Source organism: Schistocerca nitens, chromosome 12 (assembly GCF_023898315.1).
Source record: "Schistocerca nitens isolate TAMUIC-IGC-003100 chromosome 12, iqSchNite1.1, whole genome shotgun sequence".
Taxonomy (NCBI): Eukaryota; Metazoa; Arthropoda; class Insecta; order Orthoptera; family Acrididae; genus Schistocerca; species Schistocerca nitens.
The window spans coordinates 173,047,281-173,191,459 of NC_064625.1; the positions used below are offsets into that span (position 1 = coordinate 173,047,281).

Below are 144,179 nucleotides of genomic sequence, written 5' to 3' on the forward strand. Positions count from 1 at the left end.
TTCTTATGTTGTAGACTTTTGTTGTTTAACCTGTGAGTCAGGTGCCACGTATAATGGCTGTATGCAAGAATACCGATTAGTTAGTTCAAATTCACGATAGATAATGGTATGGAACATGTCAACAGAACAAACATAGAATATTTATACAACTGCAAAATAAAAATAAGATAAAAAAATAATATTGATGTGGGTACATGCTAATCGTTTACTGGTTCTTTCTTTAAAAATCATTAATTATTTCTGCTCAGAAATTACTTTATGGTACAGATGGAGTTGTTAAGGAAAAACAGCTTTAATCTACATTTGAAAATACTTCCTGCAACTGGCAGACATTGGTTGCCGTGGGCAGAGTGTCAAAGAGTTTTATAGCTGCATATTTGACCCCTTGCTGTGACAAAGTTAAGTTCATTGAAGTGTAATGTAGGTCATTTTTCTTCTAGTGCTGTACTTTTGAATGTATTTGTTTCTCTCAAATTTAGATGGACTGTTGATAACAAATTTCATAAGAGAAAAAATGCACAGTGCTTAAACAGATACTTGCAAGATGTAGATGTGTGCCCACATCATTCTAATTACTCTGTTTTGTGCTATGAATAATTTTTGCCTAAGCGAGGTAAATAAAAAGTTTTGAACTGTAGCTCATGATGTACAACATGATGTCTTTTACTATAGTGGTTGTTTCACACCCATGGAAACAGAACGTAGGGCTGAAAATCAATCCATCGACAAACTCAAGAGGCTCTAGCTTCTCGTTCATAGAACTACTTTCCATTTGTTTACTGATTACCTTTAAATGATTGCCACTGAAATTCGATAAAACGCAATACATTTGATTTGTGTAACACCCTAGAAATAATGCATCGTCTTAAAAGTGTAGGGTGGGAAACTTGTACATTTCGGATGACAACATCTTTTGAAGATGAAGACGTTGAAAAATTGACTTACTTTTCCTATTATCTTTCACTGATATTTTGTAGCATGATATTCAGAAGAAATTATCCCTCGAGGAAGAGAGTGTTTGTTTCACAGAAGCGTGTATTAAGAATAGTATGTGGTGACAGCTCCAAGACCAACCAACAAACAAATAAATAAATAGAAAAGAAGAATGATATCTGGTATTCTGATATTCACATTATGTTGTTCTATAGCTCCACTTCTAGATCAAGCGTTATTTTGGGATAGCATGCTAACCTTACCTGTTTGACAGGTTCCAAAGTACTTTTAAAATTCCAAAGCTGTCGTAAAAATGCTGTGATTTATATCCAAGAGAGTGTCATAAATTTCATTTGCTGCCTAGCTCATCTGTTGCGAGTTTTACAAACACACTGGCAGTGTTAGCTGAAGTAATGGTACACATTTCAAAAAAACAGACAATGGTTTCCTCCAACTGTTGACACTTTTATTTATGGCAGTCACATTACAGAGGAAGTGAACAGTTGTTAAGAGTTTATTTTCACCGCAGGTATACGACGGCATTCTGTAATGTTCCCCACACCTGTTGAAGAGAACGTGGCACAGGATTCTCTCAGCGATGGAGAAATGTCGTTGATTTTGGGGATTTGGCACATAGGGTAAGTCTTCAAAACCTCCATAGCTGCTTACAGCAATTTGCAAACACTTCAAGTCTTGTGGCAGGATGTGTTATCTTGCTGGAAAACAGCCTCCATAACAGGGAAGGGGATACACAACGAGCAGTGTGGTTCGACGGATGAGTAATTGCGGGATTTTGCAGCCAAGGTAGTTCTTCAAAGTTGTGGTGGCCCTTTTCCGGCTATTTCAGGCAGAGCGTGTTATCCTGCTGGAAAGTAGCGTCCTCCACAAAGAATGAGCTGGTTCTACCGACATGAAAACGGGATGAAATCGGAGCGATTTGGGAGAGAGTGTGATTCTCTGAAGTCTCTGCAGATATTTTCGAACCATTTTTGGACACTTCTAGTCGCTTGGCAGAGTGTGGTGCCCTGGTGGAAAATGCATAATTTCCAAACAACATAAACATCAGTTACAGGCAAATGTTATCTTCAAGGATGTATACACAGTCAAGTCAGTTACGCGCGCGTTCCACAGGTATTAATAGTTCTACAGACCGTCACACAAACCGTAACGCACTTCCCATTAGGCTATGATCTTCCAGCAGTGTGTGGACAGCGCGTCCTATGAATTATATCGTGCCAAGACACTGGTATTCATTTTGCCGGTTATTTAGACATTCATATACAGCAACAGTGCCACTCGTAACATCGCAGTTCTGGATTAATTGGTAGAAGACATGGTCCACGGTAGCATTGTTATTGCGGATGTTCATATCTAACATCAGTCGCACTTGTAGCTTTAATGCTGTGGCTTACTTCGGCGTTGAGTTGTACCACAGCAGTACGGCAGATTTCACACACTGTTATTGTAGATGTTTATATTGGACATCAACGGCACTGGTCGCAACACAGTTTTGGCTTCCTTGCTTTTCTTCTGTTGCATCGAAGTCAAATTTCACGCACTGTTATTATGGATGTTCATATGGTATGACAACAGCATTGTAGCGCCACAGTTCTGGCTGTTGGGTTGGGTTGGGCTTGTTTGGGGGAGGAGACCAGACAGCGAGGTCATCGGTCTCATCGGCTTAGGGAAGGACGGGGAAGGAAGTCAACCCTGCCCTTTCAAAGGAACCATCCCGGCATTTGCCTGGAGTGATTTAGGGAAATCACGGAAAACGTAAATCAGGATGGCCGGACACGGGATTGAACCGTCGTCCTCCCGAATGTCCTCCCGAATGCGAGTCCAGTGTGCTAACCACTGCGTCACCTCGCACGGTTTGTGGCTGTTTCAGTCAGTGGACTGTCTCAGAATAGCATGGCGGTTAGATATCGTGCACCTTTACTCTGAATGTTCCTATCCGACATCAGCGGCACTGCGGCACTTGTTCTAGACCACTTGTGCGTTCACCTATTCCTCTGTTGAATGGTAGTCCAAGTTGGCGCACGACTACTGTTGATGTTCGTGTGCGACATCGACGCCGGATCACAGTTTTCAAAACGATTAGTCACACTAATAAAAATTACTCGAAAGGCGATACACTTCCGCGGAAGAGGCTCACGAACAGTTAAGAGAAAACATCGGTGTGACACAAACACTCCTCCGCTGACCCCTCCGTTGCACGAAAAGGCGATGCCCACCCCTATGTGCAGTCTGGATAAATAGTTTTATGTATTCATGACATTAGTGGATGAAATGTACACAGTTCGGTTACGTACTCACTTCAACAGTGCACATCACATAACATATGTCAAGGGGCACGTATTTAGGTGGAGGTCACAGTGCCTGTAAAGCAAATGACAAGAGACCACTGTGGGTAGAAGTTTGTGCTAGCCTACTAGTCCAAGGCAGTCCTTTACACACGCTTCGAGGAGCACAAAGAGCAACTTGGAGCTAACGGATCACAGAACATACCACGCGGTTGGCGGATCGTTCGCGGGCGCGCACTTGCAGACGGTGACACAACGCGATGCCATCCATGTAGGAGCGGGACCACGCGCACAGCTCTGGCCGAACCCGCGTGGCCGTGCGCCTCCGTGGCGACTGGCAGCTTCCGCGGCGCTTGTGGTCGACCTGGACCGCTTCTGGAGACTTCCGGCCGCTCTCGCAGCGTGGGAGGAGATCAAACGGGAGCGCCGCCTCTGTTGGCCGGTCGCCGTGCCGCCAGCGGACACCTGCAAAATAAGAGCGCGAGCATAACTTTTCTCACAGTGCGGTCGGAAAGTCACTCACACGAAAATAAATGTGTATGTGAATAGGAGTTGTGCTGCATCATTCGAGCAGCGACCGCAAGATAGCAAATATTACCAACAAACGAAGGCGCAAATAGCGGGTGATCAAAATGTCAGTATCAATTTGAAAATTTAATAAACCACGGAATAATGTAGATAGGTAAAAATTGACTACATGGGCTTTTATTAGAACAAACAAACAAAAAAAAACAATGTTCACAAAAGTCCGACAGATGACGCTGGACAGCAAAACGTCAGTGACTGCGCATGACAACCGTGTATAAAAGGACCTGTAATGAGAGAGAGAATCAGATGCGCCAGCAGTCGCACCATGTTGACGTTACCTCAAAAAGGCGCTTTTAGTGAAGCTGTATTATCAGAATGTGGAATGTGCTAGTTCAGCGTTACGATCCTATCGCCATAGGAAGGGGATTCGAACGGGTATAGGTTGATGGTTCAAATGGCTCTGAGCACTATGGGACTCAACTGCTGAGGTCATAAGTCCCCTACAACTTAGAACTACTTAAACCTAACTAACCTAAGGACAACACACACATCCATGCCCGAGGCAGGATTCGAACCTGCGACTGTAGCGGTCGCGCGGTTCCAGACTGTAGCGCCAGAACCGCTCGGCCACCAGCGGCCGGCGGCGAGAATGATTTCGAAGTTCGAATCCACGGGTTGTTTAGACGATAGACCCCGTAGTGGCCGACCGAGCACAAGGCGTAATGCTGCTGAGGCAGTTCAGGAAGAAATGGAGACTGTAGCGGGTTCGTCTATGCACGGGGAAGTCAGCGCTCGTGCAGTCGCTTGTCGCACCGGCATTCAATACACTGCTGTTTGGTTGGCACTTAGGCGTACCCTCCGATGCTATCTGTACAAAATCAATCGACATCATGAACTGTTACCTGGCGATTTAGTGAAGCGGAGGGCATTTGCGGTGTGGGCGTTTCAAAAGATGGCGGAAGATGACGATTGGTTGAGTAACGTGTTGTGGACCGACGAACCTCATTTCACGCTCCGAGGGTCTGTCAACGCCCACAACTGCAGAATTTGTTATACCGAAAATCATAGAACTGTCGTGGAAACTCCATTGCACGACAATAAAGTCACGGTATGGGTTGGATTTACCACATCTACCGTTATCGGGCCTTTTTTCTTCGAGGAAATGCGTGATTCTGGTTTTGTAGCTACTACCGTGACAGGTCAGAGGTACACCGATATGTTACAGAATCGTATCATTCCCAGCCTGGCTGATAAACGCCTGCTGGAACGTACGATGTTTATGCAGGATGGCGCTCCACCCCATATTGCTAGACGCGTGAAAGATCTCTTGTGCTCAGCCGCCACTTTCGTCATGCTTGGCCTCCCTGGTCCCCAGACCTCAGTCCGTGCGATTATTGGCTTTGGGGTTACCTGAAGTCGCAAGTGTATCGTGATCGACCGACATCTCTAGGGAAGCTTAAAGACAACATCCGACGCCAATGCCTCACCATAACTCCGGACATGCTTTACAGTGCTGTTCACAACATTATTCCTCGACTACAGCTATTGTTGAGGAATGATGATCGACATATTGAGCATTTCATGTAAAGAACATCATCTTTGCTTTGTCTTACTTTGTTATGCTAATTATTGCTATTCTGATCAGAGTCGGACATTTTTTGAACTTTTGTATTGTTTTGGTTCTAATAAAACCCCATGTCATTCCAAGCATGTGTGTCAATTTGTACCTCTCTATCTACATTATTCCGTGATTTATTCAGTTTTCAAATTTATACTGACTTTTTGATCACCCGGTATAACTGGTACAGTCTGTAGTATTGCGCAGTTCATTATTTAGCAGACAGGTTGTTTTTCCGTTAGCAAAGACTTGCCCATCGTTGAACAGTATTCGGCCACTCGCTTGTCTGCACATCACAAGGGCATTCGCTGGAAATATCCAAATGCCGCAGTAACGAACAGTTCAACAAGAACGAGATTAGTCAGTCGTACGATTCTGGGAATGCGCATCAGTCGCAGACAGGAGTGCGACCGAGATCTCGGACATTTTGACGGACGCTAAACTAGCATTCGCCTTCAAAAAGTCTCAGAAGACCATCCGCCCAGCTCAAATGGCTCTGAGCACTATGGGACTCAACTGCTGAGGTCATTAGTCCCATCCGCCCAGCCTCACATTTCGTATGGTAGTGCCCACAAAGCGGCGCAGATGCTAAACTTTCTGCGTGTCATGTTCGTAGTGTACTGGAACTGGAGACGCCGTATAAGGGGTAACGTCTAAGTACTGTACATGGTTTTGGTCATTTGTTGAGGCCCTTCAAATCGATAGCAGAATCTGACCGTCTTCTTTCACGAGTGTGACGCAGTTTCACCTTAGTGGACTCATGAACAGTCAGTAATAAAGTATATATATATATATACAGGGTGGTCCATTTATCGTGACCGGGCCAAATATCTCACAAAATAAGCGTAAAACGAAAAATCTACAAAGAACGAAACTTGTCTAGCTTGAAGGAGGAAACCAGATGGCGCTATGGTTGGCCCGCTAGGTGGCGCTGCCATAGGTCAAACGGATATCAACTGCGTTTTTTTTTTAAATAGGAACCCCCATTTTTTATTAAATATTCGTGTAGTGCGTAAATAAATATGAATGTTTTATTTGGACCACTTTTTTGTGATAGATGGCGCTGCAATAGTCACAAACATATGGCTTACTATTTTAGACGAACAGTTGGTAACAGGTTGATTTTTTAAATTAAAATACAGAACGTAGGTACGTTTGAACATTTTATTTCGGTTGTTCCAATGTGATACATGTACCTTTGTGAACTTATCATTTCTGAGAAGGCATGCTGTTACAGCATAATTACCTGTAAATACCACAGTAATGCAATAAATGCTCCAAATGATGTCCGTCAACCTCAATGCATTTGGCAATACGTGTAACGACATTCCTCTCAACAGCGAGTAGTTCACCCTCCGTAATGTTCACACATGCATTGACAATGCGCTGACGCATGTTGTCAGGCGTTGTCGGTGGATCACGATAGCAAATATCCTTCAACTTTCCCCGCTGAAAGAAATCCGGGGACGTCAGATCCGGTGAACGTGCTTCAACGACCAATCCACCTGTCATGAAATATGCTATTCAATACCGCATCAACCGCACGCGAGCTATGTACCGGACATCCATCATGTTGGAAGTACATCGCCATTCTGTCATGCAGTCAAACATCTTGTAGTGACATCGGTAGAACATTACGTATGAAATCAGCATACATTGCACCATTTATATTGCCATCGATAAAATGGGGGCCAATTATCCTTCCTCCTATAATGCCGCACCATACATTAACCCGCCAAGGTCGCTGATGTTCGACTTGTCGCAGCCATCGTGGATTTTCCGTTGCTCAATAGTGCATATTATGCCGGTTTACGTTACCACTGTTGGTGAAAGACGATTCGTCGCTAAATAGAACGCGTGCAAAAAATCTGTCATCGTCCCGTAATTTCTCTTGTGCCCAGTGGCAGAACTGTAAACGACGTTCAAAGTCGTCGCCATGCAATTCCTGGTGCACAGAAATATGGTACGGGTGCAATCGATGTTGATGCAGCATTCTCAACACCGACGTTTTTGAGATTCCCGATTCTCGCGCAGTTTGTCTGCTACTGATGTGCGGATTAGCCGCGACAGCAGCTAAACACCTATTTGGGAATCATCATTTGTTGCAGGTCGTGGTTGACGTTTCACATGTGGCTGAACACTTCCTGTTTCCTCAAATAACGTAACTATCCGGCGAACGGTCCGGACACTTGGATGATGTCGTCCAGGATACCGAGCAGCATACATAGCACACGCCCGTTGGGCATTTTGATCACAATAGCCATACATCAACACGATGTCGACCTTTTCCGCAATTGGAAAACGGTCCATTTTAACACGGGTAATGTATCACGAAGCAAATACCGTCCGCACTGACGGAATGTTACGTGGTACCACGTACTTATACGTTTGCGACTATTACAGCACCATCCATCACAAAGCGAAAAAGTGGTCCAACTAAAACATTCATATTTCTTTACGTACTACACGAATATGTAATATAAATGGGGGTTCCTATTAAAAAAAAAAAAACGCAGGTGATATCCGTTTGACCCATGGCAGCGCCATCTATCGGGCCAACCATAGCACCATCTGGTTTTCCACTTCAAGCTAGCCGAGTTTCGCTCTTTATAGTTCTTTCGTTTGACGCTTATTTCGTGAGATATTTGGCCCGGTCACTATCAATGGTCCACCCTGTATAGTCGAGACGGATAGGAATTTTAAATTTTCACTCGTCATTTGCAAGCATATTTTTGTTCCGCTTTACAGCTTACGACAAATTAATTTTTCATCTCCACAAACCTAAAAAATTTGGGATATTATACATCTTTGGACCTTGGTTATAAATTTCTGTAAAGTATAAGAAGGGTATTACAGAAAGTTGCTTAGTATTGGTTTAGTAGATGTCAATATCTTCTTCACAGAACCATTATGCCATGATATGTCCAGAAATGTACATATTGCATGCGAGTATTACGACATCATGGAACATATACCAACAATATAACATTGTAACGAAGGTACAGAAGGAAGTAATATATAATAACATTTCAAAAAAAGCACATACTTGTAATATATAAAACGAAAAGTGTAATTTTTACATTTTTTAAATATGCATCCATAAACGGAGGAGCCAATGAAATTCAGTGAGAGCTAGAGACTTATACGCTGAAATACAGGGTGTTACAAAAAGGTACAACCAAACTTTCAGGAAACATTCCTCACACACAGAGAAAGAAAATATGTTGACATGCGCCCAGAAACGCTTACTTTCCATGCTAGAGCTCATTTTATTACTTCTCTTCAAATCACATTAATCATGGAATGGAAACACACAGCAACAGAACGTACCAGCGTGACTTCAAACAGTTTGTTACAGGAAATGTTCAAAATGTCCTCCGTTAGCGAGGATACATGCATCCACCCTACGTCGCATGGAATCCCTGATGCGCTGATGCAGCCCTGGAGAATGGCGTATTGTATCACAGCCGTCCACAATACGAGCACGAAGAGTATCTACATTTGGTACCGGGGTTGCGTAGACAAGAGCTTTCAAATGTCCCCATAAATGAATGTCAAGAGGGTTGAGGTCAGGAGAGCGTGGAGGGCACGGAATTGGTCTGCCTCTACCAATCCATCGGTCACCGAATCTGTTGTTGAGAAGCGTACGAACACTTCGACTGAAATGTGCAGGAGCTCCATCGTGCATGAACCACATGTTGTGTCGTGCTTGTAAAGGCACATGTTCTAGCAGCACAGGTAGAATATCCCGTATGAAATCATGATACCGTGCTCTATTGAGCGTAGGTGGAAGAATCACCAACCATGCCTGCCCAAAAGTTCACAGAAAATCTATATTGATGACGTGATTGCACAATTGCGTGCGGATTCTCGTGAGCCCACACATTTTGATTGTGAAAATTTACAATTTGATCACGTTGGAATGAAGCCTCATCCGTAAAGAGAACATTTGCACTGAAATGAGGATTGACACATTGTTGGATGAACCATTCGCAGAAGTGTACCCGTGGAGGCCAATCTGCTGCTGATAGTTCCTGCACACGCTGTACACGGTACGGAAACAACTGGTTATCTCGTAGCACTCTCCATACAGTGACGTGGTCAACGTTACCTTGTACAGCAGCAACTTCTCTGACGCTGACATTAGGGTTATCGTCAACTGCACGAAGAGTTGCCTCGTCCATTGCAGGTGTCCTCGTCGTTCTAGGTCTTCCCCAGTCGCGAGTCATAGGCTGGAATGTTCCGTGCTCCCTAAGACGCCGATTAATTGCTTCGAACGTCTTCCTGTCGGGACACCTTCGTTCCGGAAATCTGTCTCGATACAAAAGTACCGCGCCACGGCTATTGCCCAGTGCTAATCCGTACATCAAATGGGCATCTGCCAACTCCGCATTTGTAAACATTGCACTGACTGCAAAACCACGTTCGTGGTGAACACTAACCTGTTGATGCTACGTACTGATGTGCTTGATGTTAGTACTGTAGAGCAGTGAGTCGCATGTCAACACAAGCACCGAAGTCAACATTACCTTCCTTCAATTGGGCCAACTGGTGGTGAATCGAGGAAGTACAGTACATACTGACGAAACTAAAATGAGCTCTAACATGGAAATTAAGCGTTTCCGGACACATGTCCACATAACATCTTTTCTTTATTTGTGTGTGAGGAATGTTTCCTGAAAATTTGGCCGTACTTTGTTGGAACACCCTGTATATCCTCAACGTACTCACTCTACACGTCGTACATAAACTATGTGATCAAAAGCATCTAGACACACCCAAAAACATACGCTTTTCATATTAGGTGCATTGTGCTGCCACCTTCTGCCAGGTACTCCATATTAGAAACCTCAGTAGTTATTAGAAATCATGAGAGAGCAGAATGGGGCGCTCCGCGGAACTCACTGACTTTGAACGTGGTCAGTTAATTGGGTTTCACTTGTGTCGCACGTCTGTACACGGGATTTCCACACTCCTTAACATCCCTAGGTCCACTGTTCCCGATGTGATAGTGAAGTGGAAACGTGAAGAGACACATAACAGCACAAAAGCGTACAGGCCGACCTCGTCTGTTGACTGACAGAGACTGCGGACAGTTGAAGAAGGCCGTAATGTGTAATAGGCAGACATCTATCCAGACCATCACACAGGAATTCCAAACTGCATCAGGATCCACCGGAAGTACTATGACAGTTAGTCGGGAAGTCGAGCGGCTGTTCATAAGCCACACATCACGCTGATAAACGCCAGACGACGCCTCGCTTGGTGTGAGGCTCGTAAACATTGGACAAGTGCAGTGTAAAAACGGTGTGTGGAGTGACGAATCACGGTACACAGTGTGGCTATCCGATGGCAGGGTGTGGGTACGGCGAATGCCCGGTGAACATCATCCGCCAGCGTGTGTAGAACCGACAGTAAAATTCGGAGGCGGTGGTGTTATGGTGTGGTCGTGTTTTTCATGGAGGGGGCTTGCACCCTTTGTTGTTTTCCGTGGCAATATCCCAGCACAGGCCTTCAGTGATGTTTTAAGCACCTCTTTGCTTTCCATTGTTGAAGAACAATTCGGGGATGGCGATTGCATCTTTCAACACCATCGAGCACCTGTTCATAATGCACGGCCTGTGACGGAGTGGCTACACGACAATAACATCCCTGTAATGGGCTGGCCAGCACAGAGTCCTGACCTTTATCCTATAGAATACCTTTGGGATGTTTTGGAACGCCGACTTCATGCCAAGCATCACTGACCGACATTGATACCTCTCCTCGGTGCTGCACTCCGTGAAGAATGGGTCAACATTTCCCAAGAAACTTTCCAGGACCTGATTGAACGTATGCCTGCGTGAGTGGAAGCTGTCATCGAGGCTAAGGTTGGGCCAACACCATACTGAATTCCAGCGTTAACGATGGAGAGCGCCACGAAATTGTAAGTAATTTTCAGCCAGGTGTCCGGCTACTTTCGAGCGCGTAGTGTATGTGTATGACAAATTGAGAACAATTGGAACTTTAACGCATTGAACACATATCCGGCAATGAAAAGTTACTAACGAGGAAACGGAAATTGGTACTCTTGCCACTGTGGTTCGAGATCCTTGTGTTAGTTCGCGTCAAATCGCAATGACATCTGGCATAAGCAATAGTTGTTCGTGTCCTGCATCGCCGTAAATATCATCCTTACCTTATCAGTCTCCACCACGGACTGTGTGCGTTGCATTGTATTCTGCCTACTTCAGATTCAGACGGATGACACATTATTTTATTAGTTTGATTTTATTTACTGACCAGGGTACATTCACAAACCATGGATATGTTATCTGCGTAACATGCATTATTGGGCAACTGAAAATCCATGTTGGCTGCGGCAAGTTGCACACCAAACACCGTGGTCGGTGAATGTATGGTGTGGGATTCTGGAGGACAGAATTATAGGCCCCTATTTTATCGAAGCAAATCTTAATGGTAGGAAGTACACCACATTCCTGCAAGAAACATAAGGCCTTTTATCGGAAGAATGCCTTTAGGAACAAGGAACGGAATGTGGTATCAACACGACGGGTGTCCGGCACACTTTTCGCTGACGGCTAGAAATGAGTTGCAGAGACAGTTCTTAAATCGTTGGATTGGACGCGATGGAGATGGGTCGTGGTCGGCTCGTTCGCCAGACTCGACGCCTTTGGACTTTTTCTTGTGGGGATTCGTAAAAGACATTGTTTATAAAGACGATCCAACTACACCTGAAGATATGAGAGAGAGAATTGTCAGAGCATGTGCTTCTATAAGTGCCGATATGATAAGGAATATCACTCAGTCCATGATAAGAAGATTGCAGCACTGCATTGACACCAGTCTCCATCACTTCGGAAACCTTCTGTATATGGACGTTCATGCCACCTTTGTGACCTTCGTTGACCTTCAAAGACCGTACTGTTACAAATTAGTGCATTCGCCTCGATAGTCGCTATCAGAAAATAAATTCAAACTGTAGCATCCCATTAAAAAAAAAAAAAAGTCATATTATGGCCCCCTTCGTCCCACGCAACTTTTGTCCGAGAAACGTTTTAGCTCCTATCATACTTTAGGAATTATTGTTGGTGGCAGTAGTTAGTGACTCACCCTGTATACTTTTCTGGACATGTCATGGCATTATGCTTCTGTGAAGAAGATATTGACTTCTACTAAACCAAGTAATGTTCTGTAATACACTTCTTATACTTTTAATAAATGTATAGCCAAAGTCTAAACATTTATGGTATCCATATTTTTTAGGCTTGTGGAGATGAGAAAATAGTTTGTCGAAACCGGTAAAGCGGAATAAAAATATGAAACTGACGGCTGAATTTTATTCTGAAATATATACTACAGTTGCTGCAAAATAACAGCTATGAATAAAATAATTTTAATATTGGATTTAGGGAACATACAGATCTAGAAAACAAATCTGTATTCGGAGAACACCTGACTGAACAGAAACATACCGTAACCAACATAGATTAAATATGCAAGACGTACACACTACGCCAAGGACCGCCTGTTCAAAAATGGTTCAAATGGCTATGAGCACTATGGGACTTAACATCTATGGTCATCAGTCCCCTAGAACTTAGAACTACTTAAACCTAACTAACCTAAGGACAGCACACAACACCCAGTCATCACGAGGCAGAGAAAATCCCTGCTCCGCCGGGAATCGAACGCGGGAACCCGGGCGTGGGAAGTGAGAACGCCACCGCACGACCACGAGCTGCGGACCGCCTGTCGATCCTTTTCGAAGAAATAGAAATCCACTGGAATGACAAATGCCATCTCACAAAACTTCTGAGTGAACAAAACGGCCGGCCGCGGTGGTCTCGCGGTTCTAGGCGCGCAGTCCGGAACCGTGCGACTGCTACGGTCGCAGGTTCGAATCCTGCCTCGGGCATGGATGTGTGTGATGTCCTTAGGTTAGTTAGGTTTAAGTAGTTCTAAGTTGTAGGGGACTGATAATCACAGCAGTTGAGTCCCATAGTGCTCAGAGCCATTTGAACCATTTGAACAAAACGGATTTACACGGAAAGCCTATTTTTCGTTGTTGCGTGTCTTGAGATTGTGAATGTCCATTGTTTTCTATGCTCGCCCTGTGAGAACTATGCTTCCTACGGCCCTACTTTTGCGAGCCCGTTATACCTGCGGCTTTCTTCGTGTCTTTAGATGGTGCTCTCAGTTAACTTTATTGTGTAATCTATACTTCGCAGACATCTATTAAATATCTAGCATTTATAATTTCAGTTAAGATTAGCTCTTTTTTAATTGCATTGTAACTTATCCTATACCGTTTCATCGAAAATGTTAATGATCATTTTCCTTACTCTGTAACACGACACTGCAATCAGTGCTTATGGTCAGCGACTCCTAGCGTGCGAGACTCTTGAGTAGCTGTAAACAAAGTGTGCTAACGACGGCACAGCGTTACGGGACACGAGTGTTTACCATAATTTCATCATGTTGTTCTGCCATGTGGCGATGCCTGTCTGCCAGTCATGGCCGTATATTTTGCTTGCCTCTTTAGTTAACTTCAAGGACACAGGTATGTTTTGAACTTTCTGGCAGATTGTAACTATGTGTCGGAACTGAGGGCTTTTGCCTTTACAAGTATGTTTGTTAATTCCTCCTGAGACAATGCGAGTCACGCTACTGCTTGTAGTGTTCATAACTTAGCGTGACTGTTTTTGAGAAATATGCACATTCTTTTTTAGACCATGATGTTAGGAACAACTCCGGTAAGAGCTGGTAAAGTTACTGTTTATTAAAACACAACCGATTTCGCGGCCTAAAGCCGCATAATCAGATGCAGTCTATGTGGTAAAAAGCGAAGTACAGTGTCACCACATTGTGTGGATATTAAAATTAATAAGGAATGTCTAAAATGTAGCCACAACGTTAAAAGATCGTAGGCATACCCACCTCACGATGCGGCTTTAGGCCGTGCAAGCGGTTGTCTTTTAATAAACAACAATTTTACCAGTTGGTAGCGGAGTTCTTCCTAACTCCATGCCTTTCAACAGCTGCGGTTGTCCGAAATATAAAGTAGTTTGTGATTTTTTAGATCAATCTCAAGACGCGCGTTGCGATTGAAATCGGTCATTGAATGCAACAAATATGTGCGATCATTGACTGTTGTGGTTTTTACGTACTATAATATATCCACCAGATGCGGTGAGTACCTTTCGCATCGTAAGAGTGTATTAGGTAATTTGTTTTGGAAGGCTTAGGCGGGTAGTAAACCAATAGGAAACTAAATTACAAATCAAACCAACTTCTTTAAACAACCCTTCGTACATGAATAAGTTGCATAATAAATTGTCAACTGAAAAGGCCAGCGAAGCGCTCACGCAGTAATAGTATATCCGGTCTGTGTGTTGAAACTGAATGCCACAGTTAAATCGGTAACATTGTACACTTTTTCATTCAAAAACCGCAAAGGTAAGGTTATAACCATTCAGAATGTTAATTTGGTTTTGAGAGAAAGGCATCGTAAAGTGAAAACTAGTAAAAAAATTACTGAACTACTGGTGTAGAAAAGCCGGAAGCGATGAGCAGACGCTGTGCGGGGTAGCCGCGCGGTTTGAGGCGCCTTGCACGGTTCGCGCGGCTGCCCCCCCTCGGAGGTTCGAGCCCTCCCTCGGGCATATGTGTGTGTGTGTGTGTGTGTGTGTGTGTGTTTTGTCCCTAGCGTAAGTTAGTTTAAGTTAGATTAAGTGGTGCGTAAGCCTAGGGACCGATGACGTCAGCAGTTTCGTCCCATAGGAACTTACCATAAATTTCCAAATTTTTCCCGATAAGCAGACGTTATCCGATAGTAGCAAATATGTAGGTGGTAGCTGGCTGTCGCAAGTGTAATTACGCTAAACAGCCCGATAGCCGGCAGGAAAAGGAACGCTAACATAGGAAAATAAGGCAAGTACCAGGAAGAAAAGTCATTAGAAAATACTTTCGAAAAGGCTTTTTTTCGGAAGTAGCTTAGCTCATTTAACAATTTTTTTTCAGTATTTACTTTAGATTAGTGAACATTTCAAGTTTTAAAGAAAACCTGCTGCGGGAGGGTCACTGTTGCGTCTATTCTGTGTAAGGGCGATGTGGCACGTTTTGAGAAAACGGCGCGGCGTATAGCACACTGAATTTGCTCTTGGGCTCAAATGGTTCAAATGGCTCTGAGCACTATGGGACTCAACTTCTGAGGTCATTAGTCCCCTAGAACTTAGAACTAGTTAAACCTAACTAACCTAAGGACATCACAAACATCCATGCCCAAGGCAGGATTCGAACCTGCGACCGTAGCGGTCTTGCGGTTCCAGACTGCAGCGCCTTTAACCGCACGGCCACTTCGGCCGGCTTGCTCTTGGGAGGACGAAGTTTCAGATTTGGGTTTTCCGTGATTTCCCTAAATCGCTCCAGGCAAATGTCGGGATGATTCCTTTGAAAGGGGAGGCCGATTTCCTTCCCCATCCTTGACACAGTCCGAGCTTGTGTTCCGCCTCTACTGAACTCGGTCTCGACGGGACGTCGTTGTCTTTTTTTTTTTTTTTAATTTTAATTTTAGAGAACTTGTGTGTAAACAGGTCCACCTCCTGATATCGTTTCTGGGGGTGCGATCACGGTTTGTTTCTTCCCATCATCCCCACTTTCAACATGTCAGATGGCTGCGATTATAATAGTAAATGCAATAAATTGTATGGAATGTTTTAATACGAGGCGACTTCAAAGTGTAATCGATGCATTGTTATGGCGGGCCAAGTAACCTTTATTGAATTCTGAAGTACACTACAAAGCGACACAGGTGCATTACACTGTTTTTAACGTAGTCACCAAGTCTCTGTAAACCAGTGGTTCCCAACATTGGTGTAATTACCGTTGAATGGTAAAATGTAATTTTCTGACGGATTAAAACAAAAAGAATCAATTGTGTTTCGGACACAAAATTGAGTTACTTTTTAATAGATCATTACTATATCACTATTTCGTAAGATTGTAGTAGTGATTACATAAGTTACCAGAATTACATTTTTTTTCAAATGCTTGCATTTGCCCGTAACACAACGTGGTGGAGGTTGCAGCTTGTGAAACCAAGGAAAGAACAATATCTTCCTCACATAGTTCATCAATTACACACATACTTTGCACCACGCATCTGTTGTTGTTGTTGTTGTTGTGGTCTTCAGTCCTGAGACTGGCTTGATGCAGCTCTCCATGCTACTCTATCCTGTGCAAGCTTCTTCATCTCCCAGTACCTACTGCAACCTACATCTTTCTGAATCTGCTTAGTGTATTCGTCTCTTGGTCTCCCTCTACGATTTGTACCCTCCGCGCTGCCCTCCAATACTAAATTAGTGATCCCTTAATGCCTCAGAACATGTCCTACCAACCGATCCCATTTTGTAGTCAAGTTGTCCCACAAATTCCTCTTCCCCCCAATTCCACTAAGTACCTCCTGATTAGTTATGTGATCTACCCATATAATCTCCAGCGTTGTTCTGTAGCATCACATTTGAAAGCTTCTATTCTCTTCTTCTCCAAACTATTTATTGTCAATGTTTCACTTCCATACACTCCATACAAATACTTTCAGAAACGACTCGATGTTAACAAATTTCTCTTCTTCAGAAACACTTTCCTTGCCATTGCCAGTCTACATTTTATATCCTCTCTACTTCGACCATCAGTTATTTTGCTGCCTAAATAGCAAAACTCATTTCGTAATCTAATTCTCTCAGTATCACCTGACTTAATTCGACTACATTCCATTCCAACTGCTGTTCCAGGTTCTTTGCTGTCTCAGACAGAATTACAATGTCGTCCGCAAACATCAAAGTTTCATTTCTTCTCGGATTTTAATTACTACTCCAAATTTTTCTTTTGTTTCCTTTACTGCTTGCTCAACATACAGACTGAATAACATAGGGGATAGGCTAAAATCCTGTCTCACTCCCTTCCCAACGAGTGATTCCGTTTCATTCCCCTCGACTCTTATAACTGCCATCAGGTTTCTGTACAAATTGTAAATAGCCTTTCGCTCCCTGTATTTTACGTCTGCCACCTTCAAAATCTGAAAGAGAATATTCCAGTCAACATTGTCAAAAGCTTTCTCTAAGTCTACAAATGCTAGAAACGTAAGTTTGCCTTTCCTTAACATATCTTTTAACATAAGTAGTAGGGTCAGTACTGCCTCACGTATTCCAACATTTCTACGGAATCCAAACTGATCTTCCCCGAGGTCGGCTTCTACCAGTTTTTCCATTCGTCTGTAAATAATTCGTTTTAGTATTTTTCAGCTATGACATTAAACTGATAGTTCGGTAATTTTCATATCTGTCAACACCTGCTTTCTTTGGGATTGGAATTATTATATTCTTCTTGAAGTCTGAGGGTATTTCGCCTGTCTCATACATCTTGCTAACCAAATGGTAGAGTTTTGTGAGGACTGGCTCTCGCAAGGCTATCAGTAGTTCTAATGGGATGTTGTCTACTCCCGGGGCCTTGTTTAGACTTAGGTCTTTCAGTGCTCTGTCAAACTCTTCACGCTGTATCATATCTCCAAATTCATCTTCATCTACGGAAGGCGAATCAGGGGCCGAAATTCATCGAAGACTTTCGGTACAGTACGGGAACAGTGTTTTGCTACAACGGAGTGTCTACGAATAGATTGAGGAATTCCTAAATGGTCGGACAAGTGTTACGCACGAGGAAGGAGCCGGACGACCGTTTACCACGACAAATGAAGAAACCATTGAGCGTTCACGTGAAATGATTCTCTTAGACAGACGATTAACTGTTGACGAAGTGGCACATCGTCTCCAAATTATTCACGGTTCTGCCTACGAAATCATCCACAACAGACTTGGGTTTCATATAGTTTGTGCAAGATGCGTCCCAAAACAACTCACACAGTTGCATAAACGAACGCGCTCGGACATCTGCAAAAACATTTGGATCGCTATGGCAACGAAGGGGACAACTTCTTAGAGAGGATCATTACTGGTGACGAAACATGGATCCATCGTCACGAGCCGGAGAATAAACGGCAAGGGTATGGAATGGAAACATCCAAATTCGCCGTGCAAGAAAAAGTTGAAGATCCAACCGTCCGCAGGAAAACTGATGCTTGCGGTTTTTTGGGACGCAGTGGAACATCGTGGGGAAAGGGACACAACAGTAAACAGTGTACGTTACAGTGAGATGCTTACTGCCAGGCTAAAGCCTGCAATTGGAAGCAAACGCCGAGGATGGCTGTCGAAAGGTGTGTAGTTGCACGACAATGCGCATCCGCATACTGCTGCCCACACTGCTGAAACGCTCCATAAACTCAAATTTGAAGTACTGGATCATCCTCCATATAGTCCCGATCTTGCCCCTTCTGACTATTACTTGTTTGGTCCACTCAAAAATGATGTAGGTAAAATTTTATGACTACTTTGCTGATAATAATTGACTTACCCCTTCACATGAAGTCATATATTAATGCCAGCATTTGGAAAAAAGTAATTATCGGCAACTTTTATAATCGGCTTTACAGCTTATGAAACAATAATTATAACGCTATATTAAACATAATTTAATTCATGGCAAATACAGTCTATCTGTCTTGTTTTCACCCTTCAGAAAATTATATTTTACTCCTCAGGGAGCACTTTGGACCAGGTAGGGAACCAATAAGTCCGAATGTGTGTGAAATCTTATGGGACTTAACTGCTAAGGTCATCAGTCGCTAAGCTTACACACTACTTAACCTAAATTATCCTAAGGACAAACACACACACACATGTCCGAGGGAGGACTCGAACCTCCGCCGGGATTAGCCTCTCAGTCCATGACTGCAGCGCCAAAGACCGCTCGGCTAATCCCGCGCGGCTGTACGTTACAGTGAGATCCTTACTGCCATGCTAAAGCCTGCAATTCGAAGCAAACGCCGAGGATTGCTGTCAAAAGGTGTTGTGTTGTTGCACAAAAATGCCCGTCCGCATACTGCTGAAACGTTCCAGAAACTCAAATTTGAAGTACTGGATCATCCTCCATATAGTCCCGATCTTGCCCCTTCTATCACTTGTTTGGTCCACTCAAATAGGCATTAAGGGGGAGTCGATTTGCCTCGGACGAAGCACTGAAAGAGCGGTGTATTATTGGCTCGCAGCTCAACCGAGAACCTTATTTTATGAGGGCATCAGGAAGGTTGTACAATGATGGACCAAGTGAGTTGAAACGCTAGGAGACTATGTCGGAAAATGATGTTCTTGTAAGTTTCCTATTTGATTACAATAAATTTTTATAACTACTTTGCGAATAATAACTGACTTACCCTCGTACATGCCATATTAATGCACATAAAAAATGGTTCAAATGGCTCTGAGCACTATGGGACTTAACATCGATGGTCATCAGTCCCCTAGAACTTAGAACTACTTAAACCTAACTAACCTAAGGACAACACACAACACCCAGCCATCACGAGGCAGAGAAAATCCCTGACCCCGCCGGGAATCGAACCCGGGAACCCGGGAATGCACATAAATCTATGATGGAGGTCAAACCTTTGAACCGCACTTTGGACAGTAAACGTCTTGTTTTATTCGATATCAATAACGGTTACGGTAAGGCATAGCGAAAAATGTTTCCATTTAAAGCTGATTTCGTGTTTATTGGTGAAAGCATACTAAAAAAATGGTACGAATTGCAAAATACTCACGGAATTTTAAAGTTTTAGCTATGCTATTACATAAGCCCTTTGTGTTGTGGCGGCAGTTATTCTGTTCTTCATTTCTTCTATGTCACGAGCTGAAGGGGAGGTGAACGCAGTTTCCTTCACATATGGCGATCTCGGAGGCCAAGAATGCAGGGCAGTGTCCGGGGTCCGGTGCGCCCTATACGGAGTTGAGCTGTCTTCAAACGCTCCACAACTTCGGGAGGACTCCATTTCCCAACAGGACGGAGCTGCACCACACTGGCACAGCAACGTACGTCAATTTCTCAACGACACTCTGCCTCAACGCTGAATAGGGCGCACGGGACCCCGAGATACTCCGCTGCATTCTGGGCCTTCAAGATCGCCAGACACGACCCAGTGCGATTTTTTTATAGTGGACATATGTGAAGGAAAGTGTGTTCATCTCCCCTTCAGCTCGTGACATAGAAGAAGTGGAGAACAGAATAACTGCCGCCACAGTTTCTCTAAAAGCAGATACAGTGTGTAGTGTATGACGAATTTAGCTATCGTCTAGATGTTGTTCATGCTGGTGGTGGACACAAAGAGCGTTTGTAATACCACAGCTAAAACTTTGAGATTCCATGAGAATAATATCATGTTTGTATTATCTTTATATCAATAAATATGGAGTTCTGAAATCAGGTCATTCCTTTTGCAACACCCTGTATTTTTCTTAATGGCACCCCAGCCCGCCTGAAAAGACATGTACAATATAATAGTTCTTAATGAAGAATTTTAAACTCTTCACAAAAGAATCAGAGAAATGTACTGAAATTGGGGAGCAAACTGGCCACAGTCAGATATTGTGTTATAAACACCTCCAAGGCACCACTCACGCTACGCCACTAACGTAAGTCCTCATTTCCTTTATGACGTACGCAGGGTCAACTGCGATTTTTGTGTATGGAATTACTCCATATGCTAGCTTCTGGAGTATGTGGTGGGGCTTTGGGAAAGTGTTTCAAACGCGCGTACGTTTTCAAGTTTCTGAGGAAACAACTGCAGTTTCGTCAGACAAACTTCCATTTAAACCCTCTCCGTTGCTTGTTACTTGTAAAAAAAAAAAAAAAAAAAAAAAAAAAAAAAAAATCATAATGATAAGCCGCCCTATTTAAGGGAAAAGGAAACTATTCTACTAACTTTCATTCTAGAAGCCAATAAAAAGTATTAACTTTCTTTGATTTGAAAAAAAAAAAATTACCTGACCTGTCTTTGCCTGGAGACGCCGGAACGCTTCATAAAGTAAACGACCTGCTGTTGGACAAATGTCTCTATAAGTACTACTAGAAACTGTAATCAGACTGAATACGCTTTAAATAAACCAGACACTTTATTGAGAACGACTGTCGACATTTCACACACAAAATAAATACTTTTGTTAACGAAACATAGTTTTACACTTAATTTCAGTATGTGCTCAAATTGTTTACCATCGACTGCAAGGCACCTCTGCAATCGCCGTTCGAGAGATAGATGAACAGATGAAAGTACACGGGATGATATGCAGTTTCGTACTGTGGCAATGCGGTGGCGCATATCGTGTGGCGCGGTTGAGCTTCATGATAGACTGGATCTTTCAGTGCTCCCCATAGAAAGAAATGAGAGGCAGTGAAATCAAGACACCTGAACAGCCATTGTAGTGCAGGCTTCCGTCCTATCCAGCGGTCAGGAAATTCATTCATTATTTGCGTCGCAACACGGGAAGAGTGAGCTGGGCAGCCGTCGATATGGAACCGCATACATTGCTGGTTATCTAGTGATACCTCTTCTGCAAGAACAGACATACACTATGTGATCAAAAGTATCCGGACACCCCCAAAGACATAGGTTTTTCATATTATGTGCACTGTGCTGCCACCTACTGCCAGGTACTCCATATTAGCGACCTCAGTAGCCATTAGACATCGTGAGAGAGCAGAATGGGGCGCTCCGCGGAACTCACGAACGTGGTCAGCTAATTGGGTGTCACTTGTGTCGGACGTCTGTACGCGAGATTTCCACACTCCTAAACATCCCTAGGTCCACTGTTTCCGATGTGATAGTGAAGTGGAAATGTGAAGGGACACACACAGCACAAACCGTACAGGCCGACCTCATCTGTTGACTGACAGATACGCCGACTGTTGAAGAGCGTCGTAATGTGTATCCAGACCATCACACAGGAATTCGAAACTGCATCTGGATCCACTGCAAGTACTATGAGAGTTACGCGGGAGGTGAGAAAACTTGGATTTCATGGTCGAGCGGCTGCTCATAAGTCACATATCACGCCGGTAAATGCCAAACGACGCCTCGCTTGGTCTAAGCAGCGTAAACATTGGACGATTGAACAGTGGAAAAACGTCGTGTGGAGTGACGAATCACGATACATAGCGTGGCGATCCGATGACAGGGTGTGGGTGTGGTTGTGGCGAATTCGCGGTGAACGTCATCTCCCAGCGTGTGTTGTGCCAACAGTAAAATTCGGAGGCGGTGGTGTTATGGTGTGGTCGTGTTTTTCACCTCTTGTTGTTTTGCGTGGCATTATCCCAGCACAGGCCTACATTGATGTTTTAAGCACGTTCGTGCTTCCCATTGTTGAGGAGCAATTCGGCGATGGCGATTGCATCTTTCTACACGATCGAGCACCTGTTTATAATGCACGGCTTGTGGTGGAGTGATTACACGACAATGACATCCCTGTAATGGACTAGCCTGCACAGAGTCCTGACCTGAATCCTATAGAACACCTATGGACTGTTTTGGAACGCCGACTTCCTGCCAGGCCTCACCGACCGACATCGATACCTCTCCTCAGTGCAGCATCCCGTGAAAAATGGGTTGCCATTCCCCAAGAAACCTTCGAGCACCTGCTTGAAAGTATACCTGCAAGGGTGGAAGCTGTCATCAAGGCTAAAGGTGGGCCAACACCATACTGAATGCCATCATTACCAATGGAGGGCGCCACGAACTTGTGAGTCATATTCAGCCAGGTGTCCGGATACTTTTGATGACATAGTTTACTTTTTTTCATCAGAGGCTGCACAGTTAACAATATAATGTTATGAGAATCCACAAATACCAAGCGCCGCCAAGTGCAGTATGCCAACTGACGTTAGGAATACGGAGACTGTGGGTGCGATAAAATTTTTTTGTAAACTTACGTGACGTGTGCACCTTTTGAAAATATTGTACTTTAGTCCGTTACTTTACGTATTTCAAAATTTTGAAAATTTTGTTGTTGTATTTTATGATTTCTTCTTCTAGATTCCATAAATATTTAAAATTTTCAGTGAAACCTAACCCAAAAAAATGAATTCTTACGACTATCTCACTTTCCCTAGTGCATTTCATATTCAGTATTTACAGTGTCAGAACCGTACATATCATTATCTCTATAAAACGTATGTCGTGAGTAAAGGTCAACAACAAAATTCGTATTATTATTATTATTATTTTACAATCGTCATAAAGTACCCCCTCTTTGGTGGTACATGTTACCGAAAGGGTATCGATATTGCTAAGAGTGTGCTAGTACATATTGTCACTTTCTGGACCCTACTTACACAACAGAATGTCTAAAAAAATTATGTCGTTAATATAAGTCAGCATCAAGTAACGAATTTCGTTTGTTTTCACTTTCTTTCGGGTGGGTATAAAGTGACTCTCTTCCCCCCTGGTAATGTGCTTTATGGAAATGCGTTGGTATCCCTAGGGTTAAAACATTGTCAGAGATATTCCTCCGTTAGATAACAAACTGAAGCAAACAATGAAATCAAGGACTGAAGGACATAATAATGAAATAGATTTCGTCGTGTATGATGTGTCGTACAGTGAAAATAAAAACAGATGTGAAACACAACCTCACAGTACATTGTTCATCATTTATTTTCGTTCTTATTTGTATACTTTAAAGACAGTGTAGATTTAACAAACATATCTAATCAATATAATTCGAGTCTTCCATCTGTTAAAGCGCAGCTTTAAGAATTGGCCTTCATTTTAATGAACTAGAATGCAAATATACTGAGGGCAATTACTGTAAACTAAGAAACTGGTGACGACGAAGGGAGACAATAGAGTTACAGAAATAGCTAAAGTTTTTTGCAAGTACTGCAAATTACAGAGATGTTTAGTGATAATACAGTGAGAAACATAATAGATTTGTCAGATGCATGCAGGCCAAAGACTGCTCTCTGCGCCGACTATTAGTCGACCACAATATTACCGTGTGATACTTCACGAGGGCATGCTGAATCACGACAGTATATGCACACTTGTCTTGAAATCATTCACAATGCGATGCTGTTGCCTTAGTAACCACTCTATTTGTTGAGTGTTTCCTATTAACGGCCACGGGTGGCCAAGTGCAATAATATCGTGGTGTGGTAGTACCTTCCATCCCGGCCGGACAACATGAGAAAAAGTTCATGTCTGTGGATGGAGGAAGCACTTCCGGCTCTGGAACAACTGGAGAACGTCCTCATGAATATTTAGGTTGGCATTACGGAAAAATTCATTCTGTTAGTTAAGATTCTTGTCAGTTTCTTTTCTTTTGGCAGTATAAATTTTAAGTTCCTCAAGCACGTCAGGACACCGCCCTTTGTTTGCTCTATGCAAAATCCCCATCTTATTGTCAATACTGGTGCTTTAATGTTTGTGTGTTGATAAATTACCCTCCGCCACGCACAGTATGGTGGCTCGCGGAGTATGTATGTAGATGTATGTTGATAAATGCGAACCTAGCGCAGTTTTACGTTGTGTAAGTGGTGTTCATTAAAGCGCGTATTAAATGTTCGGCTGTGTTCCCAGTGTAGTTCTTCCGACAGGCATCACACGTTGTCTCGTAAACATCGGAGTGTAAATACTTTTTCTTTCTTGTGAAATGCTGTGACGAACGCTGTATCCCAGCGCATTTTCAGTCACCATTCGTACGGAAATCTATTTCATTATCATGGCTTTTAGTCCGCAATGTCATTATTTACTTTAGTATCTTTTATGATGGAGGAGACTCTTTGTCGCTGTTTTAGCATAACAGCCTCCGACATATGCGTACGTCGCGTGGTTATACAAAGAATTTTGACGCCGACCACAGCCTTTATATTTTTTACATCGCTTGACATACTGTACTTTGGGGCACTGCTGATCTGTACCTTCTCATTATATTTTTCATCGTGCAGCTTGAGATGGTAATGTCGTAATATCACACTTTTGTAATTTTTATTGTTGTTGTCTCTTTTTAATGATCCAACTTGACCTGAAGACGATCTGCAGCGCAGAATGAAACCGGTAGTGGGTAAATAAAAAGTTGTGATTCAGATGGTGTTTGTTTATTTGTTATACCACGAGAGATGACGGTCTGTTACGACATGGCTTCATTTATGAAATATTTAAGTTATTAATTCATCTGTGAAGTAATCAGACACTTGAATCTATTTTATACACGGGAATTCGCTTCTTTAAAGAATAAGAGGGAAGGGGGAGTTTGGTAATCCTGATAGCCCGTAGAAGGTTGAAGTAAGTTCAAATGGTTCAAATGGCTCTGAGCACTATGGGACTTAACATCTATGGTCATCAGTCCCCTAGAACTTAGAACCACTTAAACCTAACTAACCTAAGGACATCACACAACACCCAGTCATCACGAGGCGGAGAAAATCCCTGACCCGCCGGGAATCGAACCCGGGAACCCGGGCGCGGGAAGCGAGAGCGCTACCGCACGACCACGAGCTGCGGACGTTGAAGTAAGTGACTGTTACGTCTTGCTGCCGGAGATTGTATTCCTGTGTGCAATGCTAGCGCTGGCGATCTCGTGAAAACGTAAACAGTCCAGTTCATTTCTCTATGTGCTGTAAATGGCCACAACAACAGCCACGACAATCAGTTATCCTAACGAAAAAACGGAAGATTTCGTCGGAAGATCGAGAATTTATCCCGATTTTGCGCGACAAGGAAACCGAGACTGCTTTACACAAGGCTTAGCTTACCGCCCGCCGCTTCGCTCGAGGAGGTTGTTTGGTTTGCATAGATTTTTTTTGTTTCTCTCGAATCCGTACGTTCTTATGCTCATTGCTCGTGTGTAAATGTACACACTGTAAAAGAGTTACTGACCCTTTAGAGGGCTGCCAGTCTTTGCATAATTAAATTATTCTAACAAGTTTAATTTCAGATGGTGAGTTAGAAGGAGACAAACAGGATAAGTGGTTCTACAGTTATCAAGCGCCTATCTTACACCTGATGCTGAATTCCTTCATCTCAAACGGGTATCCCTGCTCATAGAATCGCATTTAAACGTGGTATCTATTGTGTCATCAGTAATGATTAGTTTGCTTATTAATTACAACAAAAATAATTTTATAAACATGTATCGGGCCTCCTGAAAAATTGACATGTTAAACATATGTTTTTTTCCTTGTGCAATTCTGAGAAAGCCGGTTTTCCTATTTGTTTCACAAATTGGAGCATCATCCACACTTTCCACAGTCGTAGAAGCATGGTCTTTCCCGAAAGTACTTCTGACCAAAAAGCGATTCTGATTTCATAATGAAATATTTCCATAAACTTTTCATCCCCTATTTCACCATTTTAGTGGTGGAATTTTGAAACGATGTCTACAGTACAAGATCAGCACGCTGTATATTTTAACAAAAAGAAATATTTTCATAAAGATTTTCAACTCTCTTTTACCTTGTTAGATGTTGATTTTCCAAAAACACAGGAACACGTATTTTTTAAATTTCGAGGAGCCAAATACAAATTTTAAGCTTCAAAATCGACTCTATAGAGACATAGTAAAAATAATTTCGTCCCCTATTTCACCTCCTTAGGGCATGACTTTTCGAAGACCCTGAAACACGTTCTTTAAATTTTTTTAAAATTTCTAACAGATTCGTCAAATACCGGTTTTCATCGATGTGGTTTTAAAAATGCTTCAGTAGTTCTTTAATAATGACTCATTTTCGAAATAAACTTTCACCTACTATTTAACACCGCTAGGCAGTCAATTTCCCAAAAATGCTGAAACATCTATTTTTTATTTCTGACCAAGAAACCATATACCAATTTTCGTAGTTCTAGCTTGAAAACTGCCACAATAACGACATAGTTTCAAAAAACGTTTCATCTCGTATCTCACCCTCTTAGGGACTAGATTTGCGAAAAATCCCCTCATAAACGATACCTACAGTACAAAATCAACACCCTCTCCTAATCTGAAGTGTCTATCCTTAGCAGTTTGGCCTGCGCGCTGATTAGCCAGTGGATCAGGACATTGCCTTTTTATAAGTATAGAAGATATCGCCGTTAGAAACGTTGATCTCACATCTGCGTTAAAGACAGGGTTTTTGCTTCGAGCACTGGAAACTGGATACACTGTACTGGTTCTAAATGTGCCGCTAGAGTGCACTAGAATACGGTAACGTAAGAGTCACCGCCTAGCGGAAGTTTCACAAACGATTACATGAAATAAGAGCGTGAAACACGTGCCACTACTTCAGTTGTTAACGGCGTTACCGTGGTAAACGGCATTCTTTGTAGGTTTCTTTTCGTTGCTTAAGACGGTTTTTGGAGGGTTTGCGACCTGGGTATTAGAAGTGGCAGATAATTTGCAGCAAACTAAAAAATCAGTGCCGGCCGTTGTGGCCGAGCGGTTCTAGGCGCTTCAGTCTCGAACCGCGCGACCGCTACGGTCGCAGGTTCGAATCCTGCCTCGGGCATGGATGTGTGTGATGTCCTTGGGTTAGTTAGGTTTAAGTAGTTCTAAGTTCTAGGGGACTGATGACCATCGATGTTAAGTCCCATAGTGCTCAGAGCCATTTGAACCACTTAAAAGATCAGTAGGATTTTTCAGCGCTCGCGAGTTTGACCACTACTGAATTTCCTGGTATCGAAACCATGAGCCGTCTCCACACGCAAGTTACTTTTCAAGTTGTCACTGTGTTAGAGTGGCAGATTTCTTTTACGTCGTTGACACTGATTGCGCTGTATTTACCTTCTGGCAAATGTGACTGTTAGCACCCCTTTTTCTTTTATTTTTCTAGGGATGATCTAAACTGTGGCTCTCCGGTTATAGTGATTTCTGTGAATACTACTTTTCAGTACCTGGTATTTCCAGTTGTGATTTGTCACAGTTCTAAACCAAATTTTAGGATTCCTCCGCTCTCCAACAACGTCAAAATCTTCCTGCAGTTATTTATCACCGTAGCAGTTACATTATAATTTGTCACGCGTAACAGCTGTCAGTCGCTGCCAAGTGTGTCTACTAACTGGTGTTTCTGGCCAGGTGAACTCTCTGTCACTGCAACGGAAGTGATGTGTTGTCGCCTGTAAAGGCGATTACTTGTCAGGACTTAAGGTGGGCGTTTGCAGTAGCCAAACTGACAAAAGGTTATGGGAGATTATGTTGTTAATATCTGCAATTATTTCTTATCAGTTGTTACATGATAAACAACAGTTACGTAACAAGTGCACACGCTTTTGCGAGGAGAAACTTTCTTCTCAACAAAACAGTCTGTACTAAGTATGGACGACATTTGTTTTTCCTAGGGCTTCAAATTTTCTTTTAATGAAACATGAGCGAAAATTGTGTAACGAAATCCAGATTTCTTTATTGTGGGACCTGCAGCATATATCATGTCACAGTAGGACACTATTCAGAGAATTGAAAGACAGCGTGCTGCTTGATATTTTTTTAGTATATAAGCTTATTTCGGCTGTATTGCCTTCATCAGTAAGTGTCCTGACTTGTAGATGGCCATATGTCAACTTTGAACAAACCATCATTGTTGTTTTTAGTAGTTGGTTGTATTGTTATTTTCAGCAACATTTTAAAATTGTCGGATAATTTGCTGTTGTAGGTATGTTATAATACCTTTTTTAATATCTGACAGTTGCAGAAGTTCAAGTTTGACAGCTGGTTGTTTACTTGAAGATATTTGTTTGAAATCTTTGAAATATTTTGAGTAATTAACTAGCTGCCAAATTTGAATTTGTTTGAAATCTTTGTGTGGTGTCACCGCCAGACACCACACTTGCTAGGTGGTAGCCTTTAAACCGGCCGCAGTCCGTTAGTATACGTCGGACCCGCGTGTCGCCACTATCAGTGATTGCAGACCGAGCGCCGCCACACGGCAGGTCTAGACAGACTTCCTAGCACTCGCCCCAGTTGTACAACCGACTTTGCTAGCGATGGTTCACTGTCTACATACGGTCTCAGTTGCAGAGACGACAGTTTAGCATAGCCTTCAGCTACGTCATTTGCTACGACCTAGCAAGGCGCCATATTCAGTTACTATTGATATTGTGAATCATGTACCGTCAAGAGCGACGTTCATCATTAATGGATTAAAGTTAAGTATTCCACCAGCTACGTCCGTTTTCCTAGATTCTAATTTCCTTGTCCTGTTCCAGACCTCACGCCAGCCTGCGTGAGCTAAAACGCGTGCCTTTCGGCCTCCTCTAGTAACACGGTGTTGACTCTCCTGCCAACCACAACACTTTGAAATATCTTTCAGTAAATAACTAGCTGTCAAACTCGAATTTCTACAATTCTCAGATACTAAAAAAAGTATTATAATATACGTGCAACAGCAACTTTAAAACGTTGCTGAAAGTAACAACCAACAGCTACAGACAGCAATAATACTTTGTTGAAAGTTGAGATACGTCCATCTACAAGTCAGGACACGTACTGATGAAGGCAGTAAAGCCGAAACAAGCTTATATACTAAAATAAAATATCAAGCGGACCACTGTCTTCCAATTTTCTCAATATTATCCAGATTGCTGCTATATTAGTTTATGTATTTATTGTGATGGATCGATTTCCGCTAGATTGCCATCTTCAGACCATTCACAAAAATTACATAACATTTTTATTTTATTATAATATTGGTTGATCGTATTTTCGGATATACAAATTTGGCACTTACGTCCATGTACCGTTTGGTTCAAGAAGAGCGTCGGTTTTGATGTATCAAAGTAAACAGTTTAAAAAAAAACACAAACAAAATGCATGAACATGTTCATCTAACCTTCCCATTTCTTGTATGAAAAATGTGAGGCATATGACCTCCTCTACTGCGCTGGCTTGCAGAACTCTGTCCATGAAATCCACTATGACTGTACCCTAAGTTTCCTCATCCATTTCGCTGACGACTCGTCAGATTTCCTCCATCAGGTAATAGATGACCCCAAAGAAAAAAGTGAGAAGGAGTTAAGTCACAGGATCTCGGTGGCTGTTGATGATCGGCATTGCGCGAGATGACACGATCCGGGAATCGCTCGTGAAGCAACAGAACTGTTTTGCGGGACTATCTTGCTGAAACCATACCATTCGACCCAAATGAGGCTACAAGAACTGCCTTATCATCGTACGGTATCGGTCGCCATTGACTGTCACCAAAATCAGCAACAAACTGTCACTCGTAGTGGATGCGGTTCTCTTTCTTGACTCGTGCGAGGGTTTTCTGAGCCCCAGATACGGTAGTTATGCGTATTCACAAAACTATTCAAGCGGTGATGTGCAGATGATTTTGTTTCGAAGCTGTCTTCCTAGGACCCAGTCCACAAACTGTCGTCTCTTCTGGAGATCCGTCACTTCCAGCTGCTGCGTCGACTGAAGAACAGCTTAGGCCCAATTGTTGGGAATGGTGACGGTTTCATTGGGCTAACAGCCATACTGTCTCGAAGCACCCCAGTGTTCCGCTCATGTCAGCCAGGACGACGACGCCGAGGACTTTGTTGTACCCCTCTTAAAGTCTCCGAACTATTGATTCATTCGGAGTTTCATCACGCCCTCGAATCGCACGAAGCCGCCTGACAGTTGGTACGTTCTTACAAAACGTTTTCACGACTTGCACACGTTGTGCACAAATGGACTGCTCCATGGTTAGACGCCAAATGCGAGAAATTCAGAACTGAGCCAACAGATGGAATGTTCCTGGAAATAAAAACGAAGCAAAACAATGTCAGCAACCAACAAAGAAAAATTTACCAGCAGTTTCAAAACCGGCGGTCATTTTGAACCACCCTTTGTCATCACTGGTCGCTGTCACTCTGTGTAGTATTATAATGTGTCGTAGTCTTAGGACTCTTATGCTGTAATCTGTTTTGTGCTTTGCGCCCGTTGTTAATCGGACTTTTTTGATAATTTTTATAATTTGACGTTTTATCGTCCGATATCCTAACCATAGATAACGGACGGACACAAACATCTACCCACTGACCCATCGATTGCAAAATGATGACTTCAACACACCATAGAAACGGCAACCATATAGCACCTTTGGTCAACTGTCACAACCATAAATCAGTCACATCTGTTGAGAAAACGTCGAATTATAAAAATTATGAAAAAGGACGATTAAGAACGGGAACAAACCAGAAAACAGCGTATAGAGCAAGATTCCTAAATCACACCACGTTATAATACTATACTGAGTGACAGCGACCCCTGATGATGTATGGACGTAAGTACCAAATTTGTGTATCCAAAAATAAGATTAACCAACATTATAATAAAATAACAAATATGACGTAACTATCACAGAAAATGCATCTAAGAGACATCTTCTATACTGTGGGCCAGTTGGATCCTAAAGTGTAAAAATATCAATATTGTCACGTTGAGAATCACTACGTGAACTGCCACACAGTGTACTAATAGTTTGTGTTTAGAACACGGATTCTAAGTGCATAGTTGTGTTCACAGATAGCTACATTTTCAATCAGTCAATGTAAAGGCGATTCAAAGACTCAGAGATGGGTTATACATCGATAGAGTCACAGTTCCGGTGTAACCACAAGCGCCGGCACGAAGATGAAGAATGCAAGAGCAGAGAAGGCTGTGAGGCGACGCCAGCCAATAGCCCGCCGACTAGGACCGCACCACGACACGAGCGGCCTCGGCGTGAAGAGAATATAAGCGCCGCTCCTGCCATGCCACGGCCCCATAGTACTAGGACGGAACTAGCAGAGAGCATTGCGATAGTACTTGTTAGTGTTCCACATGGACTTTGTAAATGGCGAAGAACATTAATGGTTTGCATGTCGCCCATCGCTTGTGACAACTCTTTGTAGAACAAAAACTATTAATGTGATCTGCTTCAATTGTATATCTATCCGAATACGCAGCATCCTTTAGGCACCCTGTAAGTGGGCAGACCCCACAGACATAAGTACGAACTTCAGCCCAGAGCCGCTCCCACTTTCCACGTCAGTTTGGGCAAAACATTTTCCCAACACTGTTGAAAGTGAAATTTTGAGGACAGTGCTAGCTGCTCATTATTTTTTCATATTAGTTTCTACAGCGCACATTTAATACCTGGTCAATGCTATAAAGATAAATAACCTCACAGTATAATTATAGCAAAACCTGTTTTTAGATTCACAGATTTTACGTTTTCCCGCCGTTGACGTTATTTCTGTTGGTCATACTTAAGTCCTTCATTTCTTCCGTGTTGTGTTTAATTTACATTTAGGACACAACAATTCAGTCTTTTTAAAGTTGGCAAGAACGAGCAATGGACATGCCTCTAGGAAAAAAGGAACAAAGTTCTTCGTAATTGTATTCGTATATGTTGGAAGAAAATTGGTAGTTCGTCTGCTTTTGTCATTGTCCCGTCACGGGCACCAAATTTCACTACAGTTCTGCCCAGCGTCACCAATGACGTGCTCCACAATGGGAAGGTCGTTACACCCCCTCCTACCCATATTTGACCCCTATTTTCGACGCCTCTGAATGGAGGTGAAAACCGAGACGGTCAGTGTTGAAATCATATTATTTTCTTAAGGGTGGTCACGGAAAACATTTCAGTCATACCACCACCCACAATCGACACGAAAAGGCCTCAGAAGTTGGCATAAGGGGCTTCAAAGGAACCACTCATTTCCTCGTGGAGTTCATTTTCACACAGTTCGCTCAAAACGACAGCTCGCAGTGCGGTGAGCAGCAGGACGGCGTTCTTGGAACTTTCGTCACTGCTGAATCCCCAAACGTTTCACTCCTTCTATAAGGACACTCTGGGGCTGCATCCTAATTGAACACCATCGTACCCCTTTGGGGCGAAGTGCTCTTGTGTACAGGTTGGAACTACTGGGGACCGTTCAAAACAATTCGACGTAACTTGAATATAATCTGATCGTTTCCACCTACGGCACGATGACGACGGGCTGCGACATTGACACGTGTCTGATAGAACAGCAAACGGTCCCTCTAACACACCCCAGTCCAGCAGTATCCTCAGTGGCAGCCACTCGACTTTACTGAAAGTTTAATAAATGTACCTGTGCTGAGAGAACTTGCCAAATACACTCCTGGAAATTGAAATAAGAACACCGTGAATTCATTGTCCCAGGAAGGGGAAACTTTATTGACACATTCCTGGGGTCAGATACATCACATGATCACACTGACAGAACCACAGGCACATAGACACAGGCAACAGAGCATGCACAATGTCGGCACTAGTACAGTGTATATCCACCTTTGGCAGCAATGCAGGCTGCTATTCTCCCATGGAGACGATCGTAGAGATGCTGGATGTAGTCCTGTGGAACGGCTTGCCATGCCATTTCCACCTGGCGCCTCAGCTGGACCAGCGTTCGTGCTGGACGTGCAGACCGCGTGAGACGACGCTTCATCCAGTCCCAAACATGCTCAATGGGGGACAGATCCGGAGATCTTGCTGGCCAGGGTAGTTGACTTACACCTTCTAGAGCACGTTGGGTGGCACGGGATACGTGCGGACGTGCATTGTCCTGTTGGAACAGCAGGTTCCCTTGCCGGTCTAGGAATGGTAGAACGATGGGTTCGATGACGGTTTGGATGTACCGTGCACTATTCAGTGTCCCCTCGACGATGACCAGTGGTGTACGTCCAGTGTAGGAGATCGCTCCCCACACCATGATGCCGGGTGTTGGCCCTGTGTGCCTCGGTCGTATGCAGTCCTGATTGTGGCGCTCACCTGCACGGCGCCAAACACGCATACGACCATCATTGGCACCAAGGCAGAAGCGACTCTCATCGCTGAAGACGACACGTCTCCATTCGTCCCTCCATTCACGCCTGTCGCGACACCACTGGAGGCGGGCTGCACGATGTTGGGGCGTGAGCGGAAGACGGCCTAACGGTGTGCGGGACCGTAGCCCAGCTTCATGGAGACGGTTGCGAATGGTCCTCGCCGATACCCTAGAAGCAACAGTGTCCCTAATTTGCTGGGAAGTGGCGGTGCGGTCCCCTACGGCACTGCGTAGGATCCTACGGTCTTGGCGTGCCTCCGTGCGTCGCTGCGGTCCGGTCCCAGGTCGACGGGCACGTGCACCTTCCGCCGACCACTGGCGACAACATCGATGTACTGTGGAGACCTCACGCCCCACGTGTTGAGCAATTCGGCGGTACGTCCACCCGGCCTCCCGCATGCCCACTATACGCCCTCGCTCAAAGTCCGTCAACTGCACATACGGTTCACGTCCACGCTGTCGCGGCATGCTACCAGTGTTAAAGACTGCGATGGAGCTCCGTATGCCACGGCAAACTGGCTGACACTGACGGCGGCGGTGCACAAATGCTGCGCAGCTAGCGCCATTCGACGGCCAACACCGCGGTTCCTGGTGTGTCCGCTGTGCCGTGCGTGTGATCATTGCTTGTACAGCCCTCTCGCAGTGTCCGGAGCAAGTATGGTGGGTCTGACACACCGGTGTCAATGTGTTCTTTTTTCCATTTCCAGGAGTGTAGTCCTAGGCGCCTGCAGACAGGCAACACTCTGACACACCTCGGGTTCGAGATGCCTGCCTGCAGGCGCCGAGGAATACTTTGCAACTTGTTGTTGTAAAGCACATTTCTAAAATTCTCAACAAAAATGGCCAGTGACAGGTACAGTCTTCCTGATCTTGGAGGAGGAGTGGATGTCACAGAGGGCCCCTCAGCTGTTTTATTCACACATTCACACATGCATCAATGTCGCAACCCCTCGTGATCACACAAGAGGAAGGAACGAAACAGGAGGTGTGAAAATGCATAAACACCCTCTGCTGCTTCCAAATACCTTCAGATTTCATCGAATGGTTTTGCGTGTAAGCGCAAAAATTGTGGTCGGATGGCACTTCAAAGAGACATGATGACGTGTTCAGTGCGGATTTAACCACACAGTGGCCTTAGAGAACGGCAGAAACTTCTGCGGCTGTCAGCAGTGTCAGAGTTGGACCAGACAGGTGTCCTTTTGCTCATCGCACCACGAACTGTCGTTTTCGACCGCCATATGTGTGATACTCAGGAGGACGCCGCTATCAGGAGAAACAAAACTGGCGTTCTGCGGATCGGAGCGTGGATTGTCAGATCCCTTAATCGGGCAGGTAGGTTAGAAAATTTAAAAAGGGAAGTGGATAGGTTAAAGTTAGATGCAGTGGGAATTAGTCAAGTTCAGTGGCAGGAGGAACAAGACTTCTGGTCAGGTGAATACAGGGTTATAAATACGAAATCAAATAGGAGTAATGCAGGAGTAGGTTTACTAATGAATAAAAAAATAGGAGTGCGGGTAAGCTACTACGAACAGCATTGTGAATGCATTATTGTTATCAAGGTAGAAACGAAGCCCACGCCTACCACACTAGTACAAGTTTATATGCCAACTACCTCTGCAGATGTCGAAGAGATTGAAGAAATGTATGATGAGATAAAAGAAATGATTCACATGGTGAAGGGAGACGAAAATTTAATAGTCATGGGGGACTGGATCTCGATAGTAAGAAAAGGAAGAGAAGGAAATGTAGTAGGTGAATATGGAATCTGGGGTAAGGAATGAAAGAGGAAGCCGTCTGGTAGAATTTTGCACAGAGCATAACTTAATCATAGCTAACACTTGGATCAAGAATCATGAAAGAATGTTGTATACATGGAAGAGGCCTGGAAATACTAGAAGGTGATAGATTGTATAATGGTAAGACAGATATTTAAGAACCAGGTTTTAAATTGTAAGACATTTCCAGAAGCAGATGTGGATTCTGACCACAATTAATTGGATATGAACTGTAGATTAAAACTGAAGAAACTGCAATAAGGTGGGAATTTAAGGTGATGGTACATGGAGGTACTGAAAGAACGAGAGGCTGTAGAGAGTTTCAGAGAGAGAATTAGAGACCGATTAACAAGAACAGGGGAAAGAAATGCAGTAGAGGAATGGTTAGCTTTGATAGATAAAATACTGAAGGCAGTAGAGGATCAAGTAGGGAAAAAGACGAGGGCTAGTAGAAAGCCTTGGGTAACACAAGAAATATTGAATTTAATTGATGAAAGGAGAAAATATAAAAATGTAGTAAATGAAGCAGGCAAAAGGAATACAAACGTCTGAAAAATGAGATCGACAGGAAGACCAAAATGACTAAGCAGGAATGGATAGAGTACAAATGTAAGGATGTAGAGGCATTTATCACAGGATAATTAAAGAGACCTTTGAAGAAAAGGAAACCAATTGTATGAATATGAAGAGCTCAGATGGAAAATCAGTTCTAAGCACAGAAGGGAAAGCAGTAAGGTGGAAGTAGTATACAGAGGGTCTCTACAAGGGAGATGTACTCGAGGGCCTTATTATGCAAATAGAAGAGGACGTAGGTGAAGATGAAATGGGAGATGATACTGCGTGAAGAGTTTGACAGAGCACTGATAGACCTAAGACAAAACAAGGCCCCGGGAGTAGACAACATTCCATTAGATCTACTGATAGCCTTGGGAGAGCCAGCCCTGACAAAACTCTACCATCTGGTGAGCAAGATGTATGAGATAGCCGAAATACGCTCAGACTTCAAGAAGAATATAATAATTCCAATCCCAAAGAAACTGGGTGTTGACAGGTGTAAAAATTACCGAACTATCAGTTTAATAAGTCATGGCTGCAAAATACTAACACGAATACTTTACAGACGATTGGAAAAACTGGTAGAAGCCGACCTTGGAGAAGATCAGTTTGGATCCCGTAGAAATGTTGGAGCACGTGAGCCAATACTGTACCTACGACTTATGTTAGAAGATATGTTAAGGGGAGGCATACCTACGTTGCCAGTGTTTGTAGACTTAGGGAAGGCTTTTGAAAAGATTTAGCAAATAGTCTCTTTCCAATTCTGAAGGTGGCAAGGGTAAAATACAGGGAGCGAAAGGCTATTTACAATTTGTATAGAAACCAAATGGCAGTTATAAGAGTCGAGGGGGCATGAAAGGGAAGCAGTTGTTGAGAAGGGAGTAGCCTAGCCCCGATGTTTTTCAATCTGTGTATTGAGCAAGCAGTAAAGGAGACAAAAGAAAAATTTGGAGTAGGAATTATAATCCATGGAGAACAAATGTAATTATATCGGAGACAGCAAAGGACCTGGAAGAGCAGTTCAACGGAATGGACAGTGTCTTGAAAGGAGGGTATAAGATGAACATCAACAACAAAAGCAAAACGAGGATAATGGTTCAAATGGCTCTGAGCACTATGGGACTCAACTGCTGAGGTCATTAGTCCCCTAGAACTTAGAACTAGTTAAACCTAACTAACCTAAGGACATCACAAACATCCATGCCCGAGGCAGGATTCGAACCTGTGGCCGTAGCTGTCTTGCGGTTCCAGACTGCAGCGCCTTTAACCGCACGGCCACTTCGGCCGGCCGAGGATAATGGAATGTAGTCGAATTAAGTTGGGTGATGCTGAGGGAATTAGATTAGGAAATGAGACACTTAAAGTAGTAAAGGAGTTTTGCTATTTGGAGAGCAAAATAACTGATGATGGTCGAAGTAGAGAGGATATAAAATGTAGACTGGCAATGGCAAGGAAAGCGTTTCTGAAGAAGAGAAATTTGCTAACATCGAGTATAGATTTAAGTATCAGGAAGTCTTTTCTGAAAGTATTTGTATGGAGTGTAGCCATGTATGGAAGTGTAACGTGGACGATGAATAGTTTGGACAAGATGAGAATAGAAGCTTTCGAAATGTGGTGCTACAGGACAATGCTGAAGATTAGATGGGTAGATCACATAACTAATGAGGAGGTATTGAATTGAATTGGGGAGGAGTTTGTGGCTCAACTTGACAAGAAGAAGGGATCGGTTGGTAGGACATGTTCTGAGCCATCAAGGGATCACTAAGTTAGTACTGGAGGTTTGCAAGAGATGAATACACTAAGCAGATTGAGAAGGATGTAGGTTGCAGTAGGTACTGGGAGATGAAGAAGCTTGCACAGGGTAGAGTAACATGGAGAGCTGCATCAAACCAGTCTCTGGACTGAAGACCACAACAACAACATGTGTGATAATCAACTCCCAAAGGAAAGTGGTGGTTTTACTGATGTCCTTACGCCGCCCATTTTGCGTCGATTCTCAGCGGCAGTGTGTATGAAATGCTTTCCTCTGCCACTCATAAGGAACCTGAGTGATGTAAGCACTGGGCGTCTGGGTTCTCAGCTCCGTCAAAAGCAGCAGTGAAATATGGTCAAGTGCTGGTGTGAAGATTTTCCCGTCGTGCGGCAAATCCAAAGTGGCGTTGGGCATCATTGTGGTCAACTTTGGTACCAGTGCCACGTGATCAACCGACCTTACACGTCACACCAACGTCTAAGCCCTGGCCTTTTTTTTCCACTTGTGTCGTCATCTTGCTGTCCGAGGCGTCGTGTTGCCGTTATGGTGATTCTCGTATACGACTGTGGTAGTTTTATCGTAACGCATTACGTTCCACCATGACAGACCGTCAGTGCACAGTATTACTGTTCGTTTTTGGCCACTGTACTAGAGTAATGAACTTTATAGACATTTGCAACTGAAGCTGGAAACAAGTCCGTCGGGAAAGCCTCTAGCAACACATGACAATTAATTTAAAAATACTCTGTTTCCTTCACGAAACCTTATCAACGTAGAGTTGTGGATATTGTTGTATAGTCATCTTAGAGGTATTCTGGTACACGACAGTCAGCACGCAGAGGTTCTCGAAAATGAGGACATGTCTGTTATAGGACAACATGAAACTGTACACTGAGTAACACTTTTTTGAACCTATGTAACTGTTTCGCAATATGACTTTGGCGCGAATCGTGCCCTCCGCCACACACCGCTGGGTGGCTAGCGGAGTATATATGTAGATGTAGATGTAGACGTCGGCCACTTAAGTCGAGATTTTTTCAAGAAATGAGCGTTGATATCGCAGCTGAGCGCGCTTCCCTAACTTTTTACAGCAACTCTCGCTGCCTTTCACATGGGAACGCCTTGAAGAGAGTGCATTAACTCAGGAATGAAGTTTACTCTTAGCTTATTCAAGAGAAACGTTTGAATTCCAAGAAGTTCGGAGATACTGACTTTGTTTCGAAGCTCCTGTGTCTTAGTGACACTGCCGGCCGGAGTGGCCGAGCGGTTCTAGGCGCTTCAGTCTGGAACCGCGCGACCGCTACGGTCGCAGGTTCGAATCCTTCCTCGGGCATGGATGTGTGTGATGTCCTTAGGTTAGTTAGGTTTAAGTAGTTCTAAGTTCTAGGGGACTGATGGCCTCAGATGTTAAGTCCCATAGTGCTCAGAGCCATTTGAACCATTTTTTCTTAATGATACTTTTAAAAACTCGAGAAACTAAATGTGTCCCTTCAATGCAATGAGACCAACATTCTGCAACTGTCAGACAAAGTTTCAGCCGTCAGGAACAAACTGCTATTGTCGAAGAAAACTTTGGATGATAACGAGATGCCGGCCGCTGGTGGCCGAGCGGTTCTAGGCGCCGTCAAACTTATAGGGTCTTCGACTCCCTTCATATCAACATACACACTCCTTTCCCACATACTCTACTCGAAGTAGGTGTTAAATAAACTGACGTTTCGAAAAAATTACTAAGAGTAGTTATTTATTTATTGACATTTTTATTACGGGGGTTGCAACTTAAATAGTGGCAACTACACTCCTGGAAATGGAAAAAAGAACACATTGACACCGGTGTGTCAGACCCACCATACTTGCTCCGGACACTGCGAGAGGGCTGTACAAGCAATGATCACACGCACGGCACAGCGGACACACCAGGAACCGCGGTGTTGGCCGTCGAATGGCGCTAGCTGCGCAGCATTTGTGCACCGCCGCCGTCAGTGTCAGCCAGTTTGCCGTGGCATACGGAGCTCCATCGCAGTCTTTAACACTGGTAGCATGCCGCGACAGCGTGGACGTGAACCGTATGTGCAGTTGACGGAATTTGAGCGAGGGCGTATAGTGGGCATGTGGGAGGCCGGGTGGACGTACCGCCGAATTGCTCAACACGTGGGGCGTGAGGTCTCCACAGTACATCGATGTTGTCGCCAGTGGTCGGCGGAAGGTGCACGTGCCCGTCGACCTGGGACCGGACCGCAGCGACGCACGGATGCACGCCAAGACCGTAGGATCCTACGCAGTGCCGTAGGGGACCGCACCGCCACTTCCCAGCAAATTAGGGACACTGTTGCTCCTGGGGTATCGGCGAGGACCATTCGCAACCGTCTCCATGAAGCTGGGCTACGGTCCCGCACACCGTTAGGCCGTCTTCCGCTCACGCCCCAACATCGTGCAGCCCGCCTCCAGTGGTGTCGCGACAGGCGTGAATGGAGGGACGAATGGAGACGTGTCGTCTTCAGCGATGAGAGTCGCTTCTGCCTTGGTGCCAATGATGGTCGTATGCGTGTTTGGCGCCGTGCAGGTGAGCGCCACAATCAGGACTGCATACGACCGAGGCACACAGGGCCAACACCCGGCATCATGGTGTGGGGAGCGATCTCCTACACTGGCCGTACACCACTGGTGATCGTCGAGGGGACACTGAATAGTGCACGGTACATCCAAACCGTCATCGAACCCATCGTTCTACCATTCCTAGACCGGCAAGGGAACTTGCTGTTCCAACAGGACAGTGCACGTCCGCATGTATCCCGTGCCACCCAACGTGCTCTAGAAGGTGTCAGTCAACTACCCTGGCCAGCAAGATCTCCGGATCTGTCCCCCATTGAGCATGTTTGGGACTGGATGAAGCGTCGTCTCACGCGGTCTGCACGTCCAGCACGAACGCTGGTCCAACTGAGGCGCCAGGTGGAAATGGCATGGCAAGCCGTTCCACAGGACTACATCCAGCATCTCTACGATCGTCTCCATGGGAGAATAGCAGCCTGCATTGCTGCGAAAGGTGGATATACACTGTACTAGTGCCGACATTGTGCATGCTCTGTTGCCTGTGTCTATGTGCCTGTGGTTCTGTCAGTGTGATCATGTGATGTATCTGACCCCAGGAATATGTCAATAAAGTTTCCCCTTCCTGGGACAATGAATTCACGGTGTTCTTATTTCAATTTCCAGGAGTGTATTTATTCACAACCGATACAAAAGGGTTACATGTTTGCACCTGTTACTGTCCTTCAAAGTAGCCACCAGCGTTGTGTAGAACCCGTTGACAGTGATGTGGAAGGCGTAGTATACCGTTAGCAGAGCCTGTTCTGTTGATGGTGCGAATAGAGCGGTCTACTGCCTGTCGAATTTCTGGAACAGTTCGGACGCGAATGCCACGAAGTGGTTCTTTCATCTTCGGAATCAAATCAAAGTCACACGGACTTAAGTCCGGGGAGTACGGTGGATGATACATTACTTCCCAGTCCCATCGACCGATCAGAGCAGCCACAGCTTGCGCTGTGTGCGTCCGCGCATTGTCGTGCAAAATGATGGGCGGGTTGCGCAGAAAGTGTCGCCGTTTCTTTCGACAAAGCTGGTCGCAGGTGATGCTCCAAAAACGAACAGTAATACTGTGCACTGACGGTCTGCCTTTGCCGTTTTTGGAGCAACATCATCCAAAGTTTTCTTCGACAATAGCAGTTTGTTCCTGACGGCTGAAACTTCGTCTGACAGTTGCAGAATGTTGGTCTCATTGCATTGAAGGGACACATTTAGTCTCTCGAGTTTTTAAAAGTATCACTAAGACACAGGAGCTTCGAAACAAACTCAGTATCTTCGAACTTCTTGGAATTCAAACGTTTCTCTTGAATAAGCTAAGAGTAAACTTCATTCCTGAGTTAATGCACTCTCTTCAAGGCGTTCCCATGTGAAAGGCAGCGAGAGTTGCTGTAAAACGTTAGGGAAGTGCGCGCAGCTGCGATATCAACGCTCATTTCTTGAAAAAATCTCGACTTAAGTGGCCGACGTCTACATCTACATCTACATATATACTCCGCTAGCCACCCAGCGGTGTGTGGCGGAGGGCACGATTCGCGCCAAAGTCATATTTCCCCCGTTCCACTCGCGGATCGCGCGAGAGAAAAACGACTGAACGCCTCAGTACGAGCTCTTATTTCCCTTATCTTTGAATGGTGATCATTACGCTATTTGAAAGTTACTGGTAATAATATATGCTCTACATCCTCGGTGAAGATTGGATTTCGGAATTTAGTGAGCAGCCCCTTCCGTTTAGCGCGTCGTCTATCTGCAAGTGTGTCCCACTTCAAACTTTCTATGAGATTTGTAACGCTCTCACTATGGCTAAATGTAGCAGTCACGGATCTTGCCGCCCTTCTTTGGACCTTCTCAATCTCTTGAATCAGACCCAAATGGTAAGGGCCCCATACAGACGAACAGTACTCTAAGACTGGACGAACTAACGTATTGTAAGGAATTTCCTTTGCTGAAGGACTGCATCGCTTCAGGATTCTATCAATAAACCGCAATCTAAAGTTCGCCTTGCACGTTACTTGTGTAATCTGATAATTCGATTTGAGATCATTTCGAATAGACGCTTCCAGATCCTTGACGGATGTTACCACTCCCAAACACTGGGCATTTATTTTGTACTCGTACATTAATGGGGATTTTCGCCTTGTTATACGCAGTAGGTTACACTTACTAATATTGAGAGATAACTGCCAGTCATTACACCACGCATTTATTTTCTGCAAATCCTCATTGATTTGTTCACAACTTTCGTGTTATACTACTTTCCTGTAGACTACAGTATCATCGACAAACAGTCTAATGCCGCTGTCAGTACCATCAACCAGATGGTTTATGTAATTCGTAAAAAGCAGAGGTCCTATTAAGCTGCCCTGGGGCACACCTGAAGTTACGCTTGCTTCTGTTGAAGTCTCCCCATTCAGGACGACATGCTGCTGGAGCAAGCGACAGTGCGGAACTGAGTCGAACGCCTTTCGAAAGTCGAGAAATGTGGCATCAACCTGGGAGCCGGTATCTAGAGCCTGTTGTATATCATGCACAAAGAGGGCCAGCTGTGTCTCGCATGACCGCTGTTTCCTAAAACCGCGCTGGTTTCTGCAGATGAGCTTCTCAGAGTCTAGAAAGGTCATTATGTCTGAGCACAAAATGTGTTCCATGATTCTACAAGAAACCAATGTCAGTGAAATTGGCCGGTAATTATGTGCATCCGATGTTCTCCCCATTTCGTAGATTGCTATGACCTGGGCTTTCTTCCAGTCTCATGGAACATTCCGCTGTTCCAATGATCTCTGAGAGATGATGGATAAGAATGGTGCTATATTTGTAGCATAGTCAAAATATATAATCTTACGGGGATACCGTCTGGGCCAGATGCCTTCCTGGCATCTAAGGATCTTAACTGTTTTACAATCCCAGATACGCGAAATACTATGTCATTCGTCCTCGCGTTTGTTCGATAAATGAAAGGGGGAATGGTGCTGCAGTCCTCTACCGCAAACGAGTTTTCGAAAGCTAGGTTTAGAATTTCCGCCTTCTGTTTATCATCATCCGTTACATTATCCGTACTGCCAGCAAGAGAAGGTATTGAATTATTTGTAGCGTTCATAGAGTTTACGTACGACCAAAATTTTTTGGGGTTATTTTTAGAATCTGCTTTCAAATTCGTTACAAGAATCTCTCATTGATCTTTTTACAGCTGCTTTCATTTCGCATAAGGAAGTTTACCACTGCAATCGCTGACTAAAGACCCTCACGAAAGACGGCGCTCATGCTAGTGCTTCTCGGTGAATAAAACAGTGTGTCCAAATAGCAGCAGGAGGCTCTTTACGGATCAGAGCTTGCAATCCGGTGTAACAGCTGCCCATACTACGACGCCCATCTGCACACATGGCTACACAGTTTTCCCAATTTTCTTCCATAACTGAGAGTAGTAGTTCAAAGAATGGTTTTGCCCAAATGAAGCAACTCCCCGTCTAAAGACCTGCGCGCATCCACAAAATATGGTGGAACGGCGACGCAGTGGTGCACTACGAACTGCTTCCCCGATATGTAACCACCACCCCTGACACTTACTGTCAACAACTGAGACGCAGACCAAAAACAACGACCAGGAAGACTACGTGAAGTGTTGCTGCTACACGATAGCGCCGGACCCCATTCTGCTCCACTGAGAAAAAACGCTTTGCAGGTGTTGGGTTGCGAAGTCATTTCCCACCCATCTTATTGACTTCATCTTGCGCCCTCAGATTTTCACTTTTTCCGCTCTCTATCGAACTTCCTTTCGGGGTGAAAATGCGCGCCGAACATGGCTCGACGAGTTGTTCGCGTCAAGACTGCGTCGTTTCTACAATCGCGGAATCAAAACTTACCTCAGCGTCAGCAGAGTGTCGTAGATAGCGAAGGAGAATATATTACTGCTGTTTAAGTCTCTGTTACGTATATCTGTTTTGTGCAGTAAACGTTCTTATACGCCAACACAGTTATAGGTAACATGTTCTGCGTAGCTTGTAAAATAATGTCTTCCGCTGTGGTGCAAGGTTTCTTGCTCTTTACTACACTGTAAGCAACATTGAAAGATGTGTAGGAATTGGAACTTATTTTGTGAATTTTTTTTGTGTGTGTTTTCTCTCAACTTACGGGAAAAGTATTCCAGTGTTTCCTTTGCAGACTACCGTCATTTGATTTCAAATGTCGTTTCATTTTATTAGGAATAATGCTTCAAGTATTTTGAGCTTCGAAACAAATGACGCATTGTGATCCTTTCTCATTTTCACCGGTAGTAGACGCACACTTAAATCCTGCCCTCGGGTATCTCCGTCATACTTTGTGCATTTTCATATATATACATGTCTTTAGTACTGCATGATATCACAATTCGTAGTTATATTTAAAAATTTGTCCATGCTAGCAAACACAAATCACAGGAGACAAACAATAAATGAAAACTAATCTTCAAACTGATTTTTATTGAACGAAAGCAAGTGTGTGATGTAGTACGATTCGACTGCCGGAGTAACTAGATTTACTTACCGGCTGCCAGATGTGACTATTGGCGCACGCGTTGTTCCTTTACTTACAAAGCAAACAAAATAAATTATTATTTTTTATGAAGTCATTGCGACACATATAGGGGAACACCTCGACGCTCCTGAGAGCTTCATCACACAGTCTGAAAACCGTTGTTCTCTAGTTAATTTTGTAACTAACTTTACATACGCTGTATATAAATTTTACGTCGTATTCTTGATATATTCATGTAATTTAAGTGATAATTTTTCTGGTATTGTAGGTCATAAAAATGTAAGCCCTGTCGTTACAGCATTGAATGTGATAGGTCTATTTGTGACTTGTAGCTGCGACTGAATCTACAGGCAGGTGGATAAATGATAACTTATTATTGAGGAAACTGTGACTTCTCAATTACTTCTGATTTGTAACAGATGTGTGTATTTTTCCCAACGTAATGTTAATAATTCATTTTGAAAATGGGCCATACCAACAACAACAACTAAAAACAATCTAGTTGCATCATTCGAACACACGATGAGACGAATTATTTAAAGATGAGCTTGATAGTCACGAAATACGTATATTTGTGGATTTACCTTAATGGGGGCTCGAAATAAGTTGCTAATTACGGACAATGACTAGGCAGATCGCCAAGTCTGCATTGTCAATTGGAGATTTAAATAGGATAGTTATACAATGGAAAATAGTGAAAAGTGAGGACACTTTAATATTTTAATTATCATTTATTATGTTTCACAAAATTATCAAATGATCACAGTTAATACAAGACCTTAAATAAGCACACAACCAAAACCATATATGTTTTGTAACTATGTAAGTACGTACATAAATATTTTGGTATTTATTTAGAATATCGCTAAGCGTGACATATTTCAGGTTACAAGAGTAGAATATTTTATTTCATGTACTCGTAGCATTGACACATGAAGCATAGAGATATATACTTTGATATCAGATCCCAATATGGGACGGAAAAATAAGACACGGCGTGTACTTTCCAGAGTTCTTAAACTCTGAAATGATATGCTTTCGACGGAAGATGCAATGGGAGGTGAACAATGGCGAAGACTTTTGAAGCACAGAACGTTACGTTTTGAGTAACACTTCGACTCCTGATCGGCATTGTTTATTTAACGCCGACAAGGAAAGGTTTCTGAATGTTCTGGTGAAAACAACATCAAGAAGATCAAAATGAAAGACCTGCTAAAAGGGGCACGGGGTGACATGATCGAGTAACTAATATTATGGAGGTTATTTTTTGATTCTAAGGCATGACAGCTTATTGTCTTTTTGTACATAACTGGTGTGAAATGAATCTCCTGTAATTAGAATTGTATGACTGTAAAAGAAAATGACAAGTCCAAACATAGTTTCCGTATACTGGAGATATAGAGAGCACTCATGAATGGCGTGACGTGCATCATATTATCAAGAGAGATAATAGTATTTGTATTATACGTCTACCTTGGTTGTTTTCCTCAGCTGTTGGTTGGCAACAATAAGTGTTGGTACAAGCTACAGACTTCTCTGAAAATGACAGAAGTGATGAGTAATCTGCTAAAGAAAAGTACGGGGAAACCCAGGCCTGACAATTTTAGAATATGATGTTTATTGATAGGGCTATGATAAGGGCAGTTTAAGACTGAGTCTAGGTACAGTAGTTCTTAATGTTTACATAGGAGCAGAGGAAGAAATTGCGTAGCAAATGGCGTGAAGTAATGGAATGATTACGTGATGTAAATGCTCCCGGTGATCTAGCGCGATTTGATCCACAATTCTGGTGTTTTTTTCACATTATGTCGCTTTTGTACAAAGGCAGTAGAAGCAGAACGTTTACTGCGAACAAAGAGCAGAATTTCTTCTGAGAACAGAGGCGGCGTGCCTTGAGGAAAGCGTTTAGAGACTGCGGTGGGGCGGCGTGGGAGGTGAATTTCTCCTCCCCATAGTGACTCAGCGTCGCTTCCGTATGGAGAAGTTGCTGGAAAATCTCCAGTTCCTCGCAGCCCACTCCAGCTCTGCTGTGGACAGGCGGTGTCAGCTGGCTAGGCCGTAGAGTGTCGAACCGGTGACCAGCGAAGAGCGTGCGCCGTCGACGTCGGCGTGTTCATCCCCAGAAGGCGGAGAAGCCGCCGAAGGTCGTGTAGCTGCACTGCGACCCCAGCTGCGAGTAGCCGCGCACCTCTGCAAGAGACACGGAGAGACCAGGTTGGCAACACTGCCTAGTTATGTCAATTACCAGTAGAATGTACGTCATGTGTGGACGTCTCAAAAAGGCTGCATTAGACCGATGCCACTAACAAGCTTTTATAGCGTATGCAGAATTTAAACGTGTGCTGCACTGAAAACTTTATGGAAGTTTTCATCAGGCCGGCCGAAGTAGCCGAGCGGTTCTAGGCGCTGCAGTCTGGAGCCGCGAGACCGCTACGGTCGCAGGTTCGAATCCTGCCTCGGGCATGGATGTGTGTGATGTCCTTAGGTTAGTTAGGTTTAAGTAGTTCTAAGTTCTAGGGGACTGATGACCTCAGAAGTTGAGCCCCATAGTGCTCAGAGCCATATGAACCTTTTTTTTTTTTTTGAAGTTAACATCAGGATAAAGCACTACTGGTGTTACACAAGTTGTTTTAAAAAAGCTGGTCAGCTGTGAGAAGGACTCGCACTCCGAGGATTCCGTACACAGACAGCTCATCCGTCCCACGAATGGAGAATATCGACGATTTTTGCCTTATATTAATACTAACAATATGTTGGCCCAAAGGAACTCCAAAAACAATGTTGAAATGTATGTGAAATCTTATGGGACTCAACTGCTAAGGTCATCAGTCCCTAAGCTTACACACTACTTAAGCTAAATTGTCCTAAGGACAAACACACACACACATGGCCAAGGACGACTCGAACCTCCTCCGGGACCAGCAGCACAGTCCATGACTGCAGCTCCCTAGACCGCTCAGCTAATCCCGCGCGGCGGGAATTCCAAGACTTTGGAGGATATTTTAATTTTAATTCCGTAATCGGATAATAAATGGCAAAAGAAATATCTTTTTCGTGTGATATAATTACAATCGACAAGTTTTTTCTTTACTTGTCCCGGGAAACCTTGCTGCTTGCCAAATTTTATTGTTGTAGACGAAATGGAAACACCCTTTAATTTCTGATGAGTGAGTTTGCGAGCATCAAAACATATGATATAAATGGTCGTATCTTTTCATGGCACTGACGTGGAAGCTTAGATTTCATACACCGCCAAGGGTCTATAGGTTTCATTATGTAACATAAATTTGAACTTGATACTTCTACCCGATCCCGAAAAAAAAGAGTTCTTAACAGATGAACGAACATACAGTCGGATAATAAACGTCGAAAAAGATATTTTTCGTAAGTTTGTTTTCAGACGTTTCACGCCAAGTGGAGCATAAAAAGCGATTCATCCGAAAAGGCCATCTGTGGGGACTCGGTGGACGTCCACTGGCTGTACTAGAGTGCAAATTCCACTCTTCATCGGCGATGAACAGGAGTCAGCACGGATGCACGAACCAGCCACCTACTGCAACGTTTGGTGAACATTCGTTGAGCAGATACTGTCGGTAGCCCCTCGGTTCATCTGGACTGCCGGTTGCTCAACAGCTGGACGTCTGTTCGCCCATACGCTTCTCCGCAGCCTTCAGTCACGCCTTTTATCTGTGCCCGCGGTGGACCACAGTTGCCTACGCTCCAGTTTTGGATAGTGCCATTTTTCCAAGCAGGGTGTACTTTAACTACGACGGCACACCAACTATTTACAAACTTAACCATGCCAGAAATGTTTGCACCCTCGATCCGCTTTTATACGTCGGATAAATCGCTCCGTGTTTGCCTTACGGCAACGACTGCACTGTTTTGCGCGCCCCCCGACTCGCTCTATATACCTTCCACTGGTAGTTCTGCCAACTGCTGCCTGTACGTGGTTATTATACAATACTCGCCATTAAAATTGCTACACCAAGAAGAAATGCAGATGATAAACGGGTATTCATTGGACAAATATATTATACTAGAACGGACATGCGATTACATTTTCACGCAATTTGGGTGCATAGATCCTGAGAAATCAGTACCCAGAACAACCACTTCTGGCCGTAATAACGGCCTTGATACGCCTGGGCATTGATTCAAACAGAGCTTAGATGGCGTGTACAGGTACAGCTGCTCATGCAGCTTCAACACGACACCACAGTTCATCAAGAGTAGTGACTGGCGTATTGTGACGAGCCAGTTGTTCGGCCACCATTCACGAGACGTTTTCAATTGGTGAAAGATGTGGAGAATGTGCTGGCCAGGGCAGCAGTCGAACATATTCTGTATCCAGAGAGGCCCGTACATGACCTGCAACATTCGGTCGTGCATTATCCTGCTGAAATGTAGGGTTTCGCAGGGATCGAATGAAGGGTAGAGCCACGGGTCGTAACACATCTGAAATGTAACGTCCACTGTTCAAAGTGCCGTCAGTGCGAACAAGAGGTGACCGAGACGTGTAACCAATGGCACGCCATACCATCACGCCGGGTGATATGCCAGTATGGCGATGACGAATACACGCTTCCAATGTGCGTTCACCGCGATGTCGCCAAACACGGATGCGACCATCGTGATGCTGTAAACAGAACCTGGATTCATCCGAAAAAATGACATTTTGCCATTTGTGCACCCAGGTTCGTCGTTGAGTACACCATCGCAAGTGCTCCTGTCTGTGATGCATCGCCAAGGGTAACCACAGCCATGGTCTCCGAGCTTAGAGTCCGTGCTGCTGCAAACGTCGTCGAAGTGTTCGTGCAGATGGTTGTTGTCTTGCAAACGTCCCCATCTGTTGACTCAGGGATCGAGACGTGGCTGCACGATCCGTTACAGCCATGCGGATGCCTGTCATTTCGACTGCTAGTGATACGAGGCCGTTGGGATCCAGCACGGCGTTCCGTATTACCCTCCTGACTCCACCGATTCCATATTCTGCTAACAGTCATTGGATCTCGACTAATGCGAGCAGCAATGTCGCGATACGATAAACTGCAATCGATATAGGCTACAACCCAATCTTTATCAAAGTCGAAACCGTGACGGTACGCATTTCTCCTCCTTACACGAGGCATTACAACAACGTTTCACCAGGCAACGCCGGTCAACTGCTGTTTGTGTATGAGAAATCGGTTGGAAACTTTCCTCGTGTCAGCACGTTGTAGGTGTCGCCGCCGGCGCCAACTTTGTGTGAATGCTCTGAAAATCTAATCATTTGCATAGCACAGCATCTACTTCCTGTTGGTTAAATTTCGCGTCTGTAGCACGTCATCTTCGTGGTGAAGCAATTTTAATGGCCAGCAGTGTACGCTGACGACAAACGAAGCTGATGTTCACATTAATGTGACTCAGACGTGTATTAGCACTTTATTTTTAGCACTAGAATCATGATACCGTCAATTTGAACAGTAGGCCTCACCTCCTCTCACCGAGACGGCAGTTACCGTAAAAAGGAGTGAAATTTTTTGATGTACATCGAATTGTTATTTTACGGTACCTCGCGAAGACAAATGTCGTATCTGTTTCGGGGAGGGACACGTCTGCGATGAGAGTGGCTGTCCTGTTCCGGGTGCTCCTTACTCCGCCGGGCCACTCAGCGCACCTGCCAGAGGCTGACGGCGGAGGAAATTGCGAGGGGGCTAATTTCCCCGGCAGTCCGCCCCGAGTAATTTCCAAGCGTCGCCGAGGCGTGCTCTGCCGACCAATGAGCGCAGTCCTGCCCCTACTCCTGGCCCTGGCCCTGGCCTTACCTATCGGACGCAGTGTCTCGCTTTGGTCGCTTGGGAACTTCGGACGTGTACACGCCTGTGAGTGCCATAGGGCAGCGTTTTAGGTCCAGCTTTAGTAGCTGTCATACACTAAAGCTCCAAAGAAACTGGGTCAGGCATGCGTATTGAAATACAGAGAGATATGTAAACAGGCAGAATACGCCGCTGCGGTCGGCAATGCCTATATAAGACAACAAGTGTCTGACGCAGTTGTTAGATCAGTTACTGCAGCTACAATGGCAGGTTATCAAGATTTAAGTGAATCTGAACGTGGCGTTATAGTCTGCGCACGAGCGATGGGACACAGCATCTCCGAGGTACCGATGAACTGGGGATTTTCACGAGTGTACTGTAAATATCAGGAATGCGGTAAAACATCAAATCTCCGACATTGCTGCGGCCAGAAAAAGTTCCTGCAAGAGCGGGACCAACAACGACTGAAGAAAATGGTTCAACGTGACAGAAGTGTAATTTTAGATTTCAATGCTCGGCCATGAACAAGTGTGAGCGAAAGAGCCATTCAAGGACATCATCGATATGGGCTGTCGGAGTCTCGTGTACACTTGATGACTGCACGACAGAGCTTTACGCCTCGTCTGGGCCCGTCAACACCTACACTGGATGTTGATGACTGGTGAGATGATTCTCGTTCCAAATTAATTCGAGTGGATGGACGCGTACGAGTACAGAGACAACCTCATGAATCCGTGGACTCTGCATGTCAGCAGGGGACTGTTCAAGCTGGTGGAGGCTCTGTTATGGTGTGGGGCGTGTGCAGTTGGAGTGATTGACACGCGCAAAGCTGAAATACTAAACACCTTTTTCCAAAGCTGTTTCACAGAGGAAGACCGTACTGCAGTTCCTTCTCTAAATTCTTGCACAAACGAAAAAATGGCTGACATCGAAATAAGTGTCCAAGGAATAGAACAACTGGAATCACTCAACAGAGGAAAGTCTACTGGACCTGACGGGATACCAGTTCGATTCTACACAGAGTACGCGAAAGAGCTTGCCCCCCTTCTAACAGCCGTGTACCGCAAGTCTCTAGAGGAACGGAAGGTTCCAAATGATTGTAAAAGAGCTCAGGTAGTCCCAGTCTTCAACAAGGGTCGTCGAGCAGATGCGCAAAACTATAGACCTATATCTCTGACGTCGATCTGTTGTAGAATTTTAGAACATGTTTTTTGCTCGAGTATCATGTCGTTTTTGGAAACCCAGAATCTACTCTGTAGGAATCAGCATGGATTCCGGAAACAGCGATCGTGTGAGACCCAACTCTCTTTATTTGTTCATGAGACCCAGAAAATATTAGATACAGGCTCCCAGGTAGATGCTATTTTCCTTGACTTCCGGAAGGCGTTCGATACAGTTCCGCACTGTCGCCTGATAAACAAAGTAAGAGCCTACGGAATATCAGACCAGCTGTGTGGCTGGATTGAAGAGTTTTCAGCAAACAGAACACAGCATGTTGTTAACAATGGAGAGACGTCTACAGACGTTAAAGTAACCTCTGGCGCGCCACAGGGGAGTGTTATGGGACCATTGCTTTTCACAATATATATAAATGACCTAGTAGATAGTGTCGGAAGTTCCATGCGGCTTTTCGCGGATGATGCTGTAGTATACAGAGAAGTTGCAGCATTAGAAAATTGTAGCGAAATGCAGGAAGACCTGCAGCGGACTTGGTGCAGGAAGTGGCAACTGACCCCTAACATAGACAAATGTAATGTATTGCGAATACATAGAAAGAAGGATCCTTTATTGTATGATTATATGATAGCGGAACAAACACTGGTAGCAGTTCCTTCTGTAAAATATCTGGGAGTATGCGTGCGGAACGATTTGAAGTGGAATGATCGTATAAAATTAATTGTTGTTAAGGCGGGTACCAGGTTGATATTCATTGGGAGAGTCCTTAGAAAATGTAGTCCATCAACAAAGGAGGTGGCTTACAAAACACTCGTTCGACCTATACTTGAGTATTGCTCATCAGTGTGGGATCCGTACCAGGTCGGGTTGACGGAGGAGATAGAGAAGATCCAAAGAAGAGCGGCGCGTTTCGTCACAGGGTTATTTGGTAAGCGTGATAGCGTTACGGAGATGTTTAGCAAACTCGAGTGACAGACTCCGCAAGAGAGGCGCTCTGCATCGCGGTGTAGCTTGCTCGCCAGGTTTCGAGAGCGTGCGTTTCTGGATGAGGTATCGAATATATTGCTTCCCCCTACTTATACCTTCAGAGGAGATCACGAATGTAAAATTAGAGAGATTCGAGCGCGCACGGGGGCTTTCCGGCAGTCGTTCTTCCCGCGAACCATACGAGACTGGAACAGGAAAGGAAGGTAATGAAATGGTTCAAATGGCTCTGAGCACTATGCGACTTCTGAGGTCATCAGTCGCCTAGAACTTAGAACTAATTAAACCTGACTAACCTAAGGACATCACACACATCCATGGCCGAGGCAGGATTCGAACCTGCGACCGTAGCGGTCCTGCGGTTCCAGACTGAAGCGCCTAGAACCACACGGCCACAACGGCCGGCGGAAGGTAATGACAGTGGCACGTAAAGTGCCCTCCGCCACACACCGTTAGGTGGCTTGCGGAGTAAAAATGTAGATGTAGATGTAGAATGGGTCGGTCGGGAGAACTCAGTTAGGTAGTTAAGTCGAATGTGGACTGGTCGTTGGACGTCACTTGAGAACAAATCTGTGAGGGTCACTCAAACCCTTCTAAAGCTGCAGAAAACTGTTGGTGACGTCAGTGAGAGGGAACGTGTAGCAAGCACCACAGCTACACAGACCCGGCAGACGTCATACAGGGACCGCCTGGCAGCGCGGAGGATGGTGGTGAAAAATCGCTTGAAATTAGTGAAATACTTCCAGCAGTGCAGCTGGCACGATAACTGTGCGTAGGGGGTTAATGGAGTCCAATGGTTGAGCAGCTCCTCATTAGCCACACGTTTCTTCAGTCGGCGTTGAGCGACACGTGAGGTGGTGTAAACATCGACGCCACTGAACACTGGATGAATGGAAACGAGAGATTTCGAGGAATGAGTTACGGTATAACTTTTTGACAATCCGATGGGAAGCTTTGAGTTTAGCGAATACCTGGAGAACGCCAACGCGAACAGTGAAGCATGAATTAATGGGGGCGTTCCTCGTGGTTAGGGTATGCTCCTGTTATTGCGGTTAAGAAAACCCTAAATGCGAAAGAATCCCAACAAATGTTAGAGAATTGTGTTCTGCATACAGTGGGGGGAATCATCAATAAACACTTCCGGGCTAAGTTGCCGTGGTCGATCTGTAGAACTTCTTCTCCCTGACGTTTCGTTCTCAACTACGGAGAACATCTTCGGAGGTGAGTCAACGACTGGCTGCTAGGAGCTGGGGCCGCCGCTTATATGAATATCGTAGAGGGCGCCACCGCACGTCACGTGGCGTCGATGTGCAGCTATCTCTGGCTATCGTCTGTTCTCTCGATTGCAGGCAATCGATTGTCACGTGATTGATGCAACGTCGACCGCCATATCTTATCCAATTTTAATCCTACTTCTTTACGATTAAAATTGTATTGATGTTTGTGGATTTCAATTGCCTCTCTATACATACGTGTATAATAATGCGACGTCCTCGCTAGCACGCTTGTTTCACCAAATTTTATTTCGTGATCTCCGTAGTTGAGGACGAAACGTCAGTGAGAAGAAGTTCTACAGATCGACCACGGCAACTTAGCCCGGAAGTGTTTATTGATGAAGACGCCGGCCCTGAAAGCCTACATGGAATGAGTGGGGGGAATGTTCGGAGACGACGCTTGTTTATATCAGGATGACAATGCATCCTGTCACAGAGCAGCATCTTTGAGGGAATGTTTCTTGGACAATAACATTTCTGAAATGCATTAGCCTGACCGGAGCTCAACCTGAGCCCAATGGAACACATACGGGGTGAAGTAGAATGTTGATTTCACTCCAGACCTCAGCGTCCACCACCAGTATCCTTTGCGGTTCCGGCTCTTGACGAAGAATGGGCGACCATTCCTCTGTAAACATTCAGACACATCACTGAGAGTGTCCCCAGCAGAGCTGAAGCACAATGTATATGGGAAAATGAATAAAGTTCGTAGTTTCACACTTGCTATTCAGCCCACTGGAGTGGACAGCTGAGATCCCCTCTGGCCATCCAGATATACGTTTTCTGCTGTTTCTCTAGATCGTTTAATAGTTGATTGTTTTTTAACGACACGGGCAGTTGCTTGCTGTTGCCTCAATGATCTTACGCTGCCTTTGTGAAGACCTGGAAGTCGAAGTGACGTTAAACCTGAATCTTCCCTGTTTTGTACCCCGAAAGACTGTTACTGAAGTGTTTAGGAAGGTTCTTACCAGATAAATGGCATCTTTCGTCTAGCAGATTTAGAAAGAAGTGGAAGAAAGCGGTGCAGGAATGGATGGATGGATAGATAGGTAGATAAAAAATAGATTACCACAGAAATATATATATATATATATATATATATATATATATATATATATATATATATATATAGAGAGAGAGAGAGAGAGAGAGAGAGAGAGAGATTAAGGGGGAGGTAGAAGGACGATATGTGAAGAAAACTAATAGGGAGGAGAAAACACAGATAAATGTTAGTTCCTTCCATATGTGATAGGAGCACTTGAAAGAGAGAAACTTACCACAGAGTCCAGGGTAGCGCTTGGACGGGGAGATGCCCTGGGACGAACAGGATGGGCTGCCCTTCTCGTAAGGGGCTGCTCCAACAACGTTACCTCTGCAACAGCAACAACATACACAACATAATACAACGCTGAACACAGCTCACCTCAACAGTAACATGTCTGAAAACAAACACCGCCACCCCCCATACACGCACACAGACCTACGACAAATTTCGTAAATGATTGAATGTGATGAGAAACGGTATTTAGCATATCCAGTTATTTAATGAAGCATCAGCAAGAATTGTTAATTCATACAGACAATTAGGTTTTGGAAAAAAGAGAAAAAAAATTGTTTGGTTCATGGGTTACCTCAAAATATCATATTGAATGAACTTACATATCCGACAAGAAGAGAAGAGCACCCAGAAGACATGGTCGGACACCATTGTAACTTGGCACATGTACGCACCATTGACCGTTATTTAACTTGCTAGAGCTGCAATTTTCTGTGACCGATAGAGCGGCCACGCATTGCATGACTGTTGTTCGTGTTTACTGCTTTTTATGCTCATTTTGCTTTTATAATAGTACAGGAAAGGAGCACACCGGATTTATTGTAATGGCATTGTACCCATATACGAGGGTTGTCCAGAAAGTAAGTTCCGATCGGTCGCGAAATGGAAACCACTGGGAAAATCCGGCAAAGCTTTGCACAGACGTGTTGGTCAGTGTCTCTAGCATGCCCGTCGATCCTGTCGCGTCGCTCTTTTCAGTTTTGAGTGAACAGTGAGCACGTTAAGATGCGCAGGGAATAGCGTTTCCCGCCATGTATGAGGGCCTGGTTAGAGAGGTCGCCTGCGTCATGCAGCCCACATAGCACAACTGTCGAGCAGTTCCTTCTTCGCGCCAATTCTCGGCCGCACACTGCAGGGGCAATGAAGACGCTCCTGCAGCGTTTCCGACGAGAAATGTTTGATCAACCACAATACAGTCCGTAATTGGCTCTCCCTGAGTCTCATCTCTGCTCAGAAGAAGCGCTGGCTATGAAGACAAAATTTTTCCACAGGCATCGAGCTGCAGACCAGTGCAGATAACTGGCCGAAAGCACCGGCGGCTGCTTTCTATGACGAGGATATTGGAAAGTTGATACAACACTACGACAAAACTCGAAGCTGGAGCGACAACAATGTAGAGAAGAAGGTGGAAGGTGTACCTAACTGTTGCAAATAAAACGTTTCTGGACTTCACTGTGTTTACCATTTCGCGACCGATAGGAATTTACTTACTGGACAGTCGTCGTATTTCAGGTAACCAGCTGATGCCCTGTCCGGGCAGAACGCATCGTTCATAAGTTAATAAAGAACATTCTGCGACCTACGACTGTTTTTTAAATAGTTAGAAGGAGTTAATTTTATCACTTTGCGTATTGTGTTTTCCAATGAACCTCTTGCTAGTAACAGGTTTTTTCGAGAAGCGGCTCTCGTCTTTGTTTTGTGGCGCTGTATTTACGTTCTTGTCTTTCAATTTCACCATTGAAAAAACTCAAAACTCGCTCTTATGCGTTAGCACGTACTTGCACCAGTCTCTTCAGTTCATGTAGCAGCCTGTAAAGCATCAGGGTCACGGAAGCACCAAGAATAGTAAATACAAAACATTACTTTTTAAACTTTTGTGTTTGTTGTTGACGGTACAGCAAGCGCAAAAACCGAAGCAGGCTCCTTTAAGAATTTTGGGGATAAGCTGCAGCAGTAAAATACAGAAGCAAGACTGCGGTTATTAAAAGGCAAAGGACATGAAAGTGAAGCAGTAGACGAGAACGTAGTGAGTCATCTATCCTCGATGTTATCTAGTCTGCACAGTGAGCAAGCTGTGAAGGAAAGTAAGAATAAATTTGGAGACGGAATTTGTTCAGGCAGAAAAAATAAAACCTTTGATGCTTGCCAGTGACATAGCAATCCTCTCAGAAACGACGAAGGAGCAAGGACGGGAGTTGAACGGAAAGGATAACGTCTTGGAACGGTGGTACAAGATGATCATTAACTGAAGTGAAACATGGGAAATGTAGTGCAGTCGAATTACATGGGGAGATACTGGTGGAATTACACTCCTGGAAATGGAAAAAAGAACACATTGACACCGGTGTGTCAGACCCACCATACTTGCTCCGGACACTGCGAGAGGGCTGTACAAGCAATGATCACACGCACGGCGCAGCGGACACACCAGGAACCGCGGTGTTGGCCGTCGAATGGCGCCAGCTGCGCAGCATTTGTGCACCGCCGCCGTCAGTGTCAGCCATTTTGCCGTGGCATACGGAGCTCCATCGCAGTCTTTAACACTGGTAGCATGCCGCGACAGCGTGGACGTGAACCGTATGTGCAGTTGACGGACTTTGAGCGAGGGCGTATAGTGGGCATGCGGGAGGCCGGGTGGACGTACCGCCGAATTGCTCAACACGTGGGGCGTGAGGTCTCCACAGTACATCGATGTTGTCGCCAGTGGTCGGCGGAAGGTGCACGTGCCCGTCGACCTGGGACCGGACCGCAGCGACGCACGGATGCACGCCGAGACCGTAGGATCCTACGCAGTGCCGTAGGGGACCGCACCGCCACTTCCCAGCAAATTAGGGACACTGTTGCTCCTGAGGTATCGGCGAGGACCATTCGCAACCGTCTCCATGAAGCTGGGCTACGGTCCCGCACACCGTTAGGCCGTCTTCCGCTCCCGCCCCAACATCGTGCAGCCCGCCTCCAGTGGTGTCGCGACAGGCGTGAATGGAGGGACGAATGGAGACGTGTCGTCTTCAGCGATGAGAGTCGCTTCTGCCTTGGTGCCAATGATGGTCGTATGCGTGTTTGGCGCCGTGCAGGTGAGCGCCACAATCAGGACTGCATACGACCGAGGCACACAGGGCCAACACCCGGCATCATGGTGTGGGGAGCCATCTCCTACACTGGCCGTACACCACTGGTGATCGTCGAGGGGACACTGAATAGTGCACGGTACATCCAAACCGTCATCGAACCCATCGTTCTACCATTCCTAGACCGGCAAGGGAACTTGCTGTTCCAACAGGACAATGCACGTCCGCATGTATCCCGTGCCACCCAACGTGCTCTAGAAGGTCTAAGTCAACTACCCTGTCCAGCAAGATCTCCGGATCTGTCCCCCATTGAGCATGTTTGGGACTGGATGAAGCGTCGTCTCACGCGGTCTGCACGTCCAGTACGAACGCTGGTCCAACTGAGGCGCCAGGTGGAAATGGCATGGCAAGCCGTTCCACAGGACTACATCCAGCATCTCTACGATCATCTCCATGGGAGAATAGCAGCCTGCATTGCTGCGAAAGGTGGATATACACTGTTCTAGTGCCGATATTGTGCATGCTCTGTTGCCTGTGTCTATGTGCCTGTGGTTCTGTCAGTGTGATCATGTGATGTATCTGACCCCAGGAATGTGTCAATAAAGTTTCCCCTTCCTGGGACAATGAATTCACGGTGTTCTTATTTCAATTTCCAGGAGTGTATATTAGGAAATGAGACGCAAAAAGGAGTAGGCGAGTTTAGCTATTTGGGCAGGAAAGTGAGCGGTGTTGGCCGAAACAGAGTGAATGTAAAATGAAGACTGGGTGTGGGAAGAAAAGAATTACTAAAAAATAGAAATTTGCTAATGTGTGTACGTATTATAAATTAAAGTACCCCGCCACGCTTTTGTGTCTGTATGTGAACGATAACCTCAGGTATTTCTGTAGCTATTTTCATAAGGTTTTTACTAATATGTTAGATCGATTCACGTGGAAGATTTGTGTGTATAATTTACAAAGATTTCGTACAAATTGGCTGAGCTACGATAATGATTGTCATTTGGTCGTGCCTCATGAGAAGTTTTCCGGCGTGCTCTGCTTAAATCGTTTAAGTTGTACGAAAATTGATGTGGAGGAATTGTTCCTCTAAACAAAAGCTAAATAAAAGCCACCATATTGTATGTTTATCTGTTAAGAGAAATTAGTGAATAGCATGTGAGATACACGTGAAAAACTTCAACGTAGGTGAGTGATTTGCATTACAAAATACGAAAATTTATCAAAATACATATTGCATTTGAACTCCATTACAACAGTTTACATCCCAAACACTTAAGACCAAGTGTTTTTAGGCTGACTGTGTATACTTGGTGCTATCCGTGTAAAGCTGATGCGGGTCGCTAGTCGTGTATAAAATCAGAAAGTTTTTTCTGATGATGTTTGCCTGGAGTGTAGCCCTGAACGGAAGTGAAACATGGTCGATAAGCACAAGAGAGCAGAAGCGTTTGGGATATTGTACTACAGAAGAAATCTGCAGAGTAGATGAGTAGATCAAATGAATAACAATTAGGGAAAGAACCGAATTGGGGAAAAAAGGAAATTTATGGCGCAGCGTGACTAGAAGAAGGGATTGCCAGTTTTGTAAAGGAAGGAAGTGTGTGTGTGTGTGTGTGTGTGTGTGTGAGTGAGAGAGAGAGAGAGAGAGAGAGAGAGAGAGAGAGGAGGCAGGGGGGGGGGGGGGGAGGGGAATTGCAGAAGGAGACGAAGGCTGGAATACAATAAGGTGGTTCAGGTAAAGGTAGGGTGCAATAGCTTTGCGGCTGCACAGGATAGGCTATCACGGAATGACGATCAGAACAGTTACAACACCAGTTTTATGTTGTCAGACGATCGTTTCTATGAAAGCTGGTAGCGATTAAAATTTGTGATAGATTAGCAGATGTTAGTGTTACATAAATGCAAAATTCCCTAATAATAGAGAGACTTACCCAGGCCCGTAGTTGCAGACGTAGAGCTTGGTGTATCCGCGGCTGCGGTCGTAGAAGAAACTGTAGCCGCAGCCCACCAGGTACGTGTCTCCCCACACCAGCTGCAACACAACAGCGGGGGCTGTGAGGGAGCAGCCAGTCTAGTCGCGAGCGGTAAATTCACGGACACGACAAAAACTTGAAATTTGGAGGGGGTGTTAATTTTATACTGTAGGTATCGCTTAAGAAGTGATTTTTCGAAATTCCTCCCCTCCATGCCCGTACAGGCCTCGCAAGGCCCAAAGGTACCGACCGACTGCCGCGTCATCCTCAAGTGAGAGGGGTCACCAGATGCGGAGGGGCATGTTCCGGTGTTTTTGGAAATTCAATCCCAAGGGGGTGAAATAGGGGATGAAAGTCTTTATGTGAATGGTTCGTTATATTACAACATTTTTAGAGCTAAATATATCAAATTTGGTATTTGTCTCCTCTAGAAATATGTGTTATGACATGAAAGTTTGTACAGAAATGTTATCGTAATATTGAAAAGGACGTATTAACAAAGACTTCCGATGCCAGGTACCTGCTAGTGAGAAGTACATTCGAAAAAGACCATACTGCTATGGACTTGATTCAAAAATGGTTCAAATGGCTCTGAGCACAATGGGACTTAACATCTGAGGTCATCAGTCCCCTAGAACTTGTTGTTGTTGTGGTCTTCAGTTCTGAGACTGGTTTGATGCAGCTCTCCATGCTACTCTATCCTGTTGCAAGCTTCTTCATCTCCCAGTACCTACTGCAGCCTACATCCTTCTGAATCTGCTTGGTGTATTCATCTCTTGGTCTCCGATTTTTACCCTCCACGCTGCCCTCCAATACTAAACTGGTGATCCCTTGATGCCTCAAAACATGTCCTACCAACTGATCCCTTGTGCCACAAATTCCTCTTCTCCCCAATCCTATTCAATACCTCCTCATTAGTTATTTGATCTATCCATCTAATCTTCAGCATTCTCATGTAGCACCACATTTCGAAAGCTTCTATTCTCTTCTTGTTTAAACTATTGATTGTCCACGTTTCACTTCCATACATGGCTACACACCATACAAATACTTTCAGAAACGACTTCCTGACACTTAAATCTATACTCGATGTTAACAAATTTCTCTTCTTCAGAAACGCTTTCCTTGCCATTGCCAGTCTACATTTTATATCCTCTCTATTTCGACCATCATCAGTAATTTTGCTCCCCAAATAGCAAAACTCCTGCATTACTTTAAGTGTCTCATTTCCTAATCTAATTCCCGCAGCATCACCGGACTTAATTCGACTACATTCCATTATCCTCGTTTTGCATTTGTTGATGTTCATCTTATATCCTTCTTTCAAGACACTGTCCATTCCGTTCAACTGCTCTTCCAAGTCCTTTGCTGTCTCTGACAGAATTACAATGTCATCGGCGAACCTCAAAGTTTTTATTTCTTCTCCATGGATTTTAATACCTACTCCGAATTTTTCTTTTATTTCCTTCACTGCTTGCTCAATATACAGATTGAATAACATCTGGGAGAGGCTACAACCCTGTCTCACTCCCTTCCCAACCACTGCTTCCCTTTCATGTCCCTCAACTCTTATAACTGCCATTTGGTTTCTATACAAATTGTAAATAGCCTTTCGCTCCCTGTATTTTACCCCTGCCACCTTCAGAATTTGAAAGAGAGTATTCCAGTCAACATTGTCAAAAGCTTTCTCTAAGTCTACAAAATCTAGAAACGTAGGTTTGCCTTTCCTTAATCTAGCTTCTAAGATAAGCCGCAGGGTCAGTATTGCCTCACGTGTTCCAATATTTCTACGGAATCCAAACTGATCTTCCCCAAGGTCGCTTGTACTAGTTTTTCCATTCGTCTGTAAAGAATTCGCGTTCGTATTTTGCAGCCGTGACTTATTAAACTGATAGTTCGGTAATTTTCACATCTGCCAACACCTGCTTTCTTTGGGATTGGAATTATTATATTCTTCTTGAAGTCTGAGGGTATTTCGCCTGTCTCGTACATCTTGCTCACCAGATGGTAGAGTTTTGTCAGGACTGGCTCTTCCAAGGCCGTCAGTAGTTCTAATGGAATGTTGTCTACTCCCGGGGCCTTGTTTCGACTCAGGTCTTTCAGTGCTCTGTCAAACTCTTCACGCAGTATCATATCTCCCATTTCATCTTCATCTACATCCTCTTTCATTTCGATAATATTGTCCTCAAGTACTTCGCCCTTGTATAGACCCTCTATATACTCCTTCCACCTTTCTGCCTTCCCTTCTTTGCTTAGAACTGGGTTGCCATCTGAGCTCTTGATATTCATACAAGTGGTTCTCTTCTCTCCAAAGGTCTCTTTAATTTTCCTGCAGGCAGTATCTATCTTACCCCTAGTGAGACAAGCCTCTACATCCTTACATTTGTCCTCTAGCCATACCTGCTTAGCCATTTTGCACTTCCTGTCGATCTCATTTTTGAGACGTTTGTATTCCCTTTTGCCTGCTTCATTTACTGCATTTTTATATTTTCTCCTTTAAATTCAATATTTCTTCTGTTACCCAAGGATTTCTATTAGCCCTCGTCTTTTTACCTACTTGATCCTCTGCTGCCTTCACTACTTCATCCCTCAGAGCTACCCATTCTTCTTCTACTGTATTTCTTTCCCCCATTCCTGTCAATTGTTCCCTTATGCTCTCCCTGAAACTCTCTACAACCTCTGGTTCTTTCTGTTTATCCAGGTCTCATCTCCTTAAATTCCCACTTTTTTGCAGTTTCTTCAGTTTCAATCTGCAGTTCATAACCAATATATTGTGGTCAGAGTCCACATCTGCCCCTGGAAATGTCTTACAATTTAAAACCTGGTTCCTAAATCTCTGTCTTACCATTATATAATCTATCTGATACCTTTTAGTATCTCCAGGATTCTTCCAGGTATACAACCTTCTTTTATGATTCTTGAACCAAGTATTAGCTATGATTAAGTTATGCTCTGTGCAAAATTCTACAAGGCGGCTTCCTCTTTCATTTCTTCCCCCCCAATCCACATTCACCTACTATGTTTCCTTCTCTCCCTTTTCCTACTGACGAATTCCAGTCACCCATGACTATTAAATTTTCGTCTCCCTTCACTACCTGAATAATTTTGCATATCACAGCATCTTCTTCCTGTCGGTTAAATTTCGCGTCTGTAGCACGTCATCTTCAAAAATGGCTCTGAGCACTATGGGACTCAACAGCTGTGGTCATGACTCCCCTAGAACTTAGAACTACTTAAACCTAACTAACCTAAGGACGTCACAGACATCCATGCCCGAGGCAGGATTCGAACCTGCAGCCGTAACAGTTGCGCGCTTTCGGACTGATGCGCCTAAAACCGTTCTGGCACTGCGGACGGCTTGACCTTAATTAAAGTGAAAAGTTTAGATGATGTTGCAATACTGGGTATGCGAGCGAAGCAGAACGTGGTAAACTAGTATTATATGCGGCGTAAAAGTAATGAACGTAAAGTCTATGCGTGAAGCCCATGGCCGGGTGCGGGTAGAGCGGCACTAGGAGGGGGAGTGCGGCGTGACGTACCTGCGTGTAGTGTCCGGTGGCGGCTCCCAGGCTGCCGTCCTGGTAGCGGTAGGCGGCCACCTCGCCGTACCAGGCGGCGATCTGCCGCGGGAAGTCGGGCTCCGGGCTCACCTGCCGGCGCGTCGTCCACGTGGCGGCCACGTTCTGGCCGACGGGGAAGCGCGCTGGAACACACGTGCGCGGGGCGTCAGCGCCGGCCCAGGCTGTGCCGTGTCGTCGCTACACTACGGTGTCCACACCAGGGCTTCTAGTCGAGACCCAGAAATATAAAGGTTCTGCCCGCAAAAGGATTTTTCGATTGTGAAAGTACTGGGTTGTCCCATGAAATCGTTCGCTTTTCGTTACAGTGCAGTCACGAAGAACGCCTGGGAACACACCTCCCAGCAGTACAGCTACGACAGGTTGGTTGCCGGCCTGTCTGCTTACACACTTCACGCACAACATCGTCCACAACTTAACTAAAGAAGACGGATCGGATTTGTAAACAAACTAATTTTATGGTGCAGTATACATCATTATTATCGCCAATATATATTTCATTTTCTCTGGAAGCTTATAAATGGCATTGTTACAAAATGGAGGACGGTTCAGGTTGATGGACTTTTCGGGTCAGTCTGCAGTCCTCCAGGGAGATGAAAGGCGTTTGCCACCCACGAAATTCTTCGGGGAATAGAATAGCTGAAAGTCGAAAGGGGCAATGTCTGGCGAATACAGCGGTCGGGATAACACATCCCACTCAAATGATCACAGCTTTTGATCGGTCAGCATAGAGGTATGTTGTCTGGCGTTGTCGTGATGAAAGGTGACATCAGCCGTTTCTCATCGACTCTCGCCCTGAGACTATCCACCTATCTCGGAAGTGAGAATCTCATTCGGAAGAAGTTGGTAGTACAGGACGCCTTTGCAGCCCTACCAGATGAGTAGTAAAGCCCTAGTTTAGGAACTTATAGTGGTGGCTGCTCCGTCTTGCACCACGCTTTACTCTTCTGGCTGTCGTGTACACGAAACACATCCCAACCAATTACCATCCGTTCCAGAAAGGAGAATTCTGAATGCCTCTCAGTAAGGAGACGCAGAGGGACACGCGCTGAATCAAATTCGCTTCACTCAGTTCATGAAAAACCCATACATCTCCTCAAGTTCCTGGCTACTGCGGCACGGGTGACATTGAGCCCCAATGCCACACCGCGCTGCCTTTCGTGGATTGCTGACTGTGATGTCATGAAGCCGTTCTACGTCCGTGACCGTTGGCCGTCCATATCGAGGGTTGTCCGTTAGGCCTAACAAGTTTGATTATGGAATAAAAGGAGCAGTAAGGTAAAGTTTTACGAGGCAACCATGTAGTTTTGCGCTAAGGGCCATTTCATAAGTAACGTCCCATTATTCATTTATTGTAAATTATTTACTGTATAAAACCAGTATTACGGTATGTCATCTTGACCATACAAGCACTTAGCCTTGTGGGACAACATTTTCGACAAGTATAGAACAAATAAGGCATTAATATATAATCTAGAATATATTTACATACCTCTCTGTACTATGAGGTATTTCACGAGTACAACTTCAATTCTGATTAATTACCACGACTGGTTCCGTGAGCAATACCGAAATACAAGATTTAAGACTGGAGTCACGGTCCAGCATACAGCAGCGAAAAACTTTAAAAGAGAGCTGTCTCTCCCCTGGAAAGTTGAAGTTCCATTCTAGAAAGAATTCGGTAGGTTGTGGCTAACTCATTTCTGCTTTATTGTAGTTACGCGAGTCCAGAGAGATATGTATGAGAGCTTCCCTGAATTTTGAAAAGATGGGAATGAGATAATGGCAGAAGAAAAGGTGTGAGGGCGGGTCGTTACTCATACATGGATAGCTCAGACGCTAAGAAAGGCAAGGTTCTGGGTTCGAGTAACCTGTGAGACACACAGCATTATCCTTCCACGAAGTTTCAATCTTGGTAGAGTTTGAACGTAGAGGAGGGACGGGCAGTGCGGTACTGGTACTCACAGACGTCGCGGTTGTGGTCGTGTCCCATGGTGCACTGGTCAGCCCAGCGCTGAGCGATCGACGCCAGCTCCTCGTCCCACACCTGCAACATACCAACACAAGGGTGAGTCCTGACAGGCAGCTAAGTTTTCACTGTTTACTATCGCTGTCACTGGTGCAAAGTTGATGTGACTGGGATTTCGAGATCCGTTAAATACAAACTCCCAGCTGACAGCGCCCCTGTTATCATTTTTAAATGTACTACGAACTGCACTGAGACGAACATCTCAGTATATTGGTAAACCTGTCACTCCAGGAAATTTCAGAACCCCAGTGACACACTATGCGATACCACAGGTCATACAAAATAGATTACACTGCTACACTGCTTTAAAAAAAAAAAAAGAGAGAGAGAGAGAGAGAGAGAGAGAGAGAGAGAGAGAGAGAGAGAGTGTTTCAAATGGCTCTGAGCACTATGGTACAGGACATCACACACAGCCATGCCTGAGGTAGGATTCGAACTTGCGACCGTAGCAGCAGCGCGGTTGCTGACTGAAGCGCCTAGAACGGCTCGGCCACAGCGGCCGTCAGAGAGAGAGAGACAAACATCTAGAAGGGGGCGAGAGTATGTGATGTTATGCTACTGATTACAAAGTCAAGTCAAATTTACAAAGAACTTAGCAATATGAGCCCACTCACTGTAGCTTTGATACACGCACTGATTCAATTTTGTAGGCTGTCAGAAATTGTTTGAATTCTCTCCTGAGATAAGCTGGCCCACAACTATTGTAACTGGTCCTGCATATCCTTGATACTGGCACTGGGATGATTTGACGATCGAACTGGTGCGGCACTTGTTCTTTCAGGTTGGTAACTCGCTGGCAACCAGTGTACATCAACATCACGCAGGTAGTTGACAGAGACACCTGCCTTCTGAAAAATGGCATCAGAGGTAATACGTGAGGAGCGAGGGCGTCCGGGAGGCGCCGTTGCTCCGCCATTCACTCAGTCACTACCGGCCGTGACCTGAACTTATACTCAACGGCTCCCCGTGCTATTACGCCGGGGTGCCTCTCCTCCAAAACATTGCAAGTATGGTACCTCTCCCCAGATCGCCACTATACTCAACGATCATGGTCATCCGGCGTAGAGCAGATCCACGATTTATCGCTGAATACCATGCGACGCCACTCATCAGCATGTAATATCTCTTTATATTCGATGAATTATTCTGATACAATTCTACCCTTGAACGACGTTTACTAATTTTCTATCTTCATACTCGCAGAATCGATGCGCAAAGTAGTTTCATACCATAGCTATGCCATGAGCACATAATTATTCTTTGTTGTACTCTCTCTGGTGGTTGTTAAAAAAAAAAGAAAACTTCCGAGATTATCTTCGCGTCGATTAGCCTGAGCTTTGTTTGAAGAATTGTAATCTGAAATTTTATGACAAAAGATAACTGATACGAAATTGTACGATTAAAATATACGAGGTGCGGCTAGAAAAAAACCGGACTGACGCTGGAAAAAAACATTTATTTACAATTATTTACAATTTCATGTTATCTCCTTCAATGTACTCTCCTCCTCGGTCTCTACACCGCTCCATACGAATTTTCCACTGTACATAGCAATGCTGCAGATAATTTTCGGTAAGTCCATACATTACTTCCGTCGCTTTTTCTTTTACTGCTTCAACAGTCTCAAATCTAGTTCCTTTCAAAGCTGACTTGACTTTAGGGAAAAGAAAAAAGTCACAGGGGGCCAAATCAGGTGAGTAGGGTGGATGATCTAAGATGGGAATGTTGTGTTTTGACAACGCACTGTGAGCTGGGGCATTGTTTTGGTGAAGGATCCATGACTTTTTTCTCCACAAATCGTTCCGTTTTCTTCGTACTCGCTCACGTAGGGTAGCCAGGACGCTAATGTAGTAATGCTGATTCACTGTTTGTCCCTCTGGTACCCAATCAATGTGCACAATCCCATTGATGTCAAAAAAAAAAAAAAAAAAAACAATCATCATTGCCTTGAATTTCGATTTTGACATTCGTGCTTTTTTTTGTCGTGGAGAACCAGGAGTTTTCCAATGCATCGATTGGCGTTTAGTTTCGGGATCTTAAGTAAAAAACCACGATTCATCGCAAGTAATAACATTTTGTAAGAAGGTGGGATCACTTTCAATGTTTTCCAGGATGTCAGAACAAATCATTCTTCGGCGTTCCTTCTGTTCAATTGTGAGACACTTTGGAACCATTTTTGAACACACTTTGTTCATGTTGAAACTTTCATGAAGAATCTGCCTAACACTTTCCTTGTCAACTCCTGTTAACTCAGACACTGCTCTGATTGTTAAACGGCGATCTTGTCGAACAAGTTTACCGATGTTTTCAATGTTTGCATCAGTTTTTGCTGACAATGGTCTGCCAGTGCGAGTGTCATCACTGGTGTCTTCGCGGCCATCTTTAAATCGTTTAAACCACTCAAACACTTGTGTTCGCGATAAACAATCATCGCCGTACACTTGTTGTAACATTACAAACGTTTCACTTGCAGATTTTCCTAGTTTGAAACAAAATTTGATGTTAACACGGTGTTCTTTCTGTACACTCAACATTTTCCGACGCACAGACAAAACGTCAACTACTTAAAACAGACGCCACGGGCAGACTGAGTGCAGGAGGCAGATGAAACTCGAGTAGTAGGCGGAGCGAGAGTCACGTGACAGGCCACGCGACTTTCAGCCTTATTGCATTCGTTTTATTGTTTCACCAGTACTAGTCCGGTTTTTTTCTAGCCACACCTCGTATATTGGTCCTTCATACAAAAGGTATGTATTTGACATTTGAGAATTAATGATATTCATCGATATATTGCGTAGTTGTTAATCAGAAGGGAACGTCCGAAAGACTGGATACGAACCTGCATTTAATAATCCAAGAGCTCCATTACTTCTTCGGAATGTTAAACTTCATCAAAGCCAAATATCCGCTTGATCTGAGGCTTCCCGACTGATTATACAACGCTCCCAAAAATACGAGGCATTTTATTTGTACAGATCAGCAGACTGCCGCAAAGCACCTGCCTGCAGAGAAGAAGAATCATCGCCTGATTTCATTCTAACAAGTAAAATTTCTGAATCATTTTGAGTGACTGAGCTATGACTGTGTTTCCTATTATGAATGATTGATTGCTCGAACGAATTGAGAACTACATAATTACATAGATAGGAGGAAAAATTACAAGCAGTATCTGCTTCCCGATCACCGCTGAAGGGTGACACAGAATGTTGCGGGGAGTCCATTAGTTATCGTCGCGTGGCGGACGCAGACGTGCTTGCTGCTAGGTAGGGCGATCCTCCACGCGGTCAGCTGGACCTCTAATGATGAGTATGCCCAGTCATCAGGCCAGTCTTACATCGCAATGCCCCACAAATCTGGAAATTGCAGGATTCGAGCAGCCCGCCTAATGGGGGCCAACCACGAGGCTCCTCTGAAACTCTGTCAAGTGCTCATAATGCTTTCTTATACTAGTGCGAGGCGTCTCCGTATCCATCACAGTGCTTACTCAACGTGTGAGGCTGTTCACGACCCTTATATACTCCACCAAGCCTAGTAACAGCAGCAGATAGAAACAACACTATGATATTCTGGTGGTGTGTAAGTTCACAAAGCTGCATTGACATCCGATCGTGTCTTCTGAGTGCTTCACTTATTCTGTCAGGCAGTGTACTTATATCTCTTCTTGACCACGATCTATATTATGAATATAGATTGTAGGCCAAAATAGTAGGTAATAATACTTGCAGGACAAGCTATGTATACACCCTCTGCCAAACTCCATATGTTTGTTTTTTGCAGTACTGATGTAAATGGTACGTCAAAGACATCCTGCATCCTGATGCGTCTCTCGTGTGACAATATCGAAGAACCATTTTTCAACAGGACAATGCTCGTCCACATATGGCACGTGTCTCTATAAACTGCCTCCGTCATGCTGAGGTAGTCTTGTGACGTTCGCGATGGATCGTGTGTAGGACAAGTTTGGACATCCGTTAGGCAGGCTGCTCGAATCCTGCAATTTCCCGATTTGTGGGGCATATTCGGATGTAAGACTGGCTTGATGAGTGGGCATACTCATCATCAGGGGTCCAGCATATCAAGGACCATTTACAACAGCCTGCCTCAGGAGAGAATACGACGCCTTTCTGACACCCTACCACACTGGATCAGTGCATATATGAAGGTCACAGAGGCTGCACGGTCATTCCGATAACTGGGCCCATATTGCCAAGCTCCTTATAAAACTGACTTGATTTTGTAATCACTAAAATCGAATCACATACTCCCTCAACCTGTGAGATCTATTTCCGTTCATCTAGGTGTTTCTTTTTTTTATTGTCAAGCAGTGTAATCTATTTTGTACGGCGAGTCGTATCGCAGAGTGTGTCGCTGGCGCTCTGAAATTTCCTGGAGTGACAAGTTTACCATATACTGAGATGTTCGTCTGTGTGGTTAATTTAAAACGTGATAACACTGGCGCTATCAGCTGGTAGTCTGTGGTTAATGGATACTCGAAATACGAGGGCTGTTCAGAGAGTAAGGCCCGATCGGGCAACTTTGCACGCAAGTGTTGGGCAGTTTCTCTAGTATGCCCATCGATCGCGCCACGTCGCTCTTTTCAGTCCTCAGAGGTCAGTGGCCACGTAAAGATGCCTACAAGAATAGTGTCCCCTAGTTGCGAGGATTCGCCTGATTCCATGCAACACCACGTAAAATACCTGTCACGCACTTCCTTCTTCATAACAATTCTTAGCCGCACTCTGCAGGGGCTATAAAAATGCTGTTAGAGCGTTTTCGATGGGAAGTGTTTGATCACCTACCACACATACCGGACTTAACTCCCTTCGATTTTCATCTCTGTTAACATGAGCCGCTGGCTACAGAGACAACATTTTGGAACAAAGAGCTGCAGAACAGTGTAGAAAATTGGCGGAAAACACAGGTGGCTGCCAGCCATGATGGAGGTATCGGATTGTCGGTACAACGATACTACAGATGTCTTAAGGGGCTCCGGAAAGGCTCAAAATCATGAAAAGTTCAATTTTTACTGTTTTGCGTTTTCTGAATCTGCAGACTATTACCTTTTAATAGATATATAATTTATTCAATTCCGAAGACTACAACTATTTTTAAATTTTTTTTTGAAATGTGTTCTACATGGGCGTGACCCACTGTGGCGCTGTTAAACTGCTGTCAAATGGTGTTATTATTAACGTCCGTGTTCATCAGGTACATTTTAGTGATGTGAGATAAAGTATGTGTTGTGGCTAACCTGTGATGGTTCAATATATATCGCTGGTGTGATTGTTGATTGTTTCATGTTTATTTACTCTGTCGTTATCTCGAAAATATTCGTAATTAATTCTGTTTCTTGAGTCTCTGTTTTGTTGAAGTATAATAATGAGTAAAAGTAAAGTTATTAGAAATCCTCTGAAGGCTTTTAAGAAAAGGAGAAATGTTGGAAAGCCAAAGGTATGTGTTATTACTGTAAACAATAAAGACGATAACCAAGTGAGTGAACCTAACCTCTCAAGTACACCTGCCCATAGCAGTCAAAGTGGGAAAGAAAATACTTCACAGAAGAAGCTTGGTTCAATGAGTGAAAACTATGAATGTTTCATGGGCGAATCGGATGTGAATGAAATATTTGATATGTCGGTTCTCAAAGGAATTTTTTCAAACTGTGTAAGATGTATTCATTGTAGTGAAGTTGGTCTGGAACTCTCCATAATAAAGCACGTAGGACTTGCTAGTGAAATACAACTGAAATTTGATAAGTGTTCATACATGACCACCTTTTGGAACAGTGTTGCAGTAACTGCAACTGAAGAAAATGGTAGCAAAATATACGAACACAACATTAGATTTGTTTATTCCTTGCGTTCAGTTGGTAAGGGTGCTACTGCAGGTGCAATTTTCTGTGGCATCATGAATCTTCCAAATCCCCCAACCAAGTTTACGACCTATAATAAATTAATAGGGTCTAAAGTAGAAGATGTCTGTATAGAATCTATGAAGAACGCTGTGGAAGAGGCAGTAATGGAAAATAATGGTAACAGAGATTTGACTGCAGCGTTCGATGGTACCTGGCATAAACGGGGACACACATCTCTTCATGGTGTAGTATCTGCCACCAGTATGTATACAGGGAAAATTTTAGATGTAGCAGTAATATCAAAGTATTGTAGATATCCACAAAAATATAAAGGTACACATGAAAATAATTGCAAAGCTAACTATAGTGGCAGTAGTGGAGGAATGGAAGTGGCTGGTGTTGCCAGTATATTCCAGCGTTCTGAGGCGTGTGATAAAGTGCGATATGTTAATTACCTTGGTGACGGTGATTCTAAAAGTTTCAAACATGTTCAAGGACTGAAGCCCTATGGTGATGATGTTGTAGTGCAGAAATTTGAGCGTATTGGACACGTACAGAAGCGAATGGGAACAAGACTTCGGCGACTGAAAGCTTCGTACAAAAAACAAAAACTCAGTGATGGTAAAGGGTTGGATGGGAAGGGAAGGTTAACTGACAGTGTAATTGACAAAATACAGAACTATTATGGAATGGCTATTAGGCAAAATACACAAAGTGTCGACGAAATGAAGAAGGCTGTTTGGGCTCTTTTTTTTTCATACTTCTTCAACCGATGAAAATCCCCAACATAGTTTGTGTCCCAAAGAAGAAGACAGTTGGTGTAAATATAACAAAGGATTGCTAACTGGTGAAGTGTACACTCATAAGCATAGTCTGCCTCATGCAATAATGGAGGTGATAAAACCTATTTTCAGAGACTTAGCAGCACCTGAACTGTTGAAAAAGTGTATTCACGGAAAAACTCAAAACCCCAATGAAAGTGTAAATAGTGTTATATGGTCGAGAATCCCCAAGACTGTATTTGTTGGAATAGAAACACTTCACTTTGGTGTGTATGATGCTGTTGCGACTTTCAGTGATGGCAACATTGTAAGGTGCAAGGTATTTAGAAATATGGGAATGAAGATAGGTTCTAACATGGTACGAGCGATGCTTGCTTTAGACAAGGAACGCCTTCGGGCTGCAGACAGGGCTGTAAAGAGTCTAGAAATACAAGCAAGAGTAAACAGGAGGAGGAACAAGAGGAAGCTGGAGGAGGAGTTTGCAGAGGATGAAGATAATCCATCCTATGGACCTGGAATGCACTAAAAGGTTAATCCAATCTTTGTCGCTCGATTCCCAAAACTTTTATTTTCTCATACTAATTACATGTTTTCTAAGGATCTTCCAAACATATTTGTTTCAAACTTTCAGTAAATGTTACACAGTACCTTCTGCATAATTTAACACAGCCTTTTTCAAAAAACTGTATATTTTTGAATATATAAATAAAAAATTGCAAAAAAATGTTGTGAATTTTCATTACAATTGAAAAAAAATCATCTTTAATAACTGAACTAAAATTTTGTAAAATCCCTGTGTTAAGTTGTAGCCCATATTCCAATAAATAATCTGTAAAAAGTTCAACTTCCTACCTCAAATACTTTGTGAGGAAAGATGTAATTTATAAGCGTTATTTTAACATTGCAAGTATAGGGCGTTCCGGAGCCCCTTAAGTCGGAGCGGAGACTATGTAGAGAAGTAGCTGGAAGGTATAGCTGACTGTCGCAAATAAAATATTTTTGATTTTACCTGTGGTTTCCATTTCACAACTGATCGGACCTTACTTTCCAAATAGTCCTCATACTTACTGGAAGCTAACTACAAACGTCAAAATAAACTGATTGTGGTAAGTACTTGCAGTTGTACTGTGGCGACTAACAAGCTGATAAAAAATGTGCACTCTGGATCATTACAATAAATTACACAGTCACAGTACTCAAAAGTAAAGGCACATATCCTGGAATAGCCTAGCTCAAAATTACTAGTGGAAATCTATAGAATAAAATAGGGCAAGGCGAGATTCGAACATACTGCCTATAGCAAATGTCGCCAAATGAAGGGAGCGAGAAAGAAAACCTGTCGAAGGGAGAATGTATTGTGGCTTTTGAAAGGCGTGTATATAACTCTGCGATACGGGCCGTGATAAAAGGCATCTCTCCGCCGCAAGTTCGGCAGCATCACACGTGTTGCGTACGGCTGGGTCGATGTGCAATGACGTCACGCACAGCAGACATAGGCATTCAATACACAGGTCCTCCTCTGTCTGTTTGCGTACGCTAGCAGGCGCTGGCGCCCGACGCGCAGGCTACCCGCAACGCAGCACCGCCGCTTGGGTTACATATGCTGCACGTACATTTAGCACAGTTGCATGAGAGGAGAAAAGGACAACTTCTGTATTTTGTCACTTCCACCACTAGAACCAACACGTTCCTTGGGGCGAGTCGAAACATCTGTGCTTAAAATCACACTTACATGGATTTTCGTCTGCCGTGTAGCTGAAAATACGAGACATTTTTAAGCAACTAGCATTGTGAAATAAAAATAAGCATGTAGACTTTTCAGAATGAAATTTTCACTCTGAAATTTTCACTCTGCAGCCGAATGTGCGTTGATATGAAATTTCCAGGCAGATTAAAACTGTGTGCCGGATCGAGACTCGAACTCGAGATCTTAGCCTTTCGCGGGCAAGTACTCTACCGACTGAGCTACTCAGGCACGATCGAGTCGTGCTTGGGTAGCTCAGTCGGTAGAGTTCGAGTCTCGGTCTGGCACACAGTTTCAATCTTCCAGGAACTTTCATATCAGTGCACACTCTGCTGCAGAGTGAAAATTTTATTCTGGGAACACCCCCCAGGCTGTGTCTCTGCAATATCCTTTCTTCCAGGAGTGCTACTACTGAAAGGTTCTGTGAAGTTTGGAAGGTAGGAGACGAGGTACTGGTGGAATAAAGCTGTGAGAACGGGTCGTCAGTCGTGCTTGGGTAGCTCAGTTGGTGGAGCACTTGCCCGCGAAAGGCAAAGGTCCCGAGTTCGAGTCTCGGTCCGGCACACAGTTTTAATCTGCCAGGAAGTTTCATGTACACTTTTCGTACCAATTTTATTTTTACGCGAAAGCCTGTGCTTGAATCTACTTTTCTATATAATTTTCACCAATACTAAGGCACTTATCGTACAACCATCTTTGAATATCATCCTCGTTGAAGTCTGCAACCCGAGCAAAAATTTCGATAATTGAATCGTTGTGTATCAGTTGCATAAAGCACACCTCTTGATGACTTGAGGAAACTCATCACATAACGCCGAAATCGTAAAGCGTCTGTTGTCTCTCATTTCTTCATGAATTTTTGTACCAAATCGATAGTAATGACTGAAAGTCGCTCAACTCGTTCCTCCTCATGGACATTCTTACGAGCATTTTTAAAAGCTCTCACCATCCCAGGAGTCATAAGTCTCAAGAAGTGTGCTTAATGCAACTGTTTCAGAACGTTTGAATTATCGAAACTGGCGCTCAGGAGGAAGATTTCTAAGAGGAAGATATTCAAAGCGAGTTGTAATCTACCATAAGTGCCTTAATATTAGTGGGAATCACGTAGGAAAGTAGATTAAAGTAAAGGCTTTCATAAAAGAAAAGTCTACTTATGATACAGAAAGGGATCCAGAGTTGGAAATAACGCTGATGTTTGTTCAGTTCGGGTTAATATCCCTTTTTGAGCCAACTAAGGCTTACAAAATTAATTGTCCGTAACCGGTCACCTACTAAATAAACATCTATTTTTTCCGCACCTCTGGCTGCCATTTTGCATAGTAATTCAATAAGAGTTGCTGTCCCATAACATGATGCACTCTGAAAGTAAGCAAAAATCTAGTTGTTTTATTATTATTTCAAAACGGTACTTTCTTTATGAAAAAAAAACACGCCTTGTACTTCTTTGTGTGCTCGATTGCCTAATCTACGTTTGTTACGTCAATAAATAATAACAAAACATAACATCTAACTGTGAACGCAATAGTTCCAGAGAAGCATTATCTAGCAGGCAGCGACAACAGAGAGACGTTAGGTTCGTAGTGGATCTTAGCGAAAACTTCGACTTATTTCTGAAGTGGTCCTTTCGGAAAACAGGTTGATGTCCATCATTTATGAATCAAAAAGCAGTTTCTCTAACATATTCGTTGGCTTATTTCGAGATTCGAACGTAAATAAGATCACAATATAAGTGGGGTCTTTAGAGTTAACCGAGTGATTAAATCGAGAAATTGATGCAGTGCTCTATACGTTTAAGAGTATGTTACTAAGAACGCTGAAGGTCGTAAGTAAAAGGACTTTAGGTGACTGTGAGAAAAATCGGCGAAAAATGCTGCTGTATCAGTTGAGCGTGTTAAAGCAAAAAAACTGCCTGCAACTTTCAAAGTAGAAGAAAGGAAAAAAGTCGCCGGTAAACGGTAGTGTTGTTCGTGACAGTCAGAGGTGGGGATATCGCAATAGACTCTAGAAGCAGAATGTTTGAAAACAAAAGGCCACGGAGTGGACCGAAGGCTAAATTTTTATCGAACTGTCTGATTGGGTAGAGGAGGGTAGAAATGTTGTTCCGTGCGAGTGGATTTAAAAAAATAAGATATACGTTATTGTCTGCGAGCAAACACTTTTATTGAATGCTGGACTGCGTTTTAAAGTGACTCAGATGATTTATGCTACTGTTGAATATAATCGCCAAGTCTTGATAGACAACGTTCGCAACGCTTTACCAATAGTTCAGTTCATTAACGACAGAAATCCGCCCTTTGGTCAACGACTCATTCGAGAACCGCGCTCGTTGGGAAGTCCGCGATTGCTGCGAATGAGTTCTTCGACTGCCTGGACATCGTCGTCTGTGATCGTTGTCGGCTGCCTTACTCCTCGATCACCATCACTCACGTGTCCGCGGTTTTGGTAAAAATTTTTGCCACCATTTTTCTACGACTGGAAGCGACGCTGCCTTTCATCCATATACCGCCGAAATTACTCGTTGAATCTGTGTGCGATTTAGATTAAACGAGAATCCTGCTTCCCGCGTACTTTAGTTTTGGATTACGTTTCAATTTGCGCCCCCATTTCACTCGCACGAATGTATCCGTACCGTAGCAGAACCGTGTCAGCCCGGTTTCGTGTATCTTACTTTCAGAAGTCACCACGTATAGTTAACCACTGTGATCGGTAAGTAGCTGTTGACCTGACATGTGCTGCTACATACCGCTGTGGCGGTAATGAGTTGGGCCATCTGTTTATCATAGTCACGAAAAAAATCTGCAGAGGTGTACTCTTAAGAGCAGACCTCTTTAGAACTAATAAAATCTTATATGGAGTCGCCCAATTATCATACTGGTACCGCAGTACTAGAGGACAGAAGAAGACGTTTGTAGTAAAAGACGGCAAATCATCGAGTAAAACTGAAGTGATATCAGGTGTTCCCCAGGGAAGCGTCCTGGGACCTCTGCTGTTCCTGATCTATATAAATGACCTGGGTGACAATCTGAGCAGTTCTCTTAGGTTGTTCGCAGATGATGCTGTAATTTACCGTCTAGTAAGATCATCCGAAGACCAGTATCAGCTGCAAAGCGATTCAGAAAAGATTGCTGTATGGTGTGGCAGGTGGCAGTTGACGCTAAATAACGAAAAGTGTGAGGTGATCGACAAGAGTTCCAAAAGAAATCCGTTGGAATTCGATTACTCGATAAATAGTACAATTCTCAAGGCTGTCAATTCAACTAAGCACCTGGGTGTTAAAATTACGAACAACTTCAGTTGGAAAGACCACAGAGATAATATTGTGGGGAAGGCGAGCCAAAGGTTGCGTTTCATTGGCAGGACACTTAGAAGATGCAACAAGTCCACTAAAGAGACAGCTTACACTCGTTCGTCCTCTGTTAGAATATTGCTGCGCGGTGTGGGATCCTTACCGGGTGGGATTGACGGAGGACATCGAAAGGGTGCAAAAAAGAGCAGCTCGTTTTGTATTATCACGTAATAGGGGAGAGAGTGTGGCAGATATGATACGCGAGTTGGAAGTCATTAAAGCAAAGACGTTTTCCGTCGCGGCGAGATCTATTTACAAAATTTAAGTCACCAACTTTCTCTTCCCATTGCGAAAATATTTTCTTGAGTCCAAACTACATAGGTAGGAATGATCATCAAAATAAAATAAGAGAAATCAGAGCTCGAACAGAAAGGTTTAGGTGTTCGTTTTTCCCGCGCGCTGTTCGGGACTGGAATGGTAGAGAGATAGTATGATTGAGGTTCGATGAACCCTCTGCCAAGCACTTAAATGTGAATTGCAGAGTAATCATGTAGATGTAGATGTAGAAACGTCTTACCATTTCCAGCATCCTGGCGGCTCCAGGCTGTCCAGCGACGTAACCCAGCGCGATGGACTGCCGGTACTTGTTGTGCGCGTCCAGGATGGACTTCTTGACGTCGCAGGACAGGCCTCCGCTCTCTGCAATCAAGATGCAGTATCTGCTGTCATCGTTTGCCGTCTCAACAAGTTAGTGAATATCTCGTGACAAATGAACAATAATAATACACGGTCCAGTCCCCTTAAGAGGGGTAGGACGTCAGACTGGCCGACTTGGCGCAGGAGAGGCACCACAGGACATTTTAAGTTCCACTGTGTATACTTTTACAAATAAATTCATAAAACTTTGTCAGCATGACCAGGAAGGGTTCAGGATTCACGCTCATAGCAGTGGAAGTTCAAAAATATAACAATATATATATATATTTACATGTGAAATGTCATCATTTTTTCACTTGCTATTGGCTGCATTCGTTGCTATAGGTACACTTTTCTTTATAAGTAAGGGAGATTCTTCGATGAATTTTGCACAACATACAAACCATACTTACAGGTGTATGAAACTCTAGAATTTTCCAAATCTGTTAAAAACTGTGCTAAAAATTGAGATAATTAACCATAAAATTTGAGTTTTTTCTAAACATGAAGTTTAAAATGTAACAGCTCATTCATTTTTTCATTAATTAAATAAATTCTAGAGTTTCATACACCTGTAAGTACGGATTGTATGCTGTGCAAAATTCATCGATAAAAATCTCTTACTTGTGAAGAAAAGTGTACCTATAGCAACAAATGCAGCCAATAGTAATTGAAAAAATGATGAAATTTCACACGTAAAAAAAATTTAGTTTGTTATACTTTTAAACTTACATTGCTATGAGTTTGAATCCTGAATCCTTCCTGGTCGTGTTGACAAAGGCTTATGAATGTATTTGTAAAAGTATAGACAGTGGAAATTAAAATGTCGCGTGGTGCCTCTCCTGCTCCAGGTCGGCCCGTTTGACGTCCTACCCCCCTTAATGTGACCAACGTCACCTGCCAATAATCACCGAGAGATGGCATGTGGCAGCACTGGCAGTGGACGGTATACAAAGCGCACGGGGAAACGCGGACAATAATGTAGTCGTTGCGGTAATGCAGAAACAGTGCGATTTATCTGACGCTCGGAAGGGCGTCATCATTGGCTTTCGGGCAAGGGGTGGAATAATTTCCGAAACGGCTGTGTTTGTAAACTGCTCGAGTGCCGCAGTGGTTAAAGTATACCGTGCGTGGAAAAATGACGCTAGCGAAGGGAACTGCTGTGCACCACGGGCCACAGATGAGAGGAGTGAACGGCGCCTGCGGAGACGTGTGCGCGCAGCTGGCCGGCCTGATGAACCAAGTGTTCAGCGGAAGTTGCTGCTTGCCGGCCTTCGCAGCAGGTGCTTGCTTCATACACTCGAGGTGGCTGCTGGTCATTGGCGACGAAGGCTAGAAATTGCACGCCAATACGGTAACGGAAGTCCACTGAGAGGCCACTTCAGATGAATCATATTTTATGGTCCATCAGATAAGGGTCCAGTCGCATAGGAGGGAGCGTTATGCTCTGAAGAAGGTTTTCGTGGCGTTCCCTGGGTGATCTCGCCATTCAGGAACGCACAGGCGCTCTACGCAACCATGCGCCTATCCCTGGGAACCACGTTCACTCCCACATGGAGTTGTTTCTCGTTGGCGAGTGTTACGGCGTAAAGTCGGGCGAGAAGGCTCTTGTCTTCAGTGGGGTAGAAATCATCGAACGTGGACAGTATCTGACCACTAACGTGAACTAGGATGTTTATTTAAACTTTCTGAATGACCAGCTGTTGCCTTCCAGTCAACATCTGCATGACGAGTATACCACTGATCCCCTTATTTTTCAGAACAATAGAAGCAAAGTTCATCGCGCTGAAAGAATATGCGACTGGTTTACTGACAAGCCCCATTTACATTTCTGTTGGCCTATAAAATCACATGACCACGTCGTAAATCCTTGACACACGTTGCAACGGCGGCTAAAACGCCGATATCAGCTTCTCCGCAATTCTATGGAACTGAAAGATCGAATTCTCAGCGAATAGCTTGAAGTGGATGCAACGTGCCTACACGACGTTGTGGCCTCACATCGTAACCGAATCCAGGCGATTGTCAAGGCCAGGTGCGGAATTACACGGTATTAAATGATGCTCGTAATGATCTCTCTGGACGACGGTTCAAACCCGCCTCTGGCCGTCCTCATTTAGGATTTCCCTGATTTTCTTAAATCGCTTCAGGCGATTGCCGTGATGGTTCCTTCCTTCCGCATCCCTCCCTAATCCTACGGGACAGAGGACCTCGCTGTTTCTTTCCCTTCCCCAAAACCAACCAATCAACCAATGACCTCTCTAGGGGTGCTAAGCTTAGAACAGGGGCGGGCAGGAATTCTGCACGTGTGCGGTGCACATGCACGTGTGCAGTTAACAGGTGTTCTGCGTGCACACAGGGGCAAGCTGGCCACCCGCTTCTCTTCCCTCCCCACCATACCGTCTCTCCGCTCCTTCCTCTGTAATGCGTTTTGTTTCCTGGCCTGCTTTATTGAATGAAGGAATAAGGGTACTAGGAGTGCTTGAAAGTAATCATCGTTTGAAAGAGTACCTATTACCTACGATACGTTTTATTTAATTATCACAGGTGGAGTTCACAATGCGTTTAATGTCTGGAACAAAATTTCTACATACAAACAAATGCAAACAGTTACGTAAATTTTCATTACTGATATTTGCTCTTAACCGAGACTTATTAATTTTCATAACAGAAAAAAATCTCTCACAAACGTATGTCGAGCCAAACATTGACATTATCTTCGCGGCTTCACGATGGAGACGAGGAAACTTGCTGTGGAAAGTCGTGATAAAAACCTATCACACGTCTTGCAAAAGGAACCTGTCTCTCAGACGAGAATTACGCTGTAGACCTATTAATTCCATTTGCAAACTGGGATGAATATCATCTACAGAAACAGCAGATTGTCTCGAGAACTATTCAAAACCTTGGGATAAGTAAGATATATCCCCAAATCGCTTGAGAAATTCCTCTTTTGTTGCACTAAGAACGGCAACATACTGAAATTTATTATAATGGCGTTCAATATTAAACTTTCGCTGACCAGCGAGAATACTGTCACATATTATACATTTCCAATTTTCACGTTTTTGCACAGAGAAAAAATGATTCTCCCATTCCTTTTTAAAAGGTAGCAAATCTCCAATTCTCCGTTTCCTTGATTCACTCTGCATTTTCCGGTTACTGAAATTCACTACGTAGTGGTCGCTTCGCTTCAACGTCCGCAGCTTAGCCTGGAACTACACTGCGGCAACCTGCCGGCTGTCGCCACTGCCCCGTTCGACGATTGCACGCGAGCAGCACACGTGCAGCGCTGTGTGCTCACGAGCCGCGTGCAACGTTTGCCCGCCCCTGGCTTAGAACATCACTGTGAAATCACAGAAACAGCCAGGAAAGCGCTGTGAGCACCGGGGATATAATGTACGAGTTGCTTCTGTTCGGTTCCTATTTGGCAAGTAATTCAGCAATGCGTGACACTCCACTTGTAAGAATGCCAGGATGTGCTCTGTTACTACGTCTGTTCCCTCTTTCTCAGGTGCAAAACGACCGTGGCCACATTTTTAGTTCGCTTTACCAGGTAATGTACGTAAATAAAAATGTTCCATCTTGATTGTTTTTCATCTTCATAAACCATACTTGCCTAGTCATCGTTTCCGCTTAAGGCGTCAAAAATCACAAAAAATGACATTTGTACCGAGTACCCAGTTAGATTCCTACGTACGAAAATGTATCACCGACTGGTGCTCACAGCACAACTGACCTTCTCTTTGACGGGTGTAAGGTCCATTGAGAGTCCAGTTTTAACGCGCGCCGTATTCGGGATGTGGCAGTTCCGTTGAGTCGGGCCCTGTGATCCATGAGGGAGATTGTTCCGCGTGCCCGAAAACACCCACTGCCACCCACCCACTCCTCGCACGCCTACACACTCCCACTCATTTGTGCACGCGCGTACGCATTCTCTGATACGCGCCCATTTCGACGCGTGACGGGTTCGGATACAGACAGAGAGAGGTACTCACGTAGTAGCGAGCTTCCCCGGCAGGCGGCTCCACTGTAGCCTGCCGCGCTGAAGCCGTCCCCGCTAGATGGCAGCAGCAGCACCACGGCGGCGCACAGCAGCAAGCTCCTGCAGTTCACGGCGAGATACATCTCGATAGTTTCCGCTGTACTGAAACATAAAAGTAACCATAAAAAGATGTATCATCTGGTAACTGAAAGTGCAAAGCTAATGGAAAAGTTTTCTATCTCTGCCGTTCGGGTCCATTTTTAGAGAAAACTCAGGGATAAAATCATAATTATTTCCTGCTAATATGTAATTTATCTAGCGTTCTTTTTAATACAGAGGTTACACAAAGCTGTTTAATGGTTAGAGGACTGATAAATCACAAGCTTGAACTTTATATGGCTACTGAATGCCCGATGGAGCAGATACGCAAGGACTTTGCTCCGTTTTTTCAATTCGATTTTCGACGCTGCGGTAGCTCTCGTATTCGCCTGCACTTTTTAGGCCTTTTGGATTACTTTCGAAGTGAGCTTTTCTCTGATTGGCGTTTTCTATAATTTCGAGGATGTCTACGAGTGATATGAAACGGCATCTTTCATTATTTTGTAATTTTCAATTTATTGCCGATTTCCACTTATACTGCGGCGAATATTTTTACTGTCTCACTTTGGGTCCTCAAGTTCTTCACAATTACATCCGAATCCATGTCACATGAATACTACAAGAGAATCTATCGTTCTGAAATGCCTACAAATTGCGCTGACGGGAGCGAATACCACCGAATTATGCTGTGGGTACTTCGAGATTGCTTACTGATACAGTACTGTTAGCTCTTGAGACATCACAACTGAGGTCAGTGAACACGAAACATTTATTCGCCGGACTGAAGTTATTTTTAGAAAACTGAGCAATGCAGTCTCACTTTCACGCAAAATTTTCTGCTGAGACCCCAATCAGGAACATATTATTTCCACTTTCGGTTCATACTGCTTAAGCAGAGCAATGTTTCCGAAAGGCAGAAGCTGGCGAATCTGTCAACTTGACCCTTCCAGGTGTATTTACTTTGATAACAACTTACACTACTGGCCATTAAAATTGCTACACCACGAAGATGACGTGCTACAGACGCGAAATTTAACCGACAGGAAGAAGATGCTGTGATATGCAAATGATTAGCTTTTCAGAGCATTCACACAATGTTGGCGCCGGTGGCGACACCTACAACGTGCTCACATGAGGAAAGTTTCCAACCGATTTCTCATACACAAACAGCAGTTGACTGGCGTTGCCTGGTGAAACGTTGTTGTGATGCCTCGTGTAAGGAGGAGAAATGCGTACCATCACGTTTCCGACTTTGATAAAGGTCGGATTATAGCCTATCGCGATTCCGGTTTATCGTATCGCGTCATTGCTGCTCGCGTTGGTCGAGATCCAATGACTGTTAGCAGAATATGGAATCTGTGCGTTCAGGAGAGTAATACGGAACGCCGTGCTGGATCCCAACGGCATCGTGTCACTAGCAGTCGAGATGACAGGCATCTTATCCACATGGCTGTAACGGATCGTGCAGCCACGTCTCGATCCCTGCGTCAACAGATGGGGACGTTTGCAAGACAACAACCATCTGCACGAACAGTTCGACGACGCTTACAGCAGTATGGGGTATCAGCTGCGAGACCGTGGCTGCGGTTACCCTTGACGCTGCATCACAGACAGGAGTACTTGCGATGGTGTACTCGACGATTAACCTGGGTGCACAAATGGCAAAAAGTCATTTTTTCGGATGAATCCAGGTTCTGTTTACAGCATCACGATGGTCGCATCCGTGTTTGGCGACATCGCGGTGTACGCACATTGTAAGCGTCTATTCGTCATCGCCATACTGGCATATCACCCGGCGTGATGGTATGGGGTGCCATTGGTTACACGTCTCGGTCACCTCTTGTTCACATTGACGGCACTTTGAACAGTGGACGTTACATTTGAGATGTGTTACGATCAGTGGCTCTCCCCATCATTCGATCCCTGCGAAACCCTACATTTCAGCAGGATAATGCAAGACCGCATGTTGTAGGTCCTGTACGGGCCTTTCTGGATACAGAAAATGTTCGACTGCTGCCCTGGCCAGTACATTTTCCAGATCTCTCACCAACTGGAAACCTCTGGTCAATGGTGTCCGAGCAACTGGCTCGTCACAATACGCCAGTCACTACTCTTGATGAACTGTGGTATCGTGTTGAAGCTGCATGGGCGGCTGTACCTGTAAACGCCATCCAAGCTCTGTTTGACTCAATGCCCAGGCGTATCAAGGCCGTTATTACGGCCAGAGGTGGTTGTTCTGGGTACTGATTTCTCAGGATGTGTGCACGCAAATTGCGTGAAAATGTAATCACGTGTCAGTAATATATTTGTCCAATGAATACCCGTTTATCATCTGCATTTCTTCTTGGTGCAGCAATTTTAATGGCCAGTAGAGTACGTAGTCTGTGCCAAAAATTCGTCTGCCAATAATGGTACGCCGGCCGCGGTGGCCGTGCTGTTCTGGCGCTGCAGTCCGGAACCGCGGGGCTGTTAGGGTCGCAGGTTCGAATCCTGCCTCGGGCATGGGTGTGTGTGATGTCCTTAGGTTAGTTAGGTTTAAGTAGTTCTAAGTTCAAGGGGACATATGACCTAAGATGTTGAGTCCCATAGTGCTCAGAGCCATTTGAACCATTTTTGAATAATGGTACTCAAAGATGAAACGAACTTTCAGATAGAGACAACCGGATCTTAGAAAGATTTTCTCGTATCCAATATGAAAACCCCTGACGCGGAGGTCACTGCCGAGTTTAATATACGTCTAGAGGGCCAGGTCAAGTGAGACGATAGCTGGATCGAGAAAAAAATAGCCGCTAGTGTTAGGTACGTTTCCGGCTAACAGCTTTTAAGATATTTAAATGCAGGGGGTCGGTTGCAATACCTACGGTACAAACAATTAAAATAATTTTAAAAAGTCGTTTAAGATATGGTCACTGTGTTTCTCCAACTGGGACACCAAAATGTCTAAAACGTTCGTTACGTTCAGATTGACATCTTGATAGAATATTGTGTGTTGTTAATATTATCTCTTGCAAGTTGTTGCGGGGACAGTAGGAACGGATAGCGCTGAAAAACTGATTGTAGATGACAAAGAATAAAGATCGGAAAGTGCACGACCATCGCTGATGCCCCTGACAGGTCGGCAGCCCGGCAGTACAATCTTGGTGTGTGGTCTGCCAGCGGCCTTACCACAGGCGTGTGATGGTGTAATAAACTTGCTGTTCTCACTCGCGTACTTCGCAGCAAGCATTGTTTCCCGAACGGAACAAGGTCTAGTTGAGAATACGAAGCCATCCGTTTGACTTGGATTGTGTGCGGAATGATGAAGTTTCCAAACAATCCAGCACGGACTTACCAGTGAGGAGCTTTTGTTCCTTGGCACGTAGTGTTACAAACGTTTGTCTGACATTTACAGTACGAAAGGTATTCCCGTACAGTTTGTCAGTTAAATCTTTTTCTGGTTTGCACGTTAAAAGACTCTCAAAATGTGTTCACAGACTCCAACAATATCACTGTTTATGAGATACTTAAGAATTCATAACAATGACACAATATTTGTTTGCGGCTACACTTAAAATTTTATTTTTTATATGTATTCTATTGCCTGTACCGACATATTTTGACGCGCTATGTAGTCTTTAGTAGCACAATATCTCTCCTACATCATTTAATCAAACTGATGTGATATGGCCTATGTGAATCACTACACATAAGTTGAATCAAACAGTACACTAAAGAGTCTGTTGTGTCATTATAAACTATGTGCACTTCTGTTTTCCGATAAATGTCTGTCTAATTTACCGTGTACAGAAAACACAGAATTCGATTCACTTATAGTGTCAAGAAAATCAGAAAATTACACAGAAGTAAGATGTCTTCAGTACTGTATGTTGTGATCAGTCGAAATTTAATAGGAATAATGCTTAAATTTACTTTATTTGTTTATTTATCTGATTAGCGGCACAAGGCCGTCTCTTACATCACACATACAGTGTATTTTTCTATATCGTAGTTACCTAAGAAATAACAGTTAACAGTGAAGATTATGAGTAGGATGTCAGTGAAGTTGGAATCACGCAAGTCGTACAAACACTTGGGCGCAAGTATTTGTGTAAATATGGAGTGGAATGGTCTCGTAGGCTGAGTCGTAAATAAGGCAGATTCTAGACTTCGATTCATTATCAGAATACTGGGAGAATGCAGTCAGTCTACAAAAGAGACTGCCCGCGAATCACTCGTGCGTCCGATGCTACAATACTCTTCAGGTGTGTGGGATCTGTGGAAAATAGGACCAACGGGGGGCACTGGCCGAATACAGAGAAGGGAGGCAGGAATGGTCAAAGGTTCGTTTCAGCAGTGGGAAAGTGTCAGACAGATGCTGAAGAAATTGAAGTGGCAGGCCATTGATTGAAGATAGATGCCCACGTCCTACGACAGCGAACTTAGAAAGTTTTTTTTTTTTTTAAGTCATCAGTCTTCTGACTGGTTTGATGCGGCCCTCCACGATTTCCTCTCCTGTGCCAACCTCTTCATCTCAGAGTAGCACTTGGAGCCTACGTTCTCAATTATTTGCTGGATTTATTCCAACCTCTGTCCTTCTCTACAGTTTTTTGCCCTCTAAGTACGAAGCAAGTCATTCCACGATGTTTCAACAAATATTCTATCATAATGTCCCTTCTTCTTCTCAGTGGTTTTCGTATAGTCCTTTCCTCACCAATTCTTTCGTCACTAATTCTACAAAGAACCTGCTCATTGGTTCCCTTATCAGCACACCCAGTTTTCAACAATCTTCTGTAGCACCACATTTCAAATGGTTCGATTCTCTTCTGTTCCGGTTTTCCCACAGTCCATGTTTCACTATCACGCAATGCTGTGCTCCAAACGTACATTATCAGAAATTTCTTGCTCAAATTAAGGCTTTAATTTGATTCTAGTGCACTTCTCTTGACCAGGAATGCCCTTTTTGTCATTGTTAGTCCGTTTTTATATATCCTCCTTGCTCCGACTGTAATGCGTTATTTTGCTGCCTAGATAAGAGAATTCCTTAACTTCGTTTACTTCGTGATTACCAATCCCGATGTTAAGTTTCCCGCCGTTCTCATTTCTGCTACTTCTCATTATTTTCGTCTTCCTTCGATCTACTCTGCATCCATATTTTGCACTCATTAGACTCCTCATTCCACTCAGTAGATCTTCACTATCACTGAGGACAGCATATGTCATCAATGAATTTTACGATTGATATTCTTTAACCTTAAAGTTTAATTCCACCGTTGGACTTTTTATTTATTTCCTTCATTACTTCTTCGATGCTCAGACTGAAAAGTTTTTCCCTAAAGGTTGACAGAATTTAGAACATCTTGCATCATTTTACATTGTCGAACGCTTTTTCCACGACGACAGATCCTGTGAACGTGTCTTGATTTTTCTTTGGTCTTTGTCCCATTGTAAACTGCAATGTCATAATTGCCCCTCTGGTGCCTTTACCTTTAAAGAACTAACAGTTATCCAAGTGTCTGTGAAAGACCCGCAATCGGCATTGCTGTTAACACAGAATAATGTTGTCAATAACACCAGATTATAGACCGGAGGGCTGAACTACAGCGCCGTAACGAGAAAATCACAGAGCTTTGATCAACGGAAAGAACCGTGGTCCCAGAGGGAATGAAACTCTCGATGTTCTCACCGTGGAACGGAGATAGGCGGACGTGTTCCTTACACGGACCTCCTTCAAGACGTGCCGTGGCACATCAGGACTTTGCGGAACAGTAAATGGCGCCTATCGTACCAACAAGGGGGAAGATACTACCAAGCATACCTGCATTACCGTGGTAATCAGTCGGTGGGTACTACAAAAACGTTCTGGACACTATGTTCAGCTTTAACCTCGGACGGTTCCGACTGTGCCTCTATCGGCTACAACTGATTGGCTCACTATCGTATGATTGTGGCGCCGACAGGACATCATCATTTTCGGCTGCCCACTGCGGTAACACGCTACAACCAATTTCCTGCAGAATTTTCTGCTACGTGCGCGGTGACTGCCCACCAGAATGATGAGGCAACTCGTAACACATAATGCTGCACTATCTTACAAACCCAGCATTGCCCGGGTATTCATCTTGCCAGTTTTCTTAAAAACAGAAACAAAGAATGAACCGTGTGAAATTTTGCATTTTGAATAATTAATAAAATAAGCTCCAAACGTTTAATCAGTGCTAAAAGACAGTAAGAATAAAGCTTCTCAGTGTAAAAAAATCTGTAAATTATGAAGAAAAGGTCATAATTTAATACAAAAATGTATTTTTCACTGTTCATGTGAAGAATGTTGCAGAAAAATGTTTATACATCAAAACTTGGTAAAAGACACTCTGTAAGGCAAGTTCAAGGCAGTCGCCGCAATTTGTTTTGACTGTGCAAAAGCAGGGGCTCTCTCTCTCTCTCTCTCTCTCTCTCTCTCTCTCTCTCTCTCTCCTCTCTCTCTCGTTTGTTATTGGTTGCTGTCTCATAAAATGTAAGTGTCGCTCTCATATCTGCAGCTTTTGGTTAAATAATTACTTTAACGGTAACCAGCTGTGTTTGAATCAAGTAACCTACTTTCCTCTTCCATTAATGCCACATCTCAGTATGTTGCATTTTAGAACTTTTTCAGGCTGCATAAAAGTTGCCGACGAATTATTTGGTGGTTACAGCCGAACGCTACTACTGTTCAACCGGCATATAATTTATCACACCTTTATTTCAGCGTCCCTGAGATCTCTTTACCAATCTTTTCTATATCCGTGCAACGTAGTTACGCAAACTGCGTAATTTTGAGATCGGCCACTGACCTCTGAACAATGCAGTCGGTCAACTTTCTGGTCGGTTTGATGGGAAACTAATGTTGGATGGCTGAATACAAATTAATTAACAAGCAAGTAAAATTTTTCTATGCTCCGTTTCACCATTTCAGAAGCTTTGTCACCAGCAGACGTGCTTAAAAGTGTATAATATAACTTACTAACTGTTTAACAATCAGTAAATGTGTTTTGGGGAATTAAATTAATTTCAATGAGCAATATTTAAAGATCAGAAATTAGCTTTTAACAGCTAATATTGAACTCAATATTTCAAATTAACTTCCCCGCCTGTAAAAGGTCATAATGTAATGTTCTAATACTATTAACATTATATGGGTTTGTAATGTAATATCGAAAATATTTCCTGTCCTTGTACTCCTTAAAACAACTTTGAAATTATGACACAACGCCTCTTCATAGTTCTATAGACGGCTATTGTTTGTCCTACAGCCATTTGCTCTTCGCAGCTGAAAGCTGTCAAAAGTGCTGCCACGTGTCAGGGATTTCTTTAAGTTGACCCGACTATAGGAGTGTCTTACCAGTGAAAAGTAAATGTTCGAGGTCTGTTCGGAAAGTGGGGAACGACCAGTCGCCAAATGGAAACCACAGTGAAAATCGAAAGTTTTATTTGTAGCAATTAGCTACATCTTGTCCGCGGTTCGTGGTCTTGCAGGAGCGTTCTCGTTTCCCGCGCACGGGGTCCCGGGTTCGATTCCCGGCGGGGTCAGGGATTTTCTCTGCCTCGAGATGAGTGGGTGTTGTGTGTCTTTCGTCATCATTTCATCCTCATTCACTCGCAAGTCGCCGTAGTGGCGTTAAAGAACTTGTGGAGCGGCGGCCGAACCACCCCGCGAGGGGTCTCCCGTCCACCAATGCCATACGCTCATTATTAGCTACATCTTCCAGCTCCTTCTCTACATAGTCGCCTCCGATTTACACATTTGTTGTATTGTGGTATCAAATTTCCAATACCAAGCAGCCACTTGTGCTTTCTGGTAATTTTGTACGCTGTGCCAAAATGTAGTCTTCATAGCCAGCAGTTCGTGTGGGTACAGATGAAAATCGGAGGAACCAAACCCGGGCTGTATGGTGGGTGATCAAACGCTTCCCATCGAAAACACGGTACGGCCTCCTCATTGCCCCTAAAGCGTGCGGCCGAGAACTGTCACGAATAAGGAACTGCATCACAGGTACGTTATGTGGTGAAGCATGAAATCAGGCGAAATCTCTCGGCAGGCAACCTCGTGGTTAAGGCGTCTTTACGTGCTCACTGCGCGTTCAGAACCTAGTAGAGATTCTGTCCCACACATCTGTGTGAAACTTGATCGAATTTTCACTGTGGCTTCCATTTCGGGACCACTCGTTCCTTACTTTCCCAGTAGCCCTCGTATGCATGATGCGGGGCATTTCTACAGGCATCTCAGTGTGTATGACGTCATATCACCTTGAACTATGTCTGGTTCCTTGATATAATTTTGTAAGTACGTTTAGTCACATATGTGGATACTGTCTGCGAAATTTATTACGAGTAATAGATTTAGACGTCATGCGCAATGCAACACTTTTTCACGCAATTCATTGTCCGTAATGTCTTATCTGCTGATCTATGATAGGTTGGCAGTTCTTACTCCGACTGCGATTGTTGCCTGAGAGTGTGAGGCGAATGTGTACCCAATTTGGGTGAAATTGGTACAATGGTTTACGAGGAGGTGTGAAACACACACACACACACACACACACATATACACACACTTTTATAATATATAGGAATGTATAAATTTTAGTGGATGAACATATCATGATATAATTATATGCTTGCAAAGAATGAGTACCTGTGTGTCTGGTTGTATGAGTCATTTAATTTGTAGCGATACTTGGCTGAGTGGTCCGTGTCCTGAGGTCACAAATAAAATGTAACAAAAAGAAGGAGGATATGGTGATATGTTTCAGCCCCCGAAGTACCGTGCTCCAGTTATTGTGAAGACAAAGTCAGAACAACCCCAATGTTCATTGAGGCCCTTAACTAATCAGTCTTCCCGCACTCCGTACTCTATTGGAACTGCAAGAAACCCTAACATGTCGTACAGTGCTAAGTATCCTCTACCATGCACTTCACAGTAGTTTGCGCAGTATGTGTGTAGATGCAGAAGAAATTTAGGTCCGCGCGAGTCACTCATTTATTGACGTCACACACACAATCGATCGTTTATGCCTGGAAGTCAGACTCAGACAAGATTTTTCAAAGATTCCAACTCCCATGCATCAAACATCGTGATTAAGGTTTGATGGAAGTCTCTAAATATTCTCATTATACTCTGGGTAATTCGCGTTCCATTTTAAGAAAAGCCAGTCAATATGTATGACATCATATCTCCTGCTATATGTCGTAGAATCATACAATTTTGGACGTACATTAGTGATATATGTGAATACCCTCTGCAAAATGTGTCGCCAATAGAGTTCGTAACAAAAAAGTAATATATTAAAACGTCATATCAGATATCATAGTATTACTAGATGAACCGTGAAAATATAGTACCGACGAAATTTTTTTCTTTTGTTATTTTGTGGGAGGGTGTCACCGAATACTGGCAGAAGTAAAGCTGTGAGTACCGGGCGTGAGTCGTGCTTCGGTAGCTCAGACGGTAGAGCACTTGCCCGCGAAAGGCAAAGGTCCCGAGTTCGAGTCTCTGTCGGGCACACAGTTTTAATCTGCCAGGAAGTTTCAAGTCTTGAGAATGTTTGAAGCTGTGTGTAAAGTTTTTTGCTAGTCACTAACTGATGTCATTCTCAAACACTCGCTGAATGTGTTCTGAGTACTTTGCGAAGGCATATAAACAGTCCCGAATTTTAATTCGTGGCTTTTTGTGTTAGACGTTTAACGTACGATAATACCTGTTAAAGAATAGGATATTCCAGTATTTTAAATTTTTAAATTCGGTGAATAATTGTATGAAATACTGAAAATCACATTTTCGTTACCGCTAGAAGCCATTCGATAAGTACCCTGTAACGTTTTTTGTCTGTTTCACGATATAGATAGCACAAAGACCATTGCGTCATTCGTTTCGCCACATTTTGCATTCCTACAGAGCGAATTGCTGCTGTAGTCACCGCTGTATTCCTTGTGGTTTTGCTCGCTCGATGCCTTTGCTGTTCATTTACTCAACTGAGAGTGTGTACAGCATGTCGTCTGTTAAAAGTTGTCGTGGCGGTAATGGAGTATGTTTGACTAGTTGCTGCGGCTGGAACACGCTGCATCTCCTCTGTGTAAAAGTAACCGCAACACGTGCGCGACAACTGACTCCGGAGTGCGTGTCTCGTTTGCGAGAAGCGGATGGCGGCCTTGTAGCGCACGGATAGTGTGTGCTGTCGTGATTCGAGAGAGCCGCTCCGAAGGACCTGCGATGCGAGGCAAATATGGCGAGCGCATTAGTATTCTGCAAGGAGTCGCTACTCACAACTTCGTCGGGAGCTCACCTCAAACACGCGGCGTAATATGTGAGGGACACTAAAAAAAAGAGGGGACGGAAGTCTATAAACAGGAACCTGTAGCTCTAATATACATAGACTATTAAGATGAGCCCTTTAATGAAGCTTACAAATGGCGTACCACAAGGATCAGTGCTAGACCCTCTTCTGTTTTCCCTGTGTATTTCAGGTATGTACAACATCAAAAAAAATTGGATATGCTGACAAAATGGTTCAAATGGCTCTGAGCACTATGGGGCTTAACTTCTGAGGTCATCAGTCCCCTAGAACTTAGAAATACTTAATCCTAACCAACCTAAAGACATCACACACATCCATGCCCGAGGCAGGATTCGAACCTGCGACTGTAGCAGCAGCGCGGTTGCTGACTGAAGCGCCTAGGACCGCTCGGCCACACCGACCGACCGCGTGCCAGAGTGGTTGAAGTGTGTTGTGGATCGCAAAATGACGGTATCCAAAACAAGCGGAGGAAACTGTGGCGTATCACAGGCCATAGATGACGTGAACGACGACTACGGAGATGTGTACGGGCGAATGGACGTGCAACTGTTGAGCAACTGAAGATGAAGCAAGGGGCTAACAACAGTGTCTTCTGAACGACTGCTCATCCAAAGCGGTTGCAAGACGCTTGGCTCGTGCGCGCATGCTGTGTGATGTTCATCGGCGACGTAGGCCTGAATTCGGACGCCAGCTGGACGTCCGCTGAATGTCCACAGGTGGCCATTTCAGGTGATTCACGTTTCATGCCCTATCAGACTGAAACAAAACACTCTGGAACAATTGTCAGAAAGGTACAGGCCGGAGGGGGGAGGGTTATGGTCCGGAGAATCTTTTCGTGGCATTCCCTAGGTCACCTCATTTTCTGGAAAGCAGAATAGATCGACACAATGTGCATCCGTCGTTAGCACGATGTATGCCCATACATACAGCTTGTGTTTCCTCTCCACAATGGCATCTACCAGCAGAACAATGCAACGTGTCAGACAGCTCGCAGCGTGGTTCGAAGAGTACCAGGATGAATTTTTCTCGTACTCCCTTGGGCACCAAAGTCCCCGGATCCAGACGAAATCCAGAATATGTGGGATCACCTCGATTAGGCTGCTCGCGCAGTGGATCCTCAACCGAGAAACCTAGCGCAGCTGGAGTCGGCGTGGCTCCACATACCTGTCGATACTTCCCAGAACCTCATTGACACTCTTCGTACACGTCTCGCCCTGCAAAAGGTGGTTATTCAGGCTATTGAAAGGTGGTCACATTAACGTGAACAGGCCATGAAGGCTCAGCGGTACCGGCCGCCCTGCCATTCTCAGCGGACGGGCGTCGTTGGATGCGGACGTGGAAGGGTATGTGTGGTCAGCGCACCGCTCTCCCGGCTATATATCAGTTTAAGAGACCGGAGCCGCCACTTCTCAATCAAGCAGCTCCTCGGTTTGCCTCACAAGGGCTGAGTGCAGCCCGCTTGCCAACAGCGCTCGGCAGACCGGATGGTCACTCTTCCAAGTGTACGAGATATATTAAAGGAATTTGGGGGGGGGGGAGGGGGAGAATTTTATTTATTCCTCTAACGTGCCCCAGGAAATATTTACCGTTAGAGTGACTCGGGATTTACTGTTGCTAATGAAACTGGAAATGGTCATCGTTGACATCGATGGAGCACTATGCTCTTTTGTCAACGTGTGAGACACGCGTAGCAGCTCTGCCCGTCGGATAGCAGCGATAGCGTTTTTATTGTTCTGCTGCAGCTGTTCTAGTGTGTGAGGATTGTGTGAGCATGCCTGGCGCTTCAGTTTGTCCCCCAGGGAGATACGTCAGTCGATCGAGGTGTCCAGGAAGTTCTCACACACTGCTGACGAGGTTGTCGAAGAAGCGGTGTGTGCTGTTGCTCCGTCGTACGGACAATATCCATGCATCCATTCAACTTCTGTGAGACGATCGACTTATAGATTAAACAGTTTCGAAACCTACCGGTTAGCATCGACGCCCGCATCTCGTGGTCGTGCGGTAGCGTTCTCGCTTCCCACGCCCGGGTTCCCGGGTTCGATTCCCGGCGGGGTCAGGGATTTTCTCTGCCTCGTGATGACTGGGTGTTGTGTGCTGTCCTTAGGTTAGTTAGGTTTAAGTAGTTCTAAGTTCTAGGGGACTTATGACCACAGCAGTTGAGTCCCATAGTGCTCAGAGCCATTTGAACCATTTTTTTGGTTAGCATCGACAGTTTGGTGAAAGAATTGTGTTACGATGCAGACATTAGACACTGCGCACCAACCACCAATCTTGAGATTGTACAACGACTAAAGAAACTGCAGATGGGGATTTTCTGTTGTATAGTGAAACATGTTGTGTCAGTTCACATACCCTGACAGGCTGAAATACACTCCTGGAAATGGAAAAAAGAACACATTGACACCGGTGTGTCAGACCCACCATACTTGCTCCGGACACTGCGAGAGGGCTGTACAAGCAATGATCACACGCACGGCACAGCGGACACACCAGGAACCGCGGTGTTGGCCGTCGAATGGCGCTAGCTGCGCAGCATTTGTGCACCGCCGCCGTCAGTGTCAGCCAGTTTGCCGTGGCATACGGAGCTCCATCGCAGTCTTTAACACTGGTAGCATGCCGCGACAGCGTGGACGTGAACCGTATGTGCAGTTGACGGACTTTGAGCGAGGGCGTATAGTGGGCATGCGGGAGGCCGGGTGGACGTACCGCCGAATTGCTCAACACGTGGGGCGTGAGGTCTCCACAGTACATCGATGTTGTCGCCAGTGGTCGGCGGAAGGTGCACGTGCCCGTCGACCTGGGACCGGACCGCAGCGACGCACGGATGCACGCCAAGACCGTAGGATCCTACGCAGTGCCGTAGGGGACCGCACCGCCACTTCCCAGCAAATTAGGGACACTGTTGCTCCTGGGGTATCGGCGAGGACCATTCGCAACCGTCTCCATGAAGCTGGGCTACGGTCCCGCACACCGTTAGGCCGTCTTCCGCTCACGCCCCAACATCGTGCAGCCCGCCTCCAGTGGTGTCGCGACAGGCGTGAATGGAGGGACGAATGGAGACGTGTCGTCTTCAGCGATGAGAGTCGCTTCTGCCTTGGTGCCAATGATGGTCGTATGCGTGTTTGGCGCCGTGCAGGTGAGCGCCACAATCAGGACTGCATACGACCGAGGCACACAGGGCCAACACCCGGCATCATGGTGTGGGGAGCGATCTCCTACACTGGCCGTACACCACTGGTGATCGTCGAGGGGACACTGAATAGTGCACGGTACATCCAAACCGTCATCGAACCCATCGTTCTACCATTCCTAGACCGGCAAGGGAACTTGCTGTTCCAACAGGACAATGCACGTGCGCATGTATGCCGTGCCACCCAACGTGCTCTAGAAGGTGTAAGTCATCTACCCTGGCCAGCAAGATCTCCGGATCTGTCCCCCATTGAGCATGTTTGGGACTGGATGAAGCGTCGTCTCACGCGGTCTGCACGTCCAGCACGAACGCTGGTCCAACTGAGGCGCCAGGTGGAAATGGCATGGCAAGCCGTTCCACAGGACTACATCCAGCATCTCTACGATCGTCTCCATGGGAGAATAGTAGCCTGCATTGCTGCGAAAGGTGGATATACACTGTACTAGTGCCGACATTGTGCATGCTCTGTTGCCTGTGTCTATGTGCCTGTGGTTCTGTCAGTGTGATCATGTGATGTATCTGACCCCAGGAATGTGTCAATAAAGTTTCCCCTTCCTGGGACAATGAATTCACGGTGTTCTTATTTCAATTTCCAGGAGTGTAGGACACATAGGTCCTGATTTCTCTTCACTCAGATGCCACGGCCAAAAGTTAGCAAGCAGAAGTCCGTCTGGACTCTGTAAGTCATGCACAACAGTAAATTTGCAGGTTTTTTAAATAATCTTTCGATACTACGCTCTGTTAATTGTCGGTCATACAGATAAACGACGTTGAGATTTTGTCAGACCTCGCTAGAGGCTTTCCTTTACTGGTGTTACAACATTCTCGGGTACTTAATGTTTTTTATTCGCTACAGAGGCCATTTCGCACCATGTTCCCACTAAGTTTTGCATTGCAGACTTTGATGGCTGTTTTCCAAAACTCTTCGAGCCTTAAACACTTGCACTAACAAATCTTTGTGTGTTAGTCCTTGTAGTAGATGGCTATAGGGACTTCGGCTGTCCAGTACGAATTAAAACACCTGCTGTCGTCTATTTTATGTTTTAATTTATTCACGCACACAGTTCCTTATACGATTTCCATGAACTGTGCTTAATATAACACTCGACAGTGAACACACCCTGACTTATCGTCAGCTCTAAGGCGCTGCAGTCATGGACTGTGCGGCTGGTCCTGGTTCGAGTCCTCCCCCGGGCATGGGTGTGTGTGTTTGTCCTTAGGATAATTTAGGTTAAATAGTATGTACGCTTAGGGACTGATGACCTTACCAGTTAAGTCCCATAAGATTTCACACACATTTGAACATTTTATCGTGAGAACCCTTCTGTTGAACTAGCCACAGAGCACATCTGTTCCTCTCGACGTAGTGGTACAACCAAATACTGAGGCAGTACATGACGGGGAATGACATTTGCCGACATGCGACATCGACCATTTACTGCATCGAAATCATGCTTTCCAGCATTTTCCCTGATGGGCAGTTCTACTGTTCATTAATAAGACTCAACTGCACATCGCTCCTGTAAGTATTTATCGCCGCAATTTTATTTTCACCAGCGCTTTTTCCAGTCCTCTTTACATTTCTGGAACTCGATCTTTGTGATAGTTTTCAGTTCTCTGAGTGATGCGGTTTTCAGCTCATCTATACTTGTAAAACGCTGGCCCTTTAAGGTTTTCTTCATTTCTGGGTAAATAGAAAAGTCACATGGGCGAATGTGAAGGCTGGTGCACCATTACAGTACCTATTGTTTTTGGGCAAAAATTCACGAACAAAGAAAGCAGTGTGAACAGTTGCATTATCGTGGTGCAAAAGCCATGAATTGTTTCGTCACATACCCGGAATATTTTTTGGATTGTAAGTAGTGCTCTTCACCGCTTGCTCGACCTGTCGCAAGAACTCGTGGTGCACTGTCCTTAAAATCAAAGAACACAGCGAATGTGTGATATTTGACCGCAATTACGAGTGTTTTTCGACTTGGCTATAAAGAATGCTTCTGCTGCGACGACTGAGCCTTGGTTTCAACGTCATACGCGTAGATTCCCGTTTAATCGCCTAATATGTAGTCCTGCTTTTTTGATTTCTAATCCAGCAGCTCCTGAGAAACTTGCATTCACGACCGTTTATATAAAAAATAAATAATCGCCGACACTACCAAAAGACACGTTACTTTTCTGACAGCTGACAACACACTGAATATCCGGCATGGCTGACACTATTCAGATACTGATCGACCACACTATTATTGTACCTGACAGAGGTGGGCCTTGCGCCGGCTTATCGTGAGTGTTTACCTTAATATTTCACAAGGACACGCTGAACAACCTGACAGTATACGTACAGCTGTCTTGGAATGATTCACAATGCGATGCTTTCCCCTTGCTTGTTTACTGCAACTTCTCCGTGTGTTTCCACTGTAGGCCAAGTGCAATAATATCGTGGTCGGGTAATACTTTTAAGATATAATTAAATGTTTCCCTGAGACATTTAAGTCTCTTAATTACCTACGATAATGATCGAAGCAGAAGAAATGAATTGAAATTTGTGCTGCGGCCGGGAATCAAACCCGGGTCTTCTTGCTTGCTAGGCAGAAGTGCTAACCATTACATTTTAAGGGAAAATAAGCAGAAGATATGAATCGAAGTTTGTGTTGGGCAGGGCACAACTTGGGTAGTTCGTGCAGCAATGTTGACCGTGGTGGTTTAATGGTTAGCATTTTCTGCCAATGCCAAGCAAGCAAGAAGGCCCGGGTTCGAATCCAGGCCGGAGCACAAATTTTAATTTATTTCTTCTGCTTCGACTTTTCACATATGTTTACCAACACAACAACACATGGGAACACCTGGAGGGAAGAATAAGCCCTTTTCGCGTAACAGGACTGAAGAAGTTTAGAGAACCGGCTGGTCTCGCGGTTCTAGGCGCGCAGTCCGGAACCGTGCGACTGCTACGGTCGCAGGTTCAAATCCTGCCTCGGGCATGGATGTGTGTGGTGTCCTTAGGTTAGTTAGGTTTAAGTAGTTCTAAGTTCTAGGGGACTGATGACCACCGCAGTTGAGTCCCATAGTGCTCAGAGCCATTTGAACCATTTTTTAGAGAACCGGCATGTGCGATAGACAGCAGAATGGCTTTTCTGCCACTGATGTACATCTCGCGTAAGCACCGCGATGGCAAGGTGAGAGAAATTATGCATCATACGGAAGCGTATACACAGTCATCTTCCAGTCACTCCTTTTGCGATAAGATCAGGAATGGAAATGACTAGGACTGTTAAAAGTACCCGCCGCGAAGCGTCGTTTGGTGGCTAGCAGGATATGTAATGTATGTTGATTTACATGAACAGTGACTGTTTCATTTATGAGAGTGCAAATTTTCTGATAAACGAAACTGTGTTTCAGGTCGAGATTCCAACTCGTATCGGCTTCTCGCGGGCAATGACGACCCCTATCCGCCTATGACTGGACAGCTACGAGGCCAGGTAAACCATTTCAGTTACATTAATGGAGAATTTTCTATGATCATGAATAAGAGCCGGCCGGAGTGGCCGAGCGGTTCTAGGCGCTACAGTCTGGAACCGCGGGCATGGATGTGTGTGATGTCCTTAGGTTAGTTAGATTTAAGTAATTCTAAGTTCTAGGGGACTGATGACCTCAGAAGTTAAGTCCCATAGTGCTCAGAGCCATTTGATTTTTGAGCAAATGGCTGTAGGACAAAATATAGCCGTCTGTAGAACTATGAAGAGGCGTTGTTTCATTATTTCAAAGTTGTTTTAAGGAGGACAAGCACAGGAAATATTTTCGACATTACACTAAAAACCCATATAATATTACTAATATTAGTTCTAAGTTCTGAGAAAAGTCTCAGTTAAGTCTCAGTTAAGTTCTCCCATAGTGCTCAGAGCCATTTGGACCATGAATAAGATATGAGTGATAAAGTGACCAAGTTAAACATTGTATCTGTATCTTTAAAGGAGCTTCAGCACAACGAAATACTTATAGAAAAACGCTATAAGATGGTTGTTATAGAAAAACGCTATAAGATGGTTGTTGACAGAGCTTTAAATATGAAACACGAAATTCATATTCAAAGAGCTAAAATGAAACTATAAGAGCTACCGGAGGATATAAAAGGACTGAGAGAATCAATGTGGATGCATTGGTAAAGAACCACAGGTATTGTACGAGAAAAGATAGGAGAAAACGGCACAAAAGGAGTAAACGACTGCACAGGTTAATTTAAAATATATCATGGCAAAAGTGAAAAAACTGGTGGCAGACCAAAGAACCATGGGCGTCAAGGCGGGCAACAAACAGTCTAACGGGACGTCGTGGAGGAGGAGGAGGGGGAGGAGGAGGAGGAGGATGAGGAGGAGGGGGGGGGGCATTTTGATATTTTGACGGAGTGTACAATGCAGTCAAGCGAAACTTCGTTGTACATATAAACACTAATGTCGGATTTCTGTGATTTCCCTAAATCGCTTCAGGCAAATACCACTACGGTTCCTTCTAAAGGGCAGGGCAGATTTCCCGTCCTATCACGTCCTAAAGATGAGCTCGAAATTACGAAAAATGACTAAATCCTTAGAATCACTGCTAGTGTTTGTGTTCGGTACGAATATACAATCTGAAAGATTCATTTCACTGTCCATATGACTTAACGACGAAGACTTTATTCAGATACCTCCATTAAAATCTTTCTAAGAACTATCATGAATATTGTTATCGAGGGCGAGATACAACCCAATCAGTGAGACTTCTTTTTAATGAGAATAAGCAGTGAAGCATAGCGTCCAACGGTGATCGGAATTTATAACGAATATAACCGTATACTGCAGATACTAGAGGTTAAAGAAAAATCTTACGTCGCATATCGAAGCCTTCTGAACTGTAAAAACTCTGTTGAGAATAGCTGCGATCGTAAATTTGCGCATAGAGAGATTCCCACCAGACACGGTATTTTGTACGTTTCGCGAACATATGAAGCAATGTTCTGTGTCTTCAGAGACTACATTATTCTTAAAAATCGGATTCACCAAGACCGCGAGTAATTCTTTCTATTGATCATCGGTTACGACAGATGTGTGCTGTCATCATTTCATCGGGTTTTGTAACACATGATCTTTACAAACATGCAAACCATGTTATTGTAAAATGACGCTACACCAGTATGTGGCCTGAAAGTTTGTAAAGATCATAAACTTCAGTTAATAGCTCACAAGATCCGATGAGGACAGCAGAGATCTGTCGAAATTAGTAATCAATAAAAATATTTACAAGCGATCTCGACGAAACTGGTTCTTAAGAATAATATAACAATTTGGATCAACCGCAACAATTGACACAATTCAGACATATGTAGTCTTAGACTAATTGTAGTCTTAGACTAATTGTTATACTAGTCATGGTTTTTTAATCAGCTATCTGAAGAAAATACCGAAAAATCAACGACTATATCACTACAATCACTGTCAATATTTATAATCGGTACATATGTACAGCTTGATTACTTGATTTCGCGATTTTTAGATACTTTCGTCACATTTTAATCTGGCACTTCTTTGAACGTTATATTGATGTGGTAACGAGGGCGGGAGATAGCGAAAATATTGATACTAATTTTATTGCGAATAAGCATAAAAGCTTGATGTTCACTGGCGATCAGAGTAACGACTCTGCCTGTATCTTGTGGATGCTAGAAACTAAACAAAATCCATACCTGGTGTACGGAAGCGTTCTGAATTGCTGCACTGCTTTCGACAATCGCTGTGGCCGTCAATTGCCGGCTGGAGGGCTTTCCCGCGGGACGCCGTCGTAGATCGGGCGCGATCGGCTTTCTCCGGCGGTGTTCGGAATGTCAGCGGCGGCGACTGGTCCACGGCGGATGTCGGGCGCGCGTTGTCGCGAAGTGGGCGCCAACCTCTTAGGTGACGACTGCCGAGCGCCGCATCCACTTATATACCGCCACCGGCTGTCTCCCTCTCTCTCAAACACACACACACTCACACACACGCGATCGCAGGACTGGACCCGCGGGTCACGTGATCCGGCGCGTCGGTGTGGCCGCACCATCATGGGCGATTTCGCCGCCGTGTGCTGGCTGGCTGATTCGCCGCGGGCGCAAAACACACGACCCGACCGGCGCAAACACAAACGCTGTAACTTTGTACGCTGCCGCGGGCGGAGTAATGGTCGAGAACTCGGCGCGCAGGCCCGGCGGGAATATTTCGGAACAGGACGCAGCGCAACAACACTGACGAATCAGCTAATCACTGTTCGATCGTTACTCTTGTTTACGGTCGTGACTGCGCGGTAGCTTTGTCAACAACTCGTGAGACCTCCGTTCTTTGACCTAGTTTCGAACATCAACGCACCGTCGACGTCAACATTATCTACACCTACGCTTCCACTGCACAACCGAGTGTGCTGCGCATAGCAGAGGGTGTTTTCTCGCAACATTGGGGACTAATGTTCTCTTGTCTGTTGTTGCGGTCTTCAGTCCGAAAGCAGGTCTGATGCAGCTCTCCGTAGTACTCTATCCTGAGCGATACTCTTTATCCCCGCACGACTGCTGCAACCAACATCCTTCTTGAATCTGCTTAGTGTATTTACTCGTGGCTTCCCTCTACGACACTTGCCCCCCACACTTCCCTCCAACACTAAATTGGTGATCCCTTGATGTCTTAGAATGTGTCCGATCAACCGATACTTTCTTCTAGTCAGGTTCTGTGACAAATTTCTTGTCTCCCCAATTCTCTTCAGTACCACCACATTAGTTATGTGATCTACCCATCTAATCTTCAGCATTCTTTTGTAGCACCACATTGCCTGAACTTTTAATCGTCCACGTTTCACTTGCATACAAGGTTATACTCTAGACCAGGGGTTCCCAAAAAAATTTTCTCGAGGACCCCCTCATCGAGCTTGATTGGTACCTTGTCATATCACAGTATCAAGTACCTAAAAGAGCCAAATTAATAGTCTTTTTATACCTTTTCTATTTTTGGTACTTAGAAAAAACATTGACATATTCATTATTGAAAGATATAGAGCGTCCAAAACAAAAAAAATCTGTTATCATACGAAATATATTTAATATATTTTTTATTCTAATAGCATCTTGCGGACCCCTCTGGCATAGCTCGCGGACCCCTGGGGGACCTCCTGTTGGGAACCACTGCTCTAGACAAATACGTCTAGAAATTACTTCCTAACACTGAAATCTATATACAGTATATGTGCTGTCTGTTGTTTTGGAGACCACATGTGTGTATATAGTTATGGCGAAGACAGCCAATGACCTCTTGAGTACGGATTCACACGAGGCTCGAACTGGAATAGGCGAAATGCTGCGAGTAATGTGGATAATGGGCAAGGGACACTGTATTACTAATGTGTGGATAAATTGAGAAAAGGTTTTCAGAAATTACTGCAACCAGTCGCCTTTCATGTAGATGTATTTTATTTAACCATGACCGGTTTCGAGCTGCCTAGCAACTCATCATCAGATGGTATATACATTTAGTGCTTTTTTGTACCCATTGTGTGGGTGGTTGAGTATCTGTGGAGATAAATCTTTCTGCAGGTATATATATCTCTTTTAGGACGTATTTTTGAAACCATTGTGTCTTGTTTTTCACAATTTCACAAGTTAAAACTTTCACTAGATGTATATTACTTTTATGAGGCACTGTTGGAAACATATATATGTTTCCAACAGTGCCTCATAAAAGTAATATACATCTAGTGAAAGTTTTAACTTGTGAAATTGTGAAAAACAAGACACAATGGTTTCAAAAATACGTCCTAAAAGAGATATATATACCTGCAGAAAGATTTATCTCCACAGATACTCAACCACCCACACAATGGGTACAAAAAAGCACTAAATGTATATACCATCTGATGATGAGTTGCTAGGCAGCTCGAAACCGGTCATGGTTAAATAAAATACATCTACATGAAAGGCGACTGGTTGCAGTAATTTCTGAAAACCTTTTCACACCACAGTCGCAGTGCTCCACATCCACAATGGATAAAAGTCTGATAAATTGAGAGTTTGTGTCTGACGAGAGGCGTGCTAGGGTAGTCCGTGCATTTGCGATGACCACTGTGTCCCGATGGCTGCGTGATCAGAAAATCTGTCTAGTAAGCAGGAGACTTGGTTTGGGATACTGGTCCGACACAAATTTCCAAGTTTCCCCATTGATTGTGTGCACTCATAACCAATCTCTGCAGTTCCTTTGTGACTTAAATCTATTTTTGACACACTACTGTCCATTAAAATTGCTACACCACGAAGATGACGTGCTACAGACGCGAAATTTAACCGACAGGAAGAAGATGCTGTGATATGCAAATGATTAGCTTTTCAGAGTATTCACACAAGGCTGGCGCCGGTGGCGACACCTACAACGTGCTGACATGAGGAAAGTTTCCAACCGATTTCTCATATACAAACAGCAGTTGACCGCCGTTGCCTGGTGAAACGGTGTTGCGATGCCTCGTGTAAGGAGCAGAAATGCGTACCATCACGTTTCCGACTTTGATAAAGGTCGGATTGTAGCCTATCGCGATTGCGGTTTATCGTATCGCGACATTGCTGCTCGCGTTCGTCGAGATCCAATGACTGTTAGCAGAATATGGAATCGGTGGGTTCAGGAAGGTAATACGGAACGCCGTGCTGGATCCCAACGGCCTCCTATCACTAGCAGTCGAGATGACAGGCATCTTATCCGCATGGCTGTAACGCATCGTGCAGCCACGTCTCGATCCCTGCGTCAACAGATGGGAACGTTTGCAAGACGACAACCATCTGCACGAACAGTTCGACGACGTTTGCAGCAGCATGGACTATCAGCTCGGAAACCATGGCTGCGGTTACCCTTGACGCTGCATCACAGACAGGAGCGCCTGCGATGGTGTACTCGACGACGAACCTGGGTGCAAAAATGGGAAAAGGTAATTTTTTCGGATGAATCCAGGTTATGTTTACAGCATCCGTGTTTGGTGACGTTACGGTGAACGCACATTGGAAGCGTGTATTCGTCATCGCCGTACTGGCGTATCACCTGGCGTGATGGTATGGAATGCCATTGGTTACACGTCTCGGTCACCTCTTGTTCACATTGACGGCACTTTGAACAGTGGACGTTACATTTGAGATGTGTTACGACCAGTGGCTCTACCCTTCATTCGATCCTTGCGAAACCCTACATTTCAGCAGGATAATGCACGGGCCTTTCTGGATACAGAAAATGTTCGACTGCTGCCCTGGCCAGCACATTCTCCAGATCTCTCACCAATTGAAAACGTCTGGTCAATGGTGGCCGAGCAACTGGTTCGTCACAATACGCCAGTCACTACTCTTGATGAACTGTGGTATCGTGTTGAAGCTGCATGGGCAGCTGTACCTGTACACGGCATCCAAGCTGTGTTTGACTCAATGCCCAGGCGTATCAAGGCCGTTATTACGGCCAGAGGTGGTTGTTCTGGGTACTGGTTTCTCAGGATCTATGCACCCAAATTGCGTGAAAATGTAATCACATGTCAGTTCTAGTATAATGTATTTTTCCAATGAACACCCGTTTATCATCTGCATTTCTTCTTGGTGTTGTTAATGGAAGCCCGCGCATGGGGCGGTGATTCCCTAGTCCAGCTGCTGCTAGCCTACGACCAGTGGTCCGGGATGATACAGACCGTTGCACGGAGTCCTTTACTTGTTCTCGGATGGCAGGCATAGATGTGAAGGGACTAGTGGTCAGCTATGGGCGACCGGAATCTTCACGACGAATTGTGACAGGTGATGAAACATGGCTCCATCATTTTTCACCAGAGACGAAGAGGCAATCAGTGGAGTGGCATCATGCAAATTCACCCACGAAAAAAAATTCAAAACCACACCCTCTGCTGGAAAAGTTATGGCTACGGTGTTTTTCCCGAAGGGCTCTTGCTTGTGGACATCGTGCCAAGTGGAACCACCATAAATTCTGATGCATATGTGACGACACTGAAGAAAGTTGAAGCTCGAGTGAGTCGTGTTCAACCACATCGGCAAGAGCAGGATGTTTTGCTCTTGCACGACAATGGACGGCCACATGTCAGTCAAGAAACCGTGGAGCCAATCACAAAACTCGGATGGACAACACTGAAACACCCGCCTTACAGTCCTGACCTGGCTCCATGTGACTATCATCTCTTTGGGAAACTCAAAGATTCTCTTCGTGGAACAATGTTTGAAGATAATGACTCCCTTGTGCACGCTGCCAAACAGTGGCTCCAACAGGTTGGTCCAGAATTTTACCGTACGGGTATACAGCCGCTGGTTCCAAGATGGCATAAGGCAGTTGAGAGGGATGGAAATTATGTGGAGAAGTGAAAATATTGTTCCTAAAGGATATATCTACACACTGTAAAACTTACAAACATATAGAATAAAAATGGATTTAAAAAATAGTGTGCATTTCTTTTGGAGTGACCCTAGTATTAATAGTGAATCAAAGTAAAACTGCAGGTTGTTTCGGTAAAGTGTACAGCCTATGGCGGAGAGATTGATTTTGATCTGAAGGAAACACAATGAGGCTATGGACACGAAGATGAGGAAAGTAAATCACCCTTCCCTTCACGACAATCCAGACACATTCATGTTGCCACCTGTCAAAAGCCGAATGACCGTCTTTTGCAGCGCGTACCGCTGTGAGACGTGCAGGAAGAGTTGAAATGGTTCAAATGGCTGTGAGCACTATGGGACTTACCATCTGAGGTCATAAGTCCCCTAGAACTTAGAACTACTTAAACCTAACTAACCTAAGGACATCACACACATCCATGTTTGAGGCAGGATTCGAGCCTGCGACCGTAGCAGCAGCACAGTTCCGGACTGAAGCGTCTAGAACCGCTCGGCCACAAAGGCCGGCGCAAGAAGAGTGACAGTGAGGTTCTGGAAGGTGCCGCCAGGGATGTGGAGTGATGCCGACTACAGGGCCGTGGCCGGCTGCCATAGGGTCCGAGCACATACGGCTCGAACCAAGTGGTTGCGTAGATTATCTATTGTGTTTGAATCCGGGGAGTTTGGTTAACTCGCCCTGGTGTTCTTCGAAGCACGCACATACTCTGCGAGCTGTATGACACGCTGCATTGTCCTGATCGTCGATGCCATCATACCGAGCAAACACGAAGTGCATGTAGGGATGGATATGGTCCCTGATGTGCTGTCACCGCCAGACACCACAGTTGCTAGGTGGTAGCCTTTAAACCGGCCGCGGTCCGTTAGTATACGTCGGACCCGCGTGTCGCTACTATCAGTGATTGCAGACCGAGCGCCGCCACACGGCAGGTCTAGTCTAGAGAGACTCCCTAGCACTCGCCCCAGTTGTACAGCCGACTTTGCTAGCGATGGTTCACTGCCTACATACGCTCTCATTTGCAGAGACGACAGTTTAGCATAGCCTTCAGCTACGTCATTTGCTACGACCTAGCAAGGCGCCATATTCTTCAAGAATGTATTCTGAACTGATAATATTGTGAATCATGTACCGTCAAGAGCGACGTTCATCATTAATGGATTAAAGTTATCAAACTACTTACGTCCACTTTCTGAATTCTAATTCCTTGTCATGTTCCAGACCTGACGTCAGCATAGTCCTTCCCTCCTCACGCCAGCCTGCGTGAGCTAAAACGCGTGCATTTCGGCCTCCAGTACTAACACGGTGTTGGCTCTTCTGCCAACACAACACCTAACGATGGATGTTATTGTTTGACAGCTTGTCTTGGCGGTGCCGCCGTCTCGTTTCTTATTCGATTGACTGGCTTCACTAATTTGATGGTCTGCTTGCTTGTGAGTGGCAGCAGCAGCGCTTATCGATATGTGCACTCCCGTACTATCTCTGGAGCGACCGCGAGTATTTCCGCGTCGTTGTCTGTCGGTAGTTCAGTCGGGGACGCAGCGCCAGTGAGGTCCGGACTGCCAGTACTCGCCGACCGCTGGCGACCCACGCGCACTGTCCGACCGACACCCCCGGGATAACAAGGCCGCCCAGCAGTGTTAGTGACGTCACACTGAGCGGCCCATAGCCGACGCAGCAGTCCACGGACACCTCCGTACAGACGCGCCTGATGCTGACGATCTTCTGTCCGTCATACGGAAAGGAGCGAACTACGAGGGGCGTTCAGAAAGTAAGCTCCGATCGGTCGCGAAATGGAAACGACTATGAAAATCCGATAAAGCTTTGCACAGATGTGTTGGGTAGTGTGTCTAGTATAACCCCAGTTAGCATCACGTCGCTCTTCTCATTTCTGAGCTCGCAGTGAGTGCGTAAAGATGTCTAGAAAATAGTGTCTGCCGCCAAGTACGAGGGCCTGGTGAGAAATGTCGCCTGAAGCTATGCAGCTAACATTACATAACTGTCGTGCTGTGCCTTCTTCAAGACAATTCTCAGCCGCATTCTGCAGGGGCAATGAAGATGCTCCTGCATCGTTTTCAAATGGAAATGTGAGATTACCCACAATACAGTCCGCAATTGTCTCCCCCTGAGTTTCATCTCTGGTCACATGAACCGCTGTCTTTGAAGACAACATTTTGACACAGACAACGAGGTGTAGGCCAGCGTGGAGAATTGGCGGAAAGCACTGGCGGCTGCCTTCGATGATGAGGCTGTTGAAAAGTTGGTACAACGCTATGACAAAAGTCTAAGTCAGAACGGCGACTACGTAGAGAAGTAGCTGAAAGGTGTAGCTAATTATTACAAGTAAAACATTTCTGATGTTCACTGTGGTTTCAATTTGGCAATCAATCGGAGCTTACTTTCTGAACAGGCCTCGTATAATTCGAACCTTGTAAACAGTATAAAGGTTCATAACGAAATACCGATTCAAAATTGTTAAGGCTTTCGTGGCCACTTGTTGACAAACTGCCTATTGGCTTCTGTCTCGGGTTCTTCGGCCGACGTTCATCTAATGATTTTTCTGACGTTTCGCCAGCACGAGTGGCTGGCATTGTCAAAGCTTCACCCTCCATTGCCGGTGGTGAACTGGAGGCGAGCTCGCGGTCGCAGACTATATGTACCTGGCGCGCCAACGTCCGAGGGCTTCTCCGCGGTCATTTCCGGTGCGGTTCTCCTCTTGCTACCTGCGACGGTCGTTCGCTGCAGTACGGGAAGCCAGGATCCGTTTACCTTAAGGCTTTCCTCTTTCTTGTTGAAACTGTTCGCGTGTTTTTGGATTTCTACAGCTTCTCTGAACAAGCGCGTGTGATAGTGCTTCTCTACAGCCAGAACTTCCGTGTCGGCGAATTTTATTACGTGGTCGGTCTCATTCAGTGCGTGCTCTGCCACGGCCGATTTCTCCACCTGCCCCAACCTGCAATGTCGCTTATGCTCTTTGATCCTGGTGTTAATGGATCGTCCAGTCATTCCGACATAAACTTTTCCGCATGTGCAAGGTATACGGTATATTCCCGACATTGCAAGTGGGTCTCTTTTCTCCTTCGCCGATCTAAGACACTCTTTGATCTTCCTTGTCGGTTTGAAAATCGTCTTTACGCCGTGTTTGCGCAATATACGGCCGATTCTGTCCGTCACTCTGGGAATGTATGGCAGAAAGGCCGTACCCGACATTTCTTTTTCTGGTTCTTTACTTCGCCGAGTGTTTAGCTCTGTTACACTTCTAATGTAATTTGTGGAGTACCCATTGCTCCTCAGAACAGTTTCCAGGTGTTGCATTTCTCGTTTGAGGTGTTGAGGCTCACATATTCGTCCTGCTCTCGTTACGATTACATATACAGGCAGGAATAAGTTTAATCGATTGAGGAACTTTGCCACTATTTTATAATTGTTAGGACACTATTTAGCTTTAAAACTCGCATACAGGTGGTGACAAATGCTAACTGACAGCAGGACTTAACATTTTCAAGCCATTACACTGCAAGTAAATTATCTTCAACACTGTCATACGTAGCAAAACCCTCACAACTTTCGTTTACAAGAGTTTGCTTTATCTCATAAAACACCTGACTATTGTGAAGTTACTCATATGTTCATGGTGACAGCACTTTTCAAGAATCTTTACAAGTGTATCCCCAGTAATAAAGAATGGAAACAAAGGACAAACATCAAATATTCTCGTTGAACATCTTGTCTTGAGCTTAAATAACTAGGACAGTTTGGCAGGAAACATGGCACTGCATTTTCTTTCAGTCTTGGTTTTTCTCCCTGTTTTCCAGTCAACTGATGTGCTTTGAAGAATGAGGTCACTCTGACTCAAGTGTTCTTCACAAACCTGAAAAGGAAATGAGAAGAAAATTGTTCCATAATAATTTCGAAACTAATTTTAAAAAATGGTTCAAATGGCTCTGAGCACTATGGGACTTAACATCTGAGGTCATTAGTCCCATAGAACTTAGAACTACCTAAACCTAACTAACCTAAGGACATCACACACATCCATGCCCGAAGCAGGATTCGAACCTGCGACCATAGCGGTCGCACGGTTGCAGACTGAAGCGCCTAGAACCGAAACTAATTAATAGTACTTAAGATATAAAGATTTCACATTACTAAAAGTGTGCCGCACATCTTTGACACATCTTTGAGATAAGTACTTAACACTACCTTAAAATGTTTTGTTGTTAGTAATGCAAAAATGCTACTCATCAAACGAAAAAACTTTAGGGCCAGGGCATTTGGTTGCCTGACTTGCATTTGTAACTGCTAGCCTAAATCAAATATACTGCTTACATTGTTATCTATAGTTTTACGTTAACTTACACACTTTACAGTTAATACATACCGAAACATTCTAAATCGGAACAATAAAAATAGTTAAACAATACTTTCAATGAAAGTAAATAGTGGAGTCTTTGTAGTTGTAATTTATTCTTACGAAATTAGCTTCTTACTAGTTACCACTGAATGTTCAAAAATGGTTCAAATGGCTCTGAGCACTAAGGGACTAACACCTGTGGTCATCAGTCCCCTAGAACTTAGAACTACTTAAACCTAACTAACCTAAGGACATCACACACATCCATGCCCGAGGCAGGACTCGAACCTGCGACCATAGCAGTCGCGCGGCTCCGGACTGAGCGCCTAGAACCGCAAGACCACCGCGGCCGGCGCTGAATGTTGAGAGGGAGTGAAGTTCTGCCGTCGAATAGCATGTGTCCACTTCTTCCTCAGTTCAGCGTCCTTTGGAAATCTGAACACAGATATCTTTTTCCCAGTCCGGTAGTTGCCAGTACAGCCCGGTACCCAGCACTTATTCACCATAGTGTAACGGACAAGTACTTTGCAGTGGTGAAAGAGATGTATCAAAATAATAACAGTTTCAGCAACTCACAGCTCGACACTCGAAAGCAATCCACTCACAGCAATATACTATCGCCATATTGGGCCGCTTGTGGTGACGTCATGGTGCGTACCAACCCCTGTTGGTTGGCCTCGTTTTCTCGGAGGTGTCGGTCCGACGGAGGGAGACTGGAGCGGGAAGACCGTTGGTTGGTCGTTCGGTCGGTCGTCTCATCGCGCGACGTGTGTTTGGTCTTTTGACCGTTTCTGGGCCTCATCAATCATCTTGCCGGACGTGGGTCGGTTCCTTCCTTGTGCAGAGATGTCGGGTGGCCAGTGGGCAAGTGTTACCTCTACACGGTTGGGTCCGAGCCAGTGTGCCCGGGTCGCCGTGTCTCCGAGTTCAGAACGGACATCGAGGGAGTCGGGATGGAGCTGCAGTGAGCACCGAACAGCCGAGACTCGCCCGACCGTTGCCGACAGTCATAACTTGAGTGGGGACCACCTTTGTTGGTCGTTCGGTCAATCGTCTCATCGGACGACGAGTATTTGGTCGCCGACCGCTTACGGAAACTCTGTGTGTGTCGACTTGTCATTCGTCCTGGTGTTTCCACAGTGATTGCTTTTACAATTGTTCGAGTTCTTGGTGCAAATGTTTACGTGAACCTGTCTCTAGCTCGTGTAATTTCGACTGAGCAGTTATGGATGCTGTCTGCGTACTGGAGTACGCAGTCGGTCGGTTGGTACAGAGCAGCGTGTGTGTGTCTCCTCGCCGTGTCGATGCTGTCCGGCACGGCGTGTAGTTCGACAGCATTTGGTGTTTGTTTATATTTTTGAGTGGTTATTGCCGCGCGGGATTAGCCGAGCGGTCTAGGGCGCTGCAGTCATAGACTGTGCGGCTGGTCCCGGCGGAGGTTCGAGTCCTCCCTCGGGCATGGGTGTGTGTGTTTGTACTTAGGATAATTTACGTTAAGTGGTGTGTAATCTTGGGGACTGGTGACCTTAGCAGCCAAGTCCCATAAGATTTCACACAGATTTCAACATTTTTTTTGAGTGGTTATTGTGCCTTGGCTGTATTTAAGACTCCAATTTTCAAGACGTGGTGCTGCTGGTATCTTCGCCTTCGCTGATTCTTTCCGTTGCCGTCCTGTTGGTCGGTCCTTCAGCCGTCCCTGAGTCGGTTTGCCATCCGATTATTTAGTACTACGCATGGCTGCCTGTCTCATCTAAACTTATGTTAAAGTTACCCCCTGAGGCCGACCCTTGGAGCACTTCTGAGCACCACTGTTGTGTTGTTTGAGATTGTGATTTTATTTTAGTCTCAAGTACTGTGCGAGGCCTTTAGCCGTCTATTAATTTAGTTTGTTTTAATGTTAAGATAAGTCCTTCAGCCGTCTTAAATTAAAACTTTGAAGATTCTTGTTTAGACTAATTTTTTTCTAAAGGTAGATTTTGCCCATTGGAAATCCTTATTATTATCCAAGCCTTAAGCCTTGAGTTGTTCTATGTTCAGCATGGGACCTTCAGCCCAATTTTACGTGAAATATTTTAAGATAAGGGGCTTTCAGTCGCTTAAATTAAAACTTTGAAAATATTTTTCTCTACTTGAAATTCTTGTTATCCAGGCCTTAACCCTCAGTTCTTCTATGTCTAGTGTGTGGCCTTCAGCCGAGCATTTAAGTAATTTTATTAAAGGCCTTCAGCCGCGTGTGTACCTTAAAGCAATTTTAATAACTTGTGTTCGGGCTTTTACCCGTATTGTTTTTTAATCCTTTTAAGGGAATGTGTGTTTAAGTGTTTTTAGGAAATTAAAGTTTTGGCCCCTTTCCACAACCATAACCTCATCCGCTCAGTCCTGCGAACCCAGATTTCAAGATGCATATTTCTGTTGATCCACTGTGGCTTCCAGAATGACGAGATCTCCCGGGGAATGGCACGAAAACATTTTGTAGGCCTCTGGTTCGATCTGGACCCTACGGACGATTGCTGTAGGGCGTTTGCTTTCAGAAATTTTACGCCCTACAGACAAAGGTCGTCTGTCCGATGGGGCAAAAAGCGTGATTCATCGTAAAACGCCGCATGTCGCACTCAGTGGACGTCCAGTTGATGTCCTGGCGTGCAAATCCCAGTCTCCGGTGCCGGTCAACAGCAGTCAGCATGGCTTCATGAGCCAGGCGCCTTCTTCAACGTCAGCTGAACGGTCGTTGAGGAGACATTGTTGGTAACCTCTTGGTTCGCCTGGACGGTCAGTTGCTCACACGCCTCCTGTCACCTATGGCCTGTGCTGCAACACCGTTGCCTCGGGGTCGGTTTTGGATAGTGCCATTTTGCTGTGCGGTATATTTCAACCATACTGGGACATAAACAGTTAACAAACTTAGGCTCCTCAGAAATGCTTCAATGCTTGGCCCAAAAACCGGTGATCACACCCTTTTGGACGTCAGACAAATCTCTCGGTTGTTGCATTACGACAAATACTGCCACTTGCCGTTTATGAGTTGTTATTGCACGCTGACGTCGAACACAGCCGGTGGTCATATCTGTAAATGATGTGATGCATATTGAAGGACGCTTAGTGACATTTTTGCGGACGGTGCTACTGTAGACTGTCATACACGTTTAGCATTACAACTGTTGATGTTGTGGTCCTCAGTCCTGAGACTGGTTTCATGTAGCTCTCCATGCTACTCTATCCTGTGAAAGCTACATCATCTCCCGGTACTTACTGCAACCTACATTCTTCTGAATCTGCTTAGTGTATTCATCTCTTGGTCTCCCTCTGCGATTTTTACCCTCCACGCTGCCCTCTAATACTAAATTGGTGATCCCTTGATACCTCAGAACATGTCCTACCAACCGATCCCTTCTTCTAGTCAAGTTGTGCCACAAACTCCTCTTCTCCCCAATACTGTTCAACACCTCCTCATTAGTTATGTGATCTACCCATCTTATCTTCAGCATTCTTCTGTAGCACCACATTTCGAAAGCTTCTATTCTTCTCCAAACTATTTATCGTCCATGTTTCACTTCCATACATGGCTACACTCCATAGAAATACTTTCAGAAACGACTTCCTGACATTTAAATCTATACTCGATGTTAACAAATTTCTCTTCTTCAGAAACGCTTTCCTAGCCATTGCCAGTCTACATTTTATATTCTCTCTACTTCGACCATCATCAGTTATTTTGCTCCCCAAATAGCAAAACTCCTTTACTGCTGTAAGTGTCTCATTTCCTAATCTAATTCCCACAGCACCACCCGAGTTAGCTCGACTACATTCCATTATCCTCGTTTTACAACTATGCAGACAAAAGAGGACTGCGTCTACAGAACTCTACAGAGGGTTGCACACAAACTGATACAGGCGTTGAAACATGAGATCTTTGGAAGATAAGTAGTGGTCCTGGGAGAAGTCCTGAAGCAGTAACAGTTCGAAACTTCAGTAAGGTCAAGCAGTTCATGGTCTTCAACGAATATGTTCTTCCAGATCTGTTAGAAGATGTACCATTTAACATACGTCGTCAGATGTGGTTGCAACTAGACAAAGAACCTGCACACTTTTCTGTGCAATATCGGGACGTTTTCAAGGTGGCCTATCATACAATTTGGATCGCAAGGAGAGGTAGATTTGCGTGGTTACCTCGTTCCCATGACCTAATCTCTCTTTACTTTTTATTTTATTTTATTTTCTTTTTTTGTGGGGGATTGTCGAAAGGCTCTTCCACGTGACACCGGTTCGCGACGAAGACACGCTTCCCGCAACGGTGCTTGCAGCGTCTGATGACGTTCGTGCGATACCTGGTGTAGGTGGTGTAGTGCGCCAGAATTTCTACGAAGGTGTTAATGTCAGTACCGAATGTGGTGGTCGCTGTTTTGAACACATTCCATAATGTATAGCATTGTTGAAAAATAGTGAATTGCTTTTGCTGAGATTAAGAGCGGATGTACGTAAAATTCGTCAAAAAAGTTTATTTTTTACCTTAAATTTTATTTAATTTTTTCCCCACGTGATAATACTGTATCATGTTAGAAATGTTGTCTCCAATTCTGATAGTTCAATTTGTGCAACAACCGATGTAAAAACCAATTTGTTTCTACGAATGTGCCGTGCGACGCCCCGTTTTTGTACACGACTCTGTTCTTGTTCGCGATGTTTTGTTATTTCCTGCCATCAAACGAAACATCTTTAGAGTGTGGAAGGTTGTGAGTGGTTTAAGATGCGATTAATGACGACTTGTTAAAGAAATGTGCACGTGGTGGAACACACAAAACCAATGAAAGCTTTAATAACGTAATGTACAAGAGACGCCCAAAGGCAATGTTTTGCTCGTGTACTATCATTAACATTTCCTCGTATAATGCTTGTCTGGTCTTCAATTATGGCAACACTGGAAGAATCAGGACCCTTATGAGACTACAGTTTGATGCAAGTTGCTTCTCTCAAAACCTAGTGAAGAAGACTGAAGATACGCGTATTCCTTGTTCTGAAATGTCGGCGAACGATGTTGCTAAAAATGCACGCCAGAAAAATCTGACTAGAAGAAAAGAACTACATGATGAAGACCAAAAAGGCCAAGTGTATGGTTATGGTAAAAAAAACGATGGTTTTTTCTGCCATAAATGCTATTAAAATCTGTCCCCTTTTTTATTTATTTATTTATTTGCAACTTTCATTTTTCAGTGTGTAAGGAACATCTTCTGCTGAACAAATGCAGATAAAAAGGTTACTTTTGCTACAGACTTTGTACATACTACAATGCAACTTCTAGTGGTAAGAAATTTTTGAAATTGCATTACTGTCAAATCTATTTAATTTTTTTTTAAATAAAAAATACTGTATGTCATACACATAAATTTAAAAAAAAATTTTGGCGAGAATTTTAAGACTGATATTACAAAACTGGTACACAATTTATCTCACTACTAAAAATAACCTAACAGTTTTTGAAAGTGATGAACAAAGTGAACTTCGAGAAAATGCTCCTCAAGGGATAGTGTGTTTTCTAAAAGTATCTAGCAACGTCCTGATCAAATCATTTCACAAAAAAATCCAGAGTGCAGCCAATATCATAATGACAACATTCACAAACTACGATTAAATTACGTCTCGAACGCAAAAGCTACGTTATATCTACCTGTATGTTTTTTCATACGACCCTCCCTAAAGCGTGTGTGCATTAATTGTCCTAGTTTTGACTGACTCGTAATTCCTTCCAATACCGTAAGTTTCCATTCCATAATTGCTGTATTTCGACTCCATTGGTACGCTACCTTTGGATTCGTTGTGTATTCAGGTAAGGAACCAGTCGTCGGAAGCCATCGTTTAACTCTTGTTTGCATAAATAAGTTACGGAGTACATAGTTGTAAGTGTAATGAATACTCCAGTTATTTTTCCCTTGCGCGATATGCTAATATTTCACTCTTTTGCGACCTTATTTTTAGTTCAGTTAAAGAACGATGTGAGTCCATGGTTCCCTTTGGGTGTGTCCAACATCTCAGGAACTTCTCAGGTGATTATCATAACACAAAGGACGTGCACGTGCAGCTTATCCGAGTCCGGGATAAGTCGAATCATTCGCTTGAGGGACATGGGAGCATCATAACGAAAGATCTCACACACAATGCGCTGGTGATTAGGTGCACTCGAAACGACAGTGTGGGAAGAAGAATAGGCACGGCTGCTTATAGAAGCACTGCACCACGAGCGGGTGCTACGGTGGTCGACTTGGCTCGGGCGAGTAGATGCATGACAGCAGCTGAAGTCAGGGCAGATCTTAAACGGGCAGTTTTTCACCGCGAACCGTCGGGAACATATCGAGATGTACAGAAAAATGTAGACACTCTTTGATAGTTAATATCTTTGGAACAAAATACATGTCGGTGCTGCCTTGCGCGGTAAAGTAGTCCATCGTTTTCTCAAGAGATCTCGGCGCGCATTTTCCAGCAGATGACAGTGCAGGAATGGATGACGTAAGGCTGTCGTTTGACCAACGCAAGACTGAAGTGGTACTGGAAGTACGGAAACATGATAGAGCGACAATGGTAATGGCGTAATATGCACGGAACTCAATCATCAACACGTGCAAAAATTACTGAGCCGGCGGTACTGTTGAGGATGAGCATGACAGGTCTGGGCGACTAGAAACATGAACAACTCCAGCTTCCGGCGCTGCCGTGTTGCAACATTCTACTGCGTCACCTCAAAAATCGGTGATGCAGGTTGCACATGAGACGAATTGTGAAGGGTGCAAAGCGGAAAGTGTGCATTCCGAGACCGCTGCACGCTTTGAACGAGGACGAGGCGGATCGAAGGATGGAGTGCTGCGAGTGGTTGGAAGGTGTGCTTCGGCAGGATGAACGGTTTGCAGGGATGGTTATCTGGCGTGACGAGGCGCACTTCAAACTGAGCAGTACTGGGAACCGCCACAAGTGCGTGTACTGGCCTCTTGAAAATCCTCTCGTTCACGTAGACAGACGTGTTATTGTACCAGGCGTTAATGTGTGGAGTGGTTTGTCGACGCGCGATTTCACTGAGCTATTCTTCTTTGAAGTTACTGTAGGTGAGGTGTGTCTTGATATTCTGCAGACGTCGATTTTAGGTACCATCTGGGAGGGGTTTCGAAATGACAGATTTTGCCTGCAACAGGATGGCGCTGCGCCTCACTGCTACAGAGACGTCGGAGTGTACTTGGATGAGAATCTGCGTGGACAGTGGATAGGTCGAGGAGGATCTGTTGAGTGTCTGGTCTGCAGACCTTATAGCCGTGGGGGGCCTTGAAAAATGAATTCTGTCAACACTGAATGAGCCACCAGAAAGCATCGAAGCGTACTGTGCGGCCATCACACCGCCTAGCTGACAGCCGTGGTTCAGTCAACAGTTCAGCGAGACCAGCGTTGTTTGACTGTTAATGGGGGTCACTTTGAATACATAGAATAAGCTTCCCCCCTTGCAAGTATTGTGGCGGTATATAATTTTGTTCCATTAATACTGGCTGTCAAAGGGTGTCTACGTTTTTCTGGACTCCTCTTTGCTACTGGAAGCTTAGTCGACATTTCTAGTGCTCGCGGGTCGTTTACCGGTGAAGCGTTAGCGCAGGCATGGTGTAGAGCAGCGTTCAGAAACTGGAGTGCCGCCCGGAAGTAAAGGATGTGACGCGAACATTTGCATATTATTGTAATAAATTAAGACATTCCGATTTTAGACATACTGCGATTTCTGTGGGTTTAAAGAAATTGTTTACCATTTATTTCCTTCGATTATAAGTTGGATGTTCAAATGTGTGTGAAATCTTATGGGACTTAACTGCTAAGGTCATCAGTCCCAAAGCTTACACACTACTTAACCTAAATTATCCTAAGGACAAACACACACACACACACACACACACACACACACACACACACACCCATGCCCGAGGGAGGACTCGAACCTCCGCCGGGACCAGCCGCACAGTCCATGACTGCAGCGCCTTAGACCGCTCCTATAAGTTAGAGGATATTTGTTGATTCTTTAATTATTTAATAAATGCTGATAGCTGTTTATACGGCAAAAAAAAACGGCACACCAGGAAGGAATTGTCCGAATGGGGCGGAAATCGGCAGATGTGAGGTACGCACACAGACAAACAAATTATTATAATTGCAGAAGGATGATTTATTCAAGAGAAAGAGCTTCACAAATCGAGCAAGTCAATAACGCGTTATGCCACCTCTGGCCCTTATGCAAACAGTTATTAGACTCGCCATCGATTGACAGAGTTGTTGGATGTCGTCCTGAGGGATGTCCTACCAAAATCTGTCCAACTGAAGCCTTAGATCGTCAAGATGCCGAGGTGGTTGGAGGACCCTGCCGATAATGATCCAAACTTTCTCAATTGGACAGAAAAACAGTGACCTTTCTGGCCAATGTAAGGTTTGGCAAGTACAAATACGATCAGCATAAACTATCGCCATCCGCAGGAGGGCGTTATCTTACTGAAATCTAAGCCGTGGATAACTTGCCACGACTGGGGGGAAAAATGCGGCATGAAATACCGTCCACGTATCGCTCGGCTGTAAGGATGCTACGGATGAGAACGAAAGGGGTCCTGGTATCGAGAGAATTCACACCCCTGACCGTATGGCGCGCGACGCGCAGGTTGGTATCCCTGCGCTGTCCGGGGCGTCTCGTGATAGGTGTTCGCTGGTGTGTGTGTGTGTGTGTGTGTGTGTGTGTGGTTGTTTGGTGCTTATGAGCGCTGACGGCGGTGTTATCACCGCCCTTACACTCATTAACAGAAACGAATTTGGCTAAAACCTCGAAAATTGTTCCACACTCGTGCACTCGAATCGAACACAAAATCGTTCTATGTCACATGCACTAAAACAACGGAGAAAAAATAAAAGTAGCTATACATGAAATTAAAACACAATTAAAACGAGAAAGGAAGTAAAAGAAAGGCACAGGCAAATGTCACTGACTGACTACTCACAAAAAGTGTCCACTTGTCATCGCGGCGGGACTCAGCACTGAACATAAATCTACGACAGTCAGTGCTCTGCGCTCTCCTGCGATGGTCAACCCGCTGCACTGGCGGTCGCATCACACGACGTGAATGTTTCGTTTCTTATCTTACACCGTGCCTCTTCGACCAAGCGGTTTCTCTGCTTCATTATTAGTTGTCGCCCTGGTATTGCGACCTATTCCTATGTCACTTTTCACCGTATGTAGCCCGAGCGCTGTTAGAATTTTATAAATGATAGTCCTCATTTGCTTTATTTTATGCATACAAGCGTATGCAAAGATTATTTTTTGGCGCAATTCTCTTGTTTGTTTTCCGTAACTGCACCTCACGTAGGCGTTTGTTGGCCATAAACTGTTTGTGAATTTAAATATTGAAGCTTACAACTGAAGCGGTGATTTCCATGTCTGTTACGACGGTCATTTATGGATGTTCCCCCAACAGGACTGCTTGTTACAGAGTTTCAACAACCGGCTTCGTATCATAACTATAGCAATATACTACATCCTCTTTTCATATTGCTCTCGCCTGCATACCGAGGACAATGTTAATTATAGCGCGCACAGAGGAATCATTATTCCCGCGCTCCAAAAGCTAATCGAACGAAAAGAAACCCTATTAACTGGCACAATGGGACATACCCTCTGCCATGAACTTTACAGTGGTTTGCAGGTTATCCATGTAGATGCAGACGTAGATATAGATGTTGTTGTTGTTGTCTTCTGTCCGAAGACTGGTTTGATGCAGCTCTCCATGCTACTCTATCCTGTGCAGGCTCCTTCATCTCCCAGTACCTACTGCAGCCTACATCCTTCTGAATCTGTTTAGTGTATTCATCTCTTGGTCTCCCTCTAAGATTTTTAACGCCCACACTTCCCTCCTGGATATTATATGGCTACATCACATAACTTATTAGTATGTACTGGATATAACTGGGGAGAAAAGAAATTTGTGGCACAACCTGACTAGAAGAACGCATCGGTTGACAGGACACATTTTGAGATGAAGATGTATTCAATAAACTGGTGGATATCGTTACAAGCTGTCAGGTTAGATTAGATTAGATTAGGTTAATACTAGTTCCATGGATCATGAATACGGTATTTCGTAATGATGTGGAACGAGTCAAATTTTCCAATACATGACATAATTAAGTTAATTTAACAACATACTTAAGTTAATATAACAACTTTTTATATTTTTTTGTGTTTTTTTTCTTAATTTATATCTAAAAATTCCTCTATGGAGTAGAAGGAGTTGTCATTCAGAAATTCTTTTAATTTCTTCTTAAATAGTTGTTGGTTATCTGCCAGATTTTAGATAGTATTGGTAAGTGACCAAAGACTTTAGTGGCAGTATAACTCACCCCTTTCTGTGCCAAAGTTAGATTTAATCTTGAATAGTGAAGATCATCCTTTCTCCTAGTATTGTAGTTATGCACACTGCTATTACTTTTGAATTGGGTTTGGTTGTTAATAACAAATTTCATAAGAGAGTATATATACTGAGAAGCTACTGTGAATATCCCTAGATCCTTAAATAAATGTCTGCAGGATGATCTTGGGTGGACTTCAGCTATTATTCTGACTACACGCTTTTGTGCAATAAATACTTTATTCCTCAGTGATGAATTACCCCAAAATATGATACCATATGAAAGCAATGAGTGAAAATAGGCGTAGTAAGCTAATTTACTAAGATGTTTATCACCAAAATTTGCAATGACCCTTATTGCATAAGTAGCTGAACTCAAACGTTTCAGCAGATCATAAATGTGTTTCTTCCAATTTAATCTCTTATCAGTGGACACACCTAAAAATTTGGAATATTCTACCTTAGCTATATGCTTCTGATTAAGGTCTATATTAATGGCGTCATACCATTCACTGTACGGAACTGTATGTACTGTGTCTTATCAAAATTCAGTGAGAGTCCGTTTACAAGGAACCACTTAGTAATTTTCTGAAAGACAGTATTGACAATTTCATCAGTTAATTCTTGTTTGTCAGATGTGATTACTATACTTGTATCATCAGCAAAGAGAACTAACTTTGCATTTTCATGAATATAGAATGGCAAGTCATTAATGTATATTAAGAACAACAAAGGACCCGAGACTGACCCTTGTGGAACCCCATTCTTGATAGTTCCCTAGTTTGAGGAATGTGCTGATTAGATTAGATTAGATTTACTTTCATTCCAATTGATTATGATTAGCCACAAACACCATTAGTGAACACATGTATTGGCAATTGACTGTAAGAGTATCAAGATCCCTCAAGGTGCTGCTACAAGTTCTTTTAAAGATTGTATATGTAAGCACATTCAGGTACAAATCTGAAAGCACAGTTGTCAGTGAAGTACAACACTTAGCACTGGAAGCAGATTTATTATGTACACCAGCAGAGACAGAACAGAAGTGCCTACTGGATGGAGTGTGCTGTAGTTTAGACAAACATACACTATTCCAAACTATACACACATTACAACCATAATATATTTTTACAACCTAACAGAATTGCTAAGTACTAATGACAAATAATTGCAAGTAATTGAGTATCAGCATGCCAGCCAGTGACACACACAGCTCATGGCATTGGTACCTCTCATGGAGAAACAGAAAACTGCTGCTTCTGAAGTTCTCATTTGAGCTGATTACTGCACTCTGGATATAGATCATGTGACTGGTCCTCTGTATGGTAGCTCTGGCAGATCCTCATATTCTGGTCATGTCACATGCTTTTCACTTTGATGACCATTGAAGGTAGCTCCTCCCATCAAAACTCCATTATTGTCAAGCAGGTCTTTGGTTTACTCGAGTGAAGAGTTCCCATCAATGATCTGTGCCTTGGGATTGTAGTAGGTCTTCATGATTGTGGAAGTCACTAATGACGTCTCAGCCCCGCCAGGAGGCATGCCTCTACCAAGGTACTAATGTACTTCCAGTTCATTGTGGCAGCTGCTTAAGATCTGATGATAGTTGGATAACCGATATCGGTTACGAATGTTTGATAGTGACAACTGCGACAATGGAGTTTTAATTCTATTTTTAACGCCAGAAGCTCCTTGCGTTTTCCGCGGATGATTTTTTTTTTGTGTTCAGCGACGTCCCTGCGCCACAAGATTGTATCGGTCTGCAGGAAACCTTCAAAAGAATGGACGGTTGCTGTACGGGAAAGCAGCTACCCAACAACTTAACCTGAATGTGGTACATGCGCGTAAATAAGGGAAAGAAAAGAATGTCAGATTGCACTGTTGGTGATAAAGAAGTTGTTACAATCCTCTATGGACCGATTCTTGACAATTGTTCAGGTTGGAATCTTCACCAGACATTTATTATTAATGATAGACGCATGAAAATGGAAACGGCTTGTTTTATATGTGGTGCGTACAGGGTTACGGGTGCCAGTTCGCAGAACAGTCAACCAACGTGTCACTTCCTCCAAGATGAAGTGACGGGAATTTCTGAAAAAAATTATTTCTCATTTAGGCATTTACTTTAGTCTACACTTAGTTGAAAAAAGTCATGGAGTACCTCCTAATATTGTGTCGGACTCCCTTTTGCGCAGCAACTCGACGTTGCACCCACTCAACAAGTATTGAGCCATGCTGCCCATATAGCCGTCCGTAATTACGAAGTTGTTGCCGGTGCAGTATTTTGTGCACGAACTGACCCCTCGCGTATGTCCCATAAATGTGTGCTGACCATCTGCAAGTCGCCGAACACAACCATTTCCAATCGGAACTTAATTTTCCGAAACAGGGAGAGAATTTTTATGGGTGAGAATGCGAATGACAACGGGCGATAATTTTTCGTCATTGGTTTGAAGAACATTCTTGACAGTTCGAGCTAATGATTTCGCCACCCAGATGACTCGACATGAATGCCATCGAACATTTATGTGACATACGCGAGAGGTCAGTTCGTGCACAAAATACTGCACCGGCAACAACTTCATAATTACGGACAGCTATATGGGCAGCATGGCTCAATACTTGTTGAGTGAGTGCCACGTCGAGTTGCTGCGCAAAAGGGAGTCCGACACAATATTAGGAGGTACGCCACGACTTTTTTCACCTAAGTGTAGGTTGAAGTAAATGCCTACTGGAGCGTTACACGGAGCCTTGTTGACAACTCGGGTTCACGGCTTCGTGAGATCTGCGCCGCGCGGGATTAGCCGAGCGGTCTAGAGCGCTGCAGTCTTGGACTGTGCCGCTGATCCCGCCGCAGGTTCGAGTCCTCCCTCGGGCGTGGATGTGTGTGTTTGTCCTTAGGATAAAAGTAGTGTGTAAGCTTAGGGACTGATGACTTTAGCGGTTAAGTCCCATAAGATTTCACACGCATTCCAACATTCCTACCATCAGCTTTTACCAACTGAAATCGGACTCGTCTGAATAGTTCACGGTTTTGCAACCAATATGGTGACGGGCCCAGGAGAGGTGCTGGAGGCGATGTTGTGCCGTCGGTCGTCTGCTGCCACAGCCAGTTAACTCCACATTTTCACGCAGTTCCCTAGCGGATGCGTTCGTAGTACGTCCCACATTGTATTCTGCGGTTATTTCACGCGCTTTCTTGTCTGTTAGCACTGACAACTGTACGCAAACGCCGCTGCTCTCGACCACAGCGTGGTCAGAGGCGATGCGTGAAATTTGGTATCCCCGGCACTCTTTTTGACACTATGTATCTCGGAATACTGAATTCCCCAATGATTTCCGCAATCGGAAGTCTCTTGCCTCTAGCACCAACTACCATTCCGCGTTCAGAGTGTGTTAATTACCGTCACGTGGCCAGAATCACGTCGGAGACCGTTTCACGTGAGTCACCTCAGTACAAGCGACAGCTGCGCCAATGCACTGCTGTCGTTGACAGTTGACGGTTGGAGAGACGACATAACAGTTACAGGTAGTCTGCGTAAACCAGTTACGTTGGCCACCGATGCATCGTATGTGGTGTCACCGCCAGACACCACACTTGCTAGGTGGTAGCCTTTAAATCGGCCGCGGTCCGTTAGTATACGTCGGACCCGCGTGTCGTGACTGTCAGTGATTGCAGACCGAGCGCCACCACGCGGCACGTCTAGAGAGACTTCCTAGCACTCGCCCCAGTTGTACAGCCGACTTTGCTAGCGATGCTACACTGACAAATACGCTCTCATTTGCCGAGACGATAGTTAGCATAGTCTTAAGCTACGTCATTTGCTACGACCTAGCAAGGCGCCATTACCAGTTTATATTGAGATGGAAATTATGTACAGTCAAGAGAGATGTTCACCAATTGTGGATTACAGTTAAGTATTCTACCAGTTACCTCCTGTTTTGCTAGTCTTATTTCTCAGACCTGTTCCAGACCTCACGCCAGTCTGCGTGTAATTAAACGCGTGCATTTCGGCCTCCTCTAGCAACACGGTGTTGGCTCTTCTGCCAACACAACATCGTATGCATGGGTCGTGATAACACCTTCAGCATCGACTGAGGCCTGAAGATGGTGCATTGAAGCGCCGAAACAAGTAGCTACTCAGTAAATGACATCTTAAGGACGGCTGTAGGTGTTTCATTTTTTTAAAATAGTAAACGGCCGTTGTCCCTCAGACCTCCAGTCACGAGAATGGACATATAGCCGCGCGGCGTAACCACGAGTTCTAAGGTGTCTTGGCAAGGTTCGCGCGGCTCCCCCCGTCGGAAGTTCGAGTCCTCCCTCGGGAATGGGTGTGTATGTTATTCTTAGCGTAGGTTAGATTAAGTAGTGTGCAAGCCTAAGGACCGATGACATCAGTCCCATGGGAAATTACCACCACCACTATGGACATACAAGCAGTTTTAGAAATGCTTCCACCCTTGGCCCGAAAGCCAGTCCTGATGGTCGTTTCCACGTCAGGTAAGTCACTGTGTTTCCATATTACGACAACAACTGCACTATTTTTGCATCCCGACGAGGCACTTACATACCCTCCACTGCTAGTGCTGCCTTATGCCGTCTGTGAGGGATTGTTGCAGGTTGACGTGGAATATAGGCAGCGGTCACACTATTGTAACTGGAGCGTGTATAAGGACTGACCAACTTTAATGTTAGACGAATATGATTGACATGGATACACGTACACTATGTTCTCAAATGTTTCCGAACACCCCTACGTAATGCAGTGTTGACCACTAGACATCGCGAGAAGCGGAACCGTCAGCACAAAGGGAGGCAGCAAGCAGAGATGCAGTAATATCAGAATGGGTCGGTCAGATCAGCGATTTCGAACGTGGACTAGTTGCTGTATGTGAGCTGACTGAGGACAATGTCAGCCCTTCTAAAGTTTCCCCAGTCGATTGTTGGTGAAGGGTAAATGTGAAGGAACTAAAAAGCTAAGCTCCGCCCGAACAGGCCTTGAAGGCCCAACGGTACCGACCGGCCGCCGTGTCATCCTCAGCCCACAGGCGTCACTGGATGCGGATAAGGAGGGGCTGATCAGCACACCGCTCTTCAGCCCGTTTTGTCAGACAGGAGCCGCTAGTTCTCAATCAAGTACCTCCGCAGAATGAGATTTTCACTCTGCACCGGAGTGTGCGCTGATATGAAACTTCGTGGCAGATTAAAACTGTGTGCCGGACCGAGGCTCGAACTCGGACCCTTGCAGTTCGCGGGCAAGTGCTCTACCACTTTTTCTATTTTCTTTTTTTAATCTCATTTTGTTCGCTTTTGTTCGTTGCATCTGCTCGGGGCGGACGTCGTAAGACATCCGTTTAAGTTCGTTTTGATCCATTAACTCAGTTTTTTTATTACACAGGGCAGCTAACCCTCTGACCGAACACGCTGAGCGACCGTGCCGGCACCACTGAGCTACCCAAGCACGACTCACGCCCCGTTCTCACAGCTTTACTTCTGCCCTAAATAAAGCTGTGAGGACGGAGCGTGAGTCGTGCTTGGGTAGCTCAGTTGGTAGAGCACTTGCCCGCGAAAGGCAAAGGTCCGGAGTTCGAGTCTCGGTGCAGCACACTGTTTTAATGTGCCAGGAAGTTTCAAGTAGCTCCGCAGTTTGCCTCACAAGGGCTGAGTGCACCCCGCTTGCCAGCAGCGCTCGTCAGACCAGATGGTCACCCATCCAAGTACTAGCCCTGCCCGACAGCGCTTAACTTCGGTGATCTAACGGGAACCGGTGTTACCACTGCGGCGAGGACGTTGACAAATGTGAAGGAACAACGACAGACAAACAAAGACCAAGTGCAGCTCATGTACTGGCGGATAGGGACTGTCGAGAGCTGTAGATGGTGGTTCTAAAAAATCGGATGAAATCATCCGAAGGAATCACTCATGAGATCCGGAGCGGTACCAGCAGTCCTGCTACCGCAATGACTGTGCGTTGGAAGTTAGACAGGATGGGGTGGGATGATCTAGGCGCTCCTCATAAGCCACGTATTTCTGCAGTCAGTGATAAGCGATAAGACTGGACAGTGGGCTGCTGGACATTAGCGATTTGGAGTGATCAACCACTCTGTACACTGTGGCAATTCGATGGAGGGTTTGGGTTTCACGAATTTCTAGAGAACATTGCCTGTCGTCTTGGGCAGTACCAACAGTGAAGTACGGAGGTTGTTGTGCTAGGAAACAGGGGTGTTTTTGGTGGTTAGGGAGCGGTCCCTTTATTGCGCTTGAGACAGTGCTAAATGCGGAAGGATATCAGCACATTTTATAGCATTGCGTGCTGCGTACAGTAGGTGAAAGTTCGGAGAAGATATTTGCTTATATCAACATGACAGAGCACCCTGTCATAAAGCAGCGTCTGCGAGGCAGTGCTTTCTGGACAGCGACATCCCTTAAACGGACTGGCGTGTGCAGAGTGCCGATCTGAACCCAGTGGTACAGCTTTGGAATGAGTCGCAACGTCAACTTCGCTGCACGCCCCAGCGTCCAGCATCACTACCCTCTCTGGTTTCGGCTCTTGAGGAAGAATAGCCTGCCACTCCTCCACAAACATTCAGACAACTCACTGAATATGTCCTCAGAACAGTTCAACTCGTCGTAAAGGCGTAAGCTGGAAACATCCCATATTAATTCTAACTAACTGTCCAGATAGTATGAATGTTCAATACAAGAGATGAGAGAAGAACCGAGCAAGTTGAATTAACAATGTATTAGTGACAATTTTTTTTATTTATCATTCTCCTGTATCTTTCACAATTTTAATTTAATTGCACGTCCTCATTCATCACGCTGTCCACCCCTCCCTTTCCAAACCCCTCCCCTCCGCATATCCGTCCCTCCACTTTTGATCAGATTGTATAAATGTTCAATAGAAGAGATGAGAGAAGAACCGAAAAAGTTGAATTAACAAAGTATTAGTGACAAATTTTTTATTTATCATTGTCCTGTATCTTTCACAAGTTTAATTTAATTGCACATTCTCATTCACCATGCTGTTTCCCCCCCCCCTCCCCCTCCCTCCCTCCCTCTCTCTCTCTCTCTCTCTCTCTCTCTCTCTCTCCCTCTCTCTCTCTCTCTCTGTGTGTGTGTGTGTGTGTGTGTGTGTTTCTTATTTGACGCAACGGGAAGTGCTACTGCGCTACCTGTCTGCTACCTACGTAAGAGCCAGATGCTTTTCGCACCTCTGGCCGCAGAATTTGTTGGGACGCGCTTCGCGCTTCGTCGTATTACGTCGGTGACGTCAATCAAATTATTGCTTCCACGTGCTCTGACGTACTTTGGACTGCTACTTGGTACTGCGATCTTGTTGTTTTGTGAAGCTGGCCTAGGAAATGTTGCCACCGTTGAGAGTATTGAAGATCAGGTAAACGTTTTTTTATGTAATATGTAGGACATAGTTTCAGTTGTACGGTTAAATTAAACTACGCAGGGGAAAGTGTGCATCAATTCCACACTCTGCAGCATTTGTTGAGTTACAGTGCGCTGATGATAATGCAGTTCTAGCTCAGTCATAAGAACAACTAGACGTAATCCTGACTGTCTTCTCCACACTGTGCGAAAGGATTAGTCTCAAACTGAAGGACTTTAAACACTTTCCCTTAGATTGGCAGCATCTTCTCATCAAGAGCAAACATCGATTCGGGAATTCATATAAAAATACGAAGGTCATTCAATAAGTAATACCCCACATCTTTTTTCTCAGAACATGTTTATTGTTAAGAGTCAGAATTTAGTGACAACATACATCAACATGTCTTGTCCACGTCCTACTTTTCTATGTACTGTCCATCACTTTGTATGGCCGTACTCCAACGTTGTGGAAGAGCATGTATTCCCTGCTGGTAAAAGCTCTTGTCCTGTAGGCGTAGCCATGTTTTCGCTGCACTACTGACACTCTCGTCATCTTCAAAGCGTGTTCCTCGTAGAGACTCTTTAATCGGCCCAAAAACATGGAAGTCCGAGGGTGCCATGTCTGGACTGTAGGGTGGACGAGGAAATGATGTCCCGAGGCTGTCACAGGACGTCCCGAGGGTGTCTGGTCATGGAGCTCTGTTTCCGCATTTCCTGAGGCTCTAACTTTCTTTACCCATCGCCCAACTATACTCCTATCAACTGCAGCATCGCCATACACTGCACACAAACGTTTATGGATCTTCACCACGGTTTCTTTTTCTGCACACAATTCAATAGCAGTACGCTGCTTGTAACGCGGGTCGTATTTAGACGCCTTTTTGACACTGTACCTCGTCTCTGCCAACTGCCAAAACGGTTCGAAACCTGACCGGCGCACAGAACAAACATCAAATGTGAAACACCGACAAGGATGTTTGTCTATGTATATTAATCGCTTTAAAAAAAAAGTGTGGGGCATTACTTATTGAACGACCCTCGTATACCATGCTGGAGCATTCTTTGCCAGACTAAGAGACTTTGGCAACCATGATGCCATGTTCCCAGAATGAGATTTTCACTCTGCAGCGGAGTGTTTCATGATGGCATGTTGCTGGAAAGGTCCCCATCTACAATTCAGTACTAGATTCCACACTACTTTATCGATCTGAATCCTAGATATGTTCCAGACAGCACCTTAAAAAGCTGCAACATTATCACCAGCGATCTGTACGATTCTACATACAACATGGCAAGACAGACACACAAATATCGGCATCGTTGAAGGCGCACATACAACCAGTGTAGAAGTAATTGTTTTAAGACGCCAGTTGCCAAAAAGATAGAACCGCATAGAGATGCAGCAGCACGACCAAACAACCGCCGTGTTGGGCGCTGTACAGCATAGTGGTAGAACAACGAAATAACATCCAACTGTTAATGTTCAGCACTTACAACCAGAAGCGGAATTACCACCGACTTTGTCGGACGAACACTTGACACGCATCACCTTTGACGAATAACTGCTAACACAACATACAAATACTCCAGTCCTGGACGATCTATTGCTTTACATTCAGACTATGAATACACGGTCGGGGAAAATTCGGTTTATGACTAGTCTCAATAAACTCTTTACTGCACGTAAAGTACATGAAAGAAAAAAGCGAAAATGAGTTGAAGATATGTGTAACCACAAATTTCAGATAATAGAATTATCAGAGAAACTTTCTAGGAAAAATTTACTTTCATACAAATTGTATGTAGTATGTGCATAAATTTGTATTTGAATTTTTAATAAGTGAAGCAAATTGTGTCTTAGTGGGTCAAATACTGCTCACGGATCAGGTACATTACGACCTGTACAGCTATACGACTAAGCTATTGGTTGATTGTAAATTTATGAAATTGAAACTAAAGACAATACGTAGCTAAACTATCTTTCTCCTGAATTGCTTCATCATTTGCTCATTACGTAAACCCAAACTTTGCAAAGTGACAACCCATCTACAAAAGGATACCAACATTGTACCATAGAATAATTTGCAATTTCTACTTTGCATACATTATAATTAACTACCTGCTCATGTGAAGTTACAGGCTTTTCTGTCTGTAATTCATATTTTCTGAAGTGCTAGCATACTACATTGAAAATTTCCTGAAAGTAATGAAAACAATTATGGAGTAGAGCCTATCACGACAGTCAAAAAGTGAATCACTTACGTATAATATTCATACAAAAAAGACGTAATTCGCCATATATTCCACCCAGCAATAAAGTCGTTCAACAATCAAATGCATTAGCTAGGTCACAAAAATACCGACTGGTGCTAATTTTTTTATTTAATGCTTGTACTAAAACACCACGGAATAACTTCCGTGGTACCAGAGAGAGCTGTAGAGGGTAGAAACTGTAGGAGAAGACCAAGATTGGAATACATCCAATAAATAAGTGAGGACATAAGGTTGGATTTGATACTCTCTGACTTCGAGAGGTCAGTGCAAGTGAGAAATTCATTGTTGACTACATAAATCCAGTCAAAAGACTGATGACTCAAAAAAAGAAAAAAATGACGAACTTGATTGAAACAAGCTTTATTAGCCTTTCTCCCGCAGCTTTGCTCACATACACATTTGCTATCTCTCTGTGTCCACCCCTTCCACCCGTTGTCTGTCTTTCAGTCCTGTCTCCGCCCCATCCTATCCATCTCCTCCACCCCCCACCTCCCCTCTCTTCGCCTGTCTCTGTTATCCTCTCCCATTCACTGTCCATGCCCTTTCGGCCTCTTTTTATATTCATCTCATCTTGTTTCAGATTATCTCTGTCCACCTCACTATCCATCTTCCCCCATCCCATCCATAAGCTGGATGTGTCCAAACACATCTGCCTTTCATGCCAGGTGTTCCGGTCATACCCCTGCAACAAACTTCTTTCCTTATGCTCTTCTTCCACTTTCTCTGTCCATCCCATCCTCCTTTCTATCTCTTTGGGCTTCGTCCCCCCATTCCTCCCTTATCTCTACCGACGCCATCTTCTCTCACTTTCCACGTCCTCCTTCTTCTCTCAGGTCACTCAGGCCTTCTGTATGTGTAGCTCTAGGAACATGACGATTCTGCTTCAACACGTGCGTCTCGTGCTGGTCAGGCTGCATGTTGGGGTCTGGAAAATCGTTCTTGTCAGTGATTAGCCTACTCTGCAAGTCAGGTCGATAAAACAGGCTGATACTATTCCCACATAATGCACCTGTCGTGCAGGGCAGTCTTTACACCATGGGCTGGAAAACAATACGTTTTCCCCCTATCTCCACTCCTGCTGGAGCTAGGATGTTATAAACCTCTCAGTGCTGATAATTCTGAGGCCTGCTGTTTCTGTGTCAAATTTGGTCGAAATTAACCCAGGGCTTTGGAAGGAGATCCCAGACACACACGTGCAAACATGTATGCTCCAGAATGAGATTTTCACTCTGCAGCGGAGTGTGCGCTGATATGAAACTTTCCTGGCAGATTAAAACTGTGTGCCCGACCGAGACTCGAACTCGGGACCTTTGCCTTTCGCGGGCAAGTGCTCTAGGAGACGAGGTACTGGCAGAAGTAAAGCTGTGAGTACCGGGCCTGAGTCGTGCTTCGGTAGCTCAGTTGGTAGAGCACTTGCCCGCGAAAGGCAAAGGTCCCGAGTTCGAGTCTCGGTCGGGCACACAGTTTTAATCTGCCAGGAAAGTTTCATGTATGCTCCATTTTATATAGGCTATGCAAGAGATAAATAAGATATTGTATACAAAATGCAGCCCAGTTACAGAATATGTATAAAGATATGTACACCATCAACCTTTTTTCAGCATAGGTGAGTGGATTTATACCCTAAAGCAGGGAGCATTGAATACCGTGCCACAGCCTCGGTATATCTCTTTCCTGTGATGGCCAGCGCAAGCGTTTTACTCGTGGTTGACAGCGAGCCGACGCTGTGTGGGAAGTCAGAGGAAACGGTTTAAAGAAACAATTAAGGCTAACATGAAAATGTGACACATTAACCTCAACAACTGGGAGACCTCGAACCATTCACCCTGCAGGTCACTGGTCAATCGTGGATACTTCTTTGGGGGGAATGGAAGGGTAGAAACTGCTCCACTTGGCATCATCTGTCATCATTGTGGCAAACAGTGTACCTCACGTCTGAACTTAAAGATGTTTAGAAGGCAATTCTATTTGAGAAGGAGTGTTTACTATAATCGTATTCTCATACTACATTCTGATCATTTACAGTTCCTTAGTGCCGCTATGGTAGCCTTCTCCTTGATACTTTTACCGTTCGTTTACCTGTTACTTGAGCCATCAGTGTTCTGATTGGTTTGATGCTGTCTGCTAATTCTCCCCACCTTGGGCAAGTCTTAACATCTTTCCAGAACTTTACCCTCACCATTCTCTGTATTGTAGTCTTTCTCTGTCTATAGACTGCTTCCTTCCATTTCTTCATCCAAAGTCAAGTTCAAGTTACTGGATGCAGTTTCTGATGTCCCACATCCCATTCTGACGAGAGGATTGCATCCACTACTTTTATTGCTCCTTTGTGGCAGTGTCTATTCGCACCGCTAGTTCCAGTTCAACCTTCATGATTACCATCACATTTCACAAATTATTTGCATATTTTTCCTGAATTTACCAAGTCAGCTTTTCACTGTACCCGATTAGTATAGAAGGTCATGCAGTTTCTTGTCGAAGTATATGATGTCTCATAGTCTAAAGGTTAATCTTTTCAGGCGTTTGTTGCTTGCTGCTTCATTTGCTGATTGACAGGTGGGTTACTTACACTGTATAAAAAAAGCGAACCACCCAGCAACGGCAGAGGAAAGGAAATGAAACTTCGCAGGTGGAGACGCTATGTGATATTATTTCAGTGATTACAAAATCGAGTCAAATTTACAAACAACTTGATATTATGAGCAGAATTATCAGAATGACATTGCACCATCGCTGTCCTGGATGAATGCACTGATTCGGTTGGGAAGGGTGTCACAAGGCCTGAGGAACGCTAGCCCAGAATTGTTGCAATTAGTCCTTGATATCCTGGATACTGGAGTTGACGTCCCACCTGGTCCCACACATGTTCTATCACGGACAAAACTTGTCAGACTTGGGAGTAACTCAGCGTCACGCAGACTGCTCATTGAGACACATGCTGCGTTTGGTAGAGGATTGTCCTGTTGAAAAATGGCATCACGATACTATTGCATGAAAGGTAACGCATGAGGACATAGGATGCCTGTGCCCTACTGTTGTGCCGTCACAGTCCCCTCAGTCACAGACTGTTCATTGAGACACATGCTGCGTTTGGTATAGGATTGTCCTGTTGAAAAATGGCATCACGATACTATTGCATGAAAGGTAACGCATGAGCACATAGGACGCCTGTGCCCTACTGTTGTGCTGTCACAGTCCCCTCAGTCTCAGACTGTTCATTGAGACACATGCTGCGTTTGGTAGAGGATAGTCCTGTTGAAAAATGGCATCACGATACTATTGCAAGAATGGTAACGCATGATGACATAGGATGGCTGTGCCCTACTGTTGTGCTGTCACAGTCCCCTCAGTCTCAGACTGTTCATTGAGACACATGCTGCGTTTGGTAGAGGATAGTCCTGTTGAAAAATGGCATCACGATACTATTGCATGAAAGGTAACGCATGAGGACATAGGATGCCTGTGCCCTACTGTTGTGCCGTCACAGTCCCCTCAGTCTCAGACTGTTCATTGAGACACATGCTGCGTTTGGTAGAGGATTGTCCTGTTGAAAAATGGCATCACAATACTATTGCATGAAAGGTAACGCATGAGGACATAGGATGCCTGTGCCCTACTGTTGTGCCGTCACAGTCCCCTCAGTCTCAGACTGTTCATTCAGACACATGCTGCGTTTGGTAGAGGATTGTCGTGTTGAAAAATGGCATCACGATACTATTGCATGAAAGGTAACGCATGAGGATATAGGATGCCTGTGCCCTACTGTTGTGCCGTCACAGTCCCCTCAGTCTCAGTCTGTTCATTGAGACACATGCTGCGTTTGGTAGAGGATAGTCCTGTTGAAAAATGGCATCACGATACTATTGCATGAAAGATAACGCATGAGGACATAGGATGCCTGTGCCCTACTGTTGTGCCGTCACAGTCCCCCCAGTCTCAGACTGTTCATTGAGACACATGCTGCGTTTGGTAGAGGATTGTCCTGTTGAAAAAAGGCATCACGATACTATTGCATGAAAGGTAACGCATGATGACATAGGATGCCTGTGCCCTACTGTTGTGCTGTCACAGTCCCCTCAGTCTCAGACTGTTCATTGAGACACATGCGGCGTTTGGTAGAGGATAGTCCTGTTGAAAAATGGCATCACGATACTATTGCATGAAAGGTAACGCATGAGGACATAGGATGCCTGTGCCCTACTGTTGTGCTTTCACAGTCCCCTCAGTCTCAGACTGTTCATTGAGACACATGCTGCGTTTGGTAGAGGATTGTCCTGTTGAAAAATGGCATCACGATACTATTGCATGAAAGGTAACGCATGAGGACATAGGATGGCTGTGCCCTACTGTTGTGCCGTCACAGTCCCCTCAGTCTCAGACTGTTCATTGAGACACATGCTGCGTTTGGTAGAGGATTGTCCTGTTGAAAAATGGCATCACGATACTATTGCATGAAAGGTAACGCATGAGGACATAGGATGCCTGTGCCCTACTGTTGTGCCGTCACAGTCCCCTCAGTCTCAGACTGTTGATTGAGACACATGCTGCGTTTGGTAGAGCATTGTCCTGTTGAAAAATGGCATCACGATACTATTGCATGAAAGGTAACGCATGAGGACATAGGATGCCTGTGCCCTACTGTTGTGCCGTGACAGTCCCCTCAGTCTCAGACTGTTCATTGAGACACATGCTGCGTTTGGTAGAGGATAGTCCTGTTGAAAAATGGCATCACGATACTATTGCATGAAAGGTAACGCATGAGGACATAGGATGCCTGTGCCCTACTGTTGTGCCGTCACAGTCCCCTCAGTCTCAGACTGTTCATTGAGACACATGCTGCGTTTGGTAGAGCATTGTCCTGTTGAAAAATGGCATCACGATACTATTGCATGAAAGGTAACGCATGAGGACATAGGATGCCTGTGCCCTACTGTTGTGCTTTCACAGTCCCCTCAGTCTCAGACTGTTCATTGAGACACATGCTGCGTTTGGTAGAGGATAGTCCTGTTGAAAAATGGCATCACGATACTATTGCATGAAAGGTAACGCATGAGGACATAGGATGCCTGTGCCCTACTGTTGTGCCGTCACAGTCCCCTCAGTCTCAGACTGTTCATTGAGACACATGCTGCGTTTGGTAGAGCATTGTCCTGTTGAAAAATGGCATCACGATACTATTGCATGAAAGGTAACGCATGAGGACATAGGATGCCTGTGCCCTACTGTTGTGCCGTGACAGTCCCCTCAGTCTCAGACTGTTCATTGAGACACATGCTGCGTTTGGTAGAGCATTGTCCTGTTGAAAAATGGCATCACGATACTATTGCATGAAAGGTAACGCATAAGGACATAGGATGCCTGTGCCCTACTGTTGTGCCGTCACAGTCCCCTCAGTCTCAGACTGTTCATTGAGACACATGCTGCGTTTGGTAGAGCATTGTCCTGTTGAAAAATGGCATCACGATACTATTGCATGAAAGGTAATGCATGAGGACATAGGATGCCTGTGCCCTACTGTTGTGCCGTCACAGTCCCCTCAGTCTCAGACTGTTCATTGAGACACATGCTGCGTTTGGTAGAGGATAGTCCTGTTGAAAAATGGCATCACGATACTATTGCATGAAAGGTAACGCATGAGGACATAGGATGCCTGTGCCCTACTGTTGTGCCGTCACAGTCCCCTCAGTCTCAGACTGTTCATTGAGACACATGCTGCGTTTGGTAGAGCATTGTCCTGTTGAAAAATGGCATCGCGATACTATTGCATGAAAGGTAACGCATGAGGACATAGGATGCCTGTGCCATACTGTTGTGGCGTCACAGTCCCCGCAGTGTCAGACTGTTCATTGAGACACATGCTGCGTTTGGTAGAGGATTGTCCTGTTGAAAAATGGCATCACGATACTATTGCATGAATGGTAATGCATGAGGACATAGGATGCCTGTGCCCTACTGTTGTGCCGTCACAGTCCCCTCAGTCTCAGACTGTTCATTGAGACACATGCTGCGTTTGGTAGAGCCGGCCGCGCTGGTCTCGCGGTTCTAGGCGCGCAGTCCGGAACCGTGCGACTGCTACGGTCCCAGGTTCGAATCCTGCCTCCGGCATGGATGTGTGTGATGTCTTTAGGTTAGTTAGGTTTAAGTAGTTCTAAGTTCTAGGGTACTGATGACCACAGCAGTTGAGTCCCATAGTGCTCAGAGCCATTTTTTTTGCGTTGGTAGAGGATTGTCGTGTTGAAAAATGGCATCGCGATACTATTGCATGAAAGGTAACGCATGAGGACATAGGATGCCTGTGCCCTACTGTTGTGCCATCACAGTCCCCTCAGTCTCAGACTGTTCATTGAGACACATGCTGCGTTTGGTAGAGGATTGTCCTGTTGAAAAATGGCATCACGATACTATTGCATGAAAGGTAACGCATGAGGACATAGGATGCCTGTGCCCTTATGTTGTGCCATCCCAGTCCCCTCAGTCTCAGACTGTTCATTGAGACACATGCTGCGTTTGGTAGAGGATTGTCTTGTTGAAAAATGGCATCACGATACTATTGCATGAAAGGTAACGCATGTTGACATAGGATGCCTGTGCCCTATATTTGTGCCGTCACAGTCCCCTCAGTCTTCTGAAGTCAAACCCAATGGCTGGTCTTACCTTGATACCAAAAGCAACATAACTGTACCTCTGCAATACATTGGAAGAAAGGGATCTGCCACACCATAGTCATCTGGGTTAGTGCAGAATCGCGATCCATTGCTGGACACTATGAAACTTCATTCATCAGCAGTCCTTGCTTTCGGTTCACGACACCACTCCAGAAGCAGACGTTGGTGTTGTGGTACTGATGGCAAGCTACACGTCGACTGATAACTGCATAGTCTTGACCTATGGTGCAAGATGATACGGAATGTTGATGTCAGTTACCTGTTATTGGGCGGCAGGCGCAGACGTGAATGGGTCAAGATGTGGTTGCTGCACAGTATGGTGACACTCCCACGTAGAGAGTAGAAGAGATCGAGCGGAACCTTGGCGACGAGTCTGTCTGTTCTTACGTTCTGATGCCGTACATCGTTAGGACACTGTCACGTTTGAATGCCTCGCAGACTAGGATATTACGCGATTCGACAAGCTGGGCAAACAGAATCTGACAAGGAGGGTACTTTCAAACTGTCACTGTTGGTCATAACATTGTCTCACATAAGCATGAGACATCCCTGAGTCCGTCATTGTGATCAGTCAACATCTGTCGCAGTTCATGCCGCTTATACATCGTGCCCCTCCTAAGAGTCGTCAGGCGCATTTTCTCTGGCGTTTCGGCAGATATTTGCCGTTTTGTTTTTGCAGTGAATGACTGGATTCAGTCCAAGTACTGCTCATCACGTCTTTCATAAGACGCCCAACGGGGACGGAAATCGTCCGTTTGTTTGCCATTTCAAACGATATGACTGTTAAAGCGGACTTTTACGTGCCAGTTCGACATAGCGGTTCCAGATTAGACTAGCACGAAACTGGTTTTACCGATGTGTATTGACAGGGACTGTCAGTGGCGAAGAATAGCTCGGTACTGCAACAGTGACAGAGCAGTGCTGCTGCGTGGCAGTCGCAGTCAGCGGGGGCCAGCTGCTCGTTGTGGAAAGTTACGTGGCAACCGTGTAACGGTGTGGTTAGTTGTTTGTTGAGAACTTGAGTGGTGTCAAAGTGCCAGCAGAGAGTGCCGTGCAACGCCTAGTCCGAAAACGGCGTCAGACAGTATCTGTTTTGAACAAGTCAAAAAACATTCTGAAACGTGCCCGCACACCAGAAAATGTGGATGCAGTTCACTAGGAAATGCTTCAGAGTGCTACGAAATCAACCCAACGCCTGTCGCGAGAGACCAGCATATCACGTCCATCACGCGGATCAGTAGGAGGAGGAAATTAGTGTTTAACGTCCCGTCGACAACGAGGTCATTAGAGACGGAGCACCAGCTCGGATTAGGGAAGGATGGGGAAGGAAATCGGCCGTGCCCTTTCAGAGCAACCATCCCGGCATTTGCCTGAAGTGATGTAGGGAAATCACGGAAAACCTAAATCAGGATGGCCGGACGTGGGATTGAACCGTCGTCCTCCCGAATGCGAGTCCAGTGTTCTAACCACTGCGTCACCTCGCTCGGTCGCGGATCAGTACTTCATGTGGAATTGTATACGCATCCCTACCGAGTGTCTGATGTTCGTGTATTAAAAACCAGCAGATGCGGTTCCAGTTTGGTGACTGGCTGTTCACTGAGATAATAATGAATGGCTTGGTCATGGATCTGTGCTTTAACTCTGATGGAGCCTGGTTTTCACCTGAGTGGTTATGTCAACCCACAGCATCACAAGTTTTGGACAGCAGAGAATCCGCATAACTTCCACGAAACACCGTTGTATATTCAGAAGGTTGTGGTTTGATGTGCAGTGTCTGCACGCCGCATGACTGGTCCCATCTTTTCTCGTCAGACGTAGACTTCGACGCGTTACATTGCCAACATTTTGAAACCATTTGTGGCAGCATTAACGGACGAAGGAAAGACCTACAGTTACTTCCAGCAGGATGGAGCAACAGCCCATACAGCCGGCCGAACCTTAGAGCACATTTACGCGATCTTCACGCCTGACAGAGTTGTTAACAGAGGTCCGTTTGGTCGCAGCCCTAGCTCGCCACCCAGGGCACCTCATCTGCCAGTGCCTGACTGTGTGGGGAATCCTCAAGTCTGAGGCGTATCGCACCAGCCGTCGTAGTCTTCAAGAACTGCAGCAGAACATTTCGAATGTGACTGCAGCAGTTCTGGCAGTCCGACTCCGACTGGGCTTCAGCAACTTGCTGACCAGCGCCCAAAAATGCCAAGAGATGAATGGTGGTCAGTTTCAACATATGCTATACTCAGGATAGTTCTGTAATTGCTTTGCTGTGTATCTTTCTGCCCTGGAACCTTGTTCTCTGGGCTACCTACATTTGCCCCACCTTGTACTTAAACATTCATGACAGAAAAAAGACACTTATTATATTAAACCACCTCCGTCACATAGCTTCTACAAGAAATCCATTTTTTATGTGAGAGTCCGCGGCTGTAGCACATTTTATCAACCAAATTATTTTCTTGCCTAGGCTATTATTTTGTTTTGAAATCTAAGCTGCATTTCATTATTTGGTATTTTAATTATGTCGCTCCCGTGCCCATTATCAATCAATTTTTTATTTTTTTATTTTATTTTTCTGAATTGTCAGTCTTCTGGCTGGTTTGATGCGGCCCACCACGCAGTCCTCTCCTGTGCCATCTCAGAGTAACATTTGCAGCTTACGTCCTCAATTATTTCTTGGATGTATCCCAATCTTTGTCTTCCTTTACAGTTTTGGCCTCTACAGCTCACTCTAGTACCATGGAAGTCATTCCCTGATATCTTAACAGATGTCCTATCATGCCGGTCGAAGTGCCCGAGCGGTTCTAGCCGCTTCAGTCTGGAACCGCGTGACCGCTACGGTCGCAGGTTCGAATCCTGCCTCGGGCATGGATGTGAGCGATGTCCTTAGGTTAGTTAGGTTTAAGTAGTTCTAAGTTCTAGGGGACTGATGACCACAGATGTTAAGTCCCATAGTGCTCAGAGCCATTTGAACCATCAAACAAATCAAAACGCTGATGGAGCAAGCAACAGATAAACTATCAAGGAGAAGGCTGCCATGGCGGCATTAAGGAACTGTAAATGGTCAGAATGTAGTTCTCATACCATTATAGTAAACACCCTTTTCGAATAGAATTGCCATCTAAACATCTGTAAGTCGACAGATGCTGCCAAGCAGAGCAGTTTTCATGCTTCCATTTCGTCTCACCAGTTCCTTTTCTATGCTTCCGTCAGCAGTTTTCTCCCCAAAGAAGTATCCACGATGGACCAGTGACCTGCAGGGTGGATTCGGAAAGTAGTCGGCCGTGCCCTTTGAAAGGAACTATACCGTCATTTGCATGAAGCTATTTAGGGAAATCATGGAAAACCTAAATCAGGATGGCCGGACGTGGGTTTGAACCGTACTCGTCCCGAATGCGAGTCCAACGTGTTAACCACTGCACCACCTCGCTCGGTGCATATGCTGTGGAACACAGACACATACCTAGACAGGCAGTGAGCCGGCCGGTGTGGCCGACCAGTTCTAGGCGCTTCAGTCCGGAACCGAGCTGCTGCTACAGTCGCGGGTTCGAATCCTGCCTCGGGCATGGATGTGTGTGATGTCCTTAGGTTAGTCAGGTTTAAGTAGTAAGATGTATGAGACAGGCGAACTACCCTCAGACTTCAAGAAGAATATAATAATTCCAATCCCAAAGAAAGCAGGTGTTGACAGATGTGAAAATTACCGAACTATCAGTTTAATAAGTCACAGCTGCAAAATACTAACGCGAATTCTTTACAGACGAACGGAAAAACTGGTAGAAGCCAACTTCGGCGAAAATCAGTTTCGATTCCGTAGATATGTTGGAACACGTGAGCCAGTACTGACCCTACGACTTATCTTAGAAGAAAGATTAAGGAAAGGGAAACCTACGTTTCTAGCATTTGTAGACTTAGAGAAAGCTTTTGACAATGTTGACTGGAATACTCTCTTTCAAATTCAAAAGGTGGCAGGGGTAAAATACATGGACCGAAAGGCTATTTACAATTTGTACAGAAACCAGATGGCAGTTATAAGAGTCGAGGGGCATGAAAGGGAAGCAGTGGTTGGGAAGGGAGTGAGACAGGGTTGTTGTCTATCCCCGATGTTATTCAATCTGTATATTGAGCAAGCAGTAAAGGAAACAAAAGAATAGTTCGGAGTAGGTATTAAAATCCAAGGAGAAGAAATAAAAACTTTGAGGCTCGCCGATGACACTGCAATTCTGTTAGAGACAGCAAGGGGCTTGGAAGAGCAGTTGAACGGAATGGACAGTGTCTTGAAAGGAGGGTATAAGATGAACATCAACAAAAGCAAAACGAGGACAATGGAATGTAGTCGAATTAAGTCGGGTGGTGCTGAGGGAATTAGATTAGGAAATGAGACACTTAAAGTAGTAAAGAAGTTTTGCTATTTGGAGAGCAAAATAACTGATGATGGTGGAAGTAGAGAGGATATAAAATGTAGACTGGCAATGGCAAGGAATGCGTTTCTGAAGAAGAGAAATTTGTTAACATTGAGTATAGGTTTAAATGTCAGGAAGTCGTTTCTGAAAGTATTTGTATGGAGTGTAGCCATGTATGGATGTGAAACGTGGACGATAAATAGCTTAGACAAGAAGAGAATAGAAGCTATCGAAATTTGGTGCTACAGAAGAATGCTGAATATTAGATAGGTAGATCACATAACTAATGAGGAGTTATTGAATAGAATTGGGGAGAAAAGGAGTTTGTGGCACAATTTGACTAGAAGAAGGGATCGGTTGGTAGGACATGTTCTGAGGCATCAAGGGATCACCAATTTAGTATTGAAGGGCAGCGTGGAGGGTAAAAATCGTAGAGGGAGACCAAGAGATGAATACACTAAGCAGATTAAGAAGGATGTAGGTTGCAGTAGGTACTGGGAGATGAAGAAGCTTGCACAGGATAGAGTAGCATGGAGAGCTGCATTAAACCAGTCTCAGGAGTGAAGACCACAACAAGTAGTTCTAAGTTCTAGGGGACTGATGAGCTCAGATGTTAGGTCCCATAGTGCTCAGAGCCATTTGAACAATTTGAACAGGCAGTGGCAATAGTAAATAACTCTCTCTCTGTGCGGTAATCACAGGACGTAGACACACAGTGACATTGATTTGGGTCGGTCCAGGAGCCGTACTCGGATAGCTGAAACGGTAAGGCAGCCGCTCGCGTATAGTATGAGGTTCGAGCTGCCGTACAGCAAAAATTTTCGCATGCGACCAATAAGTTTTGCAACTGAAGTCTAATCATATTCTCAGCTGCGAATACAAATCTTCCAAAACTTTTAATTGAACTTACGTGCAGAAATACTCTACATCGTTATTCAGTGTGAATAGAAACGAGCGTAACACCCGCTGAATATGAAGATAGCTAATCTGCAATCCGAGAGCGTGCGGGGCTGAATAATTATCGAGGTCGGAATCTGAGAATAAGCCGTTAAGTTCCCATCAGAGGCGAGTTGAATTTCCACTTAGCGCCGGAACCGAAAATCCTGAATGCCACTCTGTGAGCGCAAAAGCGGTCCAGTCTCGTGCGCGAAATCGTTCGCTCGGTGAGGCGCCTAAGCGGCTTAGAAATTTACCGGATTCATTAGCACGTCGCTGTGTATGCCCCCTCCCCCCCTCCCTCTCTCTCTATCTCTCGCTCTATGCGCCGTCCTGCTCTTGTTCCACCCCCACCTCCACTTGTTCTGTATCCACAGCAGGAATTTTTCACGGCCCTTCAACATGGAGCCACTGCTAATTAAACCGCCCCTTTGTGTGACGTTGGGGGGTTTGCGGGGTGAGGGGGAGGGGGCTGGAGCGGGCAACCTGCTGGGCTTTCAAATCGGCGTCCCGTTCTGCTCTGTTCTGCGGAACTGGGTCGAGAACCCGTGTTGCCCGCCTGGAGTGGGGGATGAATAATGTCCGCGCCGAAGAATGCCGCAGAGAATTGTGCTGCTTTCTCTCGCCCCTGTGCTAAGGGCCGAGGGGAGGGAAATGGATTAAAAACCGTCACGGGGAGGGTGGGGGGCTGAAGCGGGAGGGCAGAACCGCGCTCTGAATTATTGTCCTGTTGCTCGGGGAGGAGTGGAGGACGGGGAGAAATTATTAGGGAAAGGACGCATGTCTGTCATGTCGAGGGCGAGCTCTTTCTAGCAGGGCAAGTAGAACGAGGCAAGCAAAGGCACAGGCTAGTACCGTACACGCTACTGTCTCTCTGGATCGGAGCCATGTTAAGGAGCGTTTGGCTCTGAGCACTATGGGACCTAACATCTAGGGTCATCAATCCCCTACAACCTAGAACTACTTAAACCTAACTAAGGACATCACACAACACCCAGTCATCACGAGGCAGAGGGAATCCCTGACCCCGCCGGTAATCGAACCCGGGAACCCGGGCGCGGGAAGCGAGAACGCTACCGCACGACCACGAGCGTTTGCACGGGAAATAATTGACGGCAACGAGTGTTGCCGCCGACATTGCTGAAATGTGGCTGCAATATCTGGCAACATTGCGATATGACCGGGCAATACTGCCGGTGTAGCAGACTG

The 144,179-nt window shown here is 44.7% G+C and overlaps 1 protein-coding gene across 1 annotated transcript; it reads right to left on the reverse strand.

The window, feature by feature from the left end:
* Positions 1-46,053: 46,053 nt before the first annotated feature.
* LOC126215101 (venom allergen 3-like) lies at positions 46,054-102,068 on the reverse strand. The gene is made up of 8 exons (XM_049941751.1): positions 101,874-102,068; positions 82,581-82,729; positions 78,464-78,585; positions 66,157-66,238; positions 64,153-64,316; positions 60,572-60,672; positions 55,796-55,890; positions 46,054-47,476 (listed from the first exon to the last, which is right to left on the reverse strand). Exons 2-8 carry the CDS (start codon positions 82,708-82,710, stop codon positions 47,400-47,402), a joined length of 771 nt encoding a protein of 256 aa, XP_049797708.1. The 5' UTR covers positions 82,711-82,729; positions 101,874-102,068; the 3' UTR covers positions 46,054-47,399.
* Positions 102,069-144,179: the final 42,111 nt, after the last annotated feature.

Coding starts and splice junctions, on each gene's coding strand:
- LOC126215101 (XM_049941751.1), bottom strand. CDS start 82,710: ATGTATCTCGCCGTGAACTGCAGGAGCTTGCTGCTGTGCGCCGCCGTG. Junction 55,891..60,571: donor GTCTGCAACTACGGGCCTGG/GTAAGTCTCTCT, acceptor TTGCTGTTGCAG/AGGTAACGTTGTTGGAGCAG. Junction 47,477..55,795: donor GCGCTACCCTGGACTCTGTG/GTAAGTTTCTCT, acceptor TGTCTCTTGCAG/AGGTGCGCGGCTACTCGCAG.